General features: G+C 51.5%; 5 protein-coding genes and 1 long non-coding RNA gene across 12 annotated transcripts; 4 read left to right on the top strand and 2 right to left on the bottom strand.

Annotated features, from left to right (window-relative positions):
- The first annotated feature begins 7,049 nt into the window (after positions 1-7,049).
- Positions 7,050-14,904, top strand: TCF15 (transcription factor 15). Its single transcript, XM_048820543.2, has 2 exons — positions 7,050-7,798; positions 14,318-14,904. The coding sequence occupies exons 1-2, from the start codon at positions 7,322-7,324 to the stop codon at positions 14,390-14,392; spliced, it is 552 nt and encodes a 183-aa protein (XP_048676500.1). The 5' UTR covers positions 7,050-7,321; the 3' UTR covers positions 14,393-14,904.
- A 20,266-nt stretch (positions 14,905-35,170) lies between these two features.
- CSNK2A1 (casein kinase 2 alpha 1) lies at positions 35,171-68,010 on the top strand. Of its 2 annotated transcripts, XM_048820822.2 has the most exons (14): positions 35,190-35,317; positions 35,993-36,177; positions 54,424-54,635; positions 56,107-56,218; positions 57,380-57,481; positions 57,954-58,004; positions 59,161-59,220; positions 60,205-60,288; positions 61,009-61,119; positions 62,062-62,163; positions 63,147-63,247; positions 64,196-64,344; positions 66,052-66,138; positions 66,691-68,010. In XM_048820822.2, the coding sequence occupies exons 3-14, from the start codon at positions 54,535-54,537 to the stop codon at positions 66,804-66,806; spliced, it is 1,176 nt and encodes a 391-aa protein (XP_048676779.1). In that variant the 5' UTR covers positions 35,190-35,317; positions 35,993-36,177; positions 54,424-54,534; the 3' UTR covers positions 66,807-68,010. The 2 variants fall into 2 exon arrangements, with proteins under 2 accessions (XP_048676778.1, XP_048676779.1); XM_048820821.2 differs by lacking the exon at positions 35,993-36,177 and having other exon boundaries at positions 35,171-35,317.
- A 7,037-nt stretch (positions 68,011-75,047) lies between these two features.
- On the top strand, positions 75,048-94,721 carry TBC1D20 (TBC1 domain family member 20). Of its 2 annotated transcripts, XM_048820820.2 has the most exons (8): positions 75,048-75,174; positions 83,265-83,450; positions 84,676-84,756; positions 86,316-86,502; positions 87,547-87,648; positions 88,778-88,919; positions 89,802-89,986; positions 91,165-94,721. In XM_048820820.2, exons 1-8 carry the CDS (start codon positions 75,129-75,131, stop codon positions 91,418-91,420), a joined length of 1,185 nt encoding a protein of 394 aa, XP_048676777.1. In that variant the 5' UTR covers positions 75,048-75,128; the 3' UTR covers positions 91,421-94,721. The 2 variants fall into 2 exon arrangements, with proteins under 2 accessions (XP_048676777.1, XP_048676775.1); XM_048820818.2 differs by lacking the exon at positions 75,048-75,174 and having other exon boundaries at positions 83,213-83,450.
- Positions 94,722-95,870: 1,149 nt separating this feature from the next.
- Positions 95,871-108,978, bottom strand: RBCK1 (RANBP2-type and C3HC4-type zinc finger containing 1). Of its 5 annotated transcripts, XM_048820813.2 has the most exons (13): positions 107,450-108,009; positions 106,947-107,001; positions 106,358-106,502; positions 105,553-105,646; positions 105,030-105,228; positions 104,604-104,755; positions 104,344-104,517; positions 102,396-102,556; positions 99,529-99,640; positions 99,067-99,246; positions 98,139-98,237; positions 97,392-97,535; positions 95,871-96,847 (listed from the first exon to the last, which is right to left on the bottom strand). In XM_048820813.2, the coding sequence occupies exons 1-13, from the start codon at positions 107,540-107,542 to the stop codon at positions 96,767-96,769; spliced, it is 1,689 nt and encodes a 562-aa protein (XP_048676770.1). In that variant the 5' UTR covers positions 107,543-108,009; the 3' UTR covers positions 95,871-96,766. The 5 variants fall into 5 exon arrangements, 4 of the variants coding, with proteins under 4 accessions (XP_048676770.1, XP_048676772.1, XP_074974752.1 ...); XM_048820815.2 differs by lacking the exons at positions 95,871-96,847; positions 107,450-108,009 and adding an exon at positions 108,035-108,978 and having other exon boundaries at positions 97,175-97,535; XR_012664664.1 differs by lacking the exons at positions 95,871-96,847; positions 97,392-97,535 and adding an exon at positions 98,708-98,843 and having other exon boundaries at positions 98,158-98,237; positions 107,450-108,012.
- LOC142068786 (uncharacterized) lies at positions 96,356-99,669 on the top strand. Its single transcript, XR_012664665.1, has 3 exons — positions 96,356-96,441; positions 97,297-97,497; positions 99,550-99,669. It is a non-coding gene; the product is annotated as an uncharacterized LOC142068786 (long non-coding RNA).
- A 2,940-nt stretch (positions 108,979-111,918) lies between the features above and the next one.
- Positions 111,919-117,900, bottom strand: TRIB3 (tribbles pseudokinase 3). Its single transcript, XM_048820826.2, has 4 exons — positions 117,722-117,900; positions 116,028-116,312; positions 114,818-115,110; positions 111,919-114,051 (listed from the first exon to the last, which is right to left on the bottom strand). Exons 2-4 carry the CDS (start codon positions 116,310-116,312, stop codon positions 113,562-113,564), a joined length of 1,068 nt encoding a protein of 355 aa, XP_048676783.1. The 5' UTR covers positions 117,722-117,900; the 3' UTR covers positions 111,919-113,561.
- Between the last annotated feature and the right edge of the window lie 21,273 nt (positions 117,901-139,173).

The raw sequence follows: 139,173 nt of genomic DNA, 5'->3' as shown, positions 1-139,173 counted from the left end.
CCATTCCCGGAGAGACTCTGGGGAAGCCAAAGTGCTAACAAGCTGTCTCTGGCCATGCTGTGGTGGGGAGATGCACTAGCTGGATGATGGCGGCCTTTGGGGGTTACTGGATTATAGGGGCGGCAAGGGACAGACTGGGAGTCCTGGCAGCATCTACACAGTCACCTAGGATAGGGTGCTGCACCCATGGGGAGGGACAGGCGGGGCCCTAATTCATGTCGGAGTCATTACTTAGATTGGAAGCTGCATGCGGCAGGGACCATCTTCCTGTTATATAAGTGTGTGTCTGCAGGGCCTAGCTCAACGCAGCCTCCCTCCCTGACTTCAGACCCAGGCAGCACTGCAATGCAAATAATAAGGGAGAGGAAGCTGTGACTGGTGTCTCGGGACATTTTAACGATGCATCATGAAGTGCTTCCAAAGCAGGGCAAGCAGCTCGGCTCTGGGGGAAAGGGAAGGGCTCCGCTTGTTGGAATGTTTCTCGTCCTTGAAAAAAGGTGCAGTCCCAGCTGCCCCGGGTGCAGGGGATTGTACGTCCTCACAGGGAGGGCAAGGGAAAGTGCCCAATGCCACGGGGCATCTCTGGAAACCTGCTGGGGTCTGGTTCTGTTTAAACACAATAAGCCAGATTCTGCTCTCAGTGATACGGAGACAAATCTAGAGTAACCCCACTAAAGTGAATGGGGACTGGCCCAGCCGTAGTGCGGACAGGATAGCAGGAGGAGTGACCCGTGCTGAACCCAGCTCCACAGATAGTCTGTGTAACTCCCCATTCTGCCTGTGTGGTCACCCCCCAGACACCCCTTTCTGTCCAGCGATGCTGATCTCAAGGCTGCTGGGACCCCTCCGACCTACAGTGTGAATTCCACTTCAGTTTATGGGCTCCGGGCAGGCAGACAAATGGAAGAGGAAAACATCCCTCTGCATCCCCCCTACCCTGGAAAGATCCCACCTCAGCTCTGCAGAGAGACGGAGGGGTGCCCCAGCTCAGCCTGTAACAACAGCCACCCCTTTCCACCGGACACACACCAAAGCCAGGAATAAGGTAATCCCCCCAGCAGCAGCACCCACCAGCTCGGTGAGCACCTCCTTCCTGGAGAAGTCCAGTCACAAAGAAGCCTAAAGATCATTGTGGTTGGTTAATCCAGAGCAAGAAAACATACATGCTGGCCCACCCTTCTGGGGCAAGGCTTCTCTGCCTTCTACCCACCATGCCCCCAGGTCGAGTCCCCTGGCACAACCATGCCCGCTGCTCTGCTCCAGTGATTTGCCAGGTCTTTCTTCTGCAGTTCACAGAATCATAGAAATGTAGGACTGGAAGGGACCTCAAGAGGTCATCAAGTTCAGCCCCCTGTGCTGAGGCAGGACCAAGTAAATCTAGACCATCCCTGACAGGCGTTTGTCCAACCTGTTCTTAAAAACCTGCAGTGATGACAGGGCTTCCACAACCTCCCTTGGAAGCCTGTTCCAGAACTTAACCACCCTAAGAGTTAGAAAGCTTTCCTAATATCTAACCAAAATCTCCCTGGCTGCAGATTAAGCCCATTACTTCTTGTCCTGCCTTCAGTGGAAGTGGAGAACAACTGATCCCCGTCCTCTTTACACCAGCCCTTAATAGGTTTGAAAACTGTTATCAGGCACCCCCTTGGTCTTCTTTTCTCAGGATTAAACATCCCCAGTTTTTGTAACTTTTCCTTTCTACATCAAGTTTTCTAAACCTTTTGTCATTTTTGTCGCTCTCTAGACTCTCTCCAATCTGTCCACATCTTTTTCTAAAGCGTGGCACCCAGAATTGCACACAGTTCTCCAGCTTAGGCCTCACCAGGGCCGAGTAGAACAGGACAGTTACCTCCCATGTCTTACATATGACACTCCTATTAATACATCTCAGAATGATATTAGTTTTTTTTCACAACTGCATCACAGTGCTGACTCATTCAATTTGTGAGTGACTGTAACCCCCAGATCTTTCTCACAGTACGACCATCTAGCCAATTATTCCCCATTTTGTAGTTGTGCATTTGATTTTTCCTTCCTAAGTGTAGTCCTTTGCACTTGTCTTTATTGATTTTTCTCCTTGTTGATTTCAGACTAATTCTCCAATTTGTCACGGTCATTTTGTATTCTAATCCTGCCCTCCAAAATGCTAGCAAACCCTCCCATCTTGGTGTCGTCTTCAAATTTTATAAGCATGCTCTCCACTCCATTAGCCACGTCATTCATGAAAATATTGAATAGTACCAGACCCGGGATTGACCCCTGAAGGACACCATTAGATATGCCCTCCCAGTCTGACAATGAACCATTGATAACTACTTTTTGAGTACAATCTTTCAGCCAGTTTTGCACCCACCTTATAGTCATTTAATCTAGACCACATTTCCCTAGTTTGTTTGTGAGAATGGCACGTGAGGCTGTATTGAAAGCCTTACAAAAATCAAGATATATCTCGTCTACTGCTTCCTGTTCCCCTCATCCACTAGTAACCTTATCAAAGAAGGAAATTAAGTTGATTTGACATGATTTGTTCTTGACAAGCGCACATACACCCCATGCTGGTTATTCCTTATAACCTTATTATCCTCTGGGTGCTTACAAAGTGATTGTTTAATAATTTGGTCCAGTATCTTTCCCGGTGTTGAACTTAGGCTGACTGGTCTATAATTCCCCTGGTCCTCTTTGTTCCCCTTTTTAAAGATAGGAACTATGTTTGCCCTTCTCCAGTCCTGTGGGACTCACCCATCCTCCAGGAATTCTCGAAGACAATTGCTAACAGTTCCAAGATTGCTTCAGCTAGTTCATAAGTACCCTAGAATGAATTTAATCAGGCCCTGCGGACTTGAATACATCTAACTTATCTAAATGTTCTTTAGCCTGTTCTTTCCCTATTTTGGCTCATGTTCCTTCCCCCTTCTTGTTAATACTAATTGTGTTGAGTCTCTGGCCACCAACAAACCTCTTTAATGAAGACTGAAGCAAAATAGGCATTAAACATCTCAGCCTTCTTGACGTCATCCATTATTAGCTCTCTTTCCTCACTAAGTAGACGGCCTACAGTTTCCTTTGTTTCTCTGTAACTCCTAATGTATGTAAAGAACCTCTTATTCTTTTTATGTCCCTTGCTAGGTGCAACCCATTTTGTGCCTTAGCTTTTCTGACGTTGTCCCTAATTACTCCTCCTTAGCAATATGTCCATGTTTTCACTTTTTGTAGGATTTCTTTTTGGTTTTCAGGTCATTAAAGAGCTCCTGATGGAGCCATATTGGCCTCACTTTTCTTCCTATCTTTCCTTCACATCAGAATACAGTACTTTGCAGTTGTGCCTTTAATATTGCCATCTTGAGAAACTGCCGGCTCTCCTGAGCTCCTTTTTCCCTTAGGTTTTTGTCCCATGGGACCTTACCTACCAATTCTCTGTTGAAGTCTGCTTTTTTTGAAGTCCATTGTCCTTATTCTGCTGCCCTCACTCCTTCCTTTCCTTAAAATCTTGAAATCTATCATTTAATGATGGTTTTCACCCAGGTTGTCTTCCTTCTTCAGGTTCTCAACCAGTTCCTCCCCGTTGGTCAGAATCAAGTCTCAGATGGCTGTCCCCCAGTTACTACCTCCCCCCACTGCATTCCAAGAACTATGGGACATTGTGTGTCTTGCCATATTACTCTTCCAGCAGATGTCGGGGTAGTTAAAGCCCCCCCGTTACTACTCGGGCTTGTGTTTTGGATATTTCTGTTACTTGTTTTAGAAAAGCCTCATCCACCTTCACTTCCTGATCTGATGGTCTGCATTAGACCTCTACCATGACGTCACCCCTGTTTTTCCCCTTTTAGTTTTACCCAGAGACTTTCAACTGGTCTGTCTCTCACTTCCTGGTGGAGCTCAGGACAAGTGTATGCATTCTTGATGTATAATGCAGTGTCTGCTCACTTTTTACCCTCCCTGTCCTTCCTGAACAAGTTCTACCCCTCTATGCCAATATCCTAGTCCTGAGATTTATCCCACCAAGTCATAATTTAGCTTCAGGGCTCATACTTCCTGTTTACTCCCCATTTGTGTGTAGACACAGAAGATGTTGAGCAAATTCCCCGACTGAGTTCCCTCTTCTTGTTCCTATGACCAGATTGTACTTTTCCGTGCCCTCCCAACATCTAGCTTTCCGTTCAAGTTGTCTTTTCTATGTTTACCTAGGCCCGCCTTTGAACCTAGTTTAAATCCCTCCTCCCACTGACACCACCCATGCAGCTGTGTATTCATCTCCAGAATGCCCATGTCCCTGCCTGTGCCCTTACCCTCCACTGGAAGGATGGATGAGAACAGAACCTGAGCCCCTGGCCCCTTCACCCTCAGTCCCAGAGCCCTGAAGTCACTGCTGAGCTGCTCAGGCTCAGACCTGACAGTATCATTACTGCCCACACAGATGAGCAGCATGGGGTAGTGCTCAGAGGCGCTTGGCAACCTCTATGTGACGTCTCAGACACAGGCCCCAGGCAGGCCCCACCCCTCCTGGGACAGCATCTCAGGGTGGCAGATGGGGGCCTCCACACTCCTCGGGAGGGAGACCCTTTCGTTCTAAAATCACAGCCTGGAGTTTCCAGCTGAGAAAACCAACCAACCAAAAAACAAAACTGGAGGTGGTTTCTGCATCATTTCATTTGTTTCTCTAACCTGCTCCAGCCACGCTGCCCCTCTCGCTAATGGGACGGCTGGAAATCTGCCAGCTGCACAGGGACACTCTGCCCCATTTAAGGGGGTCTGTACATCACACTTGCTTTGCTAAGGAGCCTTTGGTGAGGAAATTCTTGAGTAATCAGAGGATTCTTCTTTAATAAATGCAACAGGCCACTTGTTGGTATCAAGACCCGTCTGTGTAAATACACGATTCTCTCTGTTTGGGGAGCAGGTTCCCCCTCTGTTTGTTTAAGCTGCCTTCCCGCTTTGACCTGCAGAGCTCATGGCACCCCAGGCCCTGGCGATCTCCGCTCAGCCTCGGGCCTCTGAGGAAGGGAAGCACAGGAAGCCTTCTGCCTGCTTTATTTGGCTGGCTTCCCCTCCTGCCTTCTCTCTCTGGGGCTCTGTGCTTGCAGGCAGAGGATGAGAGGAGGGACACTGGGTGGTGGTGGGAAAAGAGAAAGGGAGAGTGAGACAGGAGTGAATAGCTCCGCCAAAGAGGAGCAGACAGGAAAGGAAATCTCCCGGCAATAATTCATTGGCTCAGGAAGCCAGCGATGGGCAAACACTCCCTGTGTGTCTAAGGGGCTGTTCTGATCTTTCAGAGCTGCAGAAGGCTTTGGCTAACCCTAGCGAGAGGGTTTCTTCTCTACTAGGCCGCTGGTTTGCAGAGGGTCTGAGAGGAGCGGAATTGCTGAACCCCAAGTGAATTCAGAGGCTTTTGCTGCTCAGATCTCTCTCCACTTCAGGAAAAAAAACTTCATTTTTTCCACTGCCGGCACACACCTTCCTCCTGGGGTGAGAGGAAATGCTCCTACTCAGCCATGCTCCAACCTAGCATTCAGAGAGCTTTATCTTAGCAAAAGCTGTTTTTTAACTAGGATGATTTATATGATTAATGGAAAACCCAGATCTAGGGGAGCAACTCACCGCTCCTCCAATCCCTGCCTCAGCCAGCAGGTATCGCTGGAGGGGATGGTGTAGGAGGACTGGTGGTGTGAGCAGCTCCCAGCTACTCCGCTCTCAAGCTGTCCCTGCAGAGTGCACGCCAGGGAATGAGCCCCTATGGGGGACTGAAAGCGACTCCATCACAGCCTCTCCCAGCAGCTGGCTTTACGGGAATGGGAGACGAGCACTGTCCATAGAGGATCTTTAGCTTCTGCATTCACAGTGTGCAAGATTCCCCCAAGAGGAATCACTAGAGGTAGGCGCTGAAGGATTGCATTTTTATTGGGAAAGGGCGATAATCGTCAGTTTCACCAGGCACACACACACCAACAAACAGTATGTGCCTTGATGGTCATTGAAATGTGCAGCTCGGCCCCAGAAGAAACCTGCTGTTGAGAACTTATCGTAAGCTGATTTGAGGCTCTCGACTCGGTATGTTTTGACATGTGATGCCGACAGTGTGTGTGTTAACGGCTCTGAAGCTTGCACTTTTGGAACCTCAACATCTGCTGTCGTTAAATCATTTCTGTCTGACCCTCCCCCCCACCCCACCCTCCATAATTTCTCGCAACTGTGAAAATTTAAAGCAATCGAAATAGGGAAAAAACGCTTAAACATAAACATGGATATTATCCGTCAGAATCATTACAAAATAGAAAGTGAATGCCAAGCCCACCGATAGGCAGAAATACAGGGCTGCTGGCCCGCCAGAGGTCAAGGGTAAAGAGGGCCCAGCCCCTCCAGGAGGTGACCCAGGGCAGCGTTTGAAAGCTCAGCTCCTCTTCAGGAAAATGAAACCATCCCCACCATGTGCTACTAAAGTGCCCTGCCCATCTTAATGTCTACATCTTCTGTGCCCTCCACAAGCTAGTCCTTCAACCCTGCATGCCCCACACTTGGGGAACGTGCAGCAGGGAGCAGTGCATGGGTGCTGGCTCTGTGGAAGCTCTTCTGGGGGGTGCTAGACAGGTGCTGGCTGTGGGGGGCCTTGCGGCCTGCAGAGGGGGCAGGGTGGGCTGTGAAGTCAGCTGGAGCTGCCTGGTCTGTCTGTGTCAGGAGAAGTTAGTACGGAAGTAGCATTTGCAGCAGCTCCCCAGCGGGCAGCAGATCTCTGATGTGCAGTTGCACTTCCCAGCACAGCCTGTGTCCAGCTGCAGCCTGTTTAGATTCATTGCGGTGTGCCGCCCCCGCAGGGCTCTGTTTGCAAGGTGTCTGTGCACAGTAAAAGGGCCCCCATCCTGATCCTTGTAAAGTACAGAACACAAGCAGCGTCTGCTGGCTTTAAATTCTGGGGGCTGGGAGAGCACCACAGTCCTGTTGGCTGGATGGAAAAGTCCAAGGCAGCCCCATTGGCTGGCCAGGAATCTGCTCCTAGTTCCTAGCCCCTCCCAGGACTTATATAGAGAGATTCTTGTGAATCCCACTAGAGCAAACTGTACCACCCTCTCCGACTCGAAAGGGGAGAAGCTGGAGCAACAGCTGGGAAGACGTCAGGACCTGCAGCGGGGGTGGGGAGGGCTTCCTGCTTGTGTCCGTGCATTGCGAGCCCTTGAACACCACCAGGGTGAGCCTCTGGAGTGAGCCCCTGGTGCTCCAGCGAGGAGCCAGGCTGCCTCTCAGAGCCCTTCCAGCCTGGAGCGCAGAGGTGTCTTGCTGCTGAAGGCTCCCAGAGAGCAGAGGGGCCCTGGGTCTGGGGGCAAACCCCACCATGGCGTTCACCATGCTGAGACCCGTGGCAGCTCATATGCTGTACCCAGACCTCAGCATGCTCTCTGAGGACGAGGAGAACCGGAGCGAGAGCGACGCCTCGGACCAGTCCTATGGCTGCTATGAGGACCTGGAGACCAGGAGGAAGGTGGCCAGGAAGCCAGGCCAGGTGGTGATGGTGAAGCAGAGGCAGGCGGCTAACGCCCGGGAGAGGGACCGGACGCAGAGCGTCAACACGGCCTTCACCGCCCTGCGGACCCTCATCCCCACCGAGCCCATGGATAGGAAGCTGTCCAAGATTGAGACCCTCCGCCTGGCCTCTAGCTACATCTCCCACCTGGCCAACGTGCTGCTGCTCGGAGAGGGCTGTGAGGACGGGCAGCCCTGCTTCAGCACCATCTATGGCTCCAAGGGGGAGCTGGACAACAAACAGCCCCGCAGCATCTGCACCTTCTGCCTCAGCAACCAGAGGAAAGGGGTAAGTCCATCCTCCCAGCTGAGCGGTGCTGCCCCTGCTTGGCCAGACACCGGCAAACAGGATCCCTTTGAGAAGGGAGGCTGGAAAGGGAGCTCTGCATTTGGACTGGCAAAGGCCCTACGTAGGTACAGAGGGATGTCGCTGGGGTGCGTGTGGGAGGGGAGGGTGCTGGGTTTCAGGTGTTGGGATGAATGTAAGCAGAGGTGTCAGGGGACTCTGTGGAGAGTGCATGGCCGAGTGGCAGGAGGATATGAAGGGCGAAGGGGAAGAGGTGACAGCTGGCACAGACTGTCTGCAATCAGGACTGGCTGTAGTTCAGACTGAGCAGGATGCTTGTGTGGGTTGGGGTGTGCGGGCCTTCACTGACGGGTAGCTGCTTTCGGCCAAATTCTGCCCTTCGCTACACGCACACAACTCCCATACAAGTCCCCAGGTCAAACTCTATGCTCGGGGTAAATCCAGAGGAACTCAGCTGGAGTTATCCGTGGCACTCCAGATTCACAGGGGTACCTGTGAGAGCAACATCTGGCCCAATGAAATAATGCCCCGGGTACCTGTGCTTGTGTCGTGCCTTTCAGCTGAAGGTCTCAAAAGTGAGCAAATCTCATTAGTGCCCTTTTTCAAATGGGGAAACTGAGGCATGGAGGGGTGCAGTGGTTCATCCTAGCTCACAGACAGCGAGTCACTGAGGATTGGAACCTACTCCTGAGCTGCAAGACCAGGCTGCCTCCGCAGGCAGATCCAACATACTAAATAGCTCCTGTATACTGAGCGTATACGTAACATGCACTAGCTGGCCCATTAACGCTAGTTTAAATGCATAGTCAAAAGAATTTAGGGCTCTTAATTGGAAGTGTTCTCGCTCTGTCTTCCACCTGCCTTTTCTACAAGCTGCAAACTTGCACAGCACACCTGCTCCGGTGGTTGTATTAGGGGGCGTCTCAGGAGCTTTGCCTTGACTCCTTGGCTGTCTCACTCTTCATGGAAAAAGAAAAGGAGTACTTGTGGCACCTTAGAGACTAACCAATTTAGTCTCTAAGGTGCCACAAGTACTCCTTTTCTTTTTGCGAATACAGACTAACACGGCTGTTCCTCTGAAACTCTTCATGGAAACACCGAACTCCTGCCCCTGGGCAGAGAAGCCGAGCAGAGAGACTCTAAAGTAGCACAGGCCCCTGCTGGGTGAGGCCTCCTGCAGACACCTTCTGTGCCGCTATCACGTAACTTGTTCTAGTTTCCATGTGTTTGGTTTAGATTTAAGGTAGAGCCAGGCCTGAGACCAAACTGTGGATGCATTATATTGAACCCCCTTCAGAGCCTGAGGGTGTCTGGGCCCTGGGATCAGACCAGCCCTTTGCAGGAATAAAATAGAGATGCCAATATTGTGTCTGGATGCAGCTTGATTCCCAGCTGCCCCCTCGCCCCAGGCTGTGGGGGTGATGCTTGCAGGGCTCTAATTTCACTGCATCTCACATTCTAAGTTCTCTTTCAGCAGGAGTTACCCCATTGCCATTTAGCTCGAGGGAGCTAACACCTTCGGAAAGGCAGATCTGGATACTTCCCAAATGTTTGTTCCTGGCTACGCACATTCGGGCTTTACCCTAGGGCCCAGCCTTCCTCCACTAATATAACGAGGACCCTACCAAATTCACGGTCCGTTTTGGTCAATTTCATGGTCCTGGGATTTTAAAAATCATAAATCTCATGATTTCAGCTATTTAAATATGAAATTTCACGGTGTTGTAATTGTCGGGGTCCTGACCCAAAAAGGACTTGTGCGGGGGTCACAAGGTTATTGTAGGGGGGGCTGCAGTATTTCTGCGCTGCGGCTGGCGGTGGCTCTGCCTTCAGAGCTGGGCAGCCGGAGAGCGGTGGCTGCGGGCCGGGATCCCGGCTCTGCAGGCAGAGCCACCGCCAGCAGCAGCTCAGAAGGAAGGATGGCACGGTATGGCATTGCCACCCTGACTTCTGCGCTGCTGCCTGCAGAGCTGGGCCCGCAGTCAGCACCCGCCCCTCTCCGGCCGCCCAGCTCTGAAGGCAGCACAGAAGTAAAGGTGGGGCAATACTGCAACCCCCCTAAAATAACCTTGTGACCCCCACCGTGACCCAACTCCCTTTTGGCTCAGGACCCCCAATTTGAGAAACGCTGGTGTCCCCCCCGTGAAATCTGTAGAGTATAGGGTAAAAGCACACAAAAGACTAGATTTCACGGGGGAAGACCAGATTTCACAGTCTGTGATGCATTTTTCATGGTAGGGCCCTAATCATAATCTTCTGCCTGTGACATCATAACCTTCGGCACGGCAACCAGCTGTGAGGTCACAAACAGGATGGTGGCATAATGTGGGGAATAAAGAGCAGGACGAGATAAACTGGAAAGAGACAGGTTTCAGAGGAACAGCCGTGTTAGTCTGTATTCGCAAAAAGAACAGGAGGACTTGTAGCACCTTAGAGACTAACCAATTTATTTGAGCATGAGCTTTCGTGAGCTACAGCTCACTTTAGCTGACGAAAGCTCATGCTCAAATAAATTGGTTAGTCTCTAAGGTGCCACAAGTCCTCCTTTTCTTTTTGGAAAGAGACAGAAATCTTGGGCCTAACCCGTAGTTTCCACTCAGTCCCAGCTCCCAGAAATCAGAGGGAGGTCACTGCAGTCAGGCCCTCAAGATCTGGCCCCTGCTGCAGCTCTGTCCTGAATGGTGCAGAAGGAGAGGAGAGAGCTTCATTGTCTCCACCCTCTGTAGACTGTCTCCTGGGAAGGCTGCCGTGTGGTTCGAGCCGGTGCTGGCTGGGGACTGGGAGTCCAGAGTGCCTAAATGCAACGCTCATCTGGGCAAGCTCTCTGGATGCACTCGATAACCATCTGCACTCTGCCCGGCATGCACACGCTGATCCCAGCGCTCACACACTGCCCCGTCCCTACACGTAGTCTCCCGGTCAGACAGCCCTTCTGTACATCAAACCGGATACATGGGGCTGGAGCCTCCTCCTGCTTATCCCAGCTTTACCCCGGTGTGACTCCACGGGCTGCAGCAGGCTTCTCCTGACCTACACACTGACCAGGCACTCTCACACCCACAATCCTCCCTGAGATTTGTCTCCAGTTTCTCTCCCTTTATTTCCCACCTCCTGTCTCTTCCCCCATCTCCTTGTCCATCTCTCTGGCTACTGAAGTATTTGAGCTGATGGGTTTAAAAAACACAACAGATGCTCAGGAGAGGCCACTTCCCACCTGCCCGTGCACTGTGCACCCCCAACACTTGGGCCTGTACCTGAATGGCAGACCCAGGCCCGGCACCCTTGTCGGTGCTCTGCTCCTCAGCTGTTCTCAGTGGCCCAAGGACTCAGGCATGAGAAAAAGGGAGACCAGGCCTCAATCCTTTTGGAAGCTTGCCCATAACCTCTGAGGCCCGAGACGATAACCAAAAAGCCCTCTCACCCCCTTGCGCAGCTGGCAGGGAGGGGGCAGGCCGGAGATAACTATTCAGCTATCGATGGAAGCCACCTTTAGGACCATCTCTCCCTCCCAAGGCAGGATTGTTCCCCACAGAACATTTACTAGTGCTGGGGCAAGCCTAGCTTTAAACGTCCCAAGCAATGGAGCTTCCACCACGTCTATAGCCAGATAGACCTCCCCCGTCAGGAAGCTTCCTCCCTATCTGCACTTCCTCCCGCTGCTCCGAGCCCTGAGGAAGGAGATTTTAGTGCTCTAAGAGCTGATCCATGAGCTCTGGCACGGAGAGTCGCAGCAAGGCCTAAGCACCAGCCTGTGGGAACAAGGGCACTGTCTCTAAATGGGAAACAAGCATCTGCAGCAGTTGGGGTTTCTTTCCCACAGCAAAGACGCAGAGGAAGGGACTTGTTCAGCAGGTCACTGGGAAAGCTGGGACTAGAGCCCAGGCTGTGGGATTCCCATATGTCCTAGCCACAGGACTTCACTGCTACCTCTCGCTAGCCATGCTAGTCAGGGCCAGGTCTTTGTTGGGGGTGCCGTCAGCAGACTCTGGAGTGTGGGGGGTTATTGAATGTACTGTAGATCCAAACAGAGACCAGCAGTGACCTGGGGTTGTATGGGCTCAGGAGTACAGAGGCTTCGTGTGCTGACCCTTTGCCCCAGAGACCTGGACTCAAATCCTGGCTCAGGTAACCAGTGAAAATGACTCTTCTGGCCTCCACCGAGCCCGCTCTCTTCATGGCAAAGTCCCCCTGACACGCGAGGGTGGCTGAGAGGCTGCGGGAGCACAGGGAGGCTGCATCACCAGAGCTTTGAGGGGCCCTGGCCCAAAAGGAGGGCGGCTACAGATCAGGATTGGGGCAGGGCTGGATGAGCCGGGAGAGCTGCAGGGCCCAGCTGAGGTGCACAGGTTAAGCCTGGGGCTGGGGAGTGATTGGGGTGGGAGGAGCTGGTACAACACCATCAGCGCCAGCTTGAGCCTGGCAGAGGGGATCAGCCTCAATGTAATGGGCACCAAATGCCCTGCACAGGGGAAGGCAGAACCTGTTGTCACATCTCCGTGGAGTGTTCCTAGCCGATTCCCACAGCACACGGGGACCCCAGGGTAAGTCATGTGTTACCATGGTAATTAGGATTCCTTTGAGGGCAAGGCCCCTGCCTAGAGCCAACCCAGGTCCCTCTCTGCATGGCGTTGTGGGTGGAAGTTCAGTCCCGGGGGTTACTTTCCTGGACATTGGCATCTACTTGTGGTACCTGCTGGGACTTCTGCCTGTCGCAGACCCTGCCCCCCATTCTCACGCTCCTGAGACAGGCTAAGGAACACAAAGTATCTGCAAGCCCCAGATGAGAGGGTCTGGGCTGGGACTGTACCCGCTAGGGGTGGCAGAGTAGGACACCGCATTCTGGTTAGTGCAAAGAGCTCCTCTGGGAGGGCAGGAGCCGCTCCGGGGTCATTGTCCCCAGAGATTCCAGGCCTCTCTAAATGGGCCGTGGGGACGCCATGGGGGGTTGTAGTGGCTCCCTGGGGGCCAAGGGCCAGGGCACAGTCAGATGGGAAGATCCCATTGCACTTTCAAGAAGAGCAGAAATTTGTTCCTTAGCCAAAGTGTCCCTTCCTGCCGCCCTAGGCTGCATGGTGGCTTGTGACGTGCTCTGGGCACCCTTGTGAGGAGAGGCTCTCAAGGGGCTGTTTTCCTGGTGAGTGGCTCTCTCTCCTGCAGCCTGCTCTGGCACGTACTAGTCAGGATAAACCTCCCCGATCCCCGTACCCGTGGGTCAGTCCCAGGTTGGTTTTCCCCAAGGGGCTTCACTTCAAAAGACGAGGGAATAAATGTAACTCCAAAAAGATTTAAGAGCTAAATTCCCAGCCAGTGAGTCCCCAGGAAGGAGACCGGGAATTTCCTCACTTTCCAATGTAGGGACTCATCAGGAGACAGTCAGTAGCCAGGGAGTTTTGAGAGACAACTGTGCTTCGTAAGGTTCCACCTCTAGAGTTTAGATGTCACGTTGACCTTGATAGCTAATCCCTGGGCATCTGCAGAACATCACACCGGATCCCGTCCTCCTGGCCATACCTAGAACAAGCGAGACGTCAGCATGCCCGCTCCAGCCCAGCTCGGTCTCCTAGCCTTTCCCTGTCTCTCAGACCCACCCCTTCATCTCAGTTACAGAACTTGCAAATCTATCTTCCCAGTCTTCCCTGCCCTGGCTATTTGGCCGTTCTGCCACCTGCTCTTCTGTCATCCAATCACAAGGCAGAGTACTACGAAAGTCACAGCACCATACTGCAGTCAGACCTCCCTCTGGAGCTTGGAAACACGACAAGACGACATGGCCAAGTTCAGCCCGTCACCCTCAGGGCTCTAGTGCTTGGGGCATGGACTTTCCACCACACCCTTCCTTTGCAAACACCCCCCTCCCGTTACAGGGAGGTGGGGACGCACACCTCTAGTCTGGGCTCTCCAGGACTGCCCCAGATGAACTATGGAGAGGCATAACCTATTCCAAGTGGCGGAATAGCCCCCAAAGCAGGCCCATCCCTGAGTGACGCTAGCACAGGTCTTGTTAGCAGAGTCACGTGGGACGGTCGCACAGCCATCCCAGATGGAGTGTGGTGTATCTTGCCTCCTCCAAAACAATCTGTGAGGCCATGGCTGCACAGCTCTGTCTGTTGCAAGAGCCCAGATGAGTGGAAGGAGCTCCGAGAAAGGGGTGGATCCCACCATGACTGTGCCATCCCCTAAGCGCATTAGTAGGGTTTTCGTCAGGCGAAGTCCGCAGCAAAGTCATATAGAAATGAGTGAGGACTTCCTACTCTGGTCCATTGTGCTCCTATGAAGAGTTAACAAGACAGCAACACCAGCTACCGCAGTCCACAACAAACTCTGTGGGAGGATTTTCCTGTTCCGCTGAGTGTTTCTAACCCCCACCCCAAGATGCAACCATCTCTGGGCTTTTCTCTGCCTCCTGCTAAAACAGTGGCTCAGGGCACAGTCCAGCTGTCTGGGGGCACAGGAATGCAGTGTGGGCATTGTGTCTCCAGCTTTCCCCTTCCTTTCTTGCAGGGCAACCGGAGGGAGCTTGCAGGCAACTGCCTGAAGGCACGAGGGGTGAACCCAATGCGGGTGCCGCGGAGATGAGCCCGAGCTGCGGGAGCATCTGCCTGAGGAGCCAGGCCAGGTGGCCGAACCCCAGAGCACATGAGCTTGATATTCAAGACCAGGGTGGGGGAAGGAGCATGGGACCCCTGGAGCTCAAGGAAAGGAAAGCCTATGTGAAATGAGCCCACACTCAAAGGACTACACGGAGACACAGGGGGCTGGGGCTGCACCGACTTGGACTGAAAGGCAGGACAATGCTCTAGATGCAAATAAGGGAGAGAGAGAGTGTGACCGCTCCTCTGCCATCCACTGTGCCTGTCCCTCGCGGCCAGCAGGAGCCCGGGGCAGCAGGGCTCACTGACCCCTGGAAGGGGATGTTGGCCCAGTGGCTGCAGGACAGAGGAGCGGGCAAGGGCGAGAGTGTAAAATATTGTTCAATGGTTAGTTTCGATACAGAGCTTTATGAGAGTTAAGATTATTGCAGGTCTCCATGGTCACTATTTTTTTTTTCATATTCAGCAGGTTTGAAAATAAAGTTATTTTTTTGATCATTTGGTGGCTCTTTTTTCATTGTTTCCCCCTAAGTTATGCTTAGGACACACAGCTCCAGTCGGAGGTAGAGGGCTGGGAGTCTCTCCGTTGACAGGGCTGACAGCAGACTGGCTGTGCTTTCCCCAGGGGCCTTTTGCTTCTGCTCTGGAGGTCTTGATCTGGTGCCTTACTGGCCCAAACTGGTCTGGTCAGCAGTGTGTGTCTGCTGAGAACCGCGGCTGGCTGTGGTAATGCAGAAACCCTGGTACTACAGAAGTCATTCCATGTGCTGCCATGAATCACCATGTCACATGGGCTTCAGTTAGTAGCTGATGGCCCCGGCTCAGCACTGCTGGAGTGCGAGAGGAAGGAGGATCATGGGAAAGGTACGAAGATACAGGGGTAGCTCACTGAGTCCAGTGAGTTCATGACTCATTTGCAGTCGGACACAGCTGTGGAGTAGGGCAGCCTGGGAGTCACTTCCCAAGCACACAGGATTCCCTTTTATAGAACAGACACTTCAAGGGTTCCCACACCAGGGACAGCTCTGACCTCTGGGATCCTCCAGCCCAGCTCAGTCCCCAGCAAGAGAGATGCAAGGTCTCTCCAGTTGGACAGATGCAGGAGCTGGTCAGCTGGCTCAGAGTCACTGGGGACGATCGACGAGAGCTGGAGCTAAGGGGATGCCAGGAGACAGTGGTTCCTCAAGGGTCCACAGGCAAAGCAGTGTGAGGAAGGCCCCAGGCACTGAGCCCCATTCACCTTAGAATGGACAGATCCCTTTCTTTCACCACTGGGATGAAGAAGGCATTTCCTCCCTGTACACACCCCAAGGGGCGGAGGGTTGCGGAGACCCCCAGTTCATACACATAGTCCTGCCATGTTGATGTTTCACTCACTCTGGCTCATGCATTTTCCCTCCCCGATAACCTCTGTAAATGCAGCTGCACCTTTGCCACCTCGAAGCCCACCTGAGGTGCAATGCCAGGGAGAGCAGGCGAAACAGCAGCATCCCCCTCCTCCCTGCCTCCATCTCCTAGAGCCAGAGAAAGGGGGGAGCTTGGACTGGTCCAGATGCAGCACCCTCCTGGCTGCCTGCTCTCTAGAGACGTCTCCCTCCCAGCTCCCTTCCCCCAGGATTTGATTTATGTAGTGACAGCCCAGCACAGCTGTGAGAGCAAGTCCCCGCCAGGGACAGGGTGGGTGGGGAGATGCTTGTTCTCAGCGTATCTAATCTGTACCAGACCCCAATAAACAGCCGTGAGATTCTCTAAACATTTCTGGGACACAGAATCCCCGGCCTTGGCTTTATTGGGGGGCCAGGGAGGCGGGGGGCTTGTGTTTTCTAACCAGCCATAGCTAGACAGTTAAAGGAAGATCTCGTTTTCCTTGGAAGGACTGAGGTCTGCAGCTCAGGGCCAAGCCCAGAGCTGCTATTGCAGCTTCCTAGAGGAGTCACAGCTACTGGCTGCAGTCTGGGAGTTCGCATCCCAGCTGTGCTGCTGGATTCGCTGCTACACGCCCTGGGCTAGGGGTGTTGCTGCTTTGCTGCTCACTGGCTCCAGCGCTGGGAGTGTGGGTCTAGTGCATGGCTCCTGGTGCGCGCCAAGGCTGGGAGCCCGAACTGGGCACACGCCCCTCCCAGTGCTGCTAACATGGCAAGCGCAAGACCGCAACATGCCGCTGGTGCAGGGGCGTCCAGCAGGGAAGGGGTTAAACCAGGCCCACGCTGGTTTGCCGTGGAAAGGGGATCTGGCCGAGCATGCTTTCTGTGCAGGCCCATAATAGTCTCTTCCTCCCAAACCCCGGGCGTGTCCTTCTCATCCCAGCTCGGTGCTGCCGGGAGATGCCGCTCTCTCTGGCTGCCTATCTCGCCCTCGCTCTCCCTTGCCCTCTCCCCAATCTTGGACACCCTTGGAATGGCTCCTGGCTGCTTTCTCTGAGACAGGAAGGTGTCCCCGAGTCTCAGGAAGGAAAAACACTCAGTGCTGAACCCACAAAGACCGTCTCTGAGGGGCTGAGGCTGGATGGGCTCCAAGCCTGACATCACCTGGGAACTGGAACCCGAACTGCAGCTGCACTTTGCTCCTCTGGTTTTTTTTTTTTCCCCTGTAACTTGTGTTTTTAAGCATTCTTTTTATAGCGCTTCTCTTTTCCCTCCCGACTCCCCTCCCAAATACTTCAGAGTTTCTGAGATTTTAACCCTGAAGGGCCAAAGACTCTGGAATGCAGAGGGGCTGGGGCGTTGTCTTTTCCCACAGGGGCCATGGCTCTGTCAAATCCCCTGTTACACTGTGTGTGCCGTGGGCGCCGGAGGAAGCCGGGATGATATGCAGAGGGGTTTGTTCCAGCAGGGAGAATGGGGGGTAAGCGCTGCATGAACGTAAGGGGGACGGTAGCCAAGCGGGTCACACCAGGGTCCAGCAGCACAACAGAGATTTGCTCAACCTACTGGGCTTGGCAGGAGGTTCCCAGCTGGGCTGCCCCTCAGGAGGGCAGCACAGTGTGGCAAAGATACAGCATTTGATGCTGGACTCAGCATTGACCCAACATACAGGGGGAAACAAACATGGCATGGGCTGGGTTCTCCACTGCCACGTGCCCCTTGCTGCAGTCCCTTTGGGCCCGACTGGTCCTAGTGCCACGTCCTGGTCGTGGGGCCAGAACTCCAAGGACGAGTTCAGCCTGGTGCCATGTGGGGAGTCAGTGCAGAAACCGAGCCCCAGGCTGTGACGTGATCGCTCACAGGGGGAGAGTGCCTGGAACAGGGGGACCGGAGTCAAAGCGAAACTCGTTGTTATGGGGGCGGGGCAGGGGGGAAGAGACAGGGCTCCAGAGCAGGAGGAAGTGACTAAATCTGATCTGGATGAGCAACTCTGCAAAACCCAGGACTGTGGGTGTTGAACTAGACCCTTGAGTTTGTGCCGCCTCTGTCTGTGAACTGAAGACCAGGGGCCTGATTCTGTGCTCACTTACAATGGTGCAAATCAGGAGTCAACAGTTACCCTTGGATATAATCAGGGTAAGTGAAAGGAGGTTCAGGCCTATGACACTAGACTGATTTACAAGGTGCCCTTTGTTTAAACACCTGGCTGCTGTTTCCTAGTACCTATTGTCCCTTGGCTCCTTGTCAGAGCATGGCTCTGTGATAATGAACACACAGAACATACCATGAGGTCACTTATCAGAGCAGCAGTTCTGCAATCGATAGGTATATGGAAAATGTATCCAGAAATGCCCCTTTTCTTATGTAAAAACCCCAGAGGCACAGCCCATCCCAGAGTCACAACTCGCCCCAGATCACCCCAGAGTCACAGCCCGTCCTGGAGTCACAACCCACCACAGATCACCCCAGAGTCAATGCCTGTCCCGGAGTCACAACCCGCCACAGATCACCCCAGAATCACAGCCCGTCCCGGAGTCACAACCCGCCACAGATCACCCCAGAATCACAGCCCGTCCCGGAGTCACAACCCACCACAGATCACCCCAGAGTCACAGCCCGTCCCGGAGTCACAACCCGCCACAGATCACCCCAGAATCACAGCCCGTCCCGGAGTCACAACCCACCACAGATCACCCCAGAGTCACAGCCCGTCCCGGAGTCACAACCCGCCACAGATCACCCCAGAGTCAATGCCTGTCCCGGAGTCACAACCCGCCACAGATCACCCCAGAGTCAATGCCTGTCCTGGAGTCACAACCCGCCACAGATCACCCCAGAGTCACAGCCCGTCCTGGAGTCGCAACCCGCCACAGATCACCCCAGAGTCACAGCCCGTCCTGGAGTCACAACCCATCCCAAAGTGCAGAGGGACAAAAGCCCAGTTTACAAGCTGAAGGCAGAATGACACTGCAAGGACACCCCCCATCCCCCGCCCTGCCCCACACCAAGGCAGCTGATAAGTGCAGAGTACTGTCTGGGAGTCATCCAGAAACAAAAGCCAGAAGGGTTGCAATTTCACGTTTTCCTAGGCAGCAAGCCAAGACTCCATCTAGCAGCAGATCAGCCACAGCCAGTCTCTTCTTCAGGTAGGTTTAACTCATCAAGGGACTGCATTCATCACACCAGCTGAACCTGCCTCATGGGGTTCGACTTTAACCTTAACTCCTGATCTGCCCCTGGGAAAGTAAGCCTCTGCAAAAAGCCCACAGGCAGCCAGTGCAAATCACGGGGCCCCAGCCTCATGGGCCCACAGCGGGAGACTCCACTCGGAGTGAGAGGGACCCGCTGCCATTTGCACTAGCTGCCCTCTCCGCAGATCTCAGCTGCAGCCCCAAGCAGAGGGCATTACAGCTCTCTGCTCTCCAGGTTAGAAGGGCCCTGCCTTCCCTCCTCATGCCCTGAGTGTGGCTTTGCTGGGCCCTGATCTCCATTCCTTGCCAGTCTCCTATCAGCGCAGACAGTGCCATCTCTTTACCCTCCATGAAGTCCCCTTCGCCGGTGCTCCCCTCTTGCCCCTGGCCTCTGGGCTGGGTCTGTGTGGGCTGGGAACAGTCTGGCTGTGGTGTCTTTGGTCATTAAGGTGACTGGTGGCTCCAATCTATGTCGTAAGTGCCTGGAGCCTTGGACGGGTGTTTTTAAATGGCGGTTGAGACCTCTAAGTAGATCAATGACCTCACACTCTCCCTTGTCCGTTACTGTCACGTGCCCCATCTTCACCGCCCCACGCCAGGCTCCATTCCGGCCCACAGCCCCCTCGCATCGCCTTTTTCCCTGATCCCCACTTCGTGTGTCCCGCTCCTGGCTCCCCGCAAAGGAAAACAAGCCTGTGCTGTCCCTTCCCCCGCGGGCTTAGGGCGGACGATGGAGTGCTGCAGGGACAGGGAAAGACCGGGGTTCATATTTCTGGTGCATTCACCCTGGCAACTCGTGCAACTCTCACCAATGTGCTCTGTCCATCTGGCGCTCTCTCTGGCATCGCCCCATCTTCCCTTCCATCCTTTATGCCCCCCTTGTCCCCCCAGCACTGTAACTCCTCTATCCCCCAAGGGTGATTTTAGCCCCAAAGGCTGTAGTTCTGTCACATTACTCTGTAGTTTGCCGCAGAAAAATTAATCCTGAAACTGAACCTATAGAGCCTATGGAATAAATTCCCCTAGCGGGACAGACTCGCTGAAGTGGGTTTCCTGGCCGGGTTTCCTTCATTGTGAGTATTTATCTCATATCATGTCCCACGTTTAGGCCTAGCCCATGGGAGGCTTGATCTCCCCCATCCGCACGCACAGTTCCTGGCCAGGCTGGTCCTATATTTCTTTGTATCTCTACATTTTTTTGCACTGAGAAAGGGCTTTTCATCTAAGGGTCCTAAAATGCTTTGCATCGGGGGGGTAGGTGTAAATTACTATTATTGTTTTCAAGATGGGGAAATTAAAATTTGGTTTTTTCCTGTCTCTTTGTGAGTGCGTGTACAGTGCACCGACTACGTGTCTATACTGTCTCTATGACTGACTCTGTATATTTCGAGTAGATCTGTATTCTGCATCCCACAGTCACAGCCACTCTGCTTCCCAGGCCCCTTTATCTCTCACTCCTTCTCGCTGGCCCCTCTTTCCCTCCCGATATTTGCCTCCCCCTTATTTCCTTCATCTCTCTCCCTTAATCCCCAGTAGGGACAGGGTGTGAAACTTACTGCGCGGGGTGAAAAGCAGGTTAATTTCCAAATGGAGCTTCCCTCTGAAAACAATAAGACAATGCCCGGCCGGGGGCTGCCTGCGTAAACCAGCCCCGAGGAGGGGAAGTTGTAATATTTGTATTTAGCAGTCAGTAAATTGAAGAAAAAAACCCCCTCAAGGCAATTAGAGCCATTCCTGGCCCTGTTCCTTCCAGGGCTGTCCAGGAGGGACCCCTGGGGCCACTCAAGCCCTGCCTGAAGGTCACCTGAGCTGCACTTATTCCAAACAAGCAACAAACCTCAGTGCAGAACAAAGAAAACAAGGAGAGGAGGCTGCAATCCTTCCCTGAGCTCTCCACAACCCAGGCTCTCTCCCTGGAGCGTCAGCCTAGAAAGGGGATTCCAGAGTCAGATTCCAGAGTCCGGGCCCCAGGATCTACGGTTATGAACAAGTCCTGCTAGAAACAGAATAGCCCTTGCTTGGGGAAAGCTCATGTGAAAGTGGAGGTGGGAGGGAAATGGGGGAAGGGGTCCTGCACCTTAACCCTTTCCCTGCCTGTGTGATCATTCTCTGGCAGCCCAGGGATACGCCACAAACTGTGATATGCAGGTGGTAAATTTCCCATGCTCCTTCAGGCGCCAGCCCCAGCTGGCATACATCAATGTCACTCCACTGAGTTCAGCGAAGGAGACTGACCCCAGGAGAGTAAACTGGAGATAGTCATACTGGATCCGACAGGTGGCTCATCAACTCCAGCGTCCTGCCTCCAGCACGGACCGATACATGCTGCTGCTGCAGGGGATGGTGTAAGAAAACAGACTCCCACAGGGACATAGCCAGTGAGCAATGCTGCACATGCGGCTGTGAAGGAAAGGTTCCTTCCTGACCCCCATGCTGACCAGCTGATGCCCTGAAGCAATTCCTGGTTGTTGTTATTGCTTATCCATAGCCAACCCCAGTTTTACAGTCTGGCTGCCATGCCGGCTGGCAACAGCTCTGCACACAAGACCACAGGGGGTAGAAAGTGGGTCTGCCTTGACTGGAGCGGCCTGTTGCCCTCAAATGTCCTTCTGCAGAAAAGGGCTTAGGGTGGCGCTCCCCTGAACTTAAAGATACACATGGAAAAGTGCAGGGAACTGGCTTCCCTTATTTACTGGAGCTGACATCAACCCATCTGTTGGGATTGCCACGTCAGCCTGGCCCGGACCCCAGGGACAGCTCCCTCTGCTCTGCAGCTTTTCATTCATTTGCCCCATCCGATTCCCTTCTCGATTGCACTTGGGGGCCTGTTGCCACACTTGTGCTCTAGGCCAGAGAACTGCAGGGAACTCCAGCCATTACCGTGGGGTGCATCTGGATGTGCAAAGGGGGGGGGGGGGCTCCCTTTCTCGCCCACACCACCATGGGCTTCTGGTTCCCTCTGTACTTTGCTGGTGGGATTCACAAGGCCTGGATTCAGACTTCCCTATGGCCTTCCCTCTGCAATCTCTGGCCTGCCTCTTTGGAGCTCAGCGTCCCGGTCTGAACGCTTCAGGAATTCCAGTCTGTTTTTTTTCTGCTGGGGTGCAGCCCAGAGTGTCCACTGAGAAAGACTCAGCATTTCCAAAGAACCTGTCCAGAATGCCTGGACAGGAATGTTTCTGGGTGAACCAGAGCCAATGGTTGTAGCCTGTGGATTGCATACACAGCTGGGAGGGAGACAGACATTAGTGGATGATTCACCTCAGCCCTAAGCTAGAGCAATGCAACCTCCCTGAGCATGCAAAGGGCAGGGCATGTCCGTTGCATTCCCACACCAGGGCTGCAGTGTCCCCAAGTGTGCAAGGGCAGGGCACGTCCGGTGCATTCCCACACCAGGTGTTAGGAATCAGGGCCTGCAGCAGAGCCTGTCTCCAAGCACCCTAATGAGCACTGCTGGCCTGTGGCAGTCTGCCTGACTGGCTGCACTGCCTGACTGATGGGAAGAGTCCAGAGAACAGCTTTTAAGCCCAGCAGCAGCAGTTTGGTGGCTGCTCAAAGCATTTGCCCATGACTGTGACAGCTCCTGCACCTGCTGTTCCCAGCCTTGCTGCTGCCGTGTTCTAATTCTGCTCCACCCTTACTCCTGCCCTTGGCCTAGCCCTGCTCCTGCCTTGCCAAACTTCAGATAACCTGGCCCTGACCTGTGGCTCCAATTCCTGACTTTGACTCTGAGCCCTGGCTACTGACTCCTGCTGTAACCACTAGGCATGACCACCACAACGCAGTCTCTGACACCAGGGCTGCTATGCCCTTGAGCTGATGAGGGCAGAGCATGTCTGGTGCATTCCCAGACCAGAGCTGTCAGTAGAGCTCACAGCTAATGCAGTGTGGGTGTGGCAGGGTTTGGGACATTGCACTGGAACGAAGACTTGGGATGCAAGAACACAATACTCAGCAAGCGAGCAGGCCAGCCATGGTGCCCAGACCCAGAGTACCAGCCCAAGCAAAGGGATTCCCTTCCCACCCATTGCAGGCTGGGAACAGGTGTGTCTCTTGTATAGGTCCTGGGGCCAGAAGACTTTCCAGGGATGGAATTCTGGGGAAAAGGCAAGTCTGGCCATCTTCATTTACATTAATTATAATTAGGGCCCTACCAAATTCACAGTCCATTTTGGTCAATTTCACAGTCAAAGGATTTTAAAAATCGTAAATTTCATTATTTTAGATATTTAAATCTGAAATGTCAGGGTGTTGTAATTATTGGGGTCCTGACCCAAAGGCGGCAGTTGGGGGGATCGCAAGGTTATTGGAGGGGGGTTGTGGTCTTGCCACCCTTACTTCAGTGCTGTTGCTGGTGAGCTGGCGGCCAGAGAGCGGCAGCTGCTGGTTGGGATCCCAGCTCTGAAGGCAGAGCCACAGCCAGCAGCCGCACAGGAGTAAGGATGGCCTGGTACGGTATTGCCACCTTTATTTCTGCACTGCTGCCTTCAGAGCTGGTCACCCGGCTAGCAGCTGCCACTCTCTGGCCACCCAGCTCTGAAGGCAGCCGCACAGAAGTAAGGGTGGCAATACTGCGAGCCCCCTCCAAAACCTTGCGACCCCCCTGCAGCCTCCTTTTGAGTCAGGACCCCCAGTTTGGGAGACACTGGTCTCCCCCATGAAATCTATTCAGTCCAGGGTAAAAGCGCACAAAAGACAAGATTTCATGGGGGAGACCAGATTTCATGGACCATGATGCATTTTTCATGGTCGTGAATTTGGTAGGGCCCTAATTATAATGCTGTTTACCCATAATTTCATCTACTGAGTTTTGTTGCTTTAGTTGGAATCTGTTTATGTTCTGATTGTAAAAGTAATGCTAGATGATGATGATGATGATGATGATGATGACGGCTGGACTCTTGAAAGGGAACAGGAATTGTGCAAAAATATCCTGAGTGGCTCAGTGGGTCACCCTAAGTTATGGGAGTGAACTTTGGTTTGGTATCAAAACCCAAGCTAGGAGGGAGAAGGGCTTTCCCTTCGAGATCAGGAATGCTATCCCAAGGGGCAGGGATTGTGGGCAATGTCTGGGTTTCCCATTTGGATGTTTTGCACCCAATGTAGAGCAAATAGCATTGACTGGACTGGACTGGATCTGGCAGCAGTTTGGAGCTGGTTACACCACGCTCCCACCTTCCAGGCTACTGGCAGCAGAGCTGATATCAGAACTGGACCGGGAAGCTGTATATGGGAGCACGACCTGGCAGAGTGTTCTCTCTGGACTGGTGCAGACAGGTGGAAAAGACCTGCCCCTTGACGACCAATGACTCCTGCTGGACCCCTGAGTGGGGGTTTTAAGATTGGGGGTTTTGTGGCAAGATTAAGCATTCTGGGCCTCACTAAATCAGACAGTTACTCTTCAGAATGATGGAGTTGACCAAACTCTGGATGCCCGGGGTTTGCAAGGCTCATTTTCTTCTATGTCATTCGGCAGAGAGAGTTTTCATGTCTCTTTATATTTTCCCTCTTCCCCAAATAACAAGGTCCTTGTGTTCCCAAGGATTCGGGGTGCTGGCAGGAGGGGAAGCACCTGCTGCAAAGGGGACCAGGGCAGGTTTATTTATTTATTCTAATTTCCTGGAGTCAGAAGTGGGAGCCCGGCTTGGGGTTTCAGAGTAGCAGCTGTGTTAGTCTGTATTCGCAAAAAGAAAATGAGGACTTGTGGCACCTTCGAGACTAACAAATTTATTTGAGCATAAGGGTTTGTTTATTTTAGAAGATGGCCCCCAAGATAGCCTGAATCCAGCCCTTGTTGCTGCGCTGGGCACTTGGCAGACTAGACATAGAAATCTGCTCCTGCACAATCTGAGCTGGATTCTCCTGAGCCTCCCTGCAGAGCCCATTTGGTCCCACAGATCGAGTTTAAAAGAGTGGATTAGACATTGGAACCCCCTCCCCCGGGACCGTGCCAGTGAAGGCTCAAGCCCTCCCAGCAGGAGCAACAGGCTGGCTGATGAAAGATCTACCGCTCCCCCATTTATTTCTGCATGTGTGTGGGAGTGGGAGTGGAAGGCAGCTTGACTGAGTGTGTCGTGGAGATCAGTAACACCTCTCCGGGCTGTAGGGATTAAATCTGTCCAAAACTCAGCCTGGAGGAATCAGTTCCGGACTTCCTTAAGAAAGCCTAACCCCCTCCAGCCCCAGGGAGCCATCGGCAGTCAATAGTCAAGAAGGATCAGCGGAGAAGCAGGGCATGGCAAGAAGCCCCAAGTTCTGCACTCCATCACAGAGGGGCCTGACCTGCTAAGCTTGGACCCAGGGCTACGTTCCGGGGTTGGGTTCAGACCAGTGGTGAAATCTGGATCTGGATCCAGCTTTGGATTCCAATCCTCTCCATCTCCCAGATGAAGTTCAGTGGGGTTCAGATCCAGGGGCTTGGTTCCAACCCAGCTCACAGAACAGCGTGCCAGCCGCACGGAGAGGAAACAAAGGGGCCAGAGCTTTGCAGCTACTTTAACAGGCGAAGCAGAGCGACAGAGACTCATTCCCCTTCTCCCCCATGTCGGCCACGCGGCACGGGCTCCATGCTGCAACCAACCAGAGAAATGGTGTCGGGACTATGTGCAAGGGGGCAGACTTGGGGCAGAGGCAGACAGGAGTGGGGGTGGAGGACGATGGAAGGGAGAGCTGAAAGCGGGGAGTGGGACAGCACTGGGGGGGAGGAGAGACAGAATGGAGGGGGCTCTGACATGCCCTTCTCACTATTTAACCATCTCAGGGTCCGATACTGACAAGCCGCTGAGCTGCTATCAGTGCTGAATGTTTTGTAGCAATTCCCAGAGGGCTCCTCAGCCCCTTCCATCTCCACCTACCCTGTCTCTGTCTCTGTCCCACCCTAGCCCCCACGTCAATGCTGCAGCTTAGGTGTTGGAACAATTGCCTGACAAAGAGTTATTTTTAGCTGCCGGAGTCAGGAGCGAGGCTTCGGCCAGCACTCTGACAATGGGGGGAAGGGGGCTGGGCTTCCCCAGTGACCATTGGGCAGCAGAAGGACCTGTAAGGTTTCCTCGATGACCCAGGTCCATACAATACAAGGAAAGCAAAACAGGGACATACCCAAGCCAAGACGATCTGCTCCTTTACCTAATGGGAATGACCCCGGGTGAGGGGCTGGGAGAGCCCAGGCAAGCAGGGAAAGCAGGAGCTCTCCCAGCTCCTCCCGTGGGTGAGGCTCCCACACAAGTGGGAAAACAGGGTGAAGTGCAGCAGGGTTTCCATGAGGTAGTTCCAGGGCTGGGCAAAGGTTTGGTGGAGCCTCACATGCGGCAGTTTGCAGGGGCCCCTGGCCTGGCTCCTGCCTGTCTGCTAGACCGTGCAAGAATTCTGCAGAGATTTAGCAACATAACCTCAGTTCTGTGGGGAACGGGGGGCTCCATGCACAAAGGCAGTGGAGAAGGCTAGGAAGCTGAAGGAGTGGGTCACCCACTTCTGGACATGTGCAGGAGTGGAGGAGTAGTGGGGCTGTTGGTCACCCTGCCCCTTCAGAGTGACTCAACCTTGGGAAGGGGAGAGGGGAGTTCAGTTGTGGCCTGTTTGGTCTTTGGCCTCTCTGCTGAGGATGCCAACAAGGAGGCAGCCAAAGCCAGCTGGCGTGGATGTGAACCACTTGCAGTGTGTTACACATCTGCTCTTGGCTGGTCCACAGAGGATAAGAGTCTACTCCAGCTCCTAACCAAAGGTGTTGTCTCTTCAGCACAAGGGGCAGAGGCTCATGTTCTCCCCACTGAGGACCCAGAATGGTGGGTATTATGGGGACTTGTGCCTGCTTGGAACTGGCCAGGCAGACACCCACTCATTGCACACAGGCTGCTGAACAGCTTCCAGATGGCCACAGGTTTTGGTTACCAGCCTCTTGAGCCAAATGGAAACCAGTGGCCTAGCAGTGGAAGGCTTCTATCTCCCTGCCAGTGCCCTGTGGCACTTGGTCCCCATGAACCAATCTGCCTTGCAGAGAGGAACCAAGCGTGCCTTCACCCAGCGTCAGGGCCAGGAGGATTCCATCTGCTGTGCAGCTCCAGGGGCCTCTTCTGGCTGGTATCGCAGGGGCAGCTTCAGAAGAAGGCTGAGCAAACAGCGCTGCCTTTTCCTGCAGAGCCTCCATCCACTGGACACTCGCACGCATACTGGTGGTCAATGGGAGTAGAGTTAGGCAAGCAGTGAGTGCATTTGAAAACTCACTCCATGCTCCTTGTGGCTGCTGAGCCCAGGGGTGTGCATGGATCAGCTTGTTATGGACAGACGGTGCCCTCTTTCAGAAGGGCAAGCTCGCGCTGACCACTAAACATGCTGTGTCCCTGCCCTTGCCTAAGAAGCCCACCATACAGCATGAGCCACCTTGCACGCACCCAGAGGGGGTTGGGGGGGGTATTGAGGAGGAAGGAAGTTGCAGCCCAAGTCCAGTTCCATTTGAATTCCTCCAGAAACCCTCACAGCTGGACCTGACAGCCAGTTGGTTGATAACTTTCTTTCCCAAGCTGAATCAATGTTGGGGGCCGGGGGGGAATGATGGGGTTTAAATTGATACATTTATGGAGGGGATGGTGTGATGAGACTGCCTACAATGGCATACAGCCACTCTGCGACAGCTAGCAGCAAATATCACCAAAAGCCAGTGATGGGACACTAGGTGGGGAGGGCTCTGAGTTACTACAGAGAATTCTTTCCCAGGTGTCTGCCGGGGAGGTCTTGCCCACATGCTCAGGGTCCAACTGATGGCCATATTTTGGGTCGGGAAGGAATTTTCCCCAGGTCAGATTGACAGAGACCCTGGGAGGTTTTCGTCTTCTTCTGCAGCATGGGGCACAGGCCACTTGCAGGTTTAAACTAGTGTAAATGGTGGGTTCTCTGTAACTTGAAGTCTTTAAATCATGATTTGAGGCCTTCAGTGACTCAGCCAGAGGTCAGGGGTCTATTACAGAAGTTATAAGTGAGGGTCTGTGGCCTGCACTGCACCGGACATCAGACTAGATTATCAAAATGGTCCCTTCTGGGCTTAAAGTCTAGGAGTCTACAGGAAATAAAGGTTCACAAACTCGAAAAATAGTTTGTAAAGGTCACCAAAGGGCTTGCTGCGTGAGGTTTGCTAAGGAGAAGATGAGAGGGCAGTCGTGGTAATAGGTATTATTGGGGGACCAAAGGCCTGCTGCTGGAGGCAGAGAGAATGCAGACACTGGGCAATGCCAAGGATAATCCAATCCCAGGAGGCCCTGGGGGAATCAGATCAGCCTGAACAGTATTGGGTCTAACACTTGGGATCTCCTACACCCTGTGCTGAGACTGCACCTCAGTCTGACCCTACAGAAAGAGGCACTGCTCATGTGTTTCCATCACAATGATTTTAACATGCCAAAGCTCAGAGAGTAATTTAACTCCCAAATCGGGTCTCAATAGGGATTCTAAGGAGATAGCACAGGGCAAAGTCCCAGGGCCACATGCAAGGAGGATTGGATTTGCAAGAGCCTCTGGAAAAGGGCATGGGATTCAGTCTTCTTCACAGCTGCTGTGTGACGAAGTGGAACTGTTCTTAATGTTTCCTCTGAATAGTGTGGGGGTGCCTCAGTTTCCCCTAGGCAGTTCTTAAGTATCTAGGGGGTGGAGTAAGGGTGTATGATCATTGCAGAGCCCTAGAGGGCATGTGTGTGCAGGAGTCTGGACACAGAGAATGGCCAACACCCTGTTTCCTGGCAACCGATGGCCTGGGCCCTTCCCCCCCTGCAAGGTGAGAGCTGAAGGGTTGGAGAACAAAGGAATCAGGTGACCACCTGGCCCGGGAAAGGAACAAAGCCCAGAGGAGGAGGGGCTGGAGGGGGTTTTCAGTTTGGGGCTGGCTGGGACATGGAGTGAAGTGCAGACGTGGTTGTCTGGCTCACTGCCCCCCAAAATGGACCCAGCTGAGGGGTCCCGTTCTCTGCACCTGCAAGCTCTGTTTTAGACCATGTTCCTGTCGTCTAATAAACCTTCTGTTTTACTGGCTGGCTGAGAGTCACGTCTGACTGCGAAGTTGGGGTGCAGGACCCTCTGGCTTCCCCAGGAGCCCCGCCTGAGCGGACTCGCTGGGGGGAAGCGCACGGAGGGGCAGAGGATGCTGAATGCTCCGAGGTCAGACCCAGGAAGGTGGAAGCTGTGTGAGCTGTGTGTCCTGAAGACAGGCTGCTCCCAGAAAGGCGACTGCCCCAGAGTCCTGACTGGCTTCATGGGGAGCAGTTCCAGAGCATCGCCCAGGGACTCCGTGACATGCTGAGGTCCAGGGACAAAGCTGTCTCTGCAGGGCATGGTACTGCAGCTGATTCAAGTTAACCCGTAGGAGTAGGGAGAGAAGGGTAAAAAGGATGAAGGTTGAGTTTACTGGTAACGGGTGGCCTGGGTCTGAAATCTGGTCAGGTGAGTGAGGGGGCCCTGGATTCCCCCTGGGAATATTCTGGGAAATCAGATGCTGTCTGGAAGCATTGCCAGAAAATCATTCCCGCACAGACACCGTCCTCCCATCAACAGGGATGTGGTCTCTTTCCCTTCCTCCTTTGGTCCCCTCCCCCCATAGTTCAAATTCCAGTAGACACCACAAGAATCCTGCAGTTAATCTCCTTGGTTTCTACTGGTTTCTGTTGGTTCCAACTGAGGAACCAGTATCCAGCCGACCAACAGACCCATTGTTCTGTTCCTAGCTGGCCAACTGGAACCAGTAGAAACCCGATGAAACTATTCCACTGGAATTCAGGTGGCTCTCTCTGTCCCATCTCCTCTGCCCTTTGCCAAGTATCTCAATGATCCAAGGCCTGGAGTTTGGTGAGGGAGAGGAAACTGTTTACTCCCCCTTTGAGAAAGATTTACACCATTATGGATGTATCTATTTACTTATTTAGGAAGTTCTAGCAGGTTTACAAACCATCAGCATGTGAAGATCAAAGACAAAGCCATAAGCCTTGCAGCTGGGAACTTTGGCTAGTGAACATTATCCAGAAATATCATCAGGTCTCCGCGTAAGAGGGTCTCGCCATACTGCGAAGTGACCCTCTTTGCACTACCCAGGAAGTGTTGTTTCTGGATTCTTACCCCATTATTGACCCGTGTCTTACCTGCCTCCTTAACCCATGTGTTTCATTCAAGTTCCATCCAGGGCAATCTGGAGCTGGTAACTGATGCAGAAAGCACAGCTCCTCTTCCCTGCTGAGACAGCCCTTCTCCCCTGGCCTTTTCTAACCCCTTCCATGGCCAGCCAGGCTGGCTTATCTGGCTTTCATAGAATCATAGAATATCAGGGTTGGAAGGGACCTCAGGAAGTCATCTAGTCCAACCCCCTGCTCAAAGCAGGACCAACCCCAACTAACTCATCCCAGCCAGGGCTTTGTCAAGCCAGGACTTAAAAACCTCAAAGGAAGGAGATTCCACCACCTCCCTAGGTGGAGCTTTGTTTAGCTCCATGGTGGGAAGCAGGCTCAGGATTTCTGCAGGACATTTCCAGTGTACGGACATAAACCCAGTGCTTAATATGTACCTGGGCTTGTCAGGGCTGAGCCCCGGCACCTCTGGGCTTGGCAGTTCACAGCCCCAGCACCTCTGGGCTTGCTGCATCAGTTCTGAATGTAAAAAAAATTGCTTGAGCCCCGGGCCTTCTTTCATTACAAATTAAGCCCTGCATAAACCCCCAAGATTTCTGACCCGTCCAGGACTGAGCCCATGGTCCTTGTCCACATAATTCCCTGGCTTCCCGATTGCATTTCCCCCATCCCCACAGTGCCCCAATACTGCTTCTTCCATAGGGCAGGTCCCCTGCTGGAGCCAGTTGCCTGAATTCATGGCCAGAATATGTCCCTTACGGACACAAAGCACTCCAGGAAACCTGCACTTTTGCAGCATTCCCATGGTGCTTTAGAGGCAGAGCAGTGAAGGTTGGCCCAGGCTCCAGGAGGGGGGCTGGGTGGGAATGGGAACAGAGTGAAACAAGGTCTCAAGGGGCTTTCCTTGAGAGGAAGCAGCACTGCACCCACAGGAGAAGGCCAGAGCTCGCATCCTTGCCACCTAGTCATTTCATACAAGGCACGTCTGGAAATTACGGTTTGTGAGAAAAGAGAACAACAGGAGCAGCTGCAGAGTCTGTCACAGCTTTTCCCTCTTCTCCTTCAGTGCTGCCGCTACTGAACTTGGTCCTGCAAACCGGAGGCTGACTGCAAGGGGTGGAGGCAGCAGGTGGGCTCTGTGACAGCCCACACAGCTCTGCCTCTGCAGCTCAGCCCCACAAGCCCTATTCTGGGCTCCTTCTGAGCAGCACTGGTCATGGTGGATGCAGCCAGACCCAGAGAGCATGTCTACACCGCACACTAAGCCCAGGCTCTGACTCGGGTTTGTATCCAAGGGCCGCTTCTGTTTGCACACAAATCAGTCCGACTCAGGTCAGCAAACATTCAGGACCCTGGTCCTAGAACCCTTCTAGGGAGTGGGTTAGAGCTGAGACTCGGGTCGAAGCCCTGTCATTTTGCAGTGTGGACACAGGTCAAGCAGCAGACCCAAGTCAGAAGGGCAGCGTAATGCAGTATGGATGAGTTAGCCTGGCTGTGAGACCTTGGTCCAGCAGCTATAAACCCAGATTTACAATGCAGTGTGGATGCTCAACACGAGCTTGGATGCTCAACTGGTTCCCACAGACTCAGGCTTAGTGTGCAGTCTAGATATACCCAGTGTGGCCAGGCACTTTACAAGCACACCATACACAGCTCAGCCAATCCAGCAGTGTTACTCCAGCCCTGGGCCTCTGTGACACACTGGCACCTGGGCAAAAGGTCCCCAGCTCTTTGCAAGCAACTCTGGTCTCAGACCTGACAAACTCACTCAACCAAACACACTTCTTGCAGGGCCTTTATCCATAAAGAGTAACATGTAAGGTAGCTGCTGAAAGTTCATAAGTTGGCAAGACTCAGAATCACTGCGAGGTGTGTGTACAGGTGATATTTAAGGACAATGTAAGTATGTGGAAAGTCTGCGTTATAGTTAGTTAGAGTCCAAGTTAGTCACTGGGGAGCTCATATCTCAGTGATGGCCCATTCAAGCAGGAGGGAGTTGTCACCCTTCCTGTTTAGCCGGTGATGTAATGCAAGGCTCAGTTGTCCAGCCTTGCTCCATCCCAAGACTATCAGTGGAAAACCATCAGAGACAGCTGCAAACAGCCAAAACCACTTGGAGATAAAAAGGGAACATTACAACAGATTAGAGAGCTCGCCCTGTCTATGAACATTCACAAGACTGTTTCAACATAACCCTGCGTGGAGACAGGCACCCTGGATACATTCACTGAGGAAACATCTTACAGAATGGGGGTGTTTTAATCAAAGTTTAGTTCCTGGTTCCTATGACACCAACCGGCTCTGCAACCTACTTTATTAGATAGGAAAGCACTATTCATAAGTGTAGGCCCTAGTTCGCATTCTATGGGGGTTTTTTTGTATTGTAACCATTTGTTTCCACCAATCTCTCTTGTTTCTAGTTGAAGCTCTAGTCCTTCTTAAATAAACCTACTTTTGTTTTATTATGAGTGCTCACAAGTGGTGTGTATTACATAGGAGCAGTGATTTAAGGTAAAACTAGTAACTGGGGTACACTGCTCCTTGAAGGGCAGAGGCTCTGGGATGCCTGTTTGTAATCAGTGTCAGGGGCTGGATATCACAGGAGAAAGGGACTTGGGGACTGGGGTGCACCTCTTGCGAACCTGCATTTCCCAGGGGAGAGTGCTTGAGTGGCTAACAGGTGTAGGGGTGGCTGGGGGTGTAGGGAGCAGACACCCAGTCACCACGGGCAAGCCTATGTCTCGCTAGAATCATGGGGTAACAAGCTGATTTACAGTACAGGATACCCCGAGAACCGTCACAGCCCCCAACCAGCACCAGTATCTCTCAATCCTGGCCTACAAGAGTTCCACTAGTCCAGTTCTGCTTTCCTCACTCTTCTGCCAATCTACATCAAACAGGCCCGCAGCACCTCTACTCTTCAAGTCTGCCCCCATCCCCAGTCTGAGTCACTGTACCTTTATCTTGACTTTCAGCCCTTCCGCTATGCCCACAGTGGATTCCTGCTGAGCAGAGAATGCCAGCTGTATGATAGCTTTTGCAACGAGGAAAGGAGATTCAGGCCCTGATCCTGCAAACAAAAAACCATGTTTGACTTCAATAGTTCTGCTCACATCAGTAAATTATGCACAGGCTTGGGTGTTTATAGGAATCTTCACTTTAAATTTCAGTTCCCCTTTTGAGGTGAAAGGCAAGTGCGTGCTGACTCTGCTGGGCCATGTATTTTCCCCAAATGCTTGGGAGTGTCCCCCTGCTGCAATAAAAGCATCTGCAGAGACCTGACAGCTCTCTGAACATCCATCCAGAGAAAAAATATTTGGGAAGAATGTACAGCTTGGATTAGTGAAAGCTTCTGAACCGTTTCAGAGGAACAGCCGTGTTAGTCTGTATTCGCAAAAAGAAAAGGAGTACTTGTGGCACCTTAGAGACTAACCAATTTATTTGAGCATGAGCTTTCGTGAGCTACAGCTCACTTCATCAGATGCAACCGTAGCTCAAACGTGCCACCTGGTGGCAGACTCTGTGAACAGAATATTTTGCTCTCTCATGGCCATGGCCCCATGAGATGAGGGCAGTTTTAAAAAGAAACTTTTAAAGAACCCTCTGTGCTTCCCATATCCTACGGAATGTCTCACCCCGTTTCTGCACAGAGCCCTGTTCTCCCAACAAGGGCAAGACTGAGGGAATGACTGGGCTGATCTCATGAGACTTAAAGGCTGTCTCCTATTTTACAGCAGCAGCCGCGTATTTGGGCAAGAGATGGACAATCACTGAAACAGATCTCTAATTCCTTTCAAGGGTTTCATCAACCAGTGTGGAATATACAAGTCTACCTCTGAGTTTTGGCTGCTGAGACTGTTAATTACGCATCAAATAGCCCTGGAAATCCAGGAAGAGTGACAAATTAGACAAAGCTTGTTTGCAATTTACAAATAAATACATAAAAATCTGAAACAATTGGAAAAAGCCTTAAAAATAATGATCAATATCATGATGGAACTCGTGTGGGAGTTAGCTTCTGGCACTGGGACAAAGGACTATCTTAAGACGACACTCTCCTCCTAGAGATCTAGGACCAGGCCATATTGGAAAGTTTCAATCCAAGCTGCTTTTTGAGGTTATCCAAATGTGGGGAGGGGGAGGAAATAAAATCAAAACATGGTGACTGACATCAATACACTTGCGTTTTTTTACAGTTGGAACAGAGACAAAAAAACACCTCTCCCCTCCACACACTTTGCAAAAGATAATGATACAAAAACGTACCAGGAAAGGTTCTGATCCTGCAAGGAGTTATGCCTGGGCCTGCAGTTTTAGGAGCCTGGTCACTGTGCATAAAATTAAGCACATGCATAAGTCTTTGCAGGACCGGAGCCAAAAGTAGTTCTGAAGAACTGAAATTTGTAAACAGCATTGTCGACCAGACTGTCATGTTTTATAGGGCAAGTTCTGTGGTACCAGCTTGCTCTCCACTGACACATCCTGACAGAACGCTGGGGCCGCAGAAACGATGGGTGTGACATGATGCTTTTCATGACAACGCACCATTCCAGTCGACATCCCGTTTCAGCACTGCCCCACCTTGCTTCAGGGCAGCATCTCTCACTTACAACGTGGTTTCAAAGCGACATCGCATGGGACTCCGGACCTTGCGCACATGCCATCGGAACATTCTGAAGTGGCACATACCACTTTGTGGTGTGCTTGACATGACATCACCATGCTTTGTGGTGCTGACATCATATGGTGATATGACATCATCAGACCGTTGTGTCGACGCCGTATTCTGATCTGACGCCGTCACTTTCTGACGCAGCGAGTTCATGTGTCAGAATCACATCCCCGACGGTGAATGCCTTCCCGCCATTGCGCTGTCAGGATGCCCATGTTGGCACTTCAGTGTCATGAAGTCGTGACACCCGAGTCGGGCTCAACAGAGGAGCTGAGCCCGCTCTAGGCCCCAGCTCCTGAGGGGCGCCCGTGAAAGACAGAGAACTACAATTCCCAGAAGGCAGTGCCGTAGCGTCTCATACGGCGCATGCGTGCCTTCCTCGCGTGCGCTCGGCCTGCCCCGTTGCCCCGCCCCGCGTGCCCAGCTTCCGCTGCCGCCGCAGCACGTCGCGAGCTTGGGGAGAGGCCGGGTTTCCGATTCCGGCCAGCCTCGCTCTGGTCCCTGCGGCTGGCTGCCGAGCCTTGTGCCTCCGCCATATTGTCTCTGTGAGGCCGGTGGGGAGGGAGGCGAGAGCGGCGGCCGCGTCAGGTACCGGCGGGCGGGGCGGACCCGACCCCTCCTCCCGGGGCCCGGCGGGGCGGGGACCACCCCGAGGCATGGCGGGGGCAAGGATGGGGCCACGGCGGAGGGGTCCATGAGAGGGGAGGGGGGGCCCTGCAGGGGAGGGGGCCCCTCCCCGCTGTGTGTGGGGCCCGGCCGGGGGGGGTGTCCTGCGGGGGGGGGGGGAAGGTGCCCTGCGGGGGGGGGCTCATCCTCCTTCCCGGCCTCAGGGCTGTAACTCTACAGAGGAGGGGGCCCCGCTAGGGGATAGGGAGGGGGGGTGCCGGGGAGAGGGGGCCAGCTCTGCGGGGGTGGGCCCCTTCTTAGTTCTCTCCGGGGGGAAGGAGGAGGGAGGGTCCCAGGGTCCCACCCCCTCTCGCTTCTCTGGGGGGTGGAAGTGGGTGGGGGGGGGTCTATAGCCTTCTGGAGAAGAGGAGCCCCTCCCCATCCCAGCCCTGTTGGCAAGGTGTATGCCCCTGAGAGAGGCAGTATCCTCCCCACTCCCCTTATCGGTTCGGGGTGGGGTGGGGCAGGACTGTTCCCCTGGCTGAGAGGATCTGTCTTGCCCCACCAGGGTGAGGGGTGGGAAGAAGAAGGGTCCATCTCTTTCTACCAGGGGAGTATGTCCTTTCCCCATGTGAAATAGGATGTTTCTTCTTTTAGCTTCATTGGGAGGGCGCTCTTGCCCCTGAAGCTGTGGTTTGTCAGGCTCTTCTCAGCTCTGTGGATGGCAGGGGGTTTATGTCCCGAGGAAAGCTCCACTTATCACTGCTCTTCTCACCCCAGCTGAAAATTGGTTCAAAATACTTTTATTGGAATAGCAAGTTCTATCACTATTGCTCAAGCATGTGAGTTTTATTTTTATTTTTTAAAGAGGACCGATTGGGTAAGAATGTTTAGGCCACCTACATTTTTCTAGCCAGTCTTTCACTGGGAACAGTGGGAGATTTATACAAAAACTGAGGATGGAGTATGCTCCTTATATGTTAGCGAAACTTTTCGGCCATGATCTTGTGCCAGGGTCCAGTAGTGCAATCCTCTGTGTCCATGTGGAGTCCCATTGACTGCAGTGGAACTCTGCAATGATGCAGAGGTTTGCGCTATTAGGACCTGATGTAGGTTTGAGAGGCTCAAGAAAGTTACTGTTGTAATCCGCATCTTTTAGTGGGAAGTAAGTGGTGGAGGGCACTGCTAGGACCACACTACTCCTATTCTCTTTTGTTATGCTCTTTTCATATGTAGTTACCAGATTTGTGCACATAAATATGGTAATTGTACAAATTTGGTTCACAACACTACCTAAATTATTTGGAAAAAGTGGCCCATAAAGTGTCATAATCAGGCTTAAGAATCAACAACTCATTGAGATGGCTGGGGGGGGGGGGCAGTTCACACCTCTCCTAGAGTTGCTGTTTCAGGCTTCTTACAGACACCTGGACGCAACACATCAGCTTTGCATGTGTTTATACTCAGGCCTGATCTAGACTAAAAAATTGTATCGACTCAGCTACATTGCTCAAGGGTGTGAAAAATCCACACCCCTGAGTGGCATAGTTAAGGTGACCAAACCCTGGTGTACATAGTTCTAGGTGGATGGAAGAACTCTTCTGTCAGCCTAGTTCTTGCTGCCCAGGGAGGTGGATTACTTGCACCAACAGGGGAACCCCTCCCTTCACCGTAGGTAGTGTCTACACTGAAGCACCACAGTGGCCCAGCTGCAGCTGTGTTGCTGTAGCATTTCAAGTGTAGACAAGCCCTCAGTTCATGTTTAGAAGACTGTCTTTGTAGACATAGGTGCTAGAAATATACTCTTTAAAAAAAACCCAAAAAACCACTTGAAGTATGCAGAGTCAGATATTCATGGGGCCATGTAATACCTGAGGCAGGCAAGATTAGCCCGTGGGTTGGGTGTTTGGCTCTAGTGGCGCAAATCATGGACATCTGTAATAGGTAGATATCAAACATCTGTTCCCCCTCTTCTGTTGAGACACACACATCTGACAGAGGTAAACTTCATTTCATAGTTCTCTTGGGGGTAGATGCATCTGTGAGGAGGGTGGGTTTACATCCCCCTGTGGTGATGGAGGGCCTACCCGTTTCTTGGACAGTTAGGTGTCAACCTCTTTTCACATCTGTAGCAGAGAGGGGGATGTACAGTATTGCCTAAGGTGTGAGGATGGAGTTCTTCCCAGCTCTGAGGTGGGGGTGTAGGCCTTTGAGGGGTGGGGGTCAGGGGTCTGTTGCCTTGCAGCTCAGAGGTGAGGAGTTAAGTAGGGTATGTTTGGGGTGGATATAGGTTTTAATATTTTCTACATATTAGTAGAAACTACATCCTCCAAAATCTTGTCATGGGGAGGTACAAAGCTCTTGGGGTGCTGATAGTATAAACTTCTCGTGGCTGTGTTTTTCTAAGTAGGTTGTGTTCTCTGAAGAGGAATCACTTTCTTGCAAGTATAATCCCATAATGGAGTGGGTGGAATGTACTGGGAAGGTATTAATCCTAAAAATGATTTGAGGGAAGTTATAAAGAGAATTCCAAAACAAGGGGGTAAATCTGCGGGGGTGGAATGTGTCCTGGCAATGGCTGTAGTAAAAAGAGGGGGGAATTGACATCAGTGGAGAACCAGGTGATCTAGTACGGCCAGGATTAGATGTTGTAAACTGAAGGAAACTAGGTCCTGGACCGAGAAAGGGTGGTGTAATTGCTCATGTGGAGGGGAAGGGAAGTATCTTCTGGAGAAAACCGGGAAAAACATTTTGGCTGGGGTGAAACATAAGGTGGAGGTTATATAATAAAAATGAGGGGAGGAGTAGATCCTGGGGGAACATGGATTGTGGAAAAGGGATTAGAACGTCAGCAGTAGGTGTTGTGGTCAAAGTGTAGGATGGAGCTGGGGCAATGGAGATGAATGATATAGTAGTGAAGGGGAAGGGTTGCCACTTCATAGTCAGGAGGTCTGTGAGTTGAGAATGAAGATGAGCTCCTGGGGCTGGGGTGCAGGAAAAAATTGTAGTAAAGGTACTTTCTCAGGGTAGAAGAAGAAATTACTTTGAGTGTGAAGGGTGTGATAGAAGGGGTGCACTGAGATTAGTTTCTGAGAGAACAAGTGTGTTAACCAAATGATGTGAAAGGAGTAAGAGTAGGTGACAGAGTGGAGGTGTGATTAGTTTCCATGTCTCGTGTTATCTGTAGGGAGGCCTGGGGATCTATTTCTGGGTTATCAAATGTGTCATTCTTTTTATCCAGTGATAGTGGATTGCTTATATTAACGTGTGTTGGTCCAATAAAACATACTACCTCACCCACCATGTTTCTTTCAGATTTTAGGTTGTTTGCTGCAGAATATGGGAATCTTGACAAAGGGGAGTTCAACTTCCACTTTAGTGAGACACCTAGGTGTCAGAACAAGTTGACTTATGAGGTTGGTCATTGCTAACAGCAGTGTGATCTCCACTATAGTCTACATTTTTAGGGTATTTGGGTATGTCCGTCTTGACAGAGGCATATACATTTGTACTGTTTTCAGAATGAATGAACATGAGGCATTTGGATTCACTTACAGTTTAGGTATGAAGAATGTTGCCAAGATGGAGGACAGATTCTCCTTAGAACAGCAATTGACAGTTGTGTGACTTTTATTTTCGTTTTAATATTTTGTATGCTAAGGATGGACTTCAGCGTTCATATCCCTACTGAGTTGTAATGACTGTTGAATACTGCTAGTCTTGTGGATTTAGTTGTCTTCAAAAGTGCTGGTATGAAATGCAGAATTATCATGTGACGCATTCCTTCATGGATACATTTCAATTGCCCGCTCTGTCTGAGAGCTGCCCTGTCTAACAATAATTTTTATACAGGGCAACCTTTCCCTATACTGTATTAGTGACACAATAGCTGGCATTTAACAATCTCTGATTTATGCGGACCATGACTGTTTTTCTCCCCTTGTAGTATTTATATATAAACTTCTCTGAAGTTCAAGTATCAGGTTTGTATGGGTGCAGATTTTTTAGGGGAAAATATTTTTATGTATTGCATCTCCTGCTTTAGCATCTGGGAGTGGCACAGACTTTTCCTGCCTTAGTTTCTTTCCTGATGCTGCCTGAATGTTATTGAAAATAACTTGCAGTCACTTGTCTTGAAGTCCAGTTCTGTCAATTTCTGATGATAAATTTTCTGTTGCACAAAGTTTACAAATGTTACCTGCTTGACAGGACCAGACAGCCATGAGGATTTCCTGAGGAGAAACATCCAAATAGTGAGATCTTTTTTCCTTTTGGTGGTGGTGGTACTTTCCAACTCAGCAAATACATGGGCTGCTTAAAAACTTTAAAAACAAACCAAAAAAAAAAAAGAGTTAAAATAGCTGTGGCTTTGCTGTCTGAACTCCAGAGAAAGCACTCTCCTTAAATAATCCATGAGGGAAACCATGTAGGAGATTGCATATCAGTGCTCTCTCTTAGAGCCTGCTTACTAATTAATGACAAGAAAAGACCACCCTTCAAAGCAGCAGTTTCTAGGTAGGGTATGATTTTCCAGAACTCAAGTGGATGGGAGGCCTGTGTTAATCCAGTCTGAGATCAGTTGCAAAGTGAATATAGAACGGCCATACTGAGTCAGACCAAAGGTCCATCTAGCCCAGTATCCTGTCTTCCAACCGTGGCCAATGCCAGGTGCCCCAGAGGCAATGAACGGAACAGGTAATCATCAAGTGATCCCTTCCCTATCACCCGTTCCCAGCCTCTGGCAAACAGAGGCTAGGGACACCATCCCTGCCCATCCTGGCTAATAGCCGTTGATGGACCTATTGTCCATGAATTTACCTAGTTCTTTTTTCAACCCTGTTATAGTCTTGGCCTTCACAACATCCTCTGGCAAAGAGTTCCATAGGTTGACTGCATTGTGCGAAGAAATACTTCCTTTTGTTTGTTTTAAATCTGCTGCCTGTTAATTTCATTGGGTGACCCCTAGTTCTTGTTATGAGAAGGAGTAAATAACACTTATTTATTTACTTTCTCCACGCCAGTCATGATTTTATAGACCTCTATCATATGTCTCCCAAGTAGTCTCTTTTCCAAACTGAAAAGTCCCAGTGTTATTAATCTTCCCTGATGCGGAAGCAGTTCCATACCCCTGATCATTTTTGTTGCCCTTTTCTGAATCTTTTTCCAATTCCAATATCTGTTTTGAGATGGGGCAGCCACATCTGCACATATATAGTGGTGCTAAAATCTCCCTTTCTGACTTGAAGGAACAGTTATTTACTGTTGCCAAGTGGAGAAGTCCAGCAGCTGCAAGCTTGATAAAGGGTTATAGTTTGGCGATGGTTGGCCAAAGCCCCAGCAGAACAAGATTTATATTTGGCAGAGTGGTGTGAGAGAGAGAGAGATTGGCTTTGCACTGGGATTCTTGCAAGCGCTGTTGCTTTGGGTGGTGTCTATTACAAATTTGCAGAGGTAAATGCTTTTTTTAAATGCATTCCATGACTTTCAGCCTTTGGTGCATGACTTGCACCCTTCAATTATCCTGTATACTATGGTATTCTAGTGGCACAGCACCAACTGGTACAATGTGGCATGTGTGGGGAAAAGGACACTAACGTGTACCACTGTCTTATACTAGATGTATTCGTTTGGCAACACTTGTTTACTCTGGTACGTTAATAAAGCTTTTAAAATTGGATTGAGTTTCTCTTCTGCCAGTCTCTTAGGTAACATGTAGCACTAACACCTGCCATGCTTTGAGGATATCTTGGAACGATAGGATGAAAGCTCCTTCGGCCCAGTTCAGAAGTGGGGATGAAAGAGCCTGTGCTTTAATGAGAATACTTGGGGTTGGACTTTTAGTTGTGATATAGATGCCTCAATAGAATTTGGTGACCTGAGATAATTCAGTAGACTTAATCTAGAACAAGTCTTAGAGTTTTTGGGTCTAGGAAACAAATCCAGACAGTTTTCCTTCCTCTAATGCAGTGATACTCAGACGGAGGCTCAGGAGCCACAAGTGGCTCTTTAATGTGTGTCTCCTATGGCTCTTTGCAGCACATGATATTAAAACACTGCAATTTAATTATTAACCAATCAAGATGCTTTTATGATGTTAACCAGTTGTAGAATACTTGGTCAGTCATTTTGCTGAGAGAATTAGATAAAATGGTAAATGAAACAATGCATTCACGCTACTGTGATTCCTCTGGGTAATGTTGATCGCTAATTTGGTTCCTGAACCACTGAGGTTTGAGTATCACTGCTCTAATGTAACTGACTGCTGTGATCACACTACAATGCACAGAACTAGCCTTAATATTTAAGGGAGGATCAGAGAGACTTTCCTGGGGGGGAGCCTCCCAAAGTCAACAGACTACATAAAGCATTTGTTGGGAGTGGAGTGGGAGAGAGTGGAAGGAAACCTCCTGGTTACTAGCAGCCTCCTGTTGCAGGACTAGTTCACTGCTGTTGGGGCCAGGTTACAACACTTACACAAGTTTTGCATGCGATAGTTGCTCAGATAAATTGGGGACCATTGGAGGGATTTTTGTGTATTCCTTTGAAATTTAGCCCTTATAAAGTTGTCTGCAAACATCAGCAGATTCATTGCTTCAGTGAGCACCCCTATCAGACAGGTGTGGTACTTTTGCCATTTTACAGATGGCTGAACAAAAGCAGAAAACTTGTTTTGCCTGAGACTACTGAGGAAGCTAGCATCAAGTGTGGGATTACAGTGCAGGTGTTCCTTGTTCTCAGTTGTGTGCCTTGTCCACTAAACTGTGCTGCTCCATTCTAATGGGATGCCTCTCTTATGGCCAAATACAGCTTTGGCCCCTCAGCAGAAGAGCCAACTAAGCTGTTAGGGAGTTTATGGCATCTTTAGTGCCTTCAGTGTCAGTTTAGAGTGTGTGCTAATGCAGGAATTACTCTGGGAGACTTACTGCCAATTTCTGAACTAAACTTTCCTGCCATTTCCAGTTATAAAGGGTTGATCAAATTTTCTTTTAAGTTTAAGTTGCAAACTCTTCCCTTGTTGCCTGAGTTGACAGAGAGGGTCTCAGGCTTTATAAAATCTGACTCCTTATTTCTCCACAGCTGAGCATCACCACCCATTTAAAAGGAAACGGGAAGGATAGCTGGCTCAAAATGTAGCTCAGGAGGCAACAATGATGGGAGAACAAGACCAGGGTAGCCAAACTTACTAACTCTCTGAGCTGCATATGACAACCTTCAGAAGTTCGAGAGCCGGGGCATGCCTGCCAGGGCTCGGGGCTTCAGCCCTGCTCCTGCTGAAGCCCCGATCTCCAGCAGGCACGTCCTATGGGGCTGAAGCTCCTACCCCACCACCCCGCTACCAGGCACAGGTACAGAGCTCCCCCCACAAGTCTGGTAGGTGGAGAATGGGAGGGAGGCATGGTGGGGCTCCACGAGCCACACTTGAACTGTAAAAGAGCTGCATGCAGCTCATGAGCCACGGTTTGGCCACCGCTGGATTAAATTTAAAAATTGTCTGTTGGTGTTGGACTTTTTAATCTCTGAATTTCAATAGAATGCTTTGTTTGGATTTTAAAATTTTATTTTATTTTTAAGTTGACGTTGTCCCTTTAACGGGCAAATGGATTCCTGGGAAAAAAGATACAAAACACCAGTCCTCGTAAATCCAAACCAATTTCTATTTCTAGTTGGATTATGAAAAATTCAGATTGCTGGAGTTCCTGTATCCCTGTAGGTATGCAAACCAAGTCCCTGTTGCCAAATTGAATTTGTTTTTACTGTATACCACAGCAGTCACTAATTCTTCTGTGTTAGGGTTAAGAATGGGATTTTTGAGTACTGAGTGAAGAAAGACTACCTTCTGTTTGACCAGATAGGCTTCACTGTAGTCATCTACAGTGTGTCTAGATATTTTATTTAGAGTAACATGCACTTTGTGCTAAGTCATTTCTAGACACAAGGACAGTCCCTACTCCAGGGAGCCCACAGTTAGTCAGACAAGGAGGCAGAGGTTAGAGGAAAGGGAATGATGACAGGCCGTATGTATGTAAGTCAACTAGATCTGCTTTTAGAATGTTTCCAGTAACTACATTGGACGTCTTTAAACATTGGTTATGTCAGAGGTGGACCCAAGCCTTAATTCTGAAAGGTGGTATTTTCCCCCCAGTGGTGCAGTAGACCAATAGATGCAGGTTTGGAAAGAATTCTTTTTTTATTCTTGTTCTTTAGGCCACTTTGGGGGAGAAGGGTGATTCATCATAATTTTGCACCTCTCAGATACCTGGTAAAAAGTGATATTTCAGAATGAGCCGGCTGTTTTCTTTCCTAGCCACATGAACACTGCTACAATTGCAGCTGTTAACAAGCTTATGTGAGGAAAGTAGGAGTGAGTGGAAAGCCTTTGGACCCATCTGAGCAATCAGCCTTTGCTCTAGTTCTTGGAGAAACCTGTTTGGTATATGCTCTTTCTAGGGCTGATGAAGAGAGGGGAAGATGTCCCTGGATCTCTGGGGGCAACAGGCAGCCACAAGAAATAATTTTGAAAAAATTGGGTAATCTTGTCATTTCTCATCTTGTTCCTCTGGAGACATTTTCTTCCAGCTTAGTCTGACTCTTATAACTGGGTCATCTTCTGTAATGGTCACATTACATACTATTGAAAAGAGTTCAGAGGTGCTCTGTCTAGATAAACTCATAGCTTTCTGGTAATATTCTGCTGCTGGTGGAAGTAGTGAAGCAGTGCTTCTCCTACCCACTCTATGGATTGTTACTATTTAGTAATGTTTGTATCCAGGGATGTCTTATTTATACACTTACTCAGAAAGGTCAGGAGTTAGATAGCTGTTGCAACATTCCTCAGGACACCAGTCTTCTGGGAAGTTCTTGGCTTCCAGTTCCATTAGTATCAACGTAAGCACTTAGACTCAGTGTGACACTTGTTTTGGGTGTAGTGCCCTGAAGAATCCCACACTCAGAATTTTCTGCAAGGAGAGCTTGGTGCCAGAAGAACTTCCATTGAAAGGGCAAATGCATTCCCATAACTTAGCTACGCTCTCAATAAACTACACAAAGTGCCTTTTCAAAACAGATTTCAGAAATACCTGTGTCCAGAACTGTGAAGGGTGCTGGTATCTATCTCATAGGCAGCTACATTTTGCTGACCTTTTGCATGGGATACTTCCACTGAGCAGTAAATTGACACACATTTTATTAATTAATATTACTTTTTTGTGCTGTAAATGTATACCACCCCTTAGAAAACACAAGTTCTGTGATATGAGGGGCTTACTATTTAAATTAATGAGAGCAGTTTTTAAAAGCTGTCGGGATCTTTCTCTTTTTTAAAAAAAAATATGGCTAATTTAACTGTGGCTTAAACTAATCAAAATGTTTTTTTTAAATAGAATTTTAAGCTTCTCAGTCTCAGCTTTCTCATCATTCTAGTGGTTACAGCTGTTCCAGAATTTTTCTGAATTATCCTGCTATAGCTATGCTGGTCAGTTTCCCCATGTAGACAAATCCTTAGTGTTGAACAATCTTTAATCTTTCTAAAGCCAGACTTTTTTCCTCCTTCACCCCTCTTTTAGCCCCATTTTGTCTGATCTCCAGTATAGCATTGACTAGAAACCCAAAACTGTGATTCTCACTTAAACCATGTTTGTGGTAGAAGTGAGCCCTCTCCAAGTCTTTAGAAATTATTGGTTACATCCACCACTTAAGAGAAGATGCTGAGATTTCTTCAGAGCTGTACTGCATCACTATGGTACTTGGCTTCCTTGCTTTGTAGTGCTTAGTGCCCCAGGATGCTTTTTGTTTCTGTGGGCAGGATAACAGTTTTGTTTTAGTATCTGGTGAGGATAGTAATGTGAACTGTAGGTTAGAGTAATCCAGCTGCTGGCACTTGTCTCCATGTGTCTGCCTTTCTGATAAGAAGTGCACTGTTTTCAGTATTACATGTGCTTCTGCTGAAGATTAGGGCAATCAAATACCTGTTGCAACCAGGAGCAGTGACCATTGTTGCTTTTAGGCTCTGTTCATGCTACAGCTTGTATTGAATCAGTTAACTGGCATGGTTGGCTCTGGCACATGATTGCCTTCCTGTAACCAGCTCAGCACAAAACTGTATTTTGCAATGTGGACACAGCCCAGTCTCTCCCCACCCCTTCCACCCAACACATTTATGTGACTAGTTTGGTGATTCCTTCTTTCTCCTAGCTCTGTGTGCAATACAAGACATGCTGGACATGGAACAATGCACTCTTCTTGATGCCACAGTGCATTTCCTCCATGTACTCTAGCCTCTGGAGATTCACTAGGATAGCTCTCGAAATTTTCCCTCAATGAACAGGTATTGTCAGGCTGTTTGGTATGTGCAGATGCACAAACAATATTGTGAAGGCTAGAAAGTTGCTGTGTGGAAACAAACTTTACTTTATTGCTTGTAAACACTTTGACAATGCCTTTTAATCTGTTACAAAATCACAGGTCAGAAATAGTGTGGACAGGGGCCTCTGTTCTGTCTTGTGCTTTTTCCCATCTTTTTTGTTGTTTGACATACTGAACGTTTTGTTGGCTTCATTGCTGTTTGGTTTGAAGGGAAGTATCCACCCAGATTTGAAAGCATAAATGATGGAAGCAGGGAGTGGAGATGATAGTGTTCATGCAGAAATAAACAAGTCACATGCTACATATAGACTCTGTCCACCCTACAAGTGTAACTGTGGTTTTGTAATCAGTTCATTACACTCATTTGACCTAGGTACAGCTCAGCTGTTTGAGTTGTCCATAGTGCAGCTTTTCTTCCTCTCAGCTATGGGCTGAACTGTATTTTGCATGTTACTGTCTAGCTGTGTTGGTATCAGTACGTTTTGGCCAGGAATTTAAATCTTATTTTGCCCTCTTGCATTAAACACCCCCTCCTCCCTCCAACACATTTCTTATTGGAAGGGATGAGAGAATTGACAGTGCTGATCACTTTTGGTTTTAAAGGAAATGGAGGAAGATATGCAAGTAATGTTACATTTACTTTAAAACCAAAAATTACCACTACTGTCATTTCTCTCGTTCTTCCTCATATAGAACTGTGGAGGTAAATACCTATTTATCCTTCTAGTCCCTGAAGTTTTTGTGGAATTGTTGGGGAAGCTCCAGTGGATGGTGGTTTTCTGAGGTGCCTTTTTGGAGGAGTTTTCATACTGTACATCCTGTGTCAGCCTATAACTACATTACTTAGGAAGCCATCTACTGTGAAATTTGCCCTGTTGTTGACTACTATGACTCACTTTTTTTCAACAAAATGATGAAATTGGTCTTCTAGAAGAAGCTAGACCAGATGGAGCATGCTAGAATTCTTATTGATATTTAAATCCTTGTAAGTGTTCAAACTAAAACAGCCAAGTCAGTTTAGACTAGTCTAGAATCAGCTAGTTCTACAGAGTATTACTAGAAAACTCTCCTTTGCTGTTATGTCTACAAAACTTGACAATGGCTAGATAGCTGGTGTGTTGAGACCACTGCATATCATGCTGACCAATATTTTCTCATTGTTTCCTTGTCTCTTCCCCCACCCCACCCCAAATCTGTCTGTCTCCATCTGTCTTGTCTTATACTTGGATTGTAAATTCTTTGGGAGAGACTGTCTTTTTGTTCTGTTTGTACAATGCCGAGCACAGTGGGGTTCACAGTAGGCACTTGGATAATATAAATAATCTCAAATTAGAAAATTAACCAGCTGAAACATTGCAAATTAGTCTTGCATGGTCTCTGTGCATCCAACCAGCTAGGTTTCTAACTTTAGCTCTTTAGTTGCTTAAATTGAAAGTCACTGTCACTCTGCTGGAAGGGAGCAGAGTCAGGAAATGAATAAAAATGAAAGTTTTCACTTGAAATGTACGATCCTAATGGATTGCAGTATACTAAGTGCATTTTAGTAAACTTGTGGATTCTTGCAGTGTATAATTACACTTCAGGGGCTTTTCCATCTATCTGCACTCCTAATTTCTAGTTGTGTAAGTCATGCAGAACCACACTCATGGCCTTAGGCCTTAGATGATTGCTACATGGTTTTCTACAGTAATATTAGTGTGTTGCAAAGGCATAATACTCTCTCCTGCTAGAGATTTTCAGTTGGTGCTCCCGGCCCACTCCTCTGAGCTGCTCTGAAATGCACCAGTAAATGAGTCTTTAGTCTACATTTTATTGGAGGCTTCAATCATATCTCTGATTCAGACTGTCATGAGGATGCACACCTTTGTAACCTTCAGGCTGCATTATCACAATGACTTCTACTTGAAGTTACACTTAAAAAGCACCTGCATGTGTCAGTTACTGCAAAATGCTGCAGCCCATGATATGAGTAGGGCCTTACCAAATTCAGGGTCCATTTTGGTCAATTTCACAGTCATAGGATTGTAAAAATCATAAATTTCATGATTTCAGCTATTTAAATATGAAATTTCACAGTGTTGTAATTGTCGGGGTCCTGACCCAAAAAGGACTTGTGTGGGGGTCGCAAGGATATTGTGTGTGGGGGGGGGTTTGCAATATTGCTACCCTTACTTCTGCACTGCTGCTGGCGGCGGCACTGCCTTCAGAGCTGGGAAGCTGGAGCGCGGCGGCTGCTGGCTGGGATCCCAGCTCTGAAGTGAGGATGGCCTGGTGTAGTATTGCCACCCTTCCCTTTGCCTTGCTTCCTGCAGAGCTGGGCCTTTAGTCAGCACCCGCCACTCTCCGGCCACCCAGCTCTGAAGGCAGCAACGCGGAAGTGAGGGTGGCATGGCATGGCGTTGCCACCCTTACTTCTGTGCTGCTGCTGCTGGCGGGGCGCTGCCTTCAGAGCTGGGTGCCCGGCCAACAGCCATCGCACTCCAGCCGTCCAGCTCTGAAGGCAGCACAGAAGTAAGGGTGGCAATACCGCAACCCCCCTAAAGTGACCTTGCAACCCCCGCTGCAACTCCCTTTTGGGTCAGGACCCCTGGCCTGAGAAATGCTGGTCTTCCCCATTAAATATGTATAGTATGGGGTCAAAGCACACAAAAGACCAGATTTCATGAGGCGGGAGACCAGATTTCACAGTCCGTGACCTGTTTTTCATGTCCATGAATTTGGTAGGGCCATAGATATGAGCCACTACGAGGACCTAACCAGTGCAGAGAACAGATTCTACTTGCTTGTTATACTCAAGATGTTGGTTACATTCTACAAAGTCCAAAAGAGTCTCAGATTATGGTCACCTGAGAAATTACCTCTCCCTTTGTCCTTACATAGGGATTATGAGCCAGTAAATTGCTTCCTGCCGTTGGCTTGTCATCTATTAAGGGCAGGGGATGAAACGTGCTTAGTGGAGGGTTTATACCTCCGGGACTTGTCCCTCTGGTTGTGTGGCACATCCTAAATTTAGCCTGCTTCAGGGTGCTGTGCAAGGCTTGTTGGTAAAGCCATAGAAATGTAGAGCTGGAATGGCTCTCAAGAGGTTATGTAGTTCAACTTCCTGAGCTTAGGCAGAACCAAGTATACCTAGGCCATCCCTGACAGGAGTTTGTCTAACCTGTTCTTAAAAACCTTCAATGATGATAGGGCTTCCACAACTTCCTTTGTAACCTGTTCTAGTGCATAACTATCCTTACAGTTTAAAAGTTTTTCCTAATATCTAACCTAAATCTCCCTTATTGCAGATTGAGCTGATTACTGCCTGTCCTACCTTCAGTGGTCACGGAGTACAGGTGATCACCATCTTCTTTATAACAGCCCTTCACATGTTTGAAGACTCTCATCAGAGCTCCCCTCAGTCTTCTTTTCTCAAGACTAAACATGTCCAGTTTTTTACCCTTTCTTTATAGGTCAGGTTTTCTAAACCTTTCATCATTTTTGTTGCACTTCTCTGGACTCTTTCCAATTTATCAACTTTTTTCCTAAAGTTTGGCAGCCAGAACTGGACATTTCTCCAGCTGAGACCTTTCCATTGCTGAGTAGAGTGGGACGGTTACCTTCGGTATCTAACATATGACATTCCTATTAATACAATCCAGAATATTAGCCTTTTTCACAGCTGCATCCTACTATTGACTCATATTCAATTTGTGATCCACTACCATCGCCCCCGATCCTCTTCAGCAGTGCTGCCACCTAGCCAATTATTCCATTTATGTATTTGAGTCTTCCTTTCGAAGTGTAGTACTTTGCACTTCTCTGTTGAATTTCACCTTGTTGATTTCAGACAAGTTCTCCAATTTGTCGCGGTTGTCTTGAATTTTAATCTTTTCCTGCAAAATGATAGCAGCTCTTCCCCTTTTGGTGTCATCCACCTATTTTATAAGCATATGTCCATTCCATTATCTGAGTCATTCATAAAAATATTTACTAGTACTGACCCTTGTGGGCCTCCATTAGATACACCCTCCCAGTTTGACAGCAAACCATTAACTACTTTTTGAATATGGTCTTTCAACCAGTTTTGCACCCAACTTATAGTTACTTCATGTAGATCACATTTTCTAGGTGGTTTGAGACACTCATGTGGGACTGTGTCAAAAGCCTTACTAAAATCAAGATATCACATCATCTGCTCCTTCCCATCCACTAGGCCAGAGGTCCCCAATCTATGGGCTGTGCCCCCTAGGGGGGCACTGAGGAACATTCAGGGGATGTGCGGCTGGGATCCGCGGTGGGCAGGGAGGGAGCACCGCTCAGCTCCTGGCCCTGGTCCCGGTCCCATCCCCAGCTCCTGGCCCTGTGCTTAGGGCTCTGTTCCCAGCCCGGTCAAAGAAGGAAATTAGGTTGGTTTGGCATGATTTGTTCTTGACAAATCCATTATGGCTATTCCTTACCACCCTGTTATCCTCTAGGTGTTTACAAATTGATTGTTTAATAATTTGTTCCAGTGTCTTTCCAAGTATCAAACTTAGGCTGACAGACCTGTAATTTCTCAGGTATTCTTTGTTCCCTTTTTTTTATAGGTCGCTAATTGACCAGTGGAGCTATTACTTAGACTACAAAATATTAATAGAGGCCTGTGTTTTTTTGTAAGGCGGCAAGGTGTAAAGTGCAGCACATACATGGTTGAATTATTTAGATTGTGCCCACTGTGATCTAGGTGCCTTCCACACAAAGGAAGACACAACCCCTACACTTGACTGTACAATCTAAATAGAACACTTGTAAGGGTTTGTTTGTTTGGGGGGGATTTTTGTGGACCATTCTGAAATACAGCTGTCGTCTTTTCCAAAACTCTTTTCTAAAGCTAGCAAAGATCGTTATTTGGAGCCATTTAAACTGGTGGTTCTCAAACTTTTGTATTGGTGACTACTTGCACTCAGAGGCCTGCTGTGTGAGAGAGTTTCGGGGTGGAGGCTGACAGCTCATGACTCCTATGTAATAACCGCCCAGCCCCCTGAGGGGTCACAACCCCCAGTTTGAGAACCTCTCATTTAAACAAGTGTGCTGCCCCTTAAGTTGAAGGGGTGAGGATATGCAAGGATACAGGAAATATCTCCCTCTTTAGGAGGGAAGAAATGTAAGATTGCAAACCCCAGGATTCACTTATTATGGCTCTCAAGGGTGAGTGTCCTATTATGCACACCAGTGGTGCAATATAAATACTAGTCACTTCTATAGAGCCTTCCATCTGAGGTGCTATAGGTGCTTTATGGTCTCTAAATGAGCTTCACAACAACCTTGTGAGATAGCTATTCTCAATTTATGGATACTAATAATGAGATCATGAGCACTGGTATCTGTTCTAGAAGTCGTCATGACTCTAGTCTCTTTAGGTTTGTATACTATGCTCAATACCATAGGAGCTATGCGCTTTCCAAAAGTGCATTCAGCAGTGTGACTAGTATCTCTCCTGCATGACTTTCTCCCTTCCTCCTACCAAGGAGATATTGTATAGGATTTTTTAATGGATTATATGTACACTTTGCTGTGTTTGTATTACCAAAGGCAAGTTTAAAGTATGCCTTGCATTTGGAGCAAAAGGTGGTGAGGTTTGTGGTGGGTTAGGTGGTGCTGAAGTTTATTCCACTATATTGGACCAGCTCCTGAGAGAGCTGTCTTCTGCACAAATGAGCTTTACCCTTACAATGGACAATTCCATTTTGCCTGAGGATCAGAGTAGTCAACCGTGATCCCCAGCCCAGTTTTAGGTGATATTTTAAGTGCTCCGGGCTGAGACCATTGTATGAGCATTTAACAATAATAGGCTGCCCTTGTGGAGGAGTAGACTAGTTATGTTATGTGTTCAGGTCTAGATTTCAGACTGCTGCAGTTTCCACGGTATGCATCCGATGAAGTGAGCTGTAGCTCATGAAAGCTCATGCTCAAATAAATTGGTTAGTCTCTAAGGTGCCACAAGTATTCCTTTTCTTTTTGCGAATACAGACTAACACGGCTGTTACTCTGAAACCCATAATATTTAAATATTAAAATTTTTCCTTGGAATTGAAGTTAGTCTGTTCTGACTGGTTATGACAGTGGCATTTAATTTACATTAAAGCAAAGGCAAAGCTTAACTGAACACTCAGTGAGAGTCACACTAAAAACAAGAAAATGATAAACTGTTTACAATACTCCTAATAAGCAAGATGCAGAGCAGTGTCGTTGGCCATGGCACTTCATTTTCATTTGAATGTGAGACCACAGCTTTGAGAACCACAGCTTCGTGTAGGACAATCAGATTTGAAGTCTTAACTTTTTATGGTCAAATGATCAAAATTATTTTCCTCTGACTGTAGAATTTCCCCTGGTTAATGCAGCAGGCCCTGGTGAGGAGTCACAAGCTATTGAGAATAGTTTCAAACCAATGCTTGAAACTCTGGATGTCTCACAATGATCAGTCTTACTTAGGCCATGCCTACACAGTTCTTGTACTGGAATACTACTTTGAAACCTGTCAACTAGGTGCGGCTTTTTTACCGATGCAACACTTAGTATGGACACAGTTACGTCAGTATAAAAGTGTTCTATACAGGTATAGCTTATTCCTGTTCCCATATGGGAATAGCTCTACAGGTATAAGCACCTTTATACTGGTATAACAACATGCACACTGGGGATGTCCTGCTTTAACTATACCAGTAAAGTTAAAGCAGTACAACTTTTGTGTGTAGGCAAGCCCTAAGGTACATGCCGAGCCCTTAAAAGTATGAGGACCAAGAGACTGGCTGTTGTTACTGTCTTGTTTGATCTTAAGTTAATGTGTCAAAGCTGGCTTCTGTGTGTAGAGGGTGTCAGTGTTGGGAGAAGAATATGAACATAGACCCTTCTCTGCTATTTCTCAGAACAAGAGGAAGTTGGAAAAGTTTTACACCACAAAAATGTTCAAAGGAGTGTTCGGTTGACTTCAGTAACTTTGTTGCTGTTAGGTTGCATTTGAGATCCTAGACCTGTTTTGAATCTACTAAGCTTAGACTTTTATTTCTTGAGAGAGTAAGTAAGCTATATTAAAAAGTCTGGTTATTTCTGTTTGACACAAGCCTTTTCAAAGAGATTTGTGGTCAGTATGAACTTTCCTGCTTAGTTATGGAAGAAGGATCCTTGCTCTGAAGCAAGTTTCAAGGGTTTTTTACGCAAGTTATGAGGTCTTACGGAGGTGACTAACCTTTATCTAAATACATAATGGGAGAGAAGTTGTTTATCTAGGTACTAGCTAATTTCTTAAGTGGCATGGAGAAGCCACAGCAGTGACTCAGGGCCAGTGATTCCTTTCATTCCACCAAATGAATATATGTGGTCATAAAAGCACAGCTTCTGCATGTTAGCCTAGATAAAATGCTTGGATTTATGTCTGTTCTCTGTGGATGAGATGGGGTAAATTACAGATGACAGGCACTGGGGAGCAGTAGAGAAGGATTTGTTTTACTGCAGGATTGTTGGCTGGGACACTAAGCATCAATATTTTTGTTCATTAACATAGCATCCACAGTGTTCTAGATGCTTTAGAGGTAAAAAAAAGCGACAATCTCTGCCCTGAGTTCTCACTCTAGATAGTATAAAAGTTTGTTGAATGATCAGTGAAATGTGCACACGTCTTGATGTTCTGTGCCTTTTTTCTTTGCTTTTTGCAGACTTAGGATTTGTTGGATGTGGAAAAATCAGTAGCAAACTATTTTAAATTAGGGTAGGGATCCCTTTGGGCAAGGTTTGTCTGCTCTTGGTTGAGTGGTTGTACTCTCAATAGCTGCGATAAGACGAGACACTATTTACTAAATATATGCTGGGAAAGTCTCTCACCACTTTGAAATGCCCCATCCACAGAAGACCTCTTTGTGGATCTCTGTTCTGAATATCAATGTCTTGGGCCATTGGCAGAGGCCAAAGCAAGAAAGCGTTTCTAGACACTGCAAAGGCCTTTCATTTCTAAACTTTACTTTTTTACAGTTTTCCCTGGTATGTTGGCTGTAGATGGAAAACTACTTTTCTGGAATTGGTTTGAAACTCTTGGGCTTAAGTTTAATAAAAAGCAAGCAATAGGGACAAGGGAGAATGAAAATAAATTTTTATGCCTCTTCTTTCAGGCATATTTGATGCACTACAAAGTAGTGAAATCATAGGCTACTTTTGCCCTGATGCATTTATAGTTCTTAGACACACGATTATAAGTAAAGATTGAAATATTTAAATACAAAATATTGATATTTTTATAAAAAGTCTACTCCAGAAAACGTGTCAATCTACCCATCATCCCCCTGTATTATGCAGCATCATATGTCATCTTGTAATGTGGATATAGTAGATTGGGCCCTTCAACATGCGGTGACTTGGGCATTGTTTCTGTACTGGAGGGTTAAGAAGTTGGATGTTGTGTTGCTTTCAGAATACGGTTGAACTAGGAGTCTGTCTGCAGATTCAGACCACACTGCATTGATTCCAATTTGCAACTATGAAAGTTAGAGAACTTTTTTTTTTAAAGTGAAATTTTGAATCTGCCAAAATTCATGGGGTAGTGCTCCTTCCCACTTACTCAGGATGAGCAAGCAAATACCATTTTTCAAGCCCTGAGGAATGGTCTCAGGCACATGGCCAGTTTCCAGTTCTGCTGGACAGCTTTTAATGATTAACTTAAACATTTTAATATTACCTTGAGATTTTAACCTTTGTTCATTTTGTTTCTGTAGTTGGAAAAACCAAAGGCCCATCCAAGGCTTTCACCCTGTGTCCGGCTTCGAGATCGGAGGCTATCAGAACTCTAAACGCCTAATATAACTCCACCCAGCAAGCTGTCCGACATGTCAGGACCCGTGCCAAGCAGGGCCAGAGTTTACACTGATGTAAATACACACAGACCCCGAGAGTACTGGGACTATGAGTCACATGTTGTTGAATGGGGGTAAGTGTCTGCACTTCGTATTGACTGTGCTGAGTGGGGGTTGATCCTTGTTGTATCTGGCTGAGTGATGTGTGGGAAGCTATCAGTTCGAGCTTCTATAATGCTTAAGGTTTTTCTTGCGTTTTGCCAGTATTCTAGTGTGAATGGTGTACGTTAGGGTTGTAAACTTTGTTACCATCAATTGTAGAAATAGCACAGTGCCCCTTCACGGTGTCTAAAAGATTTTCTTGTGTCATTATTTTAAAACTACTGCAGTATAAGAAAACTTTGAGCAGCCCCCTCCTTCCTTTAGTCTAGTTGCTTTTCAGTGGTGATGGAGAAACTAAGATCTTAGGCTTGGGTGAATAATTTGAAAAGGCGTCAAGGTACCTCTGTAAACTGGGTGACAATTGAAGGGACTTACGTAATAGACTTTTTTTTAAGTGTCTCTGTATCTATCACTTTGTAACAGTCTCATTGCTGAGCTCTCTTCAAGGCTCTGGAGAAGTTTTGTACCTTTCATTCAAAGGAATGGAGTGTTTAAATTGAGCTTAGAACTGAAACCTCCCAAGATTAAGACCGCATTGGTGCTAGCTGATATTGCAGCATTTCTGCTCTGATATAGCAGTGTCTCGGCTGTGTAGGCCCTTCCTGTGCCTGACTCTGAAATATACGTTGTCTTCTGAGCATAAGCAGTGTCCCAGACTCAGTCCATTTTAAACAGGTTTTATAGCACTGTCTCCCTTAGTAATTTTAATTGATGTTAACAGTCTACATTTGATTTTGTGATGTGCATGGAAGTCATACACATCAAGTCTATGCTGGAAGGACTGAACAAATGTATTGGGGTGGTCTCAATTGAAACACACCATTTTTCCCAGCCCTTCACTCAAGGAAAAGATTGGGTACGAGGCTTATTTTGTCGCTTGTTGGAGGAGAAACTGATCAGTTCAAGTGAACATGGTTCTTGTGACAGCCCAGGAAATAAATCCCCTGTCCAAGAAAAGGTGTAAAACAGGCAATGACAATGAAAGGTTTCCTACACTCCTCTCCCAATGTTCTTCAGCCCTGAACAGGAGGGGTCACCTCTGTGTGTGTGAGGGTAACTGTCTACATGGCCCCTTCAGTCCTTGACCTCTCTTACTGAGAATGCTTCAAGGTCTCCAGGTCTGAAGGTGTTTTTTTTTGTGATGAACTCGTGTTGAGGAGGAACTACATGGAGACCAGGTCATTACAAATAGGCAGTTATCGAATGGCAGCTACTCTTCGTCATTACTCACCGGGTTGGATTTGTATTGAGGTGGAAAGGTGAGGTTCCACATTTCTCTACCAGTCTTTGATCTTTTATTTTAGAAAGAGGAGTCCAGTCAGCCATTCTACCTAGCTTGTATAGAAGACAAGGCAGAGAGCTGATGTTTGTAGAGGGACAATTTTGTGAATGAAAAAGGACTGACTGAGCTCTTTGGGACTCTGTACCTTTCTCTCTCCACAGAAATCAAGATGACTACCAACTAGTTCGGAAATTAGGCCGGGGCAAATACAGCGAAGTGTTTGAAGCCATCAACATCACAAATAATGAAAAAGTAGTAGTTAAAATCCTCAAGGTGAGCAAGGGACCATGTGGAAGATGGAAATCTGTCCCTGGGCTGTTTAGGTGGATATAAAGTGCAGCGCTTTGGAAGAGAACATCTGAGCCTCCTGAAATAATTCTGTTGTGGGAAATGTCACTCAGTGGCACTTGGAACCCCTTGGAGTTTCCTGTAACTCAGCACTATTCGCGGTCCATCCGGGCAAGCCCCATGCTTGCTTACCATGTCAAATCTGTCTATCGGAAATTGCTGCTTCTAGCAGCATCCGCTTCTGTGCCTATCCATCCTTCCAAGGTGCTGCTCTGTATCACGGTGTGCTGCCATGGCTTTCTCCCCACTACATTAGGAAACTAGGTTTTCTGTGAGATCAATGCCAGTACACCAGACATTAGCTTTTAGAGCTGAGCTCTTAATTTGTTGACACCAAAGGGATGATTAGAAAATTCTCTTGCCTGTGGAAGCCATGAGCTCCCTCCCCCATGAGCACTCTGGCTATTTTTCCCTTACGAACAGAGAGGCAAAACACTCAAGAGTCAAGCTGGAATTGTTCCTCTTTAAGACCACGGATTAGCTAAACTTTAGTGACTACTAACCTTAGAGCATTGCTTTTCTGCTCTACAGAATGTCCCCATAGTTAAGATTTACATCTAAAATGCGGATTCAAGAGGTAGGCTCAAGACTCTGGCATGTTGTCTCTGGCTAATAAAAGGTCACTAGCACTGGAACACGCATTTTACAGTCTTAATTGGTGAACTATTGTAATCCAGTGTTTCTCAAACTGGTTGTATTGCTCGTGTTCCACTCAGAGCTTGCTGTTCACATGGTGCTACTTCTCATTTCCAGCTGTCTGATCATATGCATAGTATCGGAATCATTTTGTATTTTTGGCTACCTTTCCAGGTAATGAGTGGCTTTAGCTGTTGCCCTCATCAGATGCTTGTACAACTGAGAGTGGAAGGAGAGATGGTTTGGTATCACGAATGTTTGAGACTCCCCTCCTTCTAATGCATGCAAAATCAGATAATTAAACTGGAAAGTTTGGCTTTTTAACCTAATTCCATAAGAGCTCTAACAGCCACTTTTAAGAGAGGGACAGCTGCTGAGCTGAAGCTTTTCCATTAGTCTTACTCACCGGAATATTTTATTTTACCAATGCTTTGGGTTTTTTTCTTTCAGCCGGTAAAAAAGAAGAAAATCAAGCGTGAAATCAAGATCTTGGAGAACTTGCGAGGTGGTCCCAATATAATCACCCTTGCAGATATAGTAAAAGACCCTGTGGTGAGTATAAATGGCTTAGAGATGGTGCTCAAATTGCTGGGTTTGACTTCAGTGTTGACCTGTCCTCACTCCGCTTTCCCCTCTGCTCTTAAATCCTGTCTTTAAATTGCTTAATCAGATCAGCTTTCTAATCAGTTTAGCTTCTTTCAGAGCCAGCCCCCCTGACCCTAGCCCAGCTGTGCCGATGTAAGTTTTCAGTGTAAACCAGCCCTTACCCTTCTTGACTAAGGGGCAGTAACACTGGACTGAAATGTGTGAATTCATTCTGCAAACACAGGGCCAATGCAAAGTAGTGATGGCTTCAGCTCTGCCATCTCTTTGTCAATACCGGAAAACAACTGAAGCATGTAAATTGTCCAGGGGAAAGGGATTTTAGTCATCATCATAGAAAATCACCAGATTCATTCATAAGTGTTTACAAAGATTTCTTATCAAAGATTTAACATAGCTAAATACTTTTCTCTCTTCCTAGTCCCGGACCCCTGCTTTGGTTTTTGAACATGTAAACAACACAGACTTTAAGGTACAGTTTGAGTTTTCTGCTTGTAATTGTGTTCTTTTCCATTTGAAAGCCACCTCCCTTAACTTTTATTTATGGAGAGGGACTAGTACCGGGGTCTTGGGCAGCTAATTCAATAGCTGTTTCCTTCTGACATGTTATCCTGACATTAAAGATGGCTAATTCTGGGGCAGAGGTTTGTAACTTGCTCATTCATAATGACTCAGTAGTAGAGCACTGAATAGAACCCAGGAATCCTGATCCCAGTTCCCATTCTGTTAAACACTTCTTGTACATCAGGTGAATCTCCTGAACATTCATTGGTCTTTTTCCAATTTTGAAATGTGAAAATGCATGTTTCTGTGGCTTCAGTTCTATGGCGAGAGAGTTAAGTGCTGCTTGCTGTGAACTCTTTTGGCCTACTTCTGGAGTTATTTACCCCTTCACATAACACAAGAACCAGGGGTCACCCAAAGAAATTAATAAGCAGCATGTTTAAAACAAACATAAAGGAAGTACTTCTTCACACAATGCACAGTCATCCCGTGGAACTTGTTGCCAGGGGACTTTGTGAAGGCCAAAAAGATTTAGATAGGTTCATGGAGGATAGATCCATCAATGGGTATTGAAGATGGTCAATAATGAAACCTATGCTCTGACTGCCAGAAGCTGGGACTGTACGACAGGGGATGGATCAGACAATACTTGCCATGGTCTGTTTGTTCCCTCTGAAGCATTTAGCACTCACCGCTGTCGGAAGACAGGATACTGGCCTAGATGGACAATTGATCTGACCCATTATGGCTATTCTTTTGTTAACACCATCTGGAATAGTTGTCTTAATTCTGCAGAAATCTTCAGCCTCTGAGAGCCAGCCTGCAAGCCACTGCTTTTTATGACACTGCATTGGAGGGTTGAGGGTGTCTGTGGGAAATGGAATCAGAACTGTACTCCTTAGAAGTTAGCTTTACATTGGCCAGAATTGGAGGTGAACAATACAGCTGAATTATGTGAGGAAGGGGGCAGTGCTGAATGGCTGGTGGATTGAGGAAATGTTGCTACCACCATCAATGCAGTTGGAAAAACAGAGTTGCAGGGAACCTGGTTGTTTTGTTCTGTATTGGCATGGATGTGATTTCCTGCTGTGTTAACACTGAAGTGATGTCTTTGTCTCCCACAGCAATTGTACCAGACATTAACAGACTATGATATTAGATTCTACATGTATGAGATTTTGAAGGTAAGTGGACGATCTCCAGTTTATTAATTTTTTTATCAGTTTTGTGTGGATCTGGGATTTGCCCCGATACAGTCCTACAGTGGTTGGCGTGACTAGTCAGTGATAGAAAACAAATGCAGGTGGGAGAAGGATCAGGTCTCTGAATGACAGAAATGAGGGCTGATATCAAGTTTACAGGAACTGGCCTATCTTGTTCCCACATATTCTAGCCCTGCTGGGTATAGACTTGTGCTGCCTTTGAGTTTTTGGGTACACTGAGACAAGTAGAAATACTAATCAGATTTGTGTACAGCCTGCAAAAGGGGAAAACTTGGACCGGAAGCTGCTGGCTTCCTGCCTTAATATAGTCTGTGAACTGAGTGCATTTGCAGCACAAAATCCCCTTTCTTATGCACATTGGGGGTGTCCTTTTTTTCCTCCTTTCATCAGAGTTTGAAGGAAGCTAGACCTGTTTGGTCCATGGTGCCTTATAGCTCTGCTTTTATGGATGTTATTGAAATTCCACTTACATTAGGAGGCATCTGAGGTGAAGCTAGAAGCATTGCTCTCCCCAAAACATGTTGGTGGACCTACTCCTGGGGAGAAGGTATTGAAAGGCATGTTCTATAGGTTTTCTTTTTAGTATGAGTCTGAGTAGAACATAGGTCTGCTGTGTGGTGAGATTGGGGTATGCATGAAAACGCTTCCCCATCTGCTGCATTTGAAGAAAACTGTATCTCAGACATTAGTCCTGTAACCAGTATTAACTTTACAAATGGTTCGGTTCATAAATCTGTCGGAAGTAGGGCAGTTATCTATTTTTGGAATCCCTTCTCATACAGCTTCCTTCTTTCCTATGCATGGGAGCCTTGTCAAGGGAGTAGATCTCAAGGAACACAAAATGATGGAGTTCCTTTGTGACCCCTGCTTTGGTCAGAGTGGGTGTAAAAGAAAGCTGCTAACCTGTGTTGAATGACTTCTTCCTTTCCTCTGTTCTATATACAGGCTTTGGATTACTGTCATAGCATGGGAATCATGCACAGAGATGTCAAACCCCACAACGTCATGATTGACCATGAGCACAGAAAGGTAAGGAGCAGAATGCTGGGTGGGTTTCACTTTTTTCTTCAGATCTACAGCACCTCCATCATGCCATCGCTGTGCTGTGGTGCTGCCAGAAATCAAGGCTCAAAGTGGCAGCTTTTCCATCATGTGAATAAATCTAAAATGAAAATCTGTAAAAAGCCTTTAACTAAATAGCTACAGTTAAACTTTATACAGAATTACAACTGTTTAAGTGATGGCTCTTCCTCACGTGTTGTAGTTCATACTGTAACATGTACAGGTCGGGGTGATTACATGTACATGTGATTCCTCTGTGTGGTTGGAATGTGGCCACTGCTTTTACTTGCAAGTCTAGCTATGCTAGTGATTATAATGGTTCCTTTGTCCCTCAGAAACTGATCTTTAATGAGACATCCCTACCCTGTTAACCCAGACAGAAGCAGCTTGTGCTAAGAAATGTTTCCTTGCCGCTACGTTAGAACTTGGAACTGAAATACAATGCTCTGGCTTGCTCAAATAGTCTCAAGTGTGTGGTGGGGTTTAAGTATTTCCAGCACAAAGACAGATGGGTAGTGGTGTCGAGTTTAGACAAATGTTCATTATCTCACTTCTAGCTGATTAAAAAGACCCAGTATTACTCTAAAATTTCACCAAATTAAAATTTTCTGAGACATGGTATCTAGAGTCATTTGGAGAGCCAAGGCCCAGACCAGGCCTTCTTACCTCTTCCTCTTCCATTTCTAGCTGAGGCTAATAGACTGGGGTCTGGCTGAATTCTATCATCCTGGCCAGGAGTACAATGTCAGAGTGGCTTCCCGATACTTCAAAGGACCTGAACTCCTTGTAGATTATCAGGTAAGAATCACAAGGGAGGTTCAGACCAAAGTTGCTTAACTTTGGCTTATACAGAAGCCCAATACCATACCAAAATAGGAGACTAAGGAATTAGAACATCTGAAGACTTGACAGAATTCAAGAACCTTGGAGGACCTGTCCTCCAATGCAGAAAAAAAGCAGCAGAGGGCATTCAGCATCAGTGTACTGGAGAGACAAATGTTTCTAAGAGGCTCTAGAGAAGAGCCAAACAACTTAAAGGCCTGCTTCCTTGATTTCAGAAGCAAGGGAAGATAAGGGGACCAGCCTTGTACTAAGGAAGAGCATACAAAGAATTGAACTGGACCCATGTTTACACTCAGGGTAACTAAATGTATGGTATAAATTACTGAATGGAGCCATTAAAATCCTAAAAAGAGAGGTTATTGCTGTAGTTCATTTTAACTACATGCTGTTTCCATTGTGAAGGGTTACAAACTGAGTGCTGGGGATGGAAAGATGTTACTGACTGACCAAGGGGCACAGCACTCCCAGATTCTGTTCTGGGTCAGGGCCAAGCCAACTTCTCACCTGCCAGTTTTTCCTAGGGGAGAAACAACCTGTTTCTGTTCTTTCTTGCTTACCCCACATTACTTCTCTGGCAACACAACCTGCCAATTGATCAGTTCCATAATATCTACCTCCAGTAAATGTAACAAGGCGTGTGAGGGCTGCAGTTCCATCCAGATAGAAAGATGGAGCTGAGGACATCTGCCACTGTTCTTTTACGTTCCCAGAGCCCAGTTTGAGCAACTGGAATTTTAGAACCAAACAAGGTTTTCTAGGATCGTATTGTGTTAGCATGTTTCATTCTTTATTCCCAATGTCATCTGGCCTATATATCATTTGGACAACACTCTTTAGCATTGGAGTCACGTAAGTTAGCTTTCCAGAAGGAGTGAATCATGTCTTTTCTTTTTTCAGATGTATGACTATAGTCTGGATATGTGGAGCTTGGGTTGCATGTTGGCCAGTATGATCTTCCGAAAGGAGCCATTTTTCCATGGCCATGACAATTATGATCAGGTGAGTTTGGCAGGTACAATCCCCATGGTCCAGGTTTCTAGTTTGCATTTCCAGCCATTACAAGGGGCTGAAGAATAAGCATTTATCATCACTATTTTTCTCAATCTGAAGCCATGTTTTAGTCTCTATTCAATGTGTAACATTTTCTGCTGATTCAGTGGAAATGTATGGATAGCAGGAACAGTACTTCAGGTGAGCCCTGTCTCAGCAGGTGTATCTGAAGATATTTGTGCTCACCAAGAGCAATGGTTCTATTTAGCCTAGTAGACCGTGTGTTTCAGGTGTTTCAGAACAACAGCATGGACAAGTAACATTATATGAAAAGCCCTTCCTGATACCATCATCAGTCTTGCTCTCAGACTTACCCAGTATCTTCATGGTTTCTCTTATTCAATAAAGTGACTGACTTCACACCAAGTTCCTTATTTATCCTCTTTGGGTACTTATGCACCAGAATTATATAGGTTCTAGGACCATGCGTCAAAACTTTCAAATGGAACATGTCTAAAATTAAGCCCTTAAATCCATTGGAGCTGTGGGTGGATCAGGTGCCTAAACTGATATGAGAAGTTAAAGAATGTTGGCCTTCTTGTTCAGACCTTCATTCCAGAGCCCTCTAAGGCATTGCCCTTCAGTGGCTCATTCTGGGGCTTCTGCTTTTTCCCCGGTTTTATTCTTGCCTTCACACACAGTTGCTATTTTGGGGCTTTTCCTCTACAAATTGAATTAGAATATTGCATGCCCTCCTCTAATAGACTGCCATGACTGACAAGAAGAGCTGAATATCGGTACGGGTATGTTTGCAGTATTTGCAATCCTGTGCAGTCTGGGAGTAGGAGCCACAAGATCACCCCTGAACATGGATTCTGTGTTCTGGAATAGCACTTCAGTGCTCATAAGGGGATATACTGTGTTACTTTCATGATGGTTGTATCGCATCCTTCCCCCTTCACAGTGGTTTATTTTTTGTTGTTTGATACCAGTTGGTCAGGATAGCCAAGGTGCTGGGGACAGAAGATCTATATGACTACATCGACAAATACAACATTGAACTGGATCCACGCTTCAATGACATCTTGGGCAGGTGAGCCAGGAACCTTTCAGATCTACCCAAAATCGTTGAGCAGGTAGACTAATGCCCTGGCAGCAGCGCTTTGTCTAGACACAGACCACTGTCTAGGGAAGAAAGCAGCTGCAGGGCTCCTAAAACTAACCTGGTTCTTATGTGATATCAATCCAGTAGAGCAGTGCTGCCTTGAAAAGAATCTTCTCTCTGCAGATGTGGCTGAGGACAGGTGCTGACAGATTCTGGGAGATCTTGTAGGCAATAAATGTACAGTTGGAGTTAGTGACTAGGGGAATTTGAGGCAGCCATTGACTTTGTTATAGCAAATCAATCACTGCTTAGGAGGAGGTAGATTTTTCTAGTACAGTGATCATTTTCAGTGGTGACATCCACCAAAACTACCTTGTGGGAGGTGGAGAGAGAGGGCTTGTCTACACTACCGGATGGATCAACGGGCAGCAATCAATCCAGCAGGGGTCGATTTATCGTGTCTAGTATAGACGCGATAAATTGACCACCGATTGCTCTATCGTCAACTCCAGTACTCCACCTCAACAAGAAATGCAAGGGGAATCGATGGGAGAGCATCTCCCGTCGACACACCGCACTAAGTAGATCTAAGTACGTTGACTTCAGCTACATTATTCACATAGCTGAAGTTGCGTAACTTAGATCGATCTCTCCGTAGTGTAGACCAGCCCAAAGTGTGGGCTGGGAGTTAATTTCACAGCCTGAATCAGAGTGCTGTAAGAAGTAACATTGACTACTGTGCCACTGAGCGGTGGCATGGTGTACTTCAACTTTATAATCTACAGTACAGTTTTGATCATATTTGCTGCCACACTGAATAGTGATGGTATCTCTTGTGGCATACCCCTGGCCAGAAGGCCTTGTTTAAAAAGAGGAAAAACCATATTCAGCAGGGGTGTTGCAGACTCCGCTCATTTGACTTTCCTAACTCTACAGGCACTCCCGTAAGCGATGGGAGCGCTTTGTTCACAGTGAGAACCAACACTTGGTGAGCCCAGAAGCTCTGGATTTCTTAGACAAATTGCTGCGGTATGATCACCAGTCACGACTCACAGCAAGAGAAGCCATGGAACACCCCTACTTCTGTACGTATAAACAGTCTCATGTTTTGCTACTGTTTGAGCTGCTGGTTCTGTTGGTTAATGATGATGGAGATGGGGCAAGCGGCTGTAAACTGAGCCTTGTCTCTCCAGATACTTGCATAGCATCTGAGAGAGTGTTTGCCTCTGACTGTGGTAGATGGGGTAGTCCATTACCACCTAAGCCAGCCTGGATTTGCCCTGCTGGGAAGGGAAGGCACTCCCAGGAGGGAGAATGAGTTGTGGTATATGGTACTGTCAAGCCAGTCAATCAGCTGCCTTGTTAATGAAGACACCTAGTGGTGTTGCGTTGGTGATAATTAGACATCTGTGCTGCAATTGTTTATCTATTGCCTGTCTTTTAATAAAACCAGATGAATAGTATCTCATCCCATTTTGTTGATTAATGTGCAACTGAATGAATATCTTGTTTTAGTTTTTGCCTATATTTTGTTTGATAGTATGGCAAAATTCTCACATTTGTTCAAACCTATTTGCGATTTCTTCCACAAATAATTCTTGTTCCGAGGATTTTTTGTGAATAGTTGCAACAATGTTAAATCTGATTATTTATTGAGTAACGCTAGTCACATTGTTTTCTTGGTCCCTGATTGACTCATACAATTAACCAACACGGTCTACAATGAAAATTTTGCACCTTAATACACAACTGTTTTTGGCAAATGTTAGAGCTAAAAAATTGATTTTCTTGGTTCTTAGCAATTGTGAAGCTTGAGTGCTAGAACTTTCATGAAGAGCGAATGCAAAAGACTTCTAGAAAGAGCTGAAGAGAATTTGATTCCAAATATGAACAAGTATCTGCAGAAAAATGGTTTCAAGATTTGCTCAGCTGTAGTCAGCAGCAACCAGGGAAACATTTATGGTTCCTTGTGCTGCTGCTGCAGAAGCAGGGCTCTGGGTCTTTTATTATCAGCCATGGGTGTGGCACTGTGTCTGCAGCTGGGAAGAAAAGGGGCAGTTAATGAAAGAGGCTTTTTCTGGAAGATAAAGACCTAAAAAGCAATTGTCACCCTGAAGTTATAGTATTGTGTTAAACCCTCAATACACTGAACAATTTAGGGTTGTATTTAGAAATTATCTGTTAATTTGGGATAAATCTCTGATCCACTAAACTCACTTTCAAAGATCAACTTTATTAGAAGTCGTCTTTCCTTCCCAGACTAACTTTGAATCATAGAATACCAGGTTGGAAGGGACCTCAGGAGGTCATCTAGTCCAACCCCCTGCTCAAAGCAGGACCAATCCCCAATTTTTGCCCGAGATCCCAAATGGCCCCCTCAAGAATTGAACTCACAACCCTGGGTTTAGCAGGCCAGTGCTCATACCACTGAGCTATCCCTCCCCCCCCCAAACGGAAGTCTCCTTCGAGCCGGAATGAGATGAATTGGATGCATTTCCCTCAGCTGCCTTTTATCATGTTAAGCACACTTACTGAGACTAGAGTGCTGCATTACTGCAGCTTATCAGTGATCAAATGCAACCCTCTTACACCTGTGCGCATCTCCTACCAAAGTCCGTGGGACTTGCTTCTGTGTACCAGAGGGCGGAATTTGACACTTCGTATAAGAATGCTTAGTAGTGCATACTTATACAGCAGGTAGTCGTGCAAATACATTTTCCATCATGCAGGTCTTGTGCTTCTGAGATGCTGTCTGGCAGAACAAAACCTAACCCTTCGTATGTTGTTCTTAGATCCCATTGTGAAGGACCAGGCTCGGATGGGTTCATCCAGCATGCCAGGTGGCAGCACTCCTGTCAGCAGCGCCAGTATGATGTCAGGTCAGTTCCTTCTTGGTAAATGCTGTAAAACTTCCTGTACAACAGCTAGATGGGAGGTGAGGAAAGCAATCAGGACTAGTGAATTCTGCAGGCAGTGCCGCTAGCTGTCAGGTACAGAGTATGGCCTACGTTAGGGGGCTACAAAGGAGTTGGGGATGAAATAGGAGGAAAGACTGGGATGGCTTCACTAACTTAACCTGCCGTAGTCCCTGCTTGTTTCACAGGGAAGTGTTCTGCTGCTCTGAATGCCTTTGGGGCCGGTTTGAAAGATGTCAAGATGGGAGGATAGTAGTTATCCAGAGTCACGTGTCCGCTCCCAAAAGCAGACGTGTACAAACGTGATTCTCCCCACACCATTTGAGACCAGTGGTGATTGTTCAGAGGCCAGTGAAAGCTCTTTAGTCACATCTTATTCTTTAGAATGTAGTTGCATTTTGTTACACTCCCACTAAAGTGGCCTCCCAAAGTAGCTGGCCTTTAGAAGCATGTTGGGTTGCCTCAGGTATGATGTGCCATCCTCGCTCTAATTCATGCTGAATTGTCTTGTTTCAGGGATCTCTTCAGTGCCAACACCTTCACCCCTTGGACCTCTAGCGGGCTCACCCGTGATTTCTGCCACCAATACTCTGGGGATGCCGGTTCCAGCTGCTGCAGGAGCTCAGCAGTAGTGATGGGTTTTGTCTCCAAATGCCTGAGCTGAGTCAGGTGGGGAAGAGGTTCCCCCTCTACCTCTCCCCAGGATGCAGCTTGCACCCGGCAGGGGAAGGGAGGGGATGGAACACTTCGGAGGCTCCGTGTCTGAACAGTTGCTTGTGGATTTATAGTAGTTCAGTCATTATATAAAAAAAATTATTATAGGCTGATTTTTTTTTTTTTTTTTTACTTGAACTTTTCGTAACTCAGGGGAATCCCTGAAAATACTGCAGATGGAATATTTCTCGGACAATTTTTTTCCCAAACTCCTCATCACTTGAGAACAAAGATGAACCAACTACATTTCCAGGCCGTTGTATCCTGCTGGAAATCTCTTCTCTTCACAGTCCCGCCATTACTCCACCACAGCTCACACTTTGGGGGGATTGCCTTGTGCTTTTTCTCTGGAGTCTACCAGACCAAGTCTTCACAAGGCAGTGGGAGGGGAATTCTTAAAGTACCAGTCACTTTAACACCATATTCTGCATATGACTCAACTGGGGTACAGTAAGGAGACAACTTCAGTTTGTAGAGATGGTAAAAACTTCTAAGAAATAAGTGCAGATAAGGCCTAAAACCCTATTCTGTCCTGTATGAATCATGTCTCCCTAGGAGCTAACCAGAGCGCTGATTCTCTCCCTTGCATGTAATTTTAGTCTTAAAGCATAAAGTTACCGATCCAGTTGACGTTCTTGCCATCTCCTGTTGAAGGTGCTCCAGTAGGGTAAGCTATACTCTAATCAGTACCTTTTCCACATAAGGTTCTTCCGGCCAATCCCTTGGCTTGGAATTCTGGAATTAATTTGTTACTGCGTATATTGTTTTTTTTAAATTGTTTATAGAGATTTCAAAATGGTGGCTACTTAGAGCTGGAAAATCAGACTGCACCAAGTCACATATTGAGTCATCCCCCACCAGCCCCGCCCTCATGTGCCATGTGGTGAGAATACTGGTTACCTCACAGTCTTGTAAATATGCACGGAGAGGAGGGAGCGAGTAGACTAACTTAAACTGAAATGGTAGACCTGTAATTGTGGACAGATATTACTATTGATGACAAAGCACCCTTGTTACAGCCTTGCTACCCTTTGCTGTGTATATATACTTTGTCCTTCATATGTGAAAGATCCACTGTTGGAATTCTTTGGTGTAAATAAACATTTTGGTTTTATTTATCAAGGTTAGATTTAAGTTCCCTGTGTAGAGGTCTCACTGGGTTGGTGTCGCACACTTTTACACAGGAGTGGCCTGCAGGCCTGCACGTATTGAGGGAGCTGCTTTCCTATTCATATGCACCTTTGTATGATCTGTTTTAGTGAGCAGTGCAGAGAAGCCTTATAGAAGCATCACAAGCCAAAGTATCTCCTGGGATAAGGATCTTTTGCCATAGAATTCCTTTTGTTTCTCAGCCATGCTGGGATTTGTGGTAGGGAAACAATTCCCAGCTTTTTGTGCATTGCTGTTCACTGAAATCAAACCACTTAAGCTTGTCAGGTGCTCCACTGGAGAGATAAACTTTAAGCACAATGGCACCCATCACTTCTGGATCCTCGTTTTAATGCCATTGCATCAGCTGCTTGTTCTGGGCATTGAGTACTCTTCTAGTTCTTGCAACGAGTCCTGAAGCCTCGGCATTTCACCCCTGCTTGTTCTATAAGCATCTACCACTTTAATTTTTTGTGGGGGGTTTCAACCATTATTTCCTTAGTGCTTCAATTAATTCTGCAAAGTAAGGCAGTTGAGTGCATGGGCTGGATTAAATTGAGAGAAACTGGCCAGCATGGAACCCATAGCCCCCTTTACATTAGGATCACCTAAATGGGAGATGAATTTTTAATGCACACCAGGGTAGCTTTCTTCTCCATGATGTCATCCAGTGGAAATTTATTGTACTTAATCTTTTTATATCCTAGAATGATGTGAAAATCAGACCATGTTGACTGTTTCCTTGATGGGCAGTAGCTAAAAGCACCAAGTATGGAAAAGATATAACTTGTGGTTTGTTTGCACTAGGTTGGGAGCTACGCAGGACACTTAACCAATTTATTTTTTTTGTAAATGAGGAAGGACTGTAAATCAAAATATTTGGCTCCTTCCTAGCTAAGTGAGCATCATTGTAGATAAGGCTGTATAATAAGGAAACCACAAAAAGCTGATGGTTCTCGTGCCCATTAAGCCTTGCAAAAGAAAGCAAGAAAACAAGATGAGAATGGAAGGACTCCATTCTGGAAGTGACACAAGCTCTTTATATAAAATGCTACATCAGACTCACTGCACAAGCATGCAACTAAACAGACTGAGATAGTGTGTCCAAGTGGTGATGGGAGGGCAAGGGTTTACAGATTGTAACAACTTCTGTGTTGTAAATTACCTCATCTGTATACCTTGTATTGGAACACTTGTTTCTCAGCACTACTCGTGTCTCTGCATTGTGTTAGAGGGCAGGAAATCAAATGCCAATATATTAGTCCTGTTGGCAACTAACCTTCAAGGTCTTTTTTTAAAGGTTTTTTTATCTTGTTTGAAGTGGCCCTTTTTTTGTTGAAGTTAGACTTTCTTTTCTCTTGATTAATTGGTTGTAATTGTATTGTAATTGTTATAACTAAACCTAACCATGCTGGGAAGAAGTTGTGCCATGGAGGTCTTTAATTTTTTTTAATAAAAACATTGAAACAAAAACATCCCCTCAGAGTGAGCAGTACAGTAACCTGCAGCTAGTTACACATGCATACTAAATTGCTTTGATTTTACACAAATTATATTGGTGTCTTCCATAAAAGGAAATAAAGATGAAATGTAATTGTATCCATTCTAATGCTGCAGAAACTTGTGCCCTGCTCAGACAGTACTTTTTTATCTTCTTTACCCATACCACTTTGCTCCTTGGTTTTTCCAGGCTCACACAAGCAAGCAGGTCCTGGCTTGTCAGAACTTGGATGGAGGCCTCCAAAAAGCATCTAGGTGCTGCTGGAAGTGGTGTTGATTTGGCGGGTGCGTTCTTTCCTCCGAGTCAGTCTCTGTGGCGATTAGGGACACGCTATTGGTGGCAACACTGTCACTTGGATGAAGGATGAAAACAAATGTCTTGATCATTTGTGGTCACTAAAAACCTTATGTTGGTCTTCAAAAGTATTAGATTTTGTGTAGGAGAGTGGGGCTAATTTGAGTAATTATATTTGCACCCAAATTGCCCCTGCAGTTTAAGATGGATTAAGGCAGTGACTCTCAAATTCTGCAATTAGGAGTATGTGGAGCCCTTCCTCTTAATCCATGGAATGAAATTTCAGGAACACAAGCAATGCGATGAAGGAGGATATGTAGTTAACTGAAAAGGGATCTATGTCTTGCAAAGCAAATGTTGAGCTTCTGGTGATCTGGTATTTAATTCCTGGCCTAAACTACTGCTCTGCTGCTAAATAGTTGCCACATTACAACCTAGAGGTGGATGCATTTAAATGGCAAGTGATGCAATCTCCAAGTTGTCTTTAACACCAAGAAGCCCCAGTGAGGATCAGGGCCTCATTGTGCCAGAAGCTGTACAAATACACACTGAAGAAAGTCCATACCTGCAAGAACTCCCTATCATTTTTTGTAAAGTGGTGGTAGTGGATGAGGTGCTATGTAAATACATGATACTATTAAACTAGGCCTGAAATGTAGAGAGGAAAAATGTGAGAAGGGAGGGAAAAATAAAGCAAATTAGAAGTAAAATAATTCTGGCTAGCTCTGCTATAATGGTCTCTCAGACAAGATCTTAGTACAACTACTTGTGATATCTGTTTTGGTACAAATGACGAGGAGTCCTTGTGGCACCTTAGAGACTAACAAATTTATTTGGGCATAAGCTTTCATGGGCTAGAACCCACTTCATCAGATGCATGGAGTGGAAAATACAAGAACAGGTATAAATACATTAAAAGATGGGAGTTGCCTTACCAAGTGTGAGGTCAGTCTAACAAGACAATTCAATTTACAGTAGGATACCAAAGGAGGAAAAACTTTTGTAGTGGTAATGAGAGTGGCCCATTTCAAACAGTTGACAAGAAGGTATGAGTAACAGTAGGGGGAGATTAGTATGCGGGAAATTAGGTTTAGGTCTTGTAATGACCCAGCCACTCCCAGTCTTTATTCAGGCCTAATGTGATGGTGTCCAGTTTGCAAATTTAATTCCAGTTCTGCAGTTTCAGGTTGGAGTCTGTTTTTGAAGTTTTTTTGTTGAAGAATTGCCACTTTTAGGTCTGTTATTGAGTGACCAGTCTCATTGGTGGTCAATTTGCTTATTTTCATCTTCGTTTGCACTGGAGAGAGGAGCCTTTCTGAGTGTCAGTTGATGGATTTGGCTTCTTTCTCTGTTCTCCATGTTTCTCTGGGTCACCCTCTGTCTCTTCCCAGGTGGCATCCATGTGGACTTGAAGGATGCCACCAATATGACTTCCACATCAAGTAAAGGATGTCCTAAATGTGATCATCTTTGTCATCTTACCATATTTGATGCTTTAGGTTGGTTTGCTCTCCTTAAAACTTCTGATGTTGCAGAAACTCTTTCCAAGAAACTCTGAACTTTCACAGGCATTTACTTTGGAATGAAGTAATCTTACGATTTTTTTAGATTTCCATGACTCTGCTCCATAAAGGACAGACTTGATGCTGGTGTTAAATATTTGTATTTTTGTTGGTGCCAATCTTGCCATTTTTCCAAATCTCCAAGTTTATGAAAGTTGTTTGCTTTTGATATTCATTGCTTGACATTTACCATGGTGTCACCAACATTGCACATCTCTTCCCTGGGAAGGTAAAGTGACTTACTACTTTTACTCTCATGGATGCTTTGAGGATATTAGTAGTCATATATTTTGTCTTCCTGTTAATGAACATACATCTTTTGTTGTGTGTGCCAAAAGCATGATGTTTTCTTCCATTAAATTATGCGTTGAACTAAGCAAGACGACGTCATCACAAAAAAGTCATCCAGTTGTGATCATTTGTCCATAAAATTCCTTGGTTGCCTTCTGTGGTTACTTTCCTCATGACATAGCAAATGATGAATGCAAACAATAGTGAGGTCATAATACACCCTTGCCTTACTCCAGTTGTTGGTGCAAACTATTGGCTATTGTCACCATCTCTGGCTACATGTTCAGAATTATCCTATAGATCCTTTTGCATCCGATGAAGTGGGCTGTAGCCCATGAAAGCTTATGCTCTGATAAATTTGTTAGTCTCTAAGGTGCCACAAGTACTCCTGTTCTTTTTTTCATATAGATCCTTAATTATTCAAATTACTTTTGCTGGTATTCCATAGCATACATAATTTTACAAAGGCTGTTTCTGTGTGCAATCAATAAAACTTACACAGGGTGCTTGCCACTCCATACTTTGTTCTGAGAATAACAATATGGTCTGCACATGATCTCAATGAAAGAGAGGAACAAGCAGGTTAAGTTGGAGATGTATTTGCTTCTTGATACATTCCAGGATGCATTATTTCCTAGGCACTGAGTAATTCCTCTCCAGCTATGGCAGTTGATAAGGTCACCTTTCTTTGGCAATTTTACTAAAAGGCTTCTTTCACTGGAATGGATTCTTTTCTTCTATCCATATTTTATCCCAAAACCCCAGGAAAGTCTGCGGGCTGTTTCAACACTTGCTTTAAGTGTCTTTCCAGTAGTATCCTCTCCAGGTGCTTTGCCACTTTTAAGGTTACTGATGGCTTTTCTAACATACACTGTAATATCTCCTAAACTGATACCAAACTTGGATGGTAGGTCTTTGTCACGAATGTCTAGTAATTTTGTTTGGTCTTGGTCTGTTTAAAACAGCCTGAAAATGTTTTTCCCATCTTTTCCTTTGTTCTTCTGCACTAGAAATCTTTTCTATTTGCATCTTTAATAGGGCTTCCACTATTGCTAAAGTTTCCTTTGATATTTGATCCTTATACAAGGTTGTAAGGTCACTCTTTGGCTAGCATGGTCAGCCTCTTGACCTGTTTTATCAGTATATGCCCTTTTATCTGCTCTAGCACTCCTTTTTATCTCTCTGGCTAGAGCTCTCCTCTTCCACTTGCTCATGTCTTGTCTTAGCATTTAAGAGATTTTGCTTTAGTTTCTTTTCCATTAATCCATTTGTCCGCTTCTAGATTCTGTTGCTGTTAGGACTGTCTTTGCCGTTTCTAGGTAGTACAGTCTGATGTATTCCTGCAGAGCATCGGTCTTGATTTTCTTCAGTTGACTCTACTACAATAAACTGAAAACTGATTTCAACAAACTGAACTGTACTTAGTGTCGGAGTCTTTTAATAGTGTGCTGTCTTCTAACCTTCTTCATCCTCTTTAACTTGAACTTGAATTTAATGATACTAAGGTTATGGCTACTGCCCCCATCTGTTCCTCTCTGTCTGCCAATAAACTAGAATTTCTTTGAAATGCAGGTGTGATCTACCTCATCCTTCATAGTACCTTCTGGGGTGCTGTCACTTTATGAATTTCTTTGAGGGAATATTGTTCCATCTGTCACTAGGTTGTTCAATATGAATTTCTGCTACTCATTCACCATTTCACTTCATCTCTACACCCCTGCTGTATGTGCCCATAACTTAATCTAACCCATTATTGTTACGTCCACCCTGTGTGTTAAAATTATCCGTAACCAAGATCCCAAAACATAAGTGTCTAACACATCCTGTGACAAATCATAAAAAGCATCTTTTCCCTTCTCTGGATGGTTGTTAACATTGTTTGAGTGTTGGGCTGGAGAATTTAACATGAAAGTGAGTGACACTTGTTTCATTGACTGAGTTCTATAGCCTAAGTGCCTGTCCTACATCAGGTTTCAGAGGAACAGCCGTGTTAGTCTGTATTTGCAAAAAGAAAAGGAGTACTTGTGGCACCTTAGAGACTAACCAATTTATTTGAGCATGAGCTTTCGTGAGCTACAGCTCACTTCATCAGATGTATACCGTGGAAACTGCAGCAGACTTTATATACACACACAGAATATGAAACAATACCTCCTCCCACCCCACTGTCCTGCTGGTAATAGCTTATCTAAAGTGATCAACAGGTGGGCCATTTCCAGCACAAATCCAGGTTTTCTCACCCTCCACCCCCCCACACACACAAATTCACTTTCCTGCTGGTGCTAGCCCATCCAAAGTGACAACTCTTTACATAATCAAGTCGGGCTATCCTACATCATTCACCATTAACATTGATTGATACACACCAGCTTCATGTCTGTCATCTACATACCCAGAGTAAATCAACTGTACTGACTGATTTCAAGGAGGTCAAGCTGATTGTCATATAGTGTAACTGATTTGGTCTGTTTTAGTTTTGTGTACTGTTCTTGCCTCCTAAAATCTGATTTTCATTACTCATCTAGCCTAGACCAAGGGCTTTTTCAGGACATGGGCTTCCTTGTGTATTTGACTACCTGCCCCTCATGTTTCTTATATGAAGAGCTTTTATTCAAGCCTGCTCCACACCACAAAGGCTCCTGTAGAAAATTTTGTTTTATGCACTAGGATTACTAACTCCCTAGATAACTCGATGCCTGTGGCACTATCCCCTGAATGCATCCGATGAAGCGAGCTGTAGCCCACGAAAGCTTATGCTCCAATAAATTTGTTAGTCTCTAAGGTGCCACACGTCCTCCTTTTCTATCCACAGGTAGACCTCCCTAGCTCTGGGACACAAGTGCTAGCTTTGTACGTGTCCCCATTCTACCACCTAGTGCAAGCTACCTCTGCATCTTTCTAGTCGTTCCCAGTCGCTTTACTGGCTGGCCAGTGCGTGTTTTCCCCGGGTGCAGCCTTGGTTTATCCTTTACCCAGGGCAAGTTCTCAGCGCAGAAAATTGGGCAGGGGCAGGTTGCGCTCACCAGGTTCCGTCCCCCCGCGGCTCCGCGTAAGGACGGGAGCGAGTTTGCAGGGGGAGGAGGGACAGGTTTGCACCGGTTTGCTTTGAGGTCTGACGCGGTTGCACCCAGCCCCCCACGTGCGGTGCAGGAACGGCCCCGCGCCCTGCACCGATTTGCTGGCAGGGCTGGCGGCCGCCCCTGCCCCGTGCAGCAAGCGCGAGAGAGCGCGCACGCGCCAGGACGCTCCGGAAGCTGTGTCACTCAGAGGCGCAGGCGCAGCGGCTTCTACTGGCCTCTTCCGCCCGGGCCGTAGGACGGGAGCCTCAGGCGCACGCGCTCGGCGCGGTGACGTGGCAGGGCGCGCGCCGCGGTGGGCGGAGCTAGCAGAGGAAGCGGAGCCGGGCCCCGCCCGCCCGGGATGCGCTTCGGCGCCCGGAGACCATGTCCCTGCTGCGCAGGCCGCCGCCGGACGGTACCGCGCCGCACGGTACGGGGGGGCTGGGCCCCGCGCGCGGCCGCGGCCTGCGGGGAGGGTGTCTGCAGGCCCCGCCCCTCCGGAGCCCCCGTGTCCCAGCTGCTCCCGCGCTCGGGCCGGGCCCCGCTCGCGCCTCAGCGGCCCTTCTCCCCCGCCGTGCCGGGCGCCGCTCGGGGGGCCCGGCCGTCACCCCCCCCGCACCGAGCCCGGCCCCGGCCCGCGCTGCCGAGCCCGGCCCCGCACCCCCCCCCCCCGCACCGAGCCCGGTCCTGGCCCCGCCCCCACCCCCCCCGCACCGAGCCCGGCCCCGGCCCGGCCCCCGCTGCCGAGCCCGGCCCCGCACCCCCCCCCCGCACCGAGCCCGGCCCCCGGCCCGGCCCTGCCCTGCCCTGCCCTGGCCCCGCACCCCCACCCCCCGGCCCGGCCCTGGCCCTGGCCCCGGCCCCGGCCCCGCACCCCCCCCCCGCACCGAGCCCGGCCCCCGGCCCGGCCCTGCCCTGCCCTGCCCTGGCCCCGGCCCCGCACCCCCCCCCCCGCACCGAGCCCGGTCCTGGCCCCGCCCCCACCGAGCCCGGTCCTGGCCCCGCCCCCACCCCCCCCGCACCGAGCCCGGCCCCGGCCCGGCCCCCGCTGCCGAGCCCGGCCCCGCACCCCCCCCCCGCACCGAGCCCGGCCCCCGGCCCGGCCCGGCCCTGCCCTGCCCTGGCCCCGCACCCCCACCCCCCGGCCCGGCCCTGGCCCCGGCCCCGCACCCCCCCCCCGCACCGAGCCCGGTCCTGGCCCCGCCCCCACCCCCCCCGCACCGAGCCCGGCCCCGGCCCGGCCCCCGCTGCCGAGCCCGGCCCCGGCCCCGCACCCAACCCCCCCACACCGAGCCCGGCCCCGCCCCCACCCCCCGGCCCGGCCCTGGCCCCGCACCCCCCCCCCCCGCACCGAGCCCGGCCCCGCCCCCGGCCCGGCCCTGGCCCCGCACCCCCCCCCCCGCACCGAGCCCGGTCCTGGCCCCACCCCCACCGGGCCCGGCCCGGCCCCCGCTGCCGAGCCCGGCCCCGGCCCCGCACCCAACCCCCCCGCACCGAGCCCGGCCCGGCCCCCACCCCCCGGCCCGGCCCTGGCCCCGCACCCCCCCACACCCGCACCGAGCCCGGCCCTGGCCCCGCACCCAACCCCCCCGCACCGAGCCCGGCCCCGCACCCACCCCCCGGCCCGGCCCTGGCCCTGGCCCCGCACCCACCCCCCGGCCTGGCCCCCGCTGCCCAGCCTGGCACCCACCCCCCGCACCTACTCCCTCTCTCGGCCCCGCACCCACCCCCCGCACCGAGCCTGGGTCCGCACCCACCCCACCCCCGCTGCCTCTCCCGCCCCCGCACCGAGCCCGGTCCCCGCTGCCGAGCCCAGCCCTGGCCGCGCACCCACCCCCCGCACCGAGCCCGGCCCCGCCCCCACCGCCCGGCCCGGCCCTGGCCCCGCACCCCCACCCCCCGCAGCGAGCCCGGCCCTGGCCCCGCCCCCGCACCGAGCCCGGCCCGGCCCTGGCCCCGCCGCCTCTTGCGCCCCCGCACCCACCCCGTAACCCGGCCCCTGCTGCCTCGCCGGCCCTGGCCCCGCACGAACCCCACCCCACCCCCCACTGCCTGTCCGGGCCCCGCCCCGAGCCCGGCCCCGCCCCCACCGGCCCCGCCCCGAGCCCCTACTGCCTGGCCCCGCACCCACCCCCGGCCTGGCCCCCGCTGCCCAGCCTGGCACCCACCCCCTGCACCTACTCCCTCTCTCGGCCCCGCACCCACCCCCCGCACCGAGCCTGGGTCCGCACCCACCCCACCCCCGCTGCCTCTCCCGCCCCCGCACCGAGCCCCCACTGCCTGGCCCCGCACCCACCCCGACCCGGCCGGCCCTGGCTCCGCACCCACCCCGGCCCTGCTCCCTCTCCCGGCCCCGGCCCGGCCCCCACTGCCTCGCCCAGCCCTGCCCCTGCTCCTAAGTCCCGCCCCCACTGCCTGACCCCGCCCCGCACCTAGCCCCCAGCCCAGCCCCCGCACCAAGCCCGGCCCCCCACCCACCCCGCCCCCGCTGCCTCTCCCGCCCCCACCCCCCCGCACCAAGCTCAGTCCTGCACCGAACCCCCACTGCCCGGCCCCGCACCCACCCCCCGCACCTGCTCCCTCTCCCGGCCCTGCACCCACCTCCCGCACTGAGCCTGGGCCCGCACCCACCCCATCCCCGCTGCCTCTCCCGCCCCCGCATCTAGCCCGGCCCCAGCCCCGCACCCACCCCGCCCCCACTGCCTCTCCCGGCCCCAACCCAGCCCCCGCTGCCTTGCCCGGCCCCGCCCCCGTTCCTAGTCCCGCACCTGGCCTGGCCCCACACCTAGCCCTGGCCCCCGCTGCCTCGCCCGGTGCCACACCCACCCCCCGCACCGAGCCCGGCCCCGCACCCACCCCCTAAACCGGCCCCTGCTGCCTCGTCCGACCCGGCCCCCGCACCGAACCCAGCCTGGCCCCTGCTGCCTCGCCCGGCCCCGCACCCACCCCCTCCCTAGCCCGGCCTGGGTTCAGACCACTGATGACACACAGGCAAAGGGTTTGTTACCCTCCAAGAGTATTTATAAAAAGTAACCCAGATGGTGTAAGTGTGTGGTTTCAGTCCTGCTACCTTCGGCCATTCATCCCCCTCCCTTCCTGTTGTGTGTTACCTTTTGTTTCCCTTGAACCGGGCTCTTGGGGGCACTGTTTCTTGTGTTTGTGCACCAACTACCGCCATAGAGCCCTAATCAGGTGTGCTTCGGAAATACAAATACACCCACTCTCTTATAGAATCATAGAATATAAGGGTTGGAAGGGACCCCAGAAGGTCATCTAGTCCAACCCCCTGCTCAAAGCAGGACCAATTCCCAGTTAAATCATCCCAGCCAGGGCTTTGTCAAGCCTGACCTTAAAAACCTCTAAGGAAGGAGATTCTACCACCTCCCTAGGTAACGCATTCCAGTGTTTCACCACCCTCTTAGTGAAAAAGTTTTTCCTAATATCCAATCTAAACCTCCCCCACTGCAGCTTGAGACCATTACTCCTCGTTCTGTCATCTGCTACCATTGAGAACAGTCTAGAGCCATCCTCTTTGGAACCCCCTTTCAGGTAGTTGAAAGCAGCTATCAAATCCCCCCTCATTCTTCTCTTCTGCAGGCTAAACAATCCCAGCTCCCTCAGCCTCTCCTCATAACTCATGTGTTCCAGACCCCTAATCATTTTTGTTGCCCTTCGCTGGACTCTCTCCAATTTATCCACATCCTTCTTGAAGTGTGGGGCCCAAAACTGGACACAGTACTCCAGATGAGGCCTCACCAATGTCGAATAGAGGGGAACGATCACGTCCCTCGATCTGCTCGCTATGCCCCTACTTATACATCCCAAAATGCCATTGGCCTTCTTGGCAACAAGGGCACACTGCTGACTCATATCCAGCTTCTCGTCCACTGTCACCCCTAGGTCCTTTTCCGCAGAACTGCTGCCTAGCCATTCGGTCCCTAGTCTGTAGTTGTGCATTGGGTTCTTCCGTCCTAAGTGCAGGACCCTGCACTTATCCTTATTGAACCTCATCAGATTTCTTTTGGCCCAATCCTCCAATTTGTCTAGGTCCTTCTGTATCCTATCCCTCCCCTCCAGCGTATCTACCACTCCTCCCAGTTTAGTATCATCCGCAAATTTGCTGAGAGTGCAATCCACACCATCCTCCAGATCATTTATGAAGATATTGAACAAAACCAGCCCCAGGACCGACCCTTGGGGCACTCCACTTGATACCGGCTGCCAACTAGACATGGAGCCATTGATCACTACCCGTTGAGCCCGACAATCTAGCCAGCTTTCTACCCACCTTGTAGTGCATTCATCCAGCCCATACTTCCTTAACTTGCTGACAAGAATACTGTGGGAGACCGTGTCAAAAGCTTTGCTAAAGTCAAGAAACAATACATCCACTGCTTTCCCTTCATCCACAGAACCAGTAATCTCATCATAGAAGGCGATTAGATTAGTCAGGCATGACCTTCCCTTGGTGAATCCATGCTGGCTGTTCTTGATCACTTTCCTCTCATGCAAGTGCTTCAGGATTGATTCTTTGAGGACCTGCTCCATGATTTTTCCAGGGACTGAAGTGAGGCTGACTGGCCTGTAGTTCCCAGGATCCTCCTTCTTCCCTTTTTTAAAGATTGGCACTACATTAGCCTTTTTCCAGTCATCCGGGACTTCCCCGGTTCGCCACGAGTTTTCAAAGATAATGGCCAATGGCTCTGCAATCACAGCCGCCAGTTCCTTCAGCACTCTCGGATGCAACTCGTCCGTCCCCATGGACTTGTGCACGTCCAGCTTTTCTAAATAGTCCCTAACCACCTCTATCTCCACAGAGGGCTGTCCATCTCTTCCCCATTTTGTGTTGCCCAGCGTAGCAGTCTGGGAGCTGACCTTGTTAGTGAAAACAGAGGCAAAAAAAGCATTGAGTACATTAGCTTTTTCCACATCCTCTGTCACTAGTTTGCCTCCCTCATTCAGTAAGGGGCCCACACATTCCTTGGCTTTCTTCTTGTTGCCAACATACCTGAAGAAACCCTTCTTGTTACTCTTGACATCTCTGGCTAGCTGCAGCTCCAGGTGCGATTTGGCCCTCCTGATAACATTCCTACATGCCCGAGCAATATTTTTATACTCTTCCCTGGTCATATGTCCAACCTTCCACTTCTTGTAAGCTTCTTTTTTATGTTTAAGATCCGCTAAGATTTCACCATTAAGCCAAGCTGGTCGCCTGCCATATTTACTATTCTTTCGACTCATTGGGATGGTTTGTCCCTGTAACCTCAACAGGGATTCCTTGAAATACAGCCAGCTCTCCTGGACTCCTTTCCCCTTCAAGTTAGTCCCCCAGGGGATCCTACCCATCCGTTCCCTGAGGGAGTCGAAGTCTGCTTTCCTGAAGTCCAGGGTCCGTATCGTGCTGCTTACCTTTCTTCCCTGTGTCAGGATCCTGAACTCAACCAACTCATGGTCACTGCCTCCCAGATTCCCATCCACTTCTTATTTGTGACATTGGCCCCAGTCCTGCAAATGTGCACATGCTTACCTTTAAGCACGAGTAATCCCAATGACTACTTAAAAAAAGAACAGGAGTACTTGTGGCACCTTAGAATCCATTCTACGCATCCGATGAAGTGAGCTGTAGCCCACAAAAGCTTATGCTCTAATAAATGGGTTAGTCTCTAAGGTGCCACAAGACCTCCTGTTCTTTTTGCGGATACAGACTAACACGGCTGCTACTCTGAAACCAGTGACTACTTAGGGGAAAAGGCAAGTCAAATAGGGCAGTCTTAGTTTTGTGTCTTGACAAGCAGAATATAATTGTTCTTCCGTTGCCTGAGAGATTAACGGGCTCAGTGACTGTGGCTTGAACGTAGAGCTGGAAGTTCCATTCCCCGTGCAGCAATGGACAATTCCCTTAGAAGTCTTTGAGCCTCAATTTCCTCATCTGTAAAATGAGAGAATACTTGCTGCCATCATAGGAGTGCTGCAATCTTTACAAAGTGTTATCTTGGTGTTAAATATTTTCAGTGCGGTGCCAATGCTTTCTGTTTCCGCGTACCATTGGAATTGTAGAGTTCTCTCAGCATAATTACTGAAATCAGACACTGGTACATGTAACCATCTCTATATAGCTCTTTAGCAGCCTAGGTGATCATCGGCATCTTTGATTTATTTATTTATTTAGCTTTCTATTTGTACAACTGTGTAAAAGAGCACCAGTCCCAGGCTCTGAGCTCCATCTTTAGTCCTGGACATAAACAAAATCCACTTAAACCAGCCAGCTGAGCCTTATTTTATGGAGGACCTGGAATTACTTGTATAGCAAAACCTACCTCATCCCTTTGGCTGCACATTTCTCTCAGACAAGAGTTTAAAAATAATTTACTGTTGGGGAGGTCAGTGCAGCATATATTTTCTTTCCTGGGTGTTGCTTCCTAAATTCTTTGAGCTTTCTTTTTTATAAGTTTTCTCTCCTCCTTCCTGATTCATTCACTATGTGCAAGCCCAGTGTTGACATTTAAGCTTGACTTCAGTAGGCAGTAGCTGAGTAGAAAGGAGGTAACTTCTGTTCACACACTAACACCTTGCAGAGTAACAGCCGTGTTAGTCTGTATTCTCAAAAAGAAAAGGAGTACTTGTGGCACCTTAGAGACTAACCAATTTATTTGAGCATAAGCTTGCATCCGATGAAGTGAGCTGTAGCTTACGAAAGCTTATGCTTAAATAAATTGGTTAGTCTCTAAGGTGCCACAGGTTCTCCTTTTCTTTTTACTAACACCTTGGTGTGCAGCGGGGAGGAGAAAGGAAATACAGGGATAGTAGAATTACTGGGTGAGGTTTTGATAACTTTCTCTGTTTACTGGCATCAGGTGACTTGTTCCTTACAGGGGAGCTACAGACCTCTCAAAAACTAAACAGAACTGCATCTTGATTGAAAAACAAGCTATACACAATGAGTTTTGAAAGGGATGCTGTTTAGATGGGTACCATCCACCACTTGAGCTACTGACTTGTTTGTAGGTGTTTGCAAAGCCTGTCATCCTGTCCATTTCTCTCATTCAGACACTTCAGAACATAACGCTATAAACTGAGCACTCAGGAGCAACTCGCTCATAGCAGACAAGTGTGCAAGAGCAGTGGGGAGGAAACACGCTTCTGATATCAAATATTCAAAGGGCTGCTGTAAACTACAGTGAGTGAAAGTGTGGTGGGAAAACCAACAATTTTCTCCATTAGGCCAGTTTTAGTCCATTCCTTCCCCGCTCCCCTACCCCCTCAAAAAATCTCATCCAGACTGACTTAGTACCAAATTAATGCAGTCCAAATCAAAAGGGCTATATAATGGATGGTGAGAGTGGCATTTAGACTGGAAGCCACACAAACATGATCTTGTTGGAAAAGCTTTTGAAGGCAGGCTAGATGTGCTCTCTCATTTTACTCATTGGAACTATGGCTGTCAACCAAAACCTTCAGACATACTGAAGGATTTTGCTGCCAAAGGGTATGGAAATCAGCTGGTTCTCAGCTGCGTTTCTGTTTTTCACGTAGAGCACAGTGCTGGCAAGTAACCCGCTGCAAATATGGCCACGCTGGAATCTGCTCTAAGGAAATATTTCTGTATCCTGTATAATGCCTTTAATTTGTTAATAAGCAGTTCACTACGTGCATTGTGTGTGTCATTCTTTTCCCCACCTGATGTCCCTAAAAATCAAATGTCCTATAAAGGCATCATGGTATATTTGCTTGATAGTACTTAGCCCTGACATATCACTTTACAAATATTAATTGACAAATCCTCCCCACGCTCCGGAGGGCTGGGTCGGTGTGATCTGTATGGAAAGTGAGTATAATTCTAATGTGAATACTCCTGTGCACATATGGCAGCATTGGGGAAATGTTCAGTTACGTGATATTTCTCGGTACTGATTTGGGGTAAGCTCAGCTCAACAATACTAGAGTCTAGCTGCCAGACAGTAGGACCGCAGAGTACCCATCTTATGAAACCCTCAACGCCTCAGCTGGACGGTGAGCCATCCCGGCACTGGATGCCAAGTGGCTTTGAATAGTAACTACTGGATCAGGTGCAATGGCAGTTCTGTTGAGGTCGTGTTAGAACGGAAGGACAAGGGACCCTGTAGAACACTGGTGATTGCTTCTCTGACACTTCGGAAGGCATATGTCATCTGAAGCACAGTGGCACATATTCCAGTGAGATCTCACAGGGTGTGAAGGACCTGCGGAGCCGGTAGCAGGGTAGCGGACTTGGCACTTTAAGTGGTGAAAGTGCCATTGTTGTGCTTGGCCTTTGGTGAAGATTCTTGGTATCCATTGATAATAGGTCACACATAATCTGCCCTTGCAGGGGAAGCAGAGTGAATTATCTCCTGTGCCTCTCCCATCTCTAGCCGGGGTGACACAAGATGTTTTTTCGATCAATTTTTTTACATGGTCTTTGCATCTGTGAGCATGTGCCTTTGTTTTGCATGCTGGACTATAGCTGTAACCCTGACACTTTGTTTTTTGTTCCTCTTGCAGAGTATAATTCCAAGAAGAAAAGGAAAGTAGCGGAGATTTATCAGGCCCTGAACAGCGATCCCATTGATGTGGCTGCACTCAGACGAATGGCAATCAGTGAAGGGGGTCTCCTGACAGATGAGATTCGTTGCAAAGTATGGCCAAAGCTTCTCAATGTGAAGACAGATGATCTGCCTCCTGCTCCAGGTACTGAGAAGCCCTTTCTTTGCTGCTTTGGGAAAAACTCTAGTGATCTTTGTACATACTTGGGGTTTGAATTGTGCTGTTTTTAACTTCATGTAAATTGAGATGCCTTTTCCATTGCACTTGCTTGAGAATCATACTTGTGGCGCGGAATGATTCCCATGGTTTCACCTGCATTACATATTTAATTATATGAATAGAAGATCCAGGAACGAGCTGAATTTTTTATTTTTCCATTGCACTGTAAGAGCCCTTTTACGGTTTGGCCACATTGATTGAAGTAAGCGTGTTTGGAACACAGCTGATGTGGTCTGGTATAATTAGCGTGCAAAATGCACGTTAAACCAGTAGCAAAAAGCTGCAATGTTGCAAACATACCTAGTTTAATTACCTTTATCGTGAATGGGAGCTTGGCTTTATTGAATACTAAATGGAGGTTCCTGTCCTAGGCATGGGTGAATCAGTAGCCAAATTTCTGTAAATTGAAGCTTGTACATAGAGTAAGTCACATCTGAGGCAGGGAAAGTTTGCTTTCTAGTGACACACAGACCTGGAGGAGTTCCATATGCAGTGGTTTTTACTTCCACAGCCCCCAGAGTGTAAGATGGGTTTTTATGAGCGGAAATATCTGTTCAAAAGTGTGCATTCCTGGTTGCCCTTGAGTAGCTAGGGTTGAATTAAAAATGCAGAGCTGCAGGAGACTGGGGACTAATGTTCAGCTCCACACAGCTGCGTGCATGGCTTATGGCACGCTAATGATTTCTTCCACTTACGGTGTTTTAAATATCTTAGCTACCCATGCTTAATTTCACTCAATTTCTATTTATTAAACTGTGTGGTGTTGCCTCTACCCCTATGTAATGTCTTAGAGCTATATTCTGCCTTACTCCAGTGGCATGGTGATGTGGCAAAGACTTATGCCGAAGACAAAGAAAGATGATGATGTAAGGATCTTAAAAAGATGTTTGTACCAAGGAAATTAGTGTCCTGATTTCTGGCACTGAAATGTCATAAATTGGTATTGACAGTGCCAGAATGTATAGCAGTACTGGACTCATGTGTAACAAGTGAAAATGGGGATCTAAAATTGAGGACTTGAACAGTTTGGAGCCTAAATTTCATGTCCTTGACTTATGCAGGGTCCTTCTCTGAACCAGCTCCCTCTAATGCTCTCTGTATGCTACTCAGTGACCTGGGTGGGTTTGTAATGCTCTTTTTTCTCCATCAGGAAAGGAGCTGCGAGAGGACAATGAAGACTACCAGCAGGTGTTACTGGATGTGAGGCGATCCCTGCGCCGCTTCCCACCTGGTGAGATGGTCTTCCTGTTTATAGCAGGGAAGCTCCATGTGCACCAGGAGCTCCCTGTCCCCACACCTCCGTGTGATGCATCTCACTTCTGGGGCCAGAGTAGATCTGCAGGAGCAATACTCCAGGGGCCCAATGAAGTGGAGTCTTCTGGAAAGGCCTTTTCGATCTGTTTGCCACAACACCCATTTCAGATATGGCTGCAGGCTTCCTCAGGCTTTTCCTTGCACTGCAGCTGTTTGTCAGCATGTTCTTTCTACACTAAATTCTCACCCTTAACTTGCTGACTCATTCAGCCAGCCCATCTGGTACAGTTATAACTCACCCTATATCTAGAGAGGCCTGACTCAGATATAACCATCCCTGGCCATTCTGCTGTTGTTCATAGGATGCAACAGAGTCGTGTACGGTGATTGAGGGGTTTACCATTTTCCTACATGTATCTTGGGCTGAAACATATCTGGGTTTGGAGCCTGAGTTCACTAACGATTTATGTGGATTTTGGTTTTTTTTAATCATTGCTAAAGCGTGTTCCTTCCAGTGACTGTCATGCACCAACCTATTCAACTCTCAACATTTAATAACAAAACCTTCTTGCTTTTCCTTAGTTCGTATGGTTGGTTGGTGCTTGGTGCTCTTTACAGACCCTTTTGTACTAGCAGTTACCTGACTTTGCAGAGCAGCTGTTTGTTGCTCCTGGGCAGAAACTGCTTTTCACTGCCTGCTTTTTTTCTTTGTATAAACAGTTAGTATATTCAGATCATCAGTATATTGTGGATACCATGCAGATCCCTGTTGCTCAAGGTTCTGCTAACACCATATTTCTTTTGAATGGCCATATTCGGACAATGCTTAGAATTCATAATAGACCAAAAAAAGGAGATCTTTGTCTTGTCAAAACCTTGCTTGGGATTTTGTGAAGCTTGTTCTGCTGTGGGGCACTGTATCTACTTATATGGGTCCTGGCAAAAGGTGGATACAGTTTTCTCTACACATGGCGTTCTGTTCCAAAGATGCTTTCTGTCAGTGGGCAGAACCCTGTCTATAGGTGGGCAGTGCGATCACTTCTATGAGCTTTGCAAATCCAGCACAGTTTCCATGAAAGTGGATTAGTTTAATTCAGACTTCTGGAATATTAAAAATAATTAAAATCCTCAGCATATACAAGCATGGAGTGTAATTTAGCCTTCAAAATGTTTTACAAACACTAGTAAATCCTCCCCATCCTTGCAAAGCGAATATTAATATTCCCATTTTACAGATGACGAAACTGCAACACAAAGGGATAAGCAACTTGCCAAAGGCCATTGCAGAAGTTGCCAGAACCAGGATTAGAACCCAGGAGTTGTTAGTTTCTAGTCCCATGCTCAGGCCACGGCACCATGCCCCACACTCAGATAGGGTTGGTTGACAGTTGTCAGGACATTGAGATTGTCTCTGCATGGTAGAGCTGGTTAGACTGCTCCTGGGATTCTGTGGGTGACTGACACAGTACATGGCAGGTACCTTGTCAGGTCTCTGACTCAGCGTTGCACTAGGCCCATCTGCTGCTGTCCCCACAGGGATGCCAGATGAGCAGAGGGAAGGGCTCCAGGAAGAACTGATCGACATCATCCTGCAGGTTTTACAGCGCAACCCCCAGCTGCACTACTACCAGGGCTATCATGACATTGTGGTCACTTTTCTGCTGGTCGTGGGGGAGAGACTGGCGACTGCTCTTGTGGAAAAGCTTTCGACCCACCACCTCAGGTACTTCAGCTGGGCACGTGTGGCACGTCTCCTGCAGAGTGGGGTGACGAGGAGCTTCCTGCCCACCTTCCCTGTCAGAAGCCCCATGTTGTGGAGAAGCCTTACCTGCCATTCACATAGGGAAGAGTCTGGAAATGTAGGGAAAACAAAAAGGCCCCATAAGCCCGAAAAGCAAAGCATGAACAGACTGGCTGCTTTCAGCCGACAGTGCTAACAAGGCCAGGGGTGCTATGAAACTGCTGTGGTAATGATGTGAATAGCAAATGACTTCACAGAGAGCCATGCTGAGGGGAAAGCTGAAGTGAGGGCTGGTTGTTCTATTGTGGAATGCACTGCCTCTGTACATTAAAAACCCACTTCATAGCCCCACATGTGACCACCTGTTCCATTCTCACTTCCATGGCTTCCCCCAGGGTGGCCTAGGACAATGGCTCACTTTTCACGCAGTGCAGTAGGCTGTCCTGGACCTGGTCAGCGGTGAGCACGGTCAGGTACCGTGGGAGAATCTGAGTGAGTTGTGTGTGTCAGCCAGGCTGGAAGTCGGCCTCTGGACTGGTTCTGAAGGGAGTCTTCTCCCGTCCCCCATTGGGGAGCTGTTGGCTACAACCCTTGGCACTGGGAAGGCATTAGGATTGTGCTCACATTATTTTCCTAACTCTGGGCCTGTCTGCACTCAGGCGTGCACGGACGTAGCCAAAGGTGTGAATAAAATCAGTGCTGTAATTTCAGTGCAAGGTTATGTGTAGACCCACTGTTAGTTCTTACTGCTAGTGGTAGGTGGCTGTTCCAGGGAAGAGGGTGTGCTAGGGCAGAGTCCCTGGCTCTTTTCTGACTCCTTGTTGTGAGACTGGACCTCTGGAAGGGGTGGAATGCAACAGGGTCAGCGCTCCGAGATGCAGTTGTAGGGACAGCCCCACCCCGGGGTCAACTGGGTTGCAAGTGTGTCTTCACTACTGATTGGCTCTGTGTGTTGTGCAGTCGCCGTGGTGAATGGGACCGGAATGACACTGTAGCCTGATGGAGCTTTTGTTTGTCTCATGACAGGGATTTTATGGACCCAACTATGGACAACACCAAGCACATTTTAAATTACCTGATGCCCATTATAGACCAGGTGAACCCTGAACTCCATGACTTCATGCAAAGGTATGTCAGGGTTCACCAACCCTTTCCCTTTCTCAAGAGGCTCAGCAGCAGCTCCCAGCCAAGCCCTGCCGTTCTCATGGTGTTATTCCAAGGCACTGTGTGGCTCAGCTGGGTCAGGGCCTGCACAGCACAGCGGTGCTTTCCTCAAAATGGAGGGGTGGCCCCACCACTGATAAATGCGGAAACCCCTGTGGCCCTTGGTTTTCCAGCAGCCCTGCTGCCCCTTGCTTCTGAAGCCATTACACTGTGTCTTGAGGGCTGGTTCATACTGTGGCATCACCACCCTGGCTCCTTGTCATCTGTGCTTGCATGACAAAATGATTAGCAGCTGGTGTGGAACATAATTCTAATTAGTCAGTTCTGATTGCCTCGTTTGTATAGTTTTGTGGGCGTGAGACATCTCCTCTGGGGGCCTTCTGCAGTTTATCATTGGCCCTGAGGATAATTGGGGCCTCTTTCAAAAATGGCGGTGGGTTGAAATCGGGGAAAGGGGGGACCTGTCCAGGGAAAAGCAGAAATGGCAAACTTCTGTTCAGAGTCCCTTGCCCACTAGACCCACGGCTGCGCTGTCCACTGTGCAAGCAATATGTCTGTAGTGATGAGGTTGACGGCCGACTCCCAGAGGGAAGCCCAGTGTCCATCTCAGAGTGGGGAGCCCGGCTGGAGGGTTTGTAACTCATAGCGTGCAGTGTGCTATACACAAGTGCAGCATACATCACTCTCTTTAAAACGCTTCTGAAGAGAGACTCCAGGGTCAAACTCCCGACCTTTGTGATTGAACTGTCCCCTCTCTGAATGAACCGCTTTCACGCGGTGGTGATCTGGGAACTGAGGGAATCCTCGGATATATGTGACGTTCCAAGATGCACCTGAGTGTATGTGGTGCAGTACTGGGCGTTTCCATGGTGGTAGCATCTGTCTGTCAGAGGGAGGGAGGCACAGTTACAGTGGTGGGCTGGGCCCTAATCTCCCATCACTGGTGGTCAATGGCCCATCCCTTACCAGAAATGGAGGAACCCCTGCCATTAAGGGATCACCAGAAGGTACTTTTATCCACACTGGAGAGGTGTGGCAGAGGAGATTCTGGTAGCAGATGAGCTGTCTAACTGGGTGTTTTCTGTTTGCACAGTGCTGAAGTGGGGACCATCTTTGCACTCAGTTGGCTCATAACCTGGTTTGGGCATGTCCTGGCTGACTTCCGACACGTGGTGCGATTGTATGACTTCTTCCTGGCATGCCACCCGCTGATGCCCATTTACTTTGCTGCTGTGGTAGGTATCAGTGTTGTGACTTTGTAAGTGAATGAAACCAGTGTGTACCATTAACAGTTACACAGATGGGGCTAGTGAATTCAGCATTGGTTTCTAACCCTGTTCCATCTAGAATGTCAGGTGTACCTAAGGCCCTTTCCAAGGAAATGGGATTTAGTGAGTTCAGTGTGTTTTTAGTGAAGAACATCACATGTCTCTCTTTGCCCACTGCCCTGATCTCTGAATCCTGGGAGTAGAATCCTAGCTGTATGCACCTTCCTGCTATTCCCATACAGGGCAGTCGTCATGGCTGCACTGTGTGGCCAAGAGGGAAGCAGGATATACAACAAGCTTAAGCCTATTGTTTCATACTACAGAAATGAGTGAATGTGTTGGGCAGACCCTGGGTTCAATACTGACTGGAATTCTTTTTCTTGGCATTGCCACTGCAATTTGAGATGGAGACTTAACAAGGCATTATTTACAGTAAGGGCTTGGTTGCAAGCAGGTTTCTGATTTGTGTCCATGTGCCATTTATCTGAGTGCCACCTAAACAAATGTCGCTTCCAAAGCAGTTTCACCCCAGGGTGCCTTGTTCAGATACTGACTGGGCCTGGCTCAGGAGTCTTGGACTGCTCTCAAAGCCACAGCACCTCCGGCAGGAGCTTTTCATGGCTTCAGTGCAGCTAGGGGAACTTACTATGTCTCCTCACTCAAGAATGTGATGTTCTAATATGCGCCTTCAGGCTGGATCAAGGAATTCATTAGAATTGAGGGGTGGAGGGACCCTTTTCATGGCAGACCAAGTTCCTTCCAGGCCCTAGAGGCAGCAGTAGTGAATGAAAACAGAAAGGGCACCAGCCTACCCCAGAGCACTGAGCTGCTGCTTCTTTCCCTTTGCAGATCGTGTTGTATCGGGAGCAGGAGGTTCTGGACTGCGAATGCGACATGGCTTCCGTCCACCATCTCTTGTCCCAGATCCCGCAGGACCTTCCTTACGAAACCCTGATTAGCAGAGCTGGGGATCTCTTTGTCCAGTTTCCTCCATCAGAGCTTGCCAGGAAGGCAGCACAGCAGCGTGTTGAGAGGTGAGTGCTGGACGGCGTGCATTTTTGCTGTGCGACTCCCAGCACGCAGCATTGGCGCAGTTCAGGAGGGAAGCCCAGTGTCCATCTCAGAAAGTGCTCGCAGGAATGGAGTATGACTAGGATCAGATCATGTGCTTTAAATCCTCGTGCTTCGGACCTGGGCAGGCAGAATGTTCCATTTCACCTAGTCACAGCTCTTTAAAAGAAAGCCAAGCCATACAGATTGGGTCATTCCATCAGGCTCTGCCTTTTCCTTTTCTGCACAAACTCTGTGACAGCATCCTCGCTCCCTTGGGACTTCCCTTATGCTGCCCCCTCCCTGCTGGATCCATTCCTTCTGTGGGCTGGGATTCCTCGTCTCTGGGTCCAAAAGCGAAAGCGCCTGTCTGCCATTTGGTCCCCACACAAATCTAAACCCCATAGCACTTGGTCGGGTTAATGGGCAGAGCTTTGTTCAGCTTTCAGTGTGGTATTAAGATGATACACTGTTTGTTGGATGGACTGTTCTTGGGGCTGGTGGATAGAACACCAGCAGAACAGTACTTAGGGACTGACTAACATAAGAACGGCCAGAGTGGGTCAGACCAAAGCTCCATCTAACCCAGTATCCTGTCTTCTGACTGTGGCCAATGCCAGGTGCCCCAGAGGGTCATCATCAAGTGATCCATCCCCTGTTGCCCATTCCCAGCTTCCGGCAACAGAGGTTAGGGACACCATCCCTGCCCATCCTGGCTCATAGCCATTGATGGACCTCTCCTCCATGAACTAAGTGTTAGCAATGCTCTGTTAATGCCTAGTCAAACCAGCAAAGCTGAAAGGCCCTCACTACTCCAGAGTGCTGCTTTTCCATGCCAAGGGTCTCTTTCAGGTTCTCTTTAGAACACCGGTTTCCATCTTTTGCAGTCACTCACCCTCTGGCTTTATCCCTCTGGCTTTGGGAGTATCTTGTGGAGCAGGTGTTTCTACCAACATTTCTCTTTGCACTTCAGTTAGTTGCTTTTAGGACAGTGTAGGTCCGCAGTCCCCTGCTCCTTCATCGCTCTCATTCAGCCAGCAGGGTGGAGTATATTGAGGAAGCTCATCCTGCTCAGAGCAGCTTTCTGTGGGCTAAGGGTGTCTGGGTGCAGAAGGACCCCTTCAGCTCCTTTTCTCTTTAATTCGGTCTCTTTCACTTGCAGGACCGCTGCATCCACCTTTAAAGACTTTGAGTTGGCTTCAGCCCAGCAGAGACCAGACGCTGTGCTGCGACAGCGCTTCAGGGACCGGCTCCGAGTGGAGGAACGGACAAAATCCTTCTTGACAAAACCAAGGACCAACCGCTTTGTCAAGCTGGCAGTGATGGGGCTCACGGTGGCATTGGGGGCAGCTGCTCTTGCCGTGGTGAAGAGTGCACTAGAATGGGCACCCAAGTTTGAACTGCAGATTTTCCCCTGATGGAGGGAGAATGGTGCCCTGCCAATTTAAAGATCACGTCTTGCCATAGCAGGAGAGGACGGTGTTTCCTTTATTGAAAGGATTGTCTAAAAATGACTGGTGTAGAGAGTTTTCTAGTCCTGCTGCCCTCCATAACGCAACTTGCCTTTGTCTCCGAGTCAGGGGGGGACTGGCCCAGCAGCAGTGCTCACCATGTGAGGATGCTCACCTTGTTCTCGCCTCCCTGAGCAGCAAGGAAACGCCTCCTCTCTTACTCTGAGGAATTAGAAGCTAACACTTCCTGAGCTGGCAATGCCTGGAACAGCCTGGCTGGTCAGGTTTCACACGCACTGACTGGACACCTGCAGAGTCTCCCCAGAGTGTAATGGGAAAGGAAACAACGAAATATTTTCAGGTAGATGAGCGGTCACATCTGCACTAGCAATCAGTCTGGGAACTCAGTGGGTTGGGGGAGGTTAGACTCCTGACGAATGATGTAAGTAGCTTTCTGGTTCCAGGGCACCCCTTTCTGGCCTCCCCAGAGCACTCCGCTGTCTAAAGAGTCGTGGACTTATCAACACTCTGATCTTTTTCTTGCTCTGCAGGCAACGTTTTAGTAGAGCAGACCCGTTTTGCAAATTCCTGTCATGGGAATAGACCACCTAGACCAACATTAGGGTTCAAGGTTGTCACCACTGTCTAACAGCATGAGTTACATTAGTGTCCTAATCTCCCCAGTCTAGTATGTTTACAGGAGGGAACATCCATGGGCTTTTTCTGGTCTGCTGGAGAGAGGTCAGCTCTCAGCCAGCCACACCAACTTGACTGGTAATAAGCGTAGTTGGTTCTTTCCGTTCAGCAAGATGAGACAGGGCTGAGTGTGAATTATTTGCCTCAGGTGAGAACAGTTACTTGCCAGGCCATACCAGCTAGTGTTACTACACCGAGAGAAGCCATTTCAATTGCTAACTTTTAAACACAGCCTTTAAACTAAAAGATTCTTCCCACAGTAGCTTGCAGCAGGACAGAAGCCATTGCCACTGGAAGCCCCTTTAAAATCTCTCCAACTAACTGTTCAGACTTTCACATCAACACTTAAAATGCTGCAGGTGAGTGACTTTTCCAGAAATTGACCCCAGGTGCTTACAGCCCAGCTGCTCACCAGATTTGCCGCCAGCTTCTCCTCCTCCCAGCCCCAAAACCTCCAAGCACCTAGTACTGTCTAACTTAAACTAAGCCAATAGACACTACACATCTCTACCTCCTCCTCCATTGCTGCTAACCTCTCCCACAAGTGCCCTTACCCTGCCCCACAGCTTCTGAGGGGACTGACTGTCCCCCACTGCATCCCACCTAATGCCGTCTGCCCCCGTTTCCAGCAGTTACACACATGGAAATTAGGTGTTGGTTGAAGAGTTAAGGAAATCTGAATAGACTAGAAGCTTTGTGCTCTGCAGTAATCTGGAGCCTTTTATTAGTTCTTAATATAGTCAGTTTTATATCTGAGGGACTCTGACTGTGCCCTCTGTCCTGAAGGCACCATGCCATTCAGAACTGCAGCGTAAGGACATAATAGTGCCTAGATAGCATAGCAGTGTGCACCGTATCCAAGCATAACTTTATCGGGTCGGAGCAGGGCTCTGAGCAAAAAAATTGCCCTTTGCTCCTGCAGTTGCTGATGTCTGTGGTATGTTTTGATTCAACAAACAAAAACAAAACAGCAAGAAGGAAATTTGCACAATTCCCCTTTCTGTTGTTGGCCCTTCTTTGTGGGCACCTTGCTTTCTAGTGACATCTGGCTAGTCAGTGATCAGGTTGTTTCCACTCAAGCAATCACTCCTCCCCTTTGCTGGCATGTCTTCTAACATGCTGCAGGTTTAAAAGGTATTGTCAATTTCTGGCTGCATGGGAGTGGGCTGCCCAACCAATGGGAAGTTGCTGGTGACATCCTCTGCAATAAATGGAGTTGCGGGTATGGGAAGAGCTGTTAAATGAAGCACTTTATTAAAAAAAATAAATAATAAAAATCCACTCCTAGAAGAGGAGGGTGCTCTCCCCCAGGGGTTATTTTCTCACATGGTTTACCTTCCTTGCCTAAATACAAACCCAGGACCCTGGTTCCATCAGGGGCACCTTGGATGCTTGTAGTTGATCTCATTGAAACAGAAGATACCTTCCTATATAGCTACCAAGAGAGATGAGCCCTTCTGCAGCGTTTGGCCTGTGTTTAACTTGGTGTGGTTTGTGATAGGCCCAGGCCGGGAATTAAGAAGAGAGGGAGTGTGTGGGAGGATTTTTCCAAAGCACTGAAGTGAGTTGGGAGTATAAGTCCCATTCAGTGGGGTTTATACTCCTAATTCAGGGGCTTCTGCAAATCCTGCCTGACCTGTACAATTAAAATACAGTGGGGGGGGATGTGGCCTTTTCTGTTGTGTAAAGGCAGCCGGAAAGGAGTTCCCTCCCCCATCTGAAAATCTTTCTGCTGTTTTTTTTTTTTGTTTTTTAAACATTAGAAATTCAGGTCTTGTCTCACCTGCTTTGCTTATCAGATGCTGGGCAACTAGAGAGCTGGTAGGATTGATATCACAAGTATCGAGGAGCAAATAATGAGTAGTTGAGAGTTATAGTCGACTTTTAACATTGTTTTTCCTGTTAACATCTCTAGCTCCAGCACCAGACGCAGTTGGCAGGAAAGATCTTTGTTAAAGGTTGAAATCCTCTATCCATGCTTCAGTTAACAGGATACGAGAGTGCCTGTTCCAGCTCTCTGGTCCTCCAGCACACGCAGGGAAGAGGAGACTTGATCTTACTGACTCCTGAGGGAAAAACACAAACATCCCTGCTTGCCTTCCGTATGCCTAGTAAAGCAACAGAAGGTGCCATTGCAGGGACCTCCTGTGGCACTGAGTGTGATTTCCCCTTGCGTGTACAGATCAAAAGGCCTAGCAGGTAGCCTGGAGATGCTGCTAGAAACCAGTACAGCTTGGGGATTTAGTCAAACACCTCCCACACCTAAGCGTGAACCCCTGGCTTACACGCTCAGAGTGGTTTCCAGCCCATGTGTAAGCTCATTTCCGCCTGGAGGGGTTACTGGACCTTCAGTACCCTTCTGTGGCTGAGGGTCCCTGGACTGCACTCGGGCTCTCCAGGAACGTACCAGTTTCATTCTCTTTTTACACCTTCACGGAGGAGGCCGGGATGGCCCCTCCTGAAAGACACTGTTTTCTTCAGGTGGTTTATGCTGTACAAAGACTTGTATACATGTGTAAATGCTGATTTGTACAGAACTGTGTAAAATAAAGAGCAATACCCGGTTACCACATACCTTCCCCAGTGTGAGTGCGCCTCGGGGCTAGTGGCTCTGTCTGCCCAGGCACGTGGCTTGCAGCTTGTGAGGTGCCAAATTGGTTTTTCTGTCTCCCCCTGAGCCTAGAGCTGGCCTTGCTCTGCAGTGAGTGAGTCACCCAGTGGTTCTGTTTCCAGCTCTGCCACCAACTCAGGTGTGTCGCTGCTCAAGGAACGTCATTGTTTCTAGTTCCCTATTTGCCACAGGTTCACTTCTGAACTGAGGAAGGGGAAAGGACGAGAGAACGGGTGGGTGAGCAGGGAGAAGCTGAAATGCACTTAGTGCCATGGCCAGAGATGCTGCTCATGTTGCCCAGGTCACTCTTAGCCACCTCGAAAGGAGGCTGTGGTACCCATCCAGTCCTTTGGGCAGCTCGCTCATTGACCCCAGCCCGGAGGCACCATCTGCAGCTGGGTTTGAGTTCATTAGTAACCCTCCTCCACGCTCTGTTCAGCCCTGCAGACGCTGCCGGTGTCCCTCTCCCCAGCTCCATGACGTGTAGCAGGCACGTGGTAGCAGGTGGCTGTTCACTAGAGTGGGCTGATGCTATTTTTAGTGTGCTGTGACTTCCTTCCAAGAAGTAATTTTCATAATAGCGTTTAAAGTTTTTTATGTTGTAGGAATGTTATAGTGGACGTATGACTTCATCCGCGGGTGAAACGCAGCCCACCCCCAGCACAAGAGCAGCTAGTTACCAGCATTCTGCTAGCCAGCAGCTTAGGCCAGGAAGGGAGGCAGACTTCACACCCAAGGAAAAGCCAGGTGGCCAGATCGTGTAAAGGGAAGTGGGATTTACCCATGAATAACCAGGAGCCCAGGCTCTCTCATGCATGGCTCAGGCCCTAGACAGCAGGCTGGGGTAAATCAGCATGGACGGCAATGAAGCGATGCTGATTTGGCAGCTCAGGGGATGTGACGGGGATTCTGTCACAGTGAGACGAATTGCTGACAGACACCAGCCCCTCCCAGTACGAACGAGACACTTATTCCCCAAAGCAGGAGTCATTTGGCCTAGTTTGGGAGTTACGTCTACGACCCACTAATGTGCTGGGGCAAACTAACCCTGCCTCTCAGGAGATGCCATATCTGCATAACCAGGCACAGCACCAATAGGTTGACACAAACTTCTGGACCAAAAGTTGCAGCCCTTTATTGTAAATCCAGGCGGAGGGCAACGAAAGCTGCCTGCTAAGAACCAACACCTGCCCGGTCTGTCCCCGGTGCCCTGGAGCGTGCCATGCCTCGTGCACGCCAGCTGGGCTGGGAGGTTGCTGGGTCCTGCTGCACCAGCTGACTAAAGTGCCAATGGGCTGCAGCGGGCAGGATGGAGGCTGTAACGAGCCAGGTGTAGGGGTGGTTGCCCAGGCAGTCCCCTGGAGCACTCAGCAATGTTGCTTCTCTCTGATGGGCTGGACCTTTTTTCTGGCTTGGCCACTTGGGAGATGAGGAGCATCAAAACCCTTTTTCACTAGCTGGCAAAATGGCTAAGGCTGCACTGGTGACCTGTAGGATAGGGGGAACTGTGTTTTCCCTAGGGGATGAGGAAGGGCTCCTTCAGGCCTGAGGGCCACTAATGTACCTGCTATCTCCCATCAACTAGAGGAGCCAGAGTGTTCCCAGCCTGCTGTTCCAACCCAGCCCGGTCATCTTCTACACAGCTGCTGCGGAGGGACACGTGAAGGGAGCAGCTCATGAGGTAGGCCCCCCCACAACTTGCACAGGGCACTTGGTTCCCAGCAGGGGAGGTCAACCCCCAGCCTTCTCCTAAGTCCGCCTTCAATACATGAAACAGGAACGCTCCGCTCGCCCCACGGCTGCTGATCTGCACAGTCCTTCCCCTAGCAGAGACGTGGGTCTGTGGTGGGCTCTGGGAGCCAGAAACCTACAGGCCTAGCCCCCAGCTGTGGTGGTGTGGTGGGGAGAGTAGCCAGGGGCTCAAGGGGAGCTGTGCTCCCCCCCAACGGGGCTGGGGCACTGCGTAGAAAGCAGCCACCCCATCCTTCCTCTTGGCTCCTGCGTGCTCAGTGGCAGTTCTGACAGCGGGGATGGCAAGGAACGCCGTTCAGCCTGCAGCGGCAGCCACCACTGGTGTCGCCCGGGCCCTGGGGAGAGGAGAGCAGAGGAGAGATGATGCACACACAGGGACTGGAGTCAAACGGTGGACAGGTGGGTAAGAGGCAGTCAGGACGTGGGACTGGGAGTGAGGTGGTTGGCTAAGCTGCTGGACAGGTGCAAGCAGGGCTGAGTTTGGGGCAGGCTGGAGGCAGGCAAGGCTCTTGGCACTGGAGGGGGGAAACGTAATGGGGGGAGCACTGGAACTAACTCCCCACTCCAGCAGCCAGCTGAGTTGTGAGCCATGACAGCCCTGGCTGGCTCCTGTACCCCCGCCAGCCACTCCAGCATCCTAAGGGCCAGCTGTGTGCAGCAGCAGCTAGTTATTTAAATGGTCACAATTAGGCTTCAGAGTGAACGACCCTACTGCATCCAGTGGTTCATGCCTCTCCGAGCATGTGGTTTGGGCTGTGTGCAGACTTGAGACTCGTGTTGGCAGGTCTTTTCAATTCTGGGGCAAGCGACTCTGCAGAACGGAAGGATTCCCAAGGTCGAACCTACAGTCGCACACACTGGTTCATGCTCCAAACCTACCGCTGATCCCCAGCGCGGCCCCTTGGTCACCCAGCAGATCTCCGTGTGACAGACAGTGCAGCGGATCCAGTCACAGCCATCCTTCTTCTGGACAACGATCTTACAGGTAGGACAGTACATGGCCTCCCCTTTCTGGACCATCGTCTGAAAGGAGAGGAGGGCAATGATAACGCACACAGGGGAGCTGATGGCCCCGGCTTCCCTTTCCGATCCTGGATCCCCAGCAATGCCACCGAAGACACTCAGTGGGATTTGCCCTTCGCAACTGATGGGGCTAGCATCTGGGCTGCCCCGAGCTCAGAATCAGTGGACTGCTTGCTTTACCTGGCTCTCTAAAGCCAATACTCCCTCATTTTGGACCATTGCACCCACAGGGTAGCAGAATGCCCAGGAGCCGAGCCATGCGAGCGCCTATTGGTGCAGTCACATTCCACTGGTCTGGCAGTGGAAAGCTGGGCGTTCCCCTATCTCCCACTCTCTACAGCCCCCTCCCCTTCTGCCCGCATCAAGCCCCGCTGTCTGGTCAGTGCATTTCCTAAAGCAGCAGCAATGGCTGAGAATGGTCACGTGACTTTCTTTACCATTAAATCTGCAATGCCTCCCTGGCCACATTCGGTGCTAGCCTGCAGCCCCTTCCTGTCCATCCATCTCTCCCCCCCACACACACCCGTATCACTGGCATCCCAGTGCCCCGCTGTCTACACATTGCTCTGCCCACAAAAGGGCCAGGCCAGAGTGGGCTCTTACTGTCAGCATCTCGGTGGTCTGCCTGGCAGCCTGGTCGTTCTGAGCCCGGAGCTTGAGGTCGTCCTGATACTCCTTGCAGTTCATGGTCTCGTGAATGGCCTGGGGAGAGCATCCTGCTAGCTCACCAGGCTCTCGCACGCCTCACGCAGCAGCTGCTACGGACTGGCCTTGTTTTCCACCTGCTGCTCCCCCCCGTAGTACCGAGCTCCCAGGCTCAGGGGCCAGCACATGTCACCTCCCCCCAGCTACATCAACTGTGCCTAGGGGAACACATCTCCTCCAACACAACCCTGGGGTCACTGAGATGGACTGGACCCCGGGGCCCCCCCTCACACCGCAGGGCAGGGCCCACATACACATTCCAAGCCTTTTTTGTGGGGCAAGGATACATGACCGGAGTTGAGGGGAAGATCAGAGTGAGCTGGGGCTGGCTCCAGAAGAGGGATGGAGCGCAGGGCAGTGGCGACGGGCTGCTGTTGGCAGAGCTAAGGCCGTGGCCCTGTTAGCAGGCTCTAGCTCCCCTCTAGGAATGCGGTTCTCTTTTCTGTCTACTCGTCCCTTGCACTGACCTGTTCCAGACAGAGGCCAAGGGACCATGGCAGGCAGCATGTGACACCATGGCTCTCGGGCTGCATGGACGTGATGCCAGGCTCATCTAAAGCCCTGGGCAGGGCCTTCGCCAGTTCCAGGGGCGGCCATGCTGCGCTAGGATGGAGCAGGGCTCGTGAGCTTGGTCACTGCTGCCACACACAGTTCAAAGGCCCCCCAGCTGCTTTAAGGCTGCATCCCCCCCTTTCCTGAACACAGCCATGCCCCATGGCACCTGGCTTCGCAGAGCCCAGTGGGCTCTGAACTCCCCTTCCCCCGTTCTGGCCTCTCGGCCTAGGAAGCTGCAAAGATGCTGGGGCGAAGGCAGGTGGCATCTCACCTTGCAGAGCAGGCAGTTCACCTTCTGGCACACGGGGCAGGCAAACTCGTTCACGTCGTCCTCGAAGATGCACCAGCCCCGGCAGTCCGTGGTCTTGCAGTGGTAGCTGGACCGGCTGCGGTTCTCAGCGATGGAGACGCCCAGGTCCAGGAAGTGCTGATATTCAGCAGAGCTCAGGAGCTGTGAGTGGGACCCAACCCTCTCCATCAGCACCGAGACACTTGCCCGTCCCCTGGCAGTGCACTGATAACAGCCCCATCCTCTTCTCCCTGCCCCACATCCCCCTGCTCCCTCGCAAAATAGCTGCCCCAATTCCCTTGCTCTAGCCCAGCCTACAGGACCCAGCCATGCTGGCATGCCATTGCTTTTTGGGTTGTATCCAGTCTCCGCTGTGCCTGCAGCTCCCAACCCACACCTGACTCTGTCCCCTCCTACTCCAGCCCCATGGGCCCTGGCCTGTACCGCTTTGATCTCCCGTTCCAGCAGCTGTCCTGGGCAGGAGTACTTCTCGTCGATGTACGGACAGGGCACCTCGGGCTCCGGGCTATTCAGTATCGTCCCCTTCAGACAGTCCCTGTGAGGAGCCAGGGGTCAGAGGAGACACCAGCAAGACACAAGCACGGGGCAAGCTGCTTGAAGACTGAGCTGGACGGGGTCACCTAGGGGCCAACCTAGGCAGCAGCAGAGCCAGGCCTGAGGTAAGGAGAGGAAATCCCTCCAGCAGACCTGGCCAGGGCAGCATATGCAGCCTGCCTGGGGCCCCCAGTCCCTGGGTGGGTACAGAGGGGATTACAACAGCACAAGAACAGCCCTACTGGGTTAGACCAAAGGTCCACAAGCCCAGTATCCTGTCCTCTGACAGTGGCCAATGGCGGGTGCCCCAAAGGGAATGAGCAGACAGGTTATCAAGTGATCCATGCCCTGTCATCCAATCCCAGATTCTGGCAAACAGAGGCAAGGGACACCATTTCTGCCCATCCTGGCTAATAGCCATTGATGGACCTATCCTCCACGAATCTATCTTGCTCCCTTTTGAACCCTGTTATAGTATTGGCCTTCACGACACCCTCTGGCAAGGAGTTCCAGAGGTTGACTGTGCATTGCATGAAAAAATATTTTCTTGTGTTTGTTTTAAACCTGCTACCTATAAACTTCATTTGGTGGTTCCTTGTTCTTGTATTATGAGAAGGAGTAAATAACACTTCCTTATTTACTTTCTCTATACCACTCATGATTTTATAGACCTCTATCATATCCCCCCCTTAGTCGCCTCTTTTCCAAGCTGAAAAGTCCTGGTCTTATTAATCTCTCCTCATACGGAAGCTGTTCTATACCCCTAATAATTTTTGTTGCCCTTTTCTGGACCTTTTCCAAATCCAATATATCTTTTTTGAGATGGGGTGACCACATCTGCACACAGTATTCAAGATGTGGGCATACCATGGATTTATAGAGAGGCAATATGATATTTTCTCTCTTATTATCTATCCCTTTCTTAATGATTCCCAGCATTCTGTCTGCTGCTGCACATTGAGTGGATGCTTTCAGAGAACTATCCACAATGACTCCAAGATCTCTTTCTTGAGTGGTAACAGCTAATTTAGACCCCATCATTGTATATGTACAGTTAGGATTGTTTTCAAATGTGCGTTACTTTGTATTTATCAACATTAAATTTCATCTGTCATTTTGTTGCCCAGTCTTCCAGTTTTGTGAGATCCTTTTGTAGCTCTTTGCAGACTGCCTGGGACTTAACTATCTTGAGTAGTTTTGTATCATCTGCAAATTTTGCCACCTCACTGTTTACCATTTTTTCCAGATCATTTATGAATATGTTAAATAGGACTGGGCCCAGAACAGACCCCTGGGGGATACCACTATTTACCTCTCTCCATTCCTACCCTGTGTTTCCTATCTTTTAACCAGTTACCAGTCCATGAGAGAATCTTCCCTCTTATCCCAGAGACTGCTTATTTTGCAATTGGCTCCTTTCCACCTACCTGCAGACTGGCACCCCAAGTGGGACTGACTTGTACATAAGCTAGCAGCCCAGCAATCAGCTTCCCCTGGTACACAGATCTATACGGTACACAGCACAGGAGGGGGCTCCACTCGCAGATCCTTAGGAGGGAATCTAGTGCTCCCTCACCAGGTCCCTGCTGCACTGAAACAAGCTGCCAGCTGATCGAGGGACACTGCCAGGGACTCGGAAGCCTTTGGCTGGGCAGCCCAGCCAGCTAGTGCTGCCCATCTCCAATCACTCTGGGTGCGGGCTTGTCATGCAGAAGGTTAGTAGCTGCAGGGCACAGGGCTGGAGTTAAAGCCCCTGCAGGTAGGTGGCTAATTGGTGGCACAGGCTGAGGGCTTGGAAGGGGGCTAGCAGAGAAGATGGAGCAGGGTGGTGATGATTGCATCCCTGCTCTGGCACGGGGCCTGTCAGCGCACAGCACACTGTCTCCAGTCCCATTTTCTCCTACTCAGGGGCCAGTTTGAAGCCTTTGGGTCGAGCAGGAGCACAATCCCACCTGGGACTGGGCCCCGTGGGGGTGGATTAAGATGTGATGAACACCTTGGTGGGGGAGGGGCCCTGACACACTGCTTTTCCCTCCCTGCCTCCCTTCCTGCTAGTGGTTCCTGTCTGGCAGAGCCCTGGCTCCCCACAGCTGATGGGATCCCCATAGATTTTTGGGTAGCCCAGGCCAGTCCATCCACCCTACACAGCAGGGCCAGGCTAAGAAGACTAAAGCAAGAGCATAGTCTCTTAACAGGATTCAGCCAGGCTAGTTCCTGTCATGCTACCAATCTTTAGCCATATGGGGCACGCTGCCGACGCCCTGTTGGCAAGTATGCCGGGGGAATGCTCTGTCTGTCTTAGCGCTGCCCAGTTGGGCAGCTCTTCCAGCCAGGGGACGTGCAACCAGGCGCTCTAACCCAGAGACAAAAACCAGCTGGCAAAGCCTAGGAGGTTCTGAGGCAGGTAAGGCTCCCAGGGTGGAGGCCAGACAGGGAAGGGGCTGGGGCTCCTGTGCACAGGCCAGCCGGGCAGGAGAAGGGCCGGGGCTCCCGGGGCAGAGGCTGGATGGCTGGGCGGGAGAGGGGCCGGGGCTCCTGGGGTGGAGACCGGATGGGAGAGGAACTGGGGCAGAGGCCAGCCGGGTGGGAGAGGGACCAGGGCTCCTGGACGCAGTCTGGCCGGGTGGGAGAAGGGCTGGGGTGGAGGCCAACCGGCTGGGGAGGAGAGGGGCCAGGGCTCACGGGTGCAGGCTAGGCAGGCGGGAGAGGGGCCGGGGCTCACGGGTGCAGGCGGGCCGGGGTTAGGGCCGACCCACCTGCAGAAGGAGTGCAGGCACTCCCGCAGGGTCACCCCCTCTCCAGGCTGCAGGGTCACAAAGCAGATGGGACATTCGATCACTTCATCGGCGGGCACCAGGCTCTGCCCATCCAGCTGCAGGAGGTGCTGGTAGTTCTCAATCTTCTGCTGCTCTGTCACCTTGGCAGAGAGAACAGCCAGTGTCAACAGGAGGGGCTGGCGGGTGGGGCACTTCGCTTACATTTGCTATTAGGAATCTTGACCCCTACGGGGCTGTGCCCTGGCCTCTCTACACCACCCCAGCAGCTCTGTGCAGAGGGGATTCCCCAGGGTTGCAGGGACAGTGAAAGGGCCTCCCAGAGCAGTGGCCAGGGAAGGGAAGGAACCTCGCTCCAGCTGTTCTGGGCTGCCAGTCTGTCCCCTAGAGACGGTTACAGCCTGGGTGTAAGTTAGAGCAGTCCCTGGGCTGCTCTGACTTACCCCAGGAACCAAGCCAGCCCCTTGGCCATGCCACAAGTCTGGAGGCTCAAAGGCAGGAATTAGTGAAGTCTGTTGGCTGGGTAACAATAAGCCAGTGCTCACCTGCTAGGTGGAGAGCCCCATTCAGCGGCAGGCAGCTCAGAGACCCCCCTGAGCTGGGGGGCTACTGTTTCCCCCAACCTATCTCAAACCAGGGCTTGTTTTCAGAATGTCCTTTCAGCCTCCCTCCCTCTCTGTCTGTCTCTGATAAACAGTGCCCAAGGTCAGCCCCACCCCAGCCTGTCCGGCCTGGCCAGTCGGCTGGGGGAGGGGAAGTAATTAGTAACCCAGCAGTGACTTCCAGCCATTGATAGATTTCAGAGCTGTCCAGAAGGGAACTGAGGCCCAGATCACCCAAAGATTTGGGCGCCTCAGCCAATCAATAAGTGACTTGCCCCCAGGGAGGCTGTGACAGGGCCTGGACCCTCAGGCCTGCTCCTTCGGAGTCATTGCAAAAGCTTCATGCAAATAAAGAGAGGGAGAAGGGACTCCGGGAAGGAATCAGTCTCCTCTGCCATCACTGGGTGCCCCCAGCTCTCCCTTGCATGCCCACCCTGTGACGGGAGCTTTCCCAGCCCAGCACGCCCCACGATGCTCCGTTAAAACCAGGAGCAACACGCAGCTGCAGCCTGCGGAGTCCATTGCAGCTGGCCGCTGCAAGCTGCACCTCCCTGCCCTGCACTGGCTCTGTGTGGCTGCGGGTAACAATGGGGCAGGCCCCTCGGCAGCATAGCGTGAAGGCTGGAAAGAGCCTGGAAATGAGGCTCTTCTGGATCTGGTGCAGAGCGCAGCTCCGCTGCTGGCCCCGGCAAGGTCGGGGCGACGGGCCCCACTGCTGGAGATGAGGCACCGCGAGCGCCTGGACCTGCCTGGGGCCAGGAGAGGGGTTGGGCCCCCTGCCTCGCCAGAGCAGGCTGGGAGTAACGGGCCCCCCTCGCAGGCCCCGCTCTCTCACTCCCGAGCCAGCGTGACTCTCCCCTCCCAGCTCAAACGGAGGCCGGTGCTAGCCGCCCCGTGCCTCCCAGCTCAGCAGGGGTGAGGCCAGCATAACTCTGTGCTCCCGAGTCCTCCTGGCACAGGCTAGACAAGCCCCATCCACCTCGGGGAGACCTGGAGTAGCATGAGGGCAGCTCCCCTGACGAGCGCCCCCTTGGCAGCATGGAACCACCACCGGAGCCCTGTGCAGCTGAGCAGCGCCAGCCGGGTGTGCAGCTGGGCTAGAGGAACCGGTGACCCCCATCCCCGCCTCCTGGTCAGTCTCTGCGCACGGGGCCCTGTGCCAAGAGACACCCCAAGGGACCAGCCTAGTGGAGCCAGGGCAGGGTGCTGCACCAGGAGCTGCATTACAATGCTTGCTTATGGCAGGGGGTTGCCTCTTGATAACAGTGCACAAGGCAGGATCTGCCCCAGGATCTGACCCACAGCTCCCCAGCGTCCCAGCCTCCAACCTGTTGGTACTGCCGCATGGCTTCCTCCTCATTCCTCATCCTCGCCAGCTCCTCCTCGTCCGGCTGGTAAGCCACGGGCACCATGTAGTCCTCAGGCCGCTCCTTGCAGCAGATCTCGCAGCCGGGGCGGGTGGGCTTGTTGACATAGGTGCAGCTCGGACAGACCCAGCCGACCTAGGAACAGCCCCGGTGAGAACATGGGAGGTGAAAGAAATGAGCCAGAGGGGGGAGTTGGCACCCTGCTTCTGGGACTCCCTTACCTTGGGGGGTTCAGGGGGAGGGGCGGCTTCCGCCTGCAAGAGCTCATGCCTCAGCTCCTCCATGCACAGGCTGTCCTGCGCCCCTCCGAGCCCCGCATCCACCTGTTCCTGGCTCCCGCGAGGCTGCAGGAGAATGTCGCTGAAGCCCAATTCTAGAGAGAGGCAAGAGGGAGTGAGTTGCTGACAGGAGACGGAACTCCCTGCTGCTCCCACGTGCTCTGGCCATCTCTCAGGAGCCAGCACTTGGTGCAGCCCCGGATTTCAGCCCCTGCTTCTTGCCGTCGCCCTGCAAGGGACGTCTCCTCCTGAGACCCGCGCTAGCCCTCAGCCCCAAGTCCAGCAGTCCCCGCTGCTTCCTGCCCAGTGGAATTCCCCAGTGCCAGGCTCTGCCTTTGGGGCTCCCCTCGGCCGCTCCGCCAGCCTCACCTGCCAGGACTCGGCGCTCCCACTCCTTCTGGAACGTCTCTTTGCTGAGCTTGGCCTCTTTGGCAGACCTGAGGTAGAGATAGGCCATGTCGCCGTCTCGCTGGATGCCATTGTAGTGCAGGGTCTCCTGGTCTCCGGGGAGCCTCTTGCCCACCACCCACTGCTGAACGCTGGGTGGGAAGCCGTAGAGGAGGAATACCTGGGCCAGGAGACACCGAGGGCCTCGTTCAGAACCAGCTGGCCACCAGGTGCTGTTGAGGGCAGTCGCTCAATGACCTTACGTGGGCGCCCACCGGCAATAGGTGCCTCATGCGGGAGCCAGCAGATCACGCCACACAAAGCAAGGCAAGCAGAGGGCAGCCCAGGAAGGACAGGCGAGGGGTGTCAGTAAAACGACAGATACTGCAGCCAGCTGGCAGGCTACTTGCTGCCCACGAGGCGGCTGCCGCCTTCAAGGCCGGTGCGCGGTCTCCCCCACTCTTTGTGCCATCAGTGCCCCCGGCTCCAGCCCACAGGCCCGTACCATGTCCTTCAGAGAAGCCAAAGTCATATGAGGATTGACTTTCAGGTAGATGGGGACTGTGGTCATCTGGGCGTCCTCCACTCCCACCCACAAGCTGAAAGAAGAGAGGCAGTGAGAGCAGTTCTGGTGTCCCTCCTGCCCTCCCCGAGGTCCTACCGCAAGGTGCGTGCCTGGCTCCCGGCACCTGCCTCAGCCGCTCAGACTCCAGCTCACATGCTCCTGCTTTCTGTCTTTCCCATCCTCCTGCTCACGTGGCCCAAGTCGCCTCCCCCCGGCTGCTGGTCTGGGGAAGGAGCTCGGAAGGGAAACACCGTTGCCTCGTTCTTCCCTACTGAGCCCAGGGCTGGCCCACCTCTTGGTGCCAGACGGCTGCAGACCTGACAAGGGGCTTTGACCCAGGGACCATCAGTGCAACAGGTGCAGCCTCCCCTGCTGGAACCAAAGCCCTAGGTCTTCAGCGTCTCCTGTGGACTAGTCACTAGAGAGGGGCCAAGCCCCATTCCCTCCTGGCCTGGCTACACCTCACACTGGAGCTGCCCGCGGTTTATGGAGTGAAGGAGGCCAGGGCCACAGGAGGGAGACCCAAGAGCTGCAAATGGGGAGCCACCCATTCTGGGGAGAGAGCGGCCATGCCCCAGCCCCCTGCTCCCTAAATCTCCTGCAGTGGAGTCTCTCGGAGCAGTGTCCTAACACCCCTTTTAAAGGGACAGTGACCACGGTTGGCCACCACCCCCATTCCCCTGAGGCCAATGGACGGCACCCACACGGGTGCCCTCCCTGCAGAAGCTGCCCAGCACGTGCTCACCTGATTTCCTTTTTGGGGTAGGCCTCTGGCTTCACCTGCACTGTCACGGGCGCCCGCTGCTCGGCCAGCCAGCCAGCGCACTCCAGTGCCAGCTCCTTGTCCCCTCCCTCGATGGCCTCAGCCAGCTTCAGGGCCAGCTCCTCTGCTAGAGACAAGAGACCAGGCTGGGCTGGGCTGGGCCCTACTGGGGGGTCTCCTGGTTCAGGGCCAGGGCAGGACCTGTTCAAAGAGCCCTGTGGGCTCCATCTAGGGCCTGGCAGGGGAGCTGCTGGGAGCTGTTTGCTGCCCAAGTTGCTAATTACCTTAGATGAGTATCATTATTTAGATTTATGCAAAGATTAAGAGAGGTCCCTCCACGGCTCTGGGGGCCCCCGTCAACAAACTGCCGCCCCAAACTGAGCTGCCTCGCAGAACAATGAATTCCCTTCCCCACACACATCTGCTTTCTCTGCCCGCCACCCTCCATCTCCACCAGCGTGTCCTGCAGCATGCCCACTTAGGGCCATACAGGCCAAACCGCTGTGCACCGGTGGACGTTTCCCTAGGCCCCCACATGGAGGGGCTTCCTCGGATGCCCCAGTGACCCCACCTTTCTTCGTCATCTCTTCTGTGTATTTTGTCCCCATCGCAGCAGAATCCTGGGGCTGTTTAAGGCAAACAGAAGCATGTCAAACCCGGGCTGGGGGAGCGGGGCTGGATGGCTGGGGCACTGGGAGTCCGGTGCAGCCGTTGCATCTCCCCGGCAGGGACCCCAGAGCCCAACCACCTAGGGCTCCCTGGGGCTCTGTGCTGGGCTTGGTGTGGCCAGGGCAAGTGAGCCGGGTAGGGCCACGCTGCACCCTCCCTGCACCAGCCTATGCCCGCTTCACTCTCCCCACCCACACCCTGGAGCTCTCTCTTGTGTTCTCCAGCGCGCATTGCGCCTGGCCCATCCCACTTCCAGGCTACGCTGGGCTAGAGCGGTGCCCAGCAGCCCCTGCTCACAAAGCGAGGCGGACGGACCCCAGCAGGCCTGTCCCAGCGCGGACATACAGGCACGGTGGCTGCCTGGCCCTCTTTTTAAAAGTGCTTTCCCAGGGGGCATGTGGGCACCTTTGTTTCCCTGCAGGAGTCAGCCCCGTTAGCTCTTCCCTGGATCAGCCCAGGGGCAGGCTGTGCTTTCGGGATATTGTGCCTCCAGCCCATCCTGGGTCTTGCAGGCCCCACTTGTGCTGGGGTGAGTCCCTGCCCTGCATGCCTCAGACACTGATCCCCGTTACTGCCGGAGCCTGGACGGACAAGAGCAGGAAAGCGCTGACAGCGAGCTAGGCACTGTACAACCCCCAGCAGGCACAATCCCTGCCCCGCTACCTTCCAACCCTTGCCATGTTTGCCAGCCACACGGGGATCAAGCTGGGTCAACACCGGCAGCTCGCTGAACCAGGGCTCTGCCCCGATCCCAGCCCCCGCAGGCCCATGGAGTAGGAAGCCGGACTCCACGTGTGCCTCTCACAAGGCGGTCAGCCGAGGCTACATGAGCGAGCGATCCCTGCATGTGGCCCCACACAGGCCTGACAGACATGGCAACAGGAAGAGGAACTCAGCAGCAGGGAAGCCCGGCGGGCACAAAAAAACCACACTGTCAGGCTGGAGGGCAAAAGCCACTCCCTGTGCGTCCCACCTGCCCGGCTCACTTACCTCCCGGAGCCCTGCACCAGGGGCCTAGATTCCAGAGCGCGGCGCTGGGCAGGGGTCAGGGTCAGCTGAGAGCTCACCACTGACTGAAGTGAAAACCGAAAGCAGAAGCAGAGAGATGAGGAAGTGGAGCCAAGGCCTTGAAACAGGGCAGGGCTGAGAGCAGCAGGAACAAAACCGCACGAACCAGCTGCAGGGGACTCAGAAACCGAAAGTGCAACTCCCCAGCCCTCCCCCGGCAGGGCCCGCTGAGAGGAATCGCTAGGTGCTCCCCGACCCACAGGCTGCGGAGCAGGGGCTCTGACCCTCTCGGCCTCCTAGGGACTCCCATTTACTGGTGAGCCACCCGGGGTGGGCCGTGCCAGGCTTTGAAGCAACGGAAGGGGAGGCCTGCCCTGAAGGCGCCGTCCCAGGGGTTGGCAGGGAGTTGAGGCAGGCTGGGACAGGACTCTGGGAGGTCTAGTGAGATCTGCGGCGCCATCCAGCCCCAGGGTCGCCTTCCATGGAGCTGCAACAAGAGGAAATTCAGTGAAGACAAATGCCAGGTGTAACACTTTGGAAGGAAAAAATCAAATGCCCGCCTACAAAACGGGGCCTAGGTGGTGGTGCTGCTGGAAAGGAGCCGGGGGTCACTGCGGCTCACCAACTGACTGTGAGTCAATGTGATGAAGTTGTGAAAAGGGCTAAAATCCTTCTGGGATGTATTAACAGGAGTGTCACCCGTAAGGCACGGGAGGTCATTGTCCTGCTCTGCTCGGCACTGGTGAGGCCTCAGCTGGAGTCCTGTGCCCAGTTCTGGTCACCCACTTTGGGAGAGATGTGGACAAATTGGAGAGAGTCCAGAGAAGAGCAACAGAAATGGTAAAAGGTTTAGAAAACCTGACCTGTGAGGACGAGTTAAATACACTGGGCATGTTTCGTCTAGAGACAAGAGACTGAATGAGCGACCTGGTATCAGTCTTCAGAGCTGTTAAGGGCCCTTATAAAGAGGATGGATCAGTTGTTCTCCACCTCCACTGAAGGCGGGACAAGAAGTAAGGGGCATCAGCTGCAGCAAGGGCGGTTTAGGTTAAACGGCTGGAGCATTCGGACTCTAAGGGTGCTTAAGCTCTGGAACAGACAGCCGTGGGAGGCTATGGAATCCCTTTCCTTGGGCAAACCCGTCACGGCTGGTCTAGGTTTACTTGGTCCTGCCGCAGCGCAGGGGCTGGACTGGATGAGCTCTCGGGGTCCCTTCCAGCCCTACATTTCTGTGATTCTATGCTGGGCCTCACGTCAGGGCTTCTCTCCCTTTCCCGTACCGGGCCCCCAGCCCCATGCACACTGAGCCAGGAGTGACAGGCAGCTGGAGAAGCCCTGACTGAGTCTTGGTGTGTTCAGTCCCAGCTCCCAGGGATGTGGCTAGCAAGACAACACTGCGGGCTGGTCGGGCTGGGTCTGTCTGCATGAGGGGGAGCCCCAGGGGCGGGCTGGCTGACTGCTGGAGGAAGCCCTCTGGCTGTATATTTATCTGCGAACAAAGGGAAGTGTGAGTGAGGCAAGCGGACAGGGGTGAACCCAGGACCAGCCCCAGGGAAGCCGGGCAGCAGGGCTCCTCTGTGCCCCCGGCAGGGAGAGGAGACATTGTGCCCTCCCCTAATGAGAGAGGTTACGGCTCAGCAGTGAGCGATTCTGAGAGAGGGCTCTGCAGTCCTGCACCCCGGCCCATCTCCCCTTCCTGCTCAGCTGCACGGCCAGTCTCTGAACCTTCAGCCCTCACCCCGTACCGTGGGCCAAACTCTGCTCTCCTGCAGCCCCAACTGGGGTCTGTTCCCGGGAGCCCCTGAGAGCAGGATGTGGTTCAGTCCTGCACCTAGCCCCAGTGCACGGTACCTCTCACCCCAGCACCTCTCCCCTAGTGCCTCCGCTCTGCTTGTGCTTCTGCTTCTCGGCGGGAAGCCCAGAGAGCCCCAGTGCGGCAAAGCTTGGCTTGGAAGCGATCCCCAGCCTCCTCTCCAACCCCCGCGCATCCAGGCCCCGGAGTGGCACGAAACAGCCTCTCAGGAAGCAGCATCTCCTCATCTCTCTGGGGAAAGGATTAGACCATCCAAGGGGTGAGTGGAATTCCCTTCTGCAGCTTTCACAGCCCGCTGGAGATCGTGAGAACCAGTGACCGAGCTGCCTGCTGTGAACTGGGGAAAACCACGCTCCGCGGCAGAACAAGGGGGTCTAAACTGGGCTGATTTCCTTTGCACGGCCCTCCGCTCACCCCCTGGGCCCTCCTGCGCCTGGACCCAGAACCAGCTCTGCCTGACGAGACATGCCAGGGAGACGCCATCCTGCTGAAGCAGTCAGGCCTGGTGTTGGCAGGGGGCAGGTTGTTAGACTCACAAAGAGGTCTCTTCTGGCATGGGGGCATTCCTCTCCTCCTGGCTCCATGGGGAGGAGCTGGCTAGTCACCTTGGGCAGAGATCAGCTGGCTCTGTTGCTACTGAAGAGGAAGTGTTAGATTGGAGATGGAAGGTGTGACGATGTGACGCAGCAGGGAGGGGGGAGTGTTGACCTGGGAATGTGCCCTGGGGATGGGAGACCTGAGAGCCTGTCACCTGAGCCAGGAGGGGGAGGGGGAGGTAACACCTCTGCCCAGGAATGTGGACAGAGGCTGCAGCAGGGAACCTGCTGGGTGGGTTTAGTTTCAGTTTGGGGCTGGGTGGAGGAACACAGGGAACCCCAGGGCTGGGGTCTAAGCTCCCTGCTCCCCCAGAAGGACTTGACTGAGGGGTCCGGGTTGTACCCACAAGATCTGTTTTGGACTGTGTTCCTGTTGTCCAATAAACCTTCTGTTTTACTGGCTGGCTGAGCGTCTCAGTGAATCCCAGGAAGAGGGGTGCAGGGCCTGGACTCCCCCACACTCCGTGACAGAAGAAACATTCTCTCTCGTACTATGAGCACTGGAATTGCCACAGGCTCAGGACAATGGTCCACTGGGTCCTTTCTCCAGCAGCAGCCAGTCCTAGCTGCTAGAGGAAGGGGTCAGCCCTCCCGTGATGGAGCGCTACAGACTATCCTGTCCCTGGGGAAGTTTCTTTCTGAGCTCTACCACTTTGGGGCTGATATGCCCTGTAACACAAGGGTTTATATCCCTTATGAATAGCTATCCTCTCTGAGGTCCTGAGAAATCCTTGGACTCAGTAACTGTCTAGTAGCAGTGAGTTCCACAAGCTAATCATACATAGAATTTAAAATATTTTCTTTTCGCTGTTTGAAATGCGTCACCTTATTTATTCAGATAGCCCCTGTTCCCTTGTGCTACAGGATAACTAGAAGCATCCACTTTCTCTTCTCAACCTGGGACATTATTGGATATTTCCTTTCTTATTCAACTCCTCTCTCCAATGACACTCCTAATTTCTCCTCCCTTAGAAAGCTTTCCGATTGTTCCTGCTGCCCTTCGCTAGATGCTATACATGTGCCCGCACAGTATGTGAGATACAGAGAGGCAGGGAGGTGATCCGAATGGCACAGGCTACCCCTGGCCAGGAGGATTTGGACAATGACATTACAATATTTGCAGGATTATTCTCACTCCCTTTCAACTTACATTCAAATGTCTTGTTTGCTTTTTTGGCCCCTGTCATTTGTTGAGCAGATGTTTTTACTGACCCGGTCACAATGATGGCCAGGGTTTTTTTCTGAGCAGATACAATTAATTCGGATCCTGGCCACATAGATGACTTAATCTGAATACAAGTCCTAGAGGTGGTGCCAGACCAGGAACACTTTATCCAAATCCCCATGATCTGCATGGGCTGGTTCACACGGAATCAGGAGCCTTTGCAAAGCCAAACCAGAGCCCATCTCTGCTGCACCAGGGGCACAGAAGTTCCAAGCAGCGCACAGGAAGGAGCCAGTGTTACAAACCTTTTATTTGTCAAAAGACAGAAAAATAGACACATGGTGCTGTGTACAAACGAGTCTTGGCCTGGGCCCTGTCGTGTCAACACATGGTCGGGGTATAACACGCACGCTACGAATGCAGAGCCCCGGGAGAGGTGAGGCCCCAGGTCTGTGCTGGGAGAGCGGCAGGTGCCCGGCTGGGCTAAGCCGGGTGGAGCAGGCAGGTCTATTCTGCGCACGCCGGCCGCTCCCCAGAAACCAGTTGCCTGACAACTCCCTGAGATACGTATGGTCAGAGTTCTGGGCTGCTGCCGGCCCCCCACCCCCTGGCCCAAGGGGATGGGGCAGGGCTGACCTGCCACAGGCTCCTGGGGTGGAGCAAAGGGCAGGGTTGATCCAGGACAGGGTCCCCAGTGGGGAGGTTACAGAGCAAAGTCAGCCTGCTGCAGTCACAGGACAAGACTGGGGTGAGGGGGGACAGGCTGCATGGCACAATAGTGCAAAGACCTCATAGCACCCCCACCCTGCCGGGGCTCACTCTCTGCCCCCCCCCGAGGGGAGTGAACTGCTTGGACAGGGCCTTTATTTGCTCATTGCTAGGAGCCCAAGAGCTGTGCCTGGCAAATGGGGCAGGCTGTAGCTGCCCTCCCTGCCCCACCCCAGCATAGTGTGCCCCCTGCCCCTCTGCTTCAGGGGGAGCACTGCATGCTGGGACTTGTAGTCTGTATGGGCTACAGCTACACAGGGAAGGAGAGGTGGCTGTGGGCACCCCTCTTGGGCTCTGATCTGGGCTCTTGGGCTCTGATCTGACATGACCTTGGAACCCTCCCCACCCCCGTCTTGTTCTCGCTCCCACCCAGCGGCATCCCTCTCTACCTCACCAGACGGCAGCCCCTTCTCTGCTCTGCCCATTAGCGTCTCTACCCTCCAAGCTCCACGGAGCCACGGCCCTGGCTGCTGCAAAGGTCAGTTCCCAGGTGACACAAGACAAGGAGCTCCTCAAACGCCCTCCCATGCCTGCTGTCCTGCTGCCCTCTGGGAAAGGCCCCCCCCCCACACACACACTTCAGGAAGCTGGTATCAGAGCTCAGCCCCCTCTGCACCCATCCTGCTCCTACACAGACACAAAGACTGGTGCAGAACCCAGAGACGCCAGGGCCTGCCTCAGTTCCCTGGCCACTCCCTGCCTCCGGAACCCTATGTCTGGGAATGGGAATCGCACCATCCCTCTGGGAGGGCACTGCTGGTGATCAGAGTCTGAACAAGTTCTTTGGCACAAGTAAGCGGGAGCCCCCTAGACCAGGGCACGCTGGAAGCGGGAGCCCCCTAGACCAGGGCACGCTGGAAGCTTGTTCCCATTTAGTCCTGTCTGCCCTGAATCGCCGTGTCAGGCTAAGGCACTTTCCTGCTCTGCAGGATTCAGACACGTGCCTGGACAACCGCAGCTCCCCCTCTGAGGCTCTTGGGTTTGCAAGTCTTGGCTCTGGGCCCTGCTGGGGCCGCCAAAGGCACAGCGTTACCCGGATCTGAGCAGCAACCCCCCTTAGACAAACAGTCACCAGCCCCAGCTCGCCTGGGGCATCCGACAGTCTAAGGTTCCCTGGGGGCATGGAGGGCCCCTTCGCTAATGCATCCTTGGGGATCCTCTGAATGCTTAACTGTGCAGATCTTCCTCCTCCTCCTCCACCTCCTCCTGACTCCAGGTGTCTGGCACAACTTGCTCCAGCCCCTGCTCCCCAGAGGGGTTTGTGCACGAGTCCTCGGAGGCAGCACCACCGCTCGCTAGCCAGGGGTGGAGCAAAATCTCACGGGCCGTCAGTCTCTCAGACGGGGTCTTGCGCAGGAGGCATCGGACAAGGCACCTGGCCTTGGGGGAGAGGCCATCCGGGATGGAGAAGACCCCTCGGCGGATCTTGCTGAAGAGCATGGCAGGCTCAGTGTCCTGGAAGGGGTATCGCCCCACCAGCATGGTGTAGAGCACCACACCCAGGCTCCACACGTCAGCCGCCTTCCCTGAGTAAGAGTTCTTGGAGCTGAGGATCTCCGGGCCCACGTATGCCGGGCAGCCATGCTTGTCCGACAGAGAGTCATCTGGGCCGCTCAGAAGACAGGCGTCCTCCAGGTTCTCCAGCACCAGCTTTGTCCTGCAGAGAAAGAGGGAAAGCCCCAAGTAAATCAACAGCTGCAATCCAACTGTGCTAGGTAGGTAGGCCACAGAGCTAGACCCCAGAAGTCCGGACTCCCAGACAGCAGCTCTCAGCATGAGACAATGGTACCGCCCCAGAGAACTAGGTGGGAACTAACTTCTTAAGTGACCAAGACAGGGAGGGATTGGAGGGAGGTGCAATCGGAGAAGGCTTTAGAGCTAAGCCCTGGCGGCTCTGCAAGGATGCAAAGGTCTGAATTCCCTGCAGCACAAGCAGACCTCTGTGGAGCTATGCAAGGAATAGGGCCCAGAACGAAAGCTGAAGCCAGAATGACCCTGAGCTACACCCTAGGGGTCTGTTAGCTCACTGCCATGCCGCTGTGATCAGTGGCCCTGTGGACACAAAACACAAGGCCCCAGGAGCTTCCGCAATGTGCAGGGGGTACGTGGGCTCAGCCTGGCTGAAGAAGCAGGTTTCGAATGGAAGTGGGGCTCAGGAACCCCACCCTCCACTAGCACTGATAAGCTGCTGTCTCTCTTTCCCTGGCTTTCCTGGGGTCAGACAGCCGGCGTCCCAGCAAGGCTGCTGCAGCCGCACACATGGAGAGCTCATTCCAGAGCTTTGGCTGGGCTCTGCACAACAACCGTATTGACGAGGAAAATGGCACTGGGCTCCCATGCATTGGACCCAGGAGTCCTGCTCCCCATCAAGCCCGCTGCGGGGCCCCTGATACTGAAGAATGAAGCTGGACGCCAGCCCTCACCTCTCCCTGTCCACGAAGAGGAACTTGCGGAGTTTGAGGTCTCGGAGGATGACCCCATGGTCATGGCAGTGGGCGACCGCTTCGGCCATCTGCTGGAAGAGCCCAGCGGCCTCTCTCTCGGGTAGCCGCTTGCGGCAGCGGACGTGGCTGTGCATGTCACCTCTGCCAGGCTGGAAGAAGATGTAGACATTCTGGTCCCCTTGGATCACCTCAGCAACCTGGGCCACGTTGGGGTGGGGCGAGAGGTGCCCGTAGGGGGCCATCGTCTCTGGGTAACTCCTTGCCGGATAAACCTAAAAGAGGAACGACACGAGGCATGAGGAAAGCATCCCGGAAAGAAAGGCAAGGGGATGGTGCGGGCCAGGCCGTGCACAGGCCTCAAGACAATCGCTCCCTCCTGTCCACAGTCCTGCTGCCACAAGGGATCTAGGGCTCCGTCTAAGTGGGGGCAGGAGGTCTCCGATCTGCCCATACCTCACTCTCCTGTGCCATGCTGTTCAAGTGTTCTTAAAAAGAACAGGAGGTCTTGTGGCACCTTAGAGACTAACCGATTTATTTGAGCATGAGCTTTTGCGAGCTACAGCTCGCTTCATCGGATGCAGACTAACACGGCTGCTACTCTGAAAAGGGTTCTTAAATTTCACAATGTAGCCACCAGGGGGCAGCACTGCTTAGGAGGAACCTGAGGAGCAAGGAGAGGGGAGGCATGGACCAGGAACCCACTACCCTTGTACGGGTCTCATATCTTCCCTGCCCAGCATCAGAGGATGCATGCCCGTCCGTCCCCTGTCCACTCGTGGAAGTCCAATTCTCTCCCATGCCCAACAGGCTGAAAGGGGGAGCTGATAAACCTGAGGGGGACCCCAGATGGGGATGGAGAAACTTTCCAAACAAACCCCTTGCCAATGCTGTTCTCTGCAGCCAGAGCCCATGCGGGCCCTGAGGCTCACCTGCCCTTTACCAGTCGAACAGACCAGTGCCAGAGGGGCTGGCACAGGCGGCCCCAGAAAGCCTGGCACACCACTGCACTGGTGTCCCCAGAGAGCTGCCCCCAGGGGGCTCCCCACAGCGGGCATCTCCACCAGCGCATGAAGTGCCACAGCATTTCCCCAGAAACCATCTGAATCTCACAGACTTCCCCAGGGCACAATCTCCAGGAACACTGGGCTCCGTTTCCTTGCAGAGACTGGCACCAGAAACCCTGCTGTACCTTGCAGCTGTACTCCGTCTCCGTGTGCGTGTGCACAGCCCTGTAGGAGTGGCCCTCTTCCCTGGGCTCCAGAAGGATGTACGGTCCAATCCGCAAGACCCTGGAGTCCTGGTCCACGGCACAAGGTGGCTGTGCAAGGGGCTGCAGGCATGGAGTGAGTCCTGACACTGGACCCAATCGGGGACGCTTGGGCTTTGAGGCCTCTGAGTCAGGGGTATCCTCGAAGTCCAGCCGTTTCTTCCTGAGTGGAGACGCCACAGGGATCACCTGAACGTTTCGACTCATCTGCAGAACGAGACGACGGAAGGGCTGCATCAAGATGCAGCTGCAGTGCGACACCAGTCGCTTCAAGACAGACAAGCCAGGAAACCCCTGCTCTGGCAGCACAGGTTTGTTCTCCAGCAGGCGGAGAGCAGCCCCAGCTCCTGGTCCATACAGACATCTACCGGGTGGGGCTCCTACGCGCCATGCGCTGTAGTTAGCCCTTGGTTTCCAGTTTCACAGCCTTAAGTATTCCGCTGGAATCAGATGCAGCGTTAGTACGACAGTCTGCACAAACCCGGGCCAGAAGCACCTGCTTCAACTCCCCGAGAAGGACATTTGTGCCTCCCTGCTCCCAAGGAAGACCCAGGCATTCAGAACAGCTGGCTCTGATTAACTGTAATTACTACAGTGAATGGAAGAAAGCCCTAAGTTAAGCCTTAGTTCACCCAAAGCCAAGGGAGAAGTATTTCTGTCGAAAACTTGCCACCCACTGACGTCCTGTCCAAAGCAGTAACGGCCCCAGCCAGCCAGCACCAGCGGGTACGTGTCTGAGGAGGATGTGTGCGTGCATTCACGGCTGATGATGTAATGATACGGTCTCACAGTGTAATAATGGTGAGTGTGTGTCATGATAGCATGGGTTTGCCTCTCCCCTAGTGTAACAATAGTGAGTGCATGTGTCATAGTGTAACAATGACGGGTGAGTGTGTGTGTGTGTCAGAGTCATGACAATGTCTCTCTCTGTGTAATAAGGATGTGTGCGTTTAATAGGGCAATAAGGGGGCTGGGTGCATGTGTGTGTCTCCATGTGATAACGGTGGTGAGTGCATGTCAGTGTCATGATAGCCAGCGTGTGTGTGTCTCACAGTACAACAATGGTGGTGAGTGTGTGTCTGCTGATGGTGGGGGGTGAGCCTGCAGAAAGCCCCCCCATCCAGCTGTGAGCCCCCCCCCAGCAGCCAGGCGAGCCCGGCAGCCTGCACCGGGCCTTGCCTGCTCAAGGGGGCAGCCTGGCGCCGTTCTCCACCCTCCCAGCCAGCGCTGCACAGTCCTGCTGCGGCTGCCGCTTAGTCACTGCTACCCCACGGCTGCCGACGGGGGGCCGGGCACCCCCCTTCCCCGCAGCGCCGGGCACCCCCACACACAACACTGGACACACATACCCCACTACACCGGGCACCCCCCTTCCCGGCAACACCAGGCACACACCCCCATAGCACTGGGCACCCCGAGCCGGGCTCCCCCTTGCTCCCCAACACCGGGCAGTCGCCCCCCCCCGGCCCAGGCCAGCCAAACACACCCTCGCTCCTACCCCGTGCGCGCTGCCCCGAGGCCAGGGGCACCCGGGGCGGCTCCCCGCAAAGCCCGGCCGAGTGGAACCGGAGCGCGCCCCGAGGGAGACCCCCGCCCCGGGGAGCAGGGCGCCGTACCTTCGGGGGGCGGGCGGGGGAGAGGCTCGGGACTGGCTGCCGGTCGGGAGCGATCCCCGCAGGCCGATCCCGGAGGATCCTGCTCCCGGAGTCTCAGACGCCCCGATCCGCCATTGTCCCGGGCTGCTCTGCTCCGGGGGTCCTGCCCCGAGCCCCGGCCGGGGGGCGATCGATGGGCAGCGGCTAGTCTCCGTGCGGCTGCGGCGGGCGCTTTGTTCGCGGGACTCGCTCCGATTGCGCCGGGGAGGCTTACATCGCCCGGCCCCCTGGCTCCGAGTCCCAGATCCCGGCGGGTGATGTAAACCAGAGTTAATCTTAGCTTCCCCCACCCGCCCCCGTGCCGCGCTGCCGCGCTCCTCTCCCGGCGCCTTCCCTCCGGCTCCCTCCTGCTCCTGGCGCGGCTGATGCTGAACTCACTCCGGATTGCAACATGCCCCGGCCGCAGGCCCGCCCCTCCGCTTTCCCTGCCGTGACGACACGCGGAGGTTCACACTCGCACTCAACCCTCCGCCGGGTGGAATTGCGCCACTCCCAGGCTCGAATTACTCAAACCCGCGTCCGGATTGCACTCTGATTACACAGGCCCTGGCGGCTCCCCCCGCCCACCCCCCGGCTCCTGGAATCGGAGGGGTACCCCCCGGCTCTGGCTAGCGTGTTCCCGGCCTGCTTTGTGTCCCGGTTTGTGTATCTAGCACCGCGGGCCGCCAGCTGTTCGAGCAGCGGATTGGAGGCTGGTTTCAAAGCAAAATGTCTGGGATGGTGCGAGTGGGGGCCTCCAGAAAACTCTGTGCCGGGGGGAGACAGGGCCATGTCGGCCCACAGTACTGCCCTATATACAGGCAGACTCAGTATATTCCAGCCCAGAAATTCAGAAGTAATCCCCTCCCTGCCCCTCCTCCTGCACCTATGCAAAATGAGCTTAAATGTGAATGCCCCCCCCGTCCCCATTGCCCTGCACTTGGCACAGCAGCCTTGCACCAGTGCGAACAGCAATGGCGGACTGCTGGTCGGCCTGCACCCACTTGTGGAACTGACTCCCCAAAGCCAAGGGCAGTGAGGAGACAGGTCTCGTGAGACGCTTCCATGCAGCAGCAGATAACAGTCCTGCACCTGAGGGGTCTCCGAGTCCATTTGCACGTCCGGTTATCCTGATTGTGCCCCCCTCACCACTGCGCTAAACGTGTGCGCCAAACTGGGCCTGCGATTCTCCAGCTGCAACCCGGAAAGCGGGTCCTGGGCCCCTGGAGGCCGTGCACTGGCCTGCCCCTGCCCCTTGCACCTCCTCTGCCTACCCCTAGCCACTGGATGTTGGCAGGGCGGACTCAGGGGCCGCTCATGCCACCCCTGCAGATGAAGCAGGGAAGGGTGTTAGCAGTGGCGTTATCCGGCCAGCAGCGCACCTGGCTGACAAGCGCTGAGTATCGGGGGAAGGGGAGGCCTGGCTCCAAGGAGCTGCACAATTCATGCCCCAGCGCAGAGCAGCTGAAGGAGAATCAGAGCAGGCACATCCCGCCAGGCCCCGTCTTTCCCTTTCTAATCATTTTCCAGGCTTGCCACCTGGCAAAGCCACCGGAGCCCCGAGCTTCTGCTCCCAGCCAGCCTCCCAGATCTCAGCCTTCCGCTTTAGTTGTGCTGACATGCCGTAATCCCCATGGTGAGCCGGCCCGGCAGTGGTGCAAGTCACTGTTTATGGCACTACACTAGGGCATAGGTTGCTGAAACTTGTTCATGGCCCGTTCATCCCGGTTCTTCTTGTGCCAGCTTTGCCCTTTAGCTTAAATGGCTCTTCACACTCCTGGTGTTCAGCCCGGATGTATTTGTAGAGAACGGTCAGATCCCCGCTCGGCCTTCATTTTGCTAGGCGAACCAAGCCAAGCTCTTAGTCTTCTCTCAGACCATAGGCCTCCAATCCCCTGACCATCCCAGGAGCACCTGCCCCAGTCTGAATTCGTCTTGCTTGAACATGGGGGCCCAAGACTGTAGACAGGGGTCCAGCTGAGGCAGAATGCATCGACCCAGATTGGAATCTGGCCAGAATGCCGGAGCAAACCCTCTAAGTTTCGCTGAGAGTCTTGTTGGGAGGGATTTTTAAGAACCCTAAGTGCTCAGCGCCTTGGGTTTACATCTCATGTCAAGGCAAGATCAAACTGAATTGGCGGAAGGAGAGACTCCTATCCTCTGCTGACAGCAACCTTGTTTCTCTTTTGATATCGCATGCCAAGGCGAAGCTGTTAGGTCTGTTACCGGGCACCCTGCCATGAGAGGCGCGGAAGTCACTCACAGGGAAGGAACTGGTAGCTAGTTCTCAGAGGCTGCTGCACCTGCCCTATAGGATGAGCGTTGTTATGATCTTTATTTGTAGAATGCCAAGCAGGGCTTTGGAGCTGTGCTCCGGCTCTGCTCCTGCTCCAGCTCCGGGCTCCACTCCAAAGCCAAGTAAATGCAAGGCACTTGGACCCAGCCCAGAGCTGACCAGCCCATCCAAGCGCTCCGGAGGACGCTATGGGTTAGTGTCGGCAGGCCCTGGACACCAGCTGGAATCTAGCTGAAAGCATTTGCTGCGATCATGGAATCACAGACAGAACAGGATGAGACCTACCCAGTCAGCCCTGCGGATGAGGAGACAGAGGAAGCATTTCCTTTCATTGTGCAGAATAGATCTTTGTAGGTTTCATTCTGACTGTGCCACAATGGGAGGGAGACCCCATCTTTGTTTCCCAGTCCCATTCACTTAGTCCCTGGGACAGCAGGAGCTAGGGGCAGATGGGGAGAGAGAGCGCATCTCAGCAACCATGCCAGTCGGTTACAGCATGACACTGCTGGGTTCCCAAGGGAGCCCCATCCCAGGCTCCTGGTTTTGGGGGCTGCGGTGCTGTGCATATAGAGAGTGGAAAGCAGGGGGTCCACAAATCCCTGCCAACTTTATGGAAAAACCTTCCAGGGTAGATTTAAAATACCCACAATGGAAGAGCTGTGCAAGGCACTTCCCTGACGTGGGGGCCGTATGATCTTTGAGCGTTTCCTATATCGTGCAGTTCCTTTCAGAGGAATTTTGCCTCCATCCTGTATGGTTTGTTGTGATGAGCAGCAGCAAATGGCTCTGTTTCCTTCCGGAAATTTTCCGTGGAATACACGCTGAAAAATAGCAAGCATAATTAGCAAGAGCTGAGCTGATCCTGGAGTCAGGGCTTTGGGGAGCCCCGAGCCCTGGTTGCAAATGCTCCATTGGGCAACAGACCCTTAGACTGTTTCAGTGCAGGGGTCAGTCTCCATCATGATCAAAGTGCCACAAGGTTTCCTACTCGGACTGGTGTTGGTTAGGGTGTTTGTTAATGAAATGGGAAAGGGGAGAGCAATGTGGTGGCAACATATGCAGATGACCCAAAATTATTTAGCTTAGACAAGATCCAAGAAGGTGGTGAGTTCCAGAGGAACAGGAAAGGAGCCAGCATATTCCCATTGAGGTAGGAAAGAACTGAGGGAGACTCATCTTTGAAAGAGAAGGTACATACTGGAGTGTGTAAGAATTGGGCAGTATCCCTTTAAATAGTTGGCGAGCCTTCTAGTGGCCCTCACTGTGTTCTTTTGTTTTGGAGCCTCCAGAAACCAGGCAGACAGCAGGATGTCCATTTGCATATATTTAGTGAACCCAGTTATTTGGGACCCAGCTGCGCCCTGGTGGGTTCTCCATATTGATTTGGTTGTGCAAAGAGCAACAGATGCCACGTGGGCCTTTAAGGAGCAGGGCAGCACATGGCCACAGCCCTGCCATATAAAAGGCAGCCTGCTCAGTTCAGGGATGTCTCTAGGGGAGGCTGGATGGATCGGCCTGTGGGTGCTGGAGGCTGGTTGGGGACCTGGGGGAGCTCGCTTTGGGGGAGAGGGGTAATTGTGGGGTGTCTCTGAGAGGCACCTCATCAGTGTCTGTCTGTCTTACACTGTGCCTGTCATTGTGGTCTCTGAGCAGATTCCAGGCTTCGGGGGGGTTGGCTGACAGATGAGTGCTTTGGAGGCCTTGGCACCAGGTGCCACCCCAACAACCCGAAAGTGTCCCCTCTCCTGCTGCTCGTGCGCCTATTTGCGCTTATTGCTTAGTGCCACAGGTGCTCGGCCCCCCCACCTGTCTCTCCCTGTGAGTACCACCCGTCCCGTCAGGCCCCCGTTTGCCTTTGTCCTGCACAGGCTTGGCAAGATTCCCGTTGTTATTGCTATAAGTGACTGACACCAGCGGTTAACCAATGACATGTGGATTTAGCTCTTATCTCGGGGCAGTTGCTGTGGGGTTGTAAAGGGGCCTCGTGCTGTAATGCGGCCCCCTGGCCCTAGGGGACAAGCACGTGGGAGATATAAGCACTAAAGTCTAAGGGAAAGTGTCCTGCTTGAGTCAAGTGCGGTATGACATGGAGAATAGATCATGATCACTGACTAGGGTGAAATCTCTCAAACAGCTTTCCTAGGGATGAGAGAAATTATCGTCTGGCTAAAGCTGGTCACCAGCTAAAAGCTGAACATACTTACAGTGGGAGCTTTGGGGATTTTAGCACAATCCCTTACTAACATTTGCCATTCTCTGGCTTTGGAGGATTTCAAAGCACTTTAGAATGAGGAAGTTTCTATCCCCATTTTACAACTAGGTAAACTGAGGCATGGGGCGAGAAAGGGATGTGTCCAAGCTCGCACAGGTGGTCAGCAGCAGAGCTAGGAATAGAACCCAGGTCTTCTTTTCACCTGCTCTAACCACTAGGCAATGTCATAAGTAACAATCTGGCTAAGTCTCCAAGGCAAATGAGCCGAACACATCCCAGGATTGGAGTAGCAACACTCGGCACAGTACACAAATGAAGTACTCAGTGAAGAAGGGGAGTGACACTTTGCCCATGGGACAGCTGGGGAAAGGGAGGCACAGAGTCAGGAAGTGACTTGCCCGGAGCCAGGAACAGAACCCGGGAGTCCTGTCCCCAGCCCAGTTGGTAACTGAGCTGGGATGAGCTATGAAAGTACCTGGCTCCCAGACCCATACTCAGTCCACTAGACCATGCTGCTTGCCATGGGAAGAACAGGGCTGCCGCTGTGCTGGGGCAGACAGTGCCATCCTCCTTCACCTACGCCACGGCAACCCTGTGGAATAATAGGCCTAAGGATACAGCCATTCCAGCGCTCAAGGTCTCAGGCTCCCAGCACAACCCAGTGTGTGGCCGGTTAGTCATGAGGCTTCAGGAGCCAGTCTCCCAGCTGTGTACCGTGCAGCGCCACCTCACTCACCCCTACCCCCCGGGTCACCGGGGTCTGGGCTCATGAGCTGCCTCTGACCCCGGATACTGTGCGCCCATGCCCCTTTCAGCTGGCACAGTCGTCAGCGCGAGGCTGTTCTCAGGGCACTTCTGGCTGGGAGAGTCTCCTCCGAGAGGGAATCCACCACCCCAGGAAGGCGAACTGGAGGCAGAGTGGATCCTTATGAAGATACAGTGAGCAGCCCTGGGTCAGAGCTGGCTCCCCCTCTTGCTCTGGGCTGGCCGAGTGATTAGCCCAGCTCCAGCAGGGATTGGGAGCAGACACTGTTGGGAAACTTGGACAGTTCATCTTCGTCAGAGGAAAGAGTGCTGCTCAGACAGGCTCCTGGCTACCTACCACACCCTGTGACTTGATAAACAGAGCCCTTTTCCTCCCACTGCCCGGCCCCTTCCTGCCATCCCATGGCTGTCAGACCTTCCGGGGATGGGGACTGGGAGGGAGGATGGCTTCCCATTTGATTCCCCCTCTGTCTTCCCACTACAGCTTTGTCAAAGGCGCCTGGTCCAGCCAAGGTATTTTAAAGCCCTGGGATGGTTGGTCGTTAGGCTGAAGTGGGTGAGACCTGTCATCGCTGGCCAAAGCACTTGAATGGAAAGGTAGCAGAGCCCAGTAACGCATTTGCGCCCAGTTGCTCTCCCAGCCCTGGGGGCCTGCTGGGGCTTGGAGCAGGATAGTTATGCCAGGGCACTTCCCCCATATAGACGCACTGCCTTAGTCTCGAGCAGGGCTTGTGACTACTCGATTCACCGTGGCTTCCAGCCTCTACTGGTGCAAAACTCCCACCAGGATTCAAGCCCTGAGAAGTCAGCTGCATTTCGCTACACTGCAAACATAGCCAGTGGGAACTTCTGACTATCCCACGTGGCCTAGCAGCCAAATCCCGGTGATCACGGCTCAGCGGGGCTGTTCCTTGAAGGGTCCTGCTCAGGTAAATAGTATGGTACTGGGCTAGCACTCTCCATCCATAGACTCAGTGCACGTTACGAAGGTGGCTTGCTAAGTGCATGACTAGCCCCACGTCCAGATGTGGAAACTGAGGCACAGAAAAATGCAGCCACTTGCCCCAGGCCACCCTGTGGGTCAATGGTGGAGCCTGTGATAAGCCCGGTTTCCTGCCTGCCCAGTTTGCTGGACCATGCCAGTGGAAGGGCTTGTTTCCTCCAGAGCTTTTGTTAAGTGCTGCAGTTACTGGTAAGTGGAGAAGCCAGTAGATGCCTGGTGCTGTAGGAGGCTTTACCAGGCCCTTCTTAGGCAGGTTCTTGCCATGCTATGGTAGGGCTGAAACTTCACATTGATGGGGCCCAAGCTGCCAGACATGGAACCAGACAATGTTCCCTCTAATTTTTGACAGGTCATGTGTGCAAAAAATTTCTTCTGTGCAAATTGATATGTTTCTGTGCAAATTTCTGTGCGCACGGTGTTTTGCCATGTTCGTGGAGTTTAGGATCTGTGTGCGCGCACATGCACACAGTTTAGAGGGAACAGTGGACCCAGAACTGGCTTTTGAGCACCTCCCGATTTGGGGTTAGACTCTCCAGGCTTCAGGGGTGTTTGGGGCCCATCCCTACTCTCATGTGAGGGGCGAGGGGGACACTGTATTGCAGGTGAAGAACAAACAGGTGTAGTGAGTCAGAGAGAAACTTCAGCAGAGGCTTGAAAGCATGTTGGGCAGGGGCTGGGGCTGGTGACTTCACAGCAAAAATTAGGACTTGACTGCAGGACAGCAGCAGAGAGCCCTGGGGACGAGCCGCTCGTGGTTGAAGTCTCATGGCTGCACTCAGCTGATAACTAGTCAAACCCTAGACTTGGAATCTCACAATGCAGCAGGGAGCGGATTTCCCTCCCAGAAGGGCAGTCTATCAGGGCTTGCTACTATCTTCCTGGATAAGCCCTGCAGGCTGTAGGACAGAGGGAACTGGAGATGAGCAGCAAGGAGCCCTTGAGAAGAGGGAGAGCCATCACGTTGGGACAGGACCAGTATTTCCAAAGTCAGAAGGGACCTTAGCCAGAGAACTTCCCCAAAATAATTCCTAGAGCAAATCTATTAGAAAAACATCCAGGCTGGTGTTACCATGACCCTTGGTAAATTGTTCCGAAGGTTAATTACTCACTGTTAAAAATTTTACACCTTATTTCCCATCTGCATGTGTCTAGCTTCCGCTTCCAGCCATTGGATCGTGTTATAACTTTCTCTGCTTGATCGAAGAGCCCATTCTCAAATATTTGTTCCCATGTAGGTATTTTTAGACTGTGATCAAGTCACCCCTTAATTGTCACTTTCTTAAGCTAAACAGATAAAGCTCCTTGAATCTATCACCGTTAGGCAGGTTTTCTAATCCTTTAATCACTCTCGTGGTCTTCTCTGAACCTGCTTCAATTTATCAACAGCTTTCCTGAATTGTGGGCAGCTGAGCTGGACACAGGGTTCCAGCAGCTGTTATTGTATAGAGGTGCAATAACTTCTCTGCTCCTATCTGAGATTCCCCGTTTACGCATCCCAGGTCTGCATTAGCCCTTTTGGCCCCAGTATCGCACTGGGAGCTCATGTTCAGCTGATTATCCACCAGGACCCCCAAATCGTTTCCAGTCACTGCTTCCCAGGGTAGAGTCCCCCCTCATGTACGTACGGCTGGCAGTCTTTGTTCCTAGGTGTGCATATTTACATTTAGTCACATTAAAAAGCATATTGTTTACTTGCACCCAGTTTACCAAGCCATCTAGGCCTGAGCAGTGGCCTGTCCTCTTTGTTATTTACCACTCCCCCAATTTTTGTGTCAATTGCAAACGTCATCAGTGATGGTTTTGTCACCCACTTGATGACCCTGACAAATCGGAGAATTGGTCAGAATCCAACAACATGAAATCCAGTAGAGACAAGTACAAAGCACTTCACTTAGGAAGGAAAGATCAAATGCGTAACTACGAAATGGGGAATCACTGGCTAGGTGGTTGTACTGCTGAAAAGGATCTGGCGGTTATCGTGGACCACAGCCTGACTAGGTTTCAGAGGAACAGCCGTGTTAGTCTGTATTCGCAAAAAGAAAAGGAGTACTTGTGGCACCTTAGAGACTAACCAATTTATTTGAGCATGAGCTTTCATGAGCTACAGCTCACTTCATCAGTGAGCTGTAGCTCACGAAAGCTCATGCTCAAATAAATTGGTTAGTCTCTAAGGTGCCACAAGTACTCCTTTTCTTTTAGCCTGACTAGGAGCTGTCAATGTGATGCAGCTGCAAAAAAGGCTACTATGATTCTGGGGTGTGTTAACAGCAGTGTTGCACAGAAGACACCAGAGGTCTTTGTCCTGCTCTACCGCACACTGGGGAGGCCTCGGCTGGAGCCCTGTATCCAGTTCTGGGCACCGCACTATACGAAGGATGTGGACAAATTGGAAAAAGTCCAGAGGAGAGCAACAAAAACGATCAAAGGTTTAAAGAACCTGACCGATGAGGAAAGGTTAAAACCTGAGCATGTTTAGTCTTGAGAAAAGACGACCGAGGGGAGCCTGATCACAGCCTTCCCATCCGTGATGGGCCATTCTAGAGAGCACGGTGACGAATTGTTCTCCACGTCCACTGAAGGCAGGACAAGAAGTAATGGGCTTAATCTGCAGCATGAGAGTTTCAGGTGAGATATTGGGGAAAATTTTCTAACTCTCAGGCCAGTTAAGCTCTGGAACAGGCTTCCGAGGGAGGCTGTGGAATTCCTGTCACTGGCACTTTTAAAGACAAGTTGGACAAACCCCAGTCAGGAATGATCTAGGTTTGCTTGGTCCTGCTGCAGCACATGGGCTGGATTTGATGACTTCTCGAGGTCCCTTCCAGCCTGACATTGCTATGAGTCTCCATTTACAGTTACATTTTGAGACCTGTGAGTGAGCAATCCAGTCCATATGCGCCATGTTGATTTTTATATCACACTTGGGTTTTTTAATCCAAATGTTGTGTGGTCCCAAGTCAAACAGGTCTATTACATCAATGACCTTTGTCAGCCAAATGTGCAATCTGCACCAAAAAAGATATGAAGTGAGTTTGACAGGCTGTTTTCCATAACCCCACGTTGATTGGCATTAATTACATTACTCTCCTGTAACTCTTTATCAGTCGAGTCCCATTATGCTGCCCAGGATGGGTTGGAGCTGCTGCAGGCTCATTGTGGAGCCAGGAGAGCACAGGGGTGGGGGGTCCAGGCAGAGGTCAGGTGGAGCAGTGGGTGAGATCAGCAGGAAGCCAGCCTGCGGTGCCTAGCCAGTGCTCACTGACGGTGCACAGGGATGCTAGGTCTCAGGAAGTCTAGCTCAGAACAGTCCAAACCAACTGGATTCCTTCAGGTCCCCGCCACCCCCCGCCCTTATGCTGTCTTTCTACTGCCTTCCCGTGCATGCGAGACCTTTAAAAACAGACATGCCGTCCAGATGTGGGTCTTCCCCAGGATTCAGGGTGCCTTGATTTGGGGCTTTGGTCTGGGCCTTACCTCCCCACTGCCCATGTTAAGGGGCAGGTGGATGTGGCAGGAAAGTGAGTGTCTCAGGTAGGGAGTTGGTCACAGGTGCCCGGGATGTCCACTGATTTCTTGCTCTCTTTGCCATGTCCATCAGAGAAAGCGTTTTTGCTGCCTCTCGCCCTTACTGGAAAACGGCCTCATCAGGGCTGTTACCAGGAACTGAGCTGTCAGCGGGAAAGTCATCATTCCTCCAGGAGGGGAATCCCACTGGGGAGGGGTGGCAGGAGGCAGCAGATGGCTCCTTCCTGACAAAGGAGAGACAGAGCTGGGCTGGCTCCCTCCTCCCCCTCCTAAACCACAAACCCTGCTCAGCGTTCCCGGTCCTCGTGGGCTTGGCTCGGGGTTTCTGGCCTCCTCCCACAGCCTGCTGCTGCTGCAGCACCTGCATCTGCGTGCGGAAAGCGAGGTGCTGGGCCCACGCGGATGGGGCAGGGCGCAATGTTTCTTGACTTTAGCAAAGCTTTTGACACGGTCTCCCACAGTCTTCTTGTCAGCAAGTTAAGGAAGTATGGGCTGGATGAATGCACTACAAGGTGGGTAGAAAGCTGGCTAGATTGTCGGGCTCAACGGGTAGTGATCAATGGCTCCATATCTAGTTGGCAGCCGGTATCAAGTGGAGTACCCCAAGGGTCAGTCCTGGGGCCGGTTTTGTTCAATATCTTCATAAATGATCTGGAGGATGGTGTGGATTGCACTCTCAGCAAATTTGCGGATGATACTAAACTGGGAGGAGTGGTAGATACGCTGGAGGGGAGGGATAGGATACAGAAAGACCTAGACAAATTGGAGGATTGGGCCAAAAGAAATCTGATGAGGTTCAATAAGGATAAGTGCAGGGTCCTGCACTTAGGACGGAAGAACCCAATGCACAGCTACAGACTAGGGACCGAATGGCTAGGCAGCAGTTCTGCGGAAAAGGACCTAGGGGTGACAGTGGACGAGAAGCTGGATATGAGTCAGCAGTGTGCCCTTGTTGCCAAGAAGGCCAATGGCATTTTGGGATGTATAAGTAGGGGCATAGCGAGCAGATCGAGGGACGTGATCGTTCCCCTCTATTCGACATTGGTGAAGCCTCATCTGGAGTACTGTGTCCAGTTTTGGGCCCCACACTTCAAGAAGGATGTGGATAAATTGGAGAGAGTCCAGCGAAGGGCAACAAAAATGATTAGGGGACTGGAACACATGAGTTATGAGGAGAGGCTGAGGGAGCTGGGATTGTTTAGCCTGCAGAAGAGAAGAATGAGGGGGGATTTGATAGCTGCTTTCAACTACCTAAAAGGGGGTTCCAAAGAGGATGGCTCTAGACTGTTCTCAATTGTAGCAGATGACAGAACGAGGAGTAATGGTCTCAAGTTGCAGTGGGGGAGGTTTAGATTGGATATTAGGAAAAACTTTTTCACTAGGAGGGTGGTGAAACACTGGAATGCGTTACCTAGGGAGGTGGTAGAATCTCCTTCCTTAGAGGTTTTTAAGGTCAGGCTTGACAAAGCCCTGGCTGGGATGATTTAACTGGGAATTGGTCCTGCTTTGAGCAGGGGGTTGGACTAGATGACCTTCTGGGGTCCCTTCCAACCCTGATATTCTATGATTCTATGATTCTAATATTTCTATGCGGCTCCCAGGGGCCCCAGGCAGACCCTGGGCACATCTGCCTGCTCTGCTCTGGCCCTCTGGCCTGCCGGGGCACAGCGATCCAGCCAAGGAGAACGCCGGGGCAGGCGCCTCCAGGCCCATCCTGGCTGGGCAGCTGGCAGTGACTGAGACTTGCCCTCTGAGCAGCTGGATTCCAGGAAAGCGCAGAAGCGTCGCTTGTTCTAGCTGCTGTGGGAGACAGTGCATCGAAGGCCTGGGATTCCAAGGGGGCCGTGCAGCCCCAGCTCAGCGCAGGCCAGTGCGGAGGGCTGAGTCCGACCGCGGAAGGCCACCAGGCAGCGTGAGAAGAGTTGAGGCTGTGCTCCACGCAGCTCCTACCTGGTGCGTTGCCAGGCGGGAGCGTTCTGCCTGAGGTGCGATTTCTCCTCTCCCTCTCCCGTTCGGGGAAGCAGTGACGGCTGCCAGGGTGGGCCTGGGTGCAGCTGGGAAACCCCTCTGCTTCCTCAACCCCTGTCTAGGCTGGACCACAGCCAGGTTTGGCCCCAAATGGCCTCCGAGGCTATGCGGCTTCTTAAGCCCTGGGGAAGTCCAGGCTCCCGTCTCGTTTCGGGTGAAATAGAAAGTCCTGCTGCTCGGCTCTGCTCCGCCCCGTCCCGTGTCCACCGAGGAAGGGTCTCTCCACTGCTGTCGCTCTGTGGCCTCCCAGCGAGCGTGCTCTGTCCTGGGCAGCTCCTGCAGGCTCTGGTTTGGGCTCTCTGGGTGTAGCCAGAGCCCAGGAGACAAGCCACTGCCACAAACTGCCGGCTGCAATGCCTTGAGCTTCCAGCTCCAGCACGGCACCATGTGCCCACCCGTCTGCCATCCCATCATCCTAGCTCAGGTGTGGCAGAACCAGTGACACTGACAATGGCCTCGTCTCTCTCCTCTCACAGCTGTATACAGGCCCTATCAGCACAGCGTCTGATCGCCTGGTGCAGGTGGGAAGCCGCAACCTTTGCAGTTTCAGCAGCTCAGCTGCTCCCCGTAGCCCCATTCCACAATGCAGTGCTGCTGATTTGCAAACTACCCCAAAGCCCCCACTCCCAGCAGCAAAGCTGGGCACCCTGGCATAGGCAACCGAGGCATCCCACAAGGCAATGCTGCCAGCACGTGCATTTCTGAGCATTGCCCTGTCCTGGATGCTGCAAGATCGTTGTTGGACTGACCTGAGCAGAAGGGATTATCCAGGGCACACAGGGTGGGGGCTGAGACCTGCGGGGAGATGGGTTTGGTGTAGTTAGAAGCTGTCCAGCTTGCACTAGGTGGGGAGATGCGGCGTGAGCGCACGTCTGTGGCATTTCCCTTCCCCACCAGACAGGAAGGGCCGGCCCACTCACTGCCTGAGAGCAGAGAAGGCTCATTAATGCCACATGCCCGGAGCTGATACCAGCCCCAGCAGGGCCCAGATACAGGCTAGTGAGTGGGGCTCTCAGGGCTGCCTCGCCCCGCTCAGCCCTGCCTGCAGAGTACCAGCCTGTCCCAGAATGCTGCCTGCAGCCACGGCGGCCTGGAAGTGACACTCAATAGACCAGAGGAGAGGCCTTGGGCCCATCAGGTCAGGAAGCAGCTGGTTCCTGAACGCCCGCTCTGCTCACACTCACCCACCCACGGGCTGACTAGTTCCCCTTGATGTGGTGCCATGTCCATTCTGAAATGGCAACGGGGCACAGAGCAAACCTCTCTTTTGAGGCTTTTCCATCTCCCATTACAGGCGGGTTGTGGGAAATGTCTGCCTAAGGGGCACCAGAGATCAGGCTGTTGGCAGTGCCTGCTGTCCCATCACAAGCCTTCAGATCTCCACGCCCGGGCAATGCCCACTGCCAGCCTGAGGCTTGGGTGCCTAGTAACTGCTTACGCTCCCCTGAACACCCTATTTCGGAAGCCCCCTAGGGTAGCCGCAGACGCAGTCATGGTCACGGGTCCATGACAGCCACGGTACAGTGCAGGACGTCTGGCCTCCTGACTCTGGGCAGAGCAAATGATTCTAATGTTCGGGTCCAGATCTGCGTCGGAAGCCTGGTTTGTTTCAGCCCGTTACAGAGCCAGGGCTCAGCCGCAGAGCTTGGCTCCAAATGCCTCCAGGCGTTGGAGGTGTTTGGGTTGGCAGGGGGTTGTTCAGGGTCCCTCTCTCCTACTCTCATCCCCGTAAATCTGGGCCAGGCACATCCCAGGGCGAGGGTGAGATTGCCAGCGCTCCTACTTCCAGAGCTGGGGGCAGAAATGCTGCAAACGCAGGCACAGCAATGAGAAGTGCAATGTCACTGGACAGACAGACCTGCCTTTCTCCTGGTACCTGCCTGGCACTGCCCTGCCCCAAATCCGAACAGGGAAAGGGAACTACAGAACCCATCTGGACCCTGGAGAACCTCAAACACCTGCTTGCTTCATGCAACGAGTGATGGTTCGGACCCTCGCGCCCTGTTCTCACCCCACATTCTTCCAGAGTCCCCGGCCTTTAAAGTGCTGCAGTGGGGAAAGCAGAACCTTAGCATCAGGACAGGCCCCAGGATGACGGCGCCCATTCCTGTCTCTGGCTCCCATGTGCAGTAGAAATACTTGTATCTGCCTCATACATCCTGAAAAACGCCCAGGGAAGGAAGTGGGGGAGCTGAAATAGGGCTGGCTGGGAGAGCCAAAGGGAATTGCCTCTGACTCCCCACCAGGGGAGGATTCTCCATCCCAGGCAGTCCGAGCCTGGGCTGGGGAAGGGCTGATTTCAGAAGATTCTCCCATAATCCCAGGCAGCCTGCGAGAAGGTACAGAAAGGCCTGGCTTCTGGAGAGCTTTCCCTTGGCAACTCAGGGGGAGCAGGCACTGGCTGAGATTCTAGGCCTGGCTTCGAATCCCAACTCTGCCACTGGCCCGCTGGGGGGTCCTTGGGCAAGTCTCTGTCCCCTTTGTGTCTCTTTTTCAAAGCGGGGACAATGCTCCTCCCCCCGACTGGTCTGTGCTGAATGGCAGATGCCGAGTGTTGGTCTTCGCGTTACATTTTTCCCATGGTGGCTCAGCTGTTCTGTTGTGGTTCCCAGCGGTGGAGAGCACCCCCGGGATTACAGTGGCATGTTGCGGTCATTGTGTTACGCAGCAGGAGTCAGAACCAGGTGAGCATGAGGCGTTAGCATGGCAGTACTGTGTGCTCAGTGGTAGGTGACTGGTAGCACAGAGCACTTTACCCACTGGGCCAAAAGTTCTCATGTAGTTTTGAATCCCTCCTTACTGTGGTGTGAGGAGATGAACCCAAAGAGCCAGGCCTCAAGCAGTACCTAGACAGTTCCCTGCCCGGGAAGCCCCTCTTTGTTCAACTCCCCCCACAGCACGACTCCCCAGGTACTCAGGCAAACTCCGGCTGGGGTCAGTGGGAGTTTGGCCCACAGGAGGGCGCAGGAGTTATGCCCCAGGGACCGTTCTGTCTCCGGCTCTGCAGCCCGGCAGCGCAATGACTAGTTCACACAGCCACACTGGAGCAGCCAATGGTGCCAAGTCAGTAAAACAGTTGCATTCTGGTCAGACAGTGGGGCCCAAACCCCGCCCTGTGCATTGCCCGGATCAGGCTGTGACACTGAAAATCTAATGGCCCCTTAATGAAAGGATAAAAAATGTGTGGGTCAGATTTTCAGGCCCGGCCTTTGATTCTGTACATTCCCTGGAGCTCCCGCCTCCCAGGAGGGACCATAAGCCCCCATCGCTTGTGCAAACCACAAGAAACCCAGGCCCAAAGACAAGCACAAATAGCGGTCCCCCAGAATCAGCTGCACTGATGTCTGTTACTGAGCACCAGCACGGTCTCAGCAGAGTCCAGGCCACTGCATGTCTCCTCTGTACAGAGTGGAGCGTCTGCCTGGCCCTTTGGCAGGAGGCAGCTGGCTCAGGTTAGCGGGGCTCAGGCGTCAGGCCAGCGGCTGTTTGGAGCACAGATGGGAGCCGGAGGCAGGCAGGCTCCAGGGGAAGGGATACGCTCTGCAGCATGGAGCCTTGTCCGTACCCTACTGAAACTCCTGCTTTTCCAGCTCCTCGGCCAGTTCCCTTCACTGGCTGAACGCTCCCCCCAGAGCCCCACCAAGGCTGCCTGCACCAACACACAATGCTTATCCCATTAGCATTGCCGGGAGCTGTGGAATCGGCCACCCACCCCTAACTACCACAGGGGAAAAACGCCAGGCCTCGGTCTCCACTGAGGCCGTTACAGCAGAGAGCTGTCCCCGCGGGACTTCGTGCAGCACGAGCATGCCTCCAGGTCAGTGCAGACAGTGCCTGAGTCTGCGACGGCTGCTGCTGCCCCTGGCCCTGGCCGCGACGCCCTCCAAACGCCACAGCGACCCCGGGAGCCCCCCGAAGAGCCCTGTCCCTGCAGGGAGCCCCAGCACAGCACCAGAGCCCAAACCGCCCTGCAGAGGCCCTACCGCCTGCCCTGGGCCCAGTCATGCCACTAGCTCTGGCTGCACTTGGAAGGTCTTCTCCTCCTCGGGGACCCCCGCTGAGCTGCTCTACCAGAGTGTGACACGCTCCTCTCTCAGACACCGCCTCCTGCTGGCCAGAGCTTGGGATCCATCATAGCACCAGATGATGGGCATAAACTGCCCCTTCTCCCCACGAACCATCAGGCACAAGCGGCGGGTCTGAGACGCACATGCTCTCCCTGCCCCCCCGAAGTGCAGGGAACAATCAGGGGTGAGCACTGTACTGCCGTGGACATACCTACCGCCCCACCCCACCCCTGCACCTGTCTGGCAAGCAGCCTGTATTTTGGCCTGGTTGGCCACACAATGTAGATGCAACGTTCAAAAATACAAGCCACTGCCCCGCCCTGCTGGGAGGACTGCTCTGTGCCCAAGCCATCCCCCGTGGGGCCGGGAACAGGGCTCCTGGATGGCGCAGTTCAGGCTCTGTGGGTGTCAGGGATCCATGCCGAGGGACACGGCTGTAAGTCCCTTATTAAGGCAGGGGAGTGGCACTACCAGAAGTGGAACAAGGAAGGTAGCCCCTAGGGTGCACCCCAGGCACGCTTGTGTCTATGTCCAGCCAGCCCAGTCCCCTGGCTGGGAGCCTTCATTTAACTGCACCCCTTAGCAGACCTCACCTGGAGCAAGAGCACTGCACCCCAGGGTGTTCACACCAGTCCTCTTGTGCGCTCTGGGGGACACGTTTTCCGGTCCCTGCCTGTGCACCCCTAAGCAGCACACACGTTTCCTGCTCCAGCTCCGGATCGACACAACGGCAAGTGCAAACAACCAGGTAACCCTCTAGCTGGTCACTTGCACATACAACCGCTCGAATTGCACACCCACTTTCAGCACGGAATTGTGGCCGCGTTTGTGCCCGCAGGGGCCTGAGATTCTGCTCTCACGCCTGCAAAGCGCCATGCCACCCCTAGCTCCTGCACGGAGTTCTTGCCTGCGTCTGGGGACTGGCACAGGGCCACAGAGGGATCTGCTGGGATTAGGAGCCAGAAGTCCTGGGTCCTGTTGCTCAGTCCACTGCTCCCGCTGCCTCTCCTACCAGTGAAGTCCTGATGTCCAGCACTCAGGAGAGCCGATGTTTCCTTTGCTCTGTGGCTTAGACAGGGGAAGACAAGAGCCAGGGCAGGGGCACAGGGTGGGGAATGGAGAAGCCTGGTAGGGGTGGAAACCCTTCTGCCTTTTCCAGGATAGGACTCCCCACTTCTCGCCCTGAGTTTCCCTTTGCCTTCCACTCCCCGCCCTCCTGGTGCTTTCCCTTCTCCTCTCCTTGTAAAGTCTGGGCCTCGCTCTCCCTGAGCTCATGCCCGAGCAGCCCCTCCTCTTCTCCGAAAGGCAGCCAAGCCTCTGCCAGAGGTATGCAGTATTGCATCAGGAGGGTTATGCAAAGAGCCAGGGGCGGTGCTAGGCCATTGGATGCCCCCCCACCCCATGTAATAAAAAGCAAACGGGGGGGGGGCCCTTGAGCTGCTCGGGGGCCCTAAGCAATTGCTTCATTTGTTTCTGCCTAGCACCAACCCTGCAAGGAACGGCTCGGTCTCTCGCAGGCAGGCCAACGGGCCGGCAACACTTCGCACCCGCACCCCCCCTCTGCACTGCGCCGGGGGAGGCCCCGCAACCCTACGGAGGAGGCCAGACAACAGGAAGGCTTTGTTGGTGCTGCTGACCCCTGCTCTGCCCATGAGCAGCTCCTCTGAAAATGCCCCATCCCTGGGGATAGGCAAGTCTGAGCCCCCTCCCCCTCCTTTGGCCCCCCACTGCCTCCCAGGGCACAGTGCTAATAGCACCAGCCTTGGGATTGCAAAGAGGCTGGTTGGCCAGCGTGTGACTAACAGCTGATGTCCCCCTGGTACAGCATCCGTGGCCAGGTCCCATCCCCTCAGTGGAGTCTGCCACGGGTTTCCATGGGAAGGAGATGTTGCCCTGTGTGCGTAGGCCTTGTCAGGCCTGGGGGACAGTAGCAGCTCTGCCCCATGGCTGCGGCGGAGCAGGGGGCTGGGAGGAGCAGTGAAGAATCCCGTGTCACATGGAGCCTGCAGCAGCGATGAAGCTAGGTGGAGAGTCACCCACACTGGAATCAAGGGCGCCGGGGCTCCTATCCCTCCCCAAAAGGGGCCAGGATCTCTGGGAACGAGTGAGGGGCTGGGCCCCAGGTCAGACAGTGCCTCCTAGCACCAGGAGAGAGCCCCCAGGAGTCACTACCACCACTTCCTGCAGCCCCTGGCTCGTTCTTGGAAGGCATCTCTCTGAGCCTCGACCCGTACAGCTCTGCTCAGTTCCCAGGGCCAGGCAAGACTATACGACACGGGGCACAGAGCGCAGCACGGCCTCCGCTGCCCTCCAAACCCACACGCCCCACTGTGGCCTGGGTGGGCTGCCAGCACCTTTGGGAGCCAGCCCCGGGACCACGATGGACCCATCTGACCCATCCCTAAAGGCAGCCCCAGGCTCATCCCTCACTCCCTGACGCTGCTGGTGTGAACCAGAGCTGCCCGTGGATACTGCAAAGCCACCGAGGCCACCCCAGCTGCTCCGGAGAATGCCTGGCATGGCCACCCGGCCTGACACTGCCAAAGCTGCAGCGCTAGGAGAAGTCTGAACACCCCAAGAAAGCTCAGTCCAAGGCCCTGGGTACTTAGCTAGGGGGACATCCGTCTGGGCCTGCACTGTCTGCTGAACAAGCAACTGCGTGAAAAGAGACAGCAAAGGGGAGGCCGAGCCTGGGTTTCTAGAGTCTTGCCCATCGCAGGATCTCAGAGCTTCCCAATGACACGGTGGCTGTTGTGCCCATTTTACAGATGGCAAAACTGAAGAGCAGTGACTTGCCTGAGCTCACAGCTGGTCACTGACGGATGCAGGACTAGAACCTGCAGCCCTGTGCCTTCTCTGCTAGAGCCAGCTCCTGAGAAGGAAGCAGCTTGCGTCGCCCTTTCTGGTTGTAACCCGAGTTCAGCAGCCAGGCACTGTTTGAACAGGGAAGTCGAACAGCCAAGCCCCCTGTGTTGCACCAGAGTAGGGTTACCATATTTGAACATTCAAAAAAGAGGACACTCCACGGGGAGGGGGTATTTGCTTGCACACCCCCCGGCCCCGCTCCAACTCCACCCCTTTCCCACCTCTTCCCCGCCCCCATTCCAACCCCTTCCCCAAGGTCCCGGCCCCAACTCCGCCCCCTCCCTGCCCCATTGGATCCCTTCCCCAAATCCCCGCCTCGGCCCCGCCTCCTCCCCTTAGCACACCGCATTCCCTCTCCTCCCCCCTCCCTCTCAGCCACGCGAAACAGCTGTTTCGTGGCGCAAGGGCTGGGAGCTAGGGGGGAAAAGCGGGCACTCTCTCGAGTGATCAACATTCACTCTCTTTCTCAAATGATCAACATTCACTCTCTTTCTTGAATGACCAACCCTTCTTTGGGGAAAAATAATAATGGCAAAATCCTGGACGTTTTTAGATATTTAAAAATGCCTCCCGGATGACGATTTAAGAAACAAAAAGCCGGACATGACCAGGAAAATACGGACGTATGGTAACCCTACGCCAGAACCTCTCAGGATTGTGGCCTGGTTGGCAGACTATACAACCGCAGTTCTGGCATGTGGCCCGTCTCTTTCCTTCGGTACTTCCCTGTTCTGTGTGGCAGGCCCCACCGATCCCTAATCTCAGCTCTGCCCACGTGCCACCCTTACCTGGTGGCAAACAGCTGCTGCCAAACACCAGCTCCCGGCAGGGGAGCACACGTTTCCATGGACACACTCAAAACACACACACATATCCACAGAGGCGTGAGCTCATCACACATGTGCCAGTTCATGTAACACCAACTACTGCACCCAGCCCTGTGTTTACACACGCGTGTGCACATACACACAGAATCTCTCTCTGTCTCTGGCTAATACACTCAACCCTAACTAATACACACGCGCCAGGAGCAGCCCTGTGCACACATCTACAGACAATTATGAGCAGATCCACGTGCCGTTATTCTCATCACTCGGCGTTCACATACTACTGCACCTTTAGTCACAGCCACGTGCACTCCCAGCCACAAGAAGAAACTCAGACATTTCCAGCCAGCCATCTGCTGATCTCACACACTCACATCCCCATGCAGCTGGAGGGCAAACTCTCCTTCTCAATGTGATTCTCGCCTGGGATTCCCCCCACGGCTTTCCTGGGGCTCCCATCCTGAGTTGTGGGGTGCAGCTGGCCAGAGTCCACTTTTGTAAGGGGTCCCCCTGGGATGCTGCGACACAAACCCTGAGGGGCTCCACAGCTCTGTTCTTCTGCCAGCAGCCCCGTTTGCCAGTCTGGATCGGGGCCCATCGTGCCAGGCACTGGACACACATGCGCTGAATGATAACCTCTGCCCCAAAGAGCTCACAATAAGGCCTAACGGTGGGTGAAACTAACGTGCAGGGAAGGGAGAGAGGGAGGGTGGGGTAACAGTGACCACAGAATGGTTAAACCATAAAATGGGCTGCATGCACAGCGGCTTGGTATAATTAGCCAACGAGCAGCAGCAGCCATGGTCCCAGCAGCTCCCTCCCCTGGCCCTGCAGTGCCCAGAGCTCTGCAGGCATGAGCGGGAGGGGATGCTCCCCAAATCCCCATGCACAAGGGGCAGCATGGGAGAAAGCATGAACGGAGGAGCGGGTGAGCCAGGCTGGCATTGTGGGCAGAGTGAAGGGGGAGCTCACCTTGCAGCCATGGGGCAGACAGGGTGGGCAGGGCTGAGCTGGGGAGGGCTTTGAAGAGGAGGCTCAGAAGTTCCTGGTGGAGGAGGGGGAGCCGGGGTGGGCTTGGGGGCGGGGGGCATAATCCGAAGGCAGGGTCTAGGGGGGATCTGAGCCGTGCGTTCTGGAGGGACTCCATGGGCATGCGGCCCAGGGGGCAGGGCCAGGGCGGAGGAGGCTGATGGTGCTGGATGCGCAGGGTGTGGCCCGGGGCCTACTGGAACTGGCCTTACAGCACCAGAGAGAGGGTGGGAGAGAAGCCGGCCCCTGGCAGTGGCCCCCAGGATTCCCACTGCACTCCTCGCGCCAGGAGCCAGCGAGGGGCAGAGCAGAGGGGACTGTGAGCCAGCCTGGCGGGGCCCCAGGACAGGGAGCGCATTCCTCCGGCGGCTGGAATGCCCCCTCCCCGCTCCGGGAAGTTGGCTCCCACGCCACCCGCCAAGCCTCCTACATCCGCTTCCCAGCGCACGTTCCCACGCACTCGGGGTCAGGAGCTCACTCCAGGCTCAGGGCACCAGCAGCAGCTTCTGTTTCCCCCCTCCTAGGGGGTCGGGACCACTGCTGCCCCTGCCCAGCTATTGCCCAGCTCCCCAGGGGCTGGACCTGCTGGCACCAGGAGGCCAGGGCAGCGGCAGGAAGGCAGCCTGGTGTGGCTGGGGCTGTCTGAAGGCTTGGTGTCCTGGGGGTGCTGCCAGGTGTACGTGGAGGTGGGTGTGGAATCACCCTGCTGATGGAAGAACAGACCTAGCAGGGAACACGGGTGCTGGCGTCAGGCTGGCGCTGCCGGTGCCGATGCTGCAGTTGCCAGAACTGCGGGTTTCTAAACTCAGACACGGGCACC

The sequence above is a fragment of the Caretta caretta genome, chromosome 13, assembly GCF_965140235.1.
Source record: "Caretta caretta isolate rCarCar2 chromosome 13, rCarCar1.hap1, whole genome shotgun sequence".
In the NCBI taxonomy this organism is placed as follows: Eukaryota; Metazoa; Chordata; order Testudines; family Cheloniidae; genus Caretta; species Caretta caretta.
Note: the sequence above shows the minus strand (reverse complement) of the source record. Positions and strands in the feature narration are given on the sequence as shown.

What these genes read in the sequence shown, in the direction of transcription:
- TRIB3 (XM_048820826.2), bottom strand. Translation starts at nt 116,312, where the DNA reads ATGAGTCGAAACGTTCAGGTGATCCCTGTGGCGTCTCCACTCAGGAAG. An exon ending in AGACGGAGTACAGCTGCAAG is followed by an intron (nt 115,111 to 116,027) that starts GTACAGCAGGGT and finishes TTCCTCTTTTAG; the next exon opens with GTTTATCCGGCAAGGAGTTA. An exon ending in CTCTTCGTGGACAGGGAGAG is followed by an intron (nt 114,052 to 114,817) that starts GTGAGGGCTGGC and finishes CTTTCTCTGCAG; the next exon opens with GACAAAGCTGGTGCTGGAGA.
- CSNK2A1 (XM_048820821.2), top strand. Translation starts at nt 54,535, where the DNA reads ATGTCAGGACCCGTGCCAAGCAGGGCCAGAGTTTACACTGATGTAAAT. An exon ending in ATATAGTAAAAGACCCTGTG is followed by an intron (nt 57,482 to 57,953) that starts GTGAGTATAAAT and finishes CTCTCTTCCTAG; the next exon opens with TCCCGGACCCCTGCTTTGGT. An exon ending in AACTCCTTGTAGATTATCAG is followed by an intron (nt 61,120 to 62,061) that starts GTAAGAATCACA and finishes TTCTTTTTTCAG; the next exon opens with ATGTATGACTATAGTCTGGA.
- RBCK1 (XM_048820813.2), bottom strand. Translation starts at nt 107,542, where the DNA reads ATGGGCTGGAGGCACAATATCCCGAAAGCACAGCCTGCCCCTGGGCTG. An exon ending in TACCCCAAAAAGGAAATCAG is followed by an intron (nt 105,647 to 106,357) that starts GTGAGCACGTGC and finishes CTCTTCTTTCAG; the next exon opens with CTTGTGGGTGGGAGTGGAGG. An exon ending in CTCCCCCTGAACCCCCCAAG is followed by an intron (nt 104,518 to 104,603) that starts GTAAGGGAGTCC and finishes GGCTGTTCCTAG; the next exon opens with GTCGGCTGGGTCTGTCCGAG.
- TCF15 (XM_048820543.2), top strand. Translation starts at nt 7,322, where the DNA reads ATGGCGTTCACCATGCTGAGACCCGTGGCAGCTCATATGCTGTACCCA. An exon ending in TCAGCAACCAGAGGAAAGGG is followed by an intron (nt 7,799 to 14,317) that starts GTAAGTCCATCC and finishes CCTTTCTTGCAG; the next exon opens with GGCAACCGGAGGGAGCTTGC.
- TBC1D20 (XM_048820818.2), top strand. Translation starts at nt 83,213, where the DNA reads ATGCTGGACTATAGCTGTAACCCTGACACTTTGTTTTTTGTTCCTCTT. An exon ending in CTTTCGACCCACCACCTCAG is followed by an intron (nt 86,503 to 87,546) that starts GTACTTCAGCTG and finishes GTCTCATGACAG; the next exon opens with GGATTTTATGGACCCAACTA. An exon ending in CCATTTACTTTGCTGCTGTG is followed by an intron (nt 88,920 to 89,801) that starts GTAGGTATCAGT and finishes TTCCCTTTGCAG; the next exon opens with ATCGTGTTGTATCGGGAGCA.